This window comes from Anomaloglossus baeobatrachus, chromosome 11 (assembly GCF_048569485.1).
Source record: "Anomaloglossus baeobatrachus isolate aAnoBae1 chromosome 11, aAnoBae1.hap1, whole genome shotgun sequence".
Classification (NCBI taxonomy): Eukaryota; Metazoa; Chordata; class Amphibia; order Anura; family Aromobatidae; genus Anomaloglossus; species Anomaloglossus baeobatrachus.
The window spans coordinates 105425309-105537780 of record NC_134363.1 but is presented as its reverse complement, the minus strand read 5'-3'; the positions used below and the strand labels follow the sequence as shown (position 1 = coordinate 105537780).

Sequence of the window (112472 nt, the reverse complement as noted above, 5' to 3'; positions counted from 1 at the left end):
CGTCCCTGCGCCCACCAAGCCCTGCATCTCCCACCTCATCACTGGGCCCCGGGATCACCAACCCCTACCCATGGAGGGGCAACATAACAACTAGCTGCTCCATATCATCATTCCCGGGATCCTCATACAGAGCAGCGGTGGTGCCAACAAATCACCACAACCGTGGGTGGCGTCACGGACAATAAACTATATCCCAAAACCCAATCCCCTTTCACTCACGGGCGAGGAGCGCCGCTAGAGTCCCCGGGATCCGGCCCATCGCTCGAGCCACCGAGCAGCGGCAGGCCGCAGCAGCCGCGGCAGCCGGACCCGAGCAGTAGGGAGAGCGCGGCGTCCCCTCCTCCGCCCGCGACACATTCATAACACTAAGCAACCCCCCATGGATGATGACAGGTGTGCAAGTGGTTGTCCATCAGTATTTTACACTTGTCCTACCTCCACCATTCACCGCTGTGGCCTTTCTCCACCCTTCAGTATATAGGTATTGTATCCATTTATTGACAAGCATGGACTCTTTTTTTTTTTTTTTTTTTGCGAAAGACTTGTATAAAGTGCTTTTCCAAGATTACCTGGTGCAATACATAAATGAGGAATAAAGGCTTCCCCAACATCAGATGGACCTACACTCACTAGGCAGCATCCACTCAACGTATTTTATTTGTCTATGTAGGCACCATAGATGACACAACAAAACGTAGTCTCCTTATCATAATAGCCAGTTTCCATGGCCAGTCAGCAAATAGCAGCTTATTATTAGCAGGGATCACTAATCCTAGCAAGAAAAGGGGAAAGAATATAAAGTAATGACATGAACAATAACATGAACAGAAATATTTGTAACATATGATATCGGACAGGAATGAAAAAAGGTGATTACTGTAAGAGATCTGAAAGGTGTTCATGCGGCATATGAGAGCACCGAATATTAGAACAAGGAACAGGTGACATAAAGAAGGCATTTATTATTTATCTACAGAGCAGAGGATCAATAGAGGATAACCTGTACACGCAGCATACAGTAATGCACACCTCCACATATAGAGACCTGAATTCTGACCTATTTTCCTTGAGCAAAATATAATGGAAAATAAATACATAATTCTGAAAAATAAAAGGAGGCACAGTGGTAAAAACAAGTGATCACCTATCACTACTTGATCAGTGGTGGCTTCTTCTTACTGGCGTATACATTAAAGGCACAGTGGGTAACTCATAGCTTTCCTTGATGAATGCGGCTCAGCATCAGTTTGACCTCTGTCTCCACACGCAGAATTCGAGCTTTACGCCACAAGTTTCCAGTCAGTGCCCGGCTACTTTGTAGATCCCGCAAAAGCAAAGTGAGGTGTGAGCCCATCCGTTCCTGGTCCCAGCCGCCAGCATTAGCCTTCAGCTCCCTCAGTATCAGAGACCAATGCCGCGATGCATCCGCTCCCTCTGAAAGGGATACAATAACTCTGACGTCGCCCATTGTTTGCAAGGCACGGAGACCACTGTCTGACAGTTCATTAAAATACAGACTGCAAAAAAACAAAAACACACGGAGTAAAATATTTGTCTTAAAAGCAAAAAATAATCTTTTCTTTCCCAGAACTGCCCAAATCGAAATTCTGTTTCAGTTGAATCTCGACAAACAGCATAATGGTTTAATGGAAGGCCGCCTCAATAATATAAATGTCACAACAATCAGTTGATCACCAAGGGTCTGACTCCAAAAACCCATGGCAAACAGCTTATCTTGGCAAGGGAAGTGTACATTGCCTGCAGTGCTACAAGACAGATGAATATTCGGATGGCCTGCCTATACGAGAATTAGATCTATTGCTTTTAGATCCTTTCGTGGACAAAAGTGTTTCTGATGGGACAAGCCCTTTAAACTCCGAAATATGCAATAACTAGCGGTAGTCTTCCAGTAGTTTATTGATGAGTTTATTAAACTATATGGATGATGACGGCACTTACTGAACTCTGCTAAGTGTTGGGTGACGTGAAGCCTCTTCCCCCAGCTTTAGTGCAGCTTGGTCATGGATCCCATTATATGCGAGATTTATTTCTTGGAGATGCTTATTCTTTCCAAGATTATATGCCAGAATTTCAGCTCCTTCATCTCCAAGATCCGTGCGGAGTAGAGACAAGTGCTTTAATGAACTGTTACCAGCAAGTCCTTCCGCGATTAATTTTGCTCCCTCTGGTGCCAAAGGGTTATTACATAACCTAGGATAAAGGTATGAGAATTTATAGATATGGATACTTTAATAACCATGTGTAAACCAAGTAGACAACACAATTCTACCATGTAAGTAAATATTCAATCAAGTTTACAGTGAAAACAACCTTATACAATATTAAGCATCCTACTCCAATGATATCTGACATCTTGCATGGTCTAATACGTTTGGTATATGATGGAGGTAAATCAAATTGTACCAGTAAAGGACTGTGTCCAAAATCAGGACAATGTAAGTGCTTAGAATTTATTGACGTGTAAACACTATCCCATAAGCATTATCAATAATGCTAATTTTTGGTGTATTTACTTTGGCTCTCAAAGATTTTTTCTATCTTCATTGATGGACAGAACTGGACAGTGTCAGTAAAAAAACCCACCAAAAACTGCATTTTTGAGTTTATAAAAATACCTCCTTGATAAATACAATTATAAATTGTATTGTTCATGTTTCATTGTCTAAGGGACCAGCCACTAGCCGTGGTGGCCAAATATGCACAGTGCTTACAAGTTCTTTCCAATACAGCTTGTAAGCACTGCTCTGAAGCTGGCTGGGATCGCTGGAGCACCGCTCCTGATCCCGGCCATCTTCAATACCACAGCGCTCCTCTGATGTACCAGAGGCAAAGCTGCCTTATACAGTAGAATTGTATGGTGCTTAGTTCTGTCTAGTGCTACAACATTGCTGCTAGCCCATGCTCTCAATTAAGCAAAACCACACTGTCCCCAAGAGACCAGCAAGCCAGGAGGCTGGAGAGTAGTGAGCTCCCACTTCAGAACATGAAACAACCCTTTAAATTTTTTCAAAGTGTGTGTTTTCTTTACACATTTAATGCTTACTCACTGTCATGATTGTGGCTGCTAATTTATTTCATCCTTTTCAATAGCATCAATACCATACCTCCCAACTTTTAAAGAAGGAAAAGAGGGACAAAGTTTGCGGCGCGCGTACCACACCCCCTAACCACACCAATTTCACAGTCACGCCCATATCCACTCCCCATCCACACCCATTCAGCATGGACACGCAGGCAGCCGGCGGGCCTCCAGCATGGACACGCAGGCAGCCGGCGGGCCTCCAGCATGGCCACGCAGGCAGCCGGCGGGCCTCCAGCATGGACACGCAGGCAGCCGGCGGGCCTCCAGCATGGACACGCAGGCAGCTGGCGGGCCTCCAGCATGGACACACAGGCAGCCGGCGGACCTCCAGCATGGACACGCAGGCAGCCGGCGGGCCTCCAGCACGGAGAGGCAGGCAGCCGGCAGGCAGCCGGCAGGCCCCAAGCACGGAGACGCAGGCAGCCGGCGGGCTTCCAGCACGGAGACGCAGGCAGCCGGCGGGCCTCCAGCTTGGAGACGCAGGCAGCCACAGTGAGGCGTCCGGTCGCCCGCACAGTGAGGCGGCCGGTCGCCTTCACAGACAGTTGGCCGGCCGCCCGCACAGAGAGGCGGCCGGCCGCCCGCACAGAGAGGCGGCCGTCCGCCCGCACAGCCAGGCGGCGGGGGGCGCCCGCACAAACAGGCGGCGGGGGGCGCCCACACAGACAGGCGGCGGGGGCCGCCCGCACAGACAGGCGGCGGGGGACGCCCGCACAGACAGGCGGCGGGGGACGCCCGCACAGACAGGCGGCGGCCGGCCACCCGCACAGTGAGGCGGCGGGCCGCCCGCACAGAGAGGCGGCCGTCCGCCCGCAGAGACAGGCGGCCGTCCGCCCGCAGAGACAGGCGGCCGTCCGCCCGCAGAGAGAGGCGGCCGTCCGCCCGCACAGAGAGGCGGCCGTCCGCCCGCACAGAGAGGCGGCCGTCCGCCCGCACAGAGAGGCGGCCGGCCGACCGCACAGAGAGGCGGCCGGCCGACCGCACAGAGAGGCGGCCGGCCGTCCGCACAGAGAGGCTCCGGCCGGGGGGGGGGGGGGAGGGCGGGGAATCAGCGCTGGGGAGATTATGTTTACATACCTTAGCAGCAGCACAGAGCAGTTTCGGGCAGCGCGCTCCTCTCTGTTATGCCACATCACGTGTTAGGATGGTAGGAGGGAAAAGCAGGGAGGCGGGGAGAGTGGGTGGGCGGAGGACGGGAGACGGCCGTATCGCCCGTGGCAACGGGACAATCAATGCAAAGCGTGATAGTCCCGCTGTATCCGGGACGGTTGGGAGGTATGCAATACATATCCCCACCCCATTATTTATAGGAAGTTTTGTTATGCGATCTGAAGTCTGACACATATTCCAGTATATGCACTAATTTGTAGACAGGAAGCCAGTGACTCTATTTCATCCAATTATACAGCAGCTTTCATTATGTATTCTGCAATTGACAAAAGAAAAATGTGCTGTGATTGGTTACTATGCACAGCAAAGACATCAAGATAGTGGATGTCATATCATATATAAAAATATATCTCCCCAAATGAGGGCCTGAATAACAGCAATATACCCACACGGGTGCTACTGGAGGCAGCAAAACGGAAAAGTGAGATAGAGCTGATCTGTTCCTCATTTTCTCTGTAGGATTTAGTAGGATCATAGTAATGTGACAATTTGTCTTCTAAGAATACAGATTTTAGCTGTGAATTGACAATTCTGAAAATGAATAATCAGTCTGGAAGGCAAAAGAAGCAGATTCCTCTGATAAGATATATAGCAAAGTTTCTTATGTTATGTTTACAATTGATTTATGAAATAGAAATTAAAACAACGAATACTGTTATAAAAGGAAGTTGGTCACTAAGGATCAGGAGAACCACAGAATTATTAAATGGGTTCTTGATTTCCCTATATACCAAATAAGAGAGCAGTGAATGTGGTTGTTCCCAGGGCCCTTAACGAGTCTAAAACTAAATTATTTTAATCCTGACCTATAGCGATTAGGGCTAGGACACACGGCGAGTAAAACGGTCCAAGTGGAATGCGATAAAAAAAAAAAAAAATCGCATTTCACTCGGACCAATGTTACTTTATGGGGCAGCACCCATCTGCGATTAGTTTCTCAGCCCTAATCGGACCAAGAAAACAGTCACAGCATATTGCGGGTGGAATCCGATCCGTTTTCACTTGAACCCATACAGATATATAGGTACGAGTGAAACATCGCATTGCACTTGGATGATACCAGAGTGCAATGCGATAATCACATCAGCTGGCAATGGAGGAGATTGGGAGAGTAATCCCACCCTCTCCTCTGCAGCGTCCACCTTCTCCTCCGCAGCTGTGATCTGATCGCAGGATCGGATCACTTTGGCATGACACACGGCTTACACTCGCAGCACACTGTTGCGCTTTCTTGTCCACAGTCTCTTTTTTTCTACTCGCAGCACGGTGGGAGCCGAAAGTCACATCGGATGCCATACACTCATGTGGCCCCAGTCTTAATGTCATAATGGGGATGGGGAATATGCCGGGATGGGGTACATTTACCAGGATGGGGTCATGACGGGGACAAATATACCAGAATGTAGGAAATATATATCATGATGAGGGACATGTTTACCAGGAAGTGGCCCAGGAAGGGGGACAGAACTACTTAATGAAAGGGGAGGGAACCAAATGGGACTTAATGGGATTTCAAAATATTCAGACTTTGAAATGTAGATGTGGATTACAGGGTGATATCTGATTGCATTCCATGCTAAAATCTTTGTCTGTCTAATATGCTCACAGGATGTGAGTCATGTGACCACAAGAATCCTGACATGACCCTGTGCTACCATGACAACCACCGGATCCACGTGATCACGTCACGTGACTTTCGGTATCGGTCTCTAAAGGGGGCTTTACACGCTACCACTAATGCGAACTCATTGGGGTCACGGAATTGGTGACGCACATCCGGCCGCATTAGCGATGCCGTTGCGTGTGACACCTATGAGCGATTTTGCATCGTTGCAAAAATGTGCAAAATCGCTCATCGGTGACATGGGGGTCAATTCTCGATTATCGTTACTGCAGCAGTAATAATGTAGTTCATCGCTCCTGCGGCAGCACACATCGCTATGTGTGACGCCGCAGGAACGAGGAAGCTCTCCTTACCTGCCTCCCGGCCGCTATGAGGAAGGAAGGAGGTGGGCGGGATGTTACGTCCCGCTCATCTCCGCCCCTCCGCTGCTATTGGGCGGCCGCTCAGTGACATTGCTGTGACGCCGCACGGACCGCCCCCTTAGAAAGGAGGCGGTTCGCCGGTCACAGCGACGTCGACGGGCAGGTAAGTATGTGTAACGGGTCTGGGCGATGTTGTGCGGCACGGGCAGCGATTTGCCCGTGTCGTGCAACAGATGGGGGCGGGTACCCACACTAGCGATATCGGGACCAATATCGCAGTGTGTAAAGTAGCCTTAACTCACCATCCCCAAGTCCACCGCTGAGTCTCTGCAGCTGCTCCCAATGTCTGCTATTAGCACTCTGCTCTCAGGGTTTTCTATCTACATGGACGGAGCCAATGAGCTCAGTAATTGGCTGACTCAGATTTGCAGTTAATGACAGATTCACAGACTAGAAAATCTCCTTTATATATAGAAATCAACTTTATTTACAGAAGTGACAATTCTAAAACACTTCCACTTTTTCAACCAAAACCTTAGTAATAATTCAAGGTTGTTATAGTTATAACAGTTCTTGTCAACTAATGAGGGGGACCTATATGATATTCGATATAATTCAAACAAACAATCTAGAAAACCCCTAATCAGTCCATAAGTCAAGAGTCCTAAACTCAAGGTCCCTAAGGGCATAACAATAACATTTCCCCTAGTATAAAAAATGGGGTATAAATCTATAACTGCTGAAAAACACCATACACAAGAGGAGGTTGTGAGTTGGACAACCTACATACCCCTAATCGACCCAAAGCGTTATAACGCGTTATACCCCTCCCAGTGGGAGGTTCTTCAGGGGTCGTTTATAAACAGAATAGATCAATATACAGTGGTAAACAAACTATACAGAATATCCTCTAACTATATCATAATGGTGAAGACATTTTTATCAAATGTCCTCCAGCTATATTATATCTATATGGTCCAGAGGTAACAGGTAATGCAGAATTCCATAGATCACGGTGACAGAGAAAAACTTCTGTTTCTTCTCATATTGTATTCCACCAAGCACAAAATTAAGCTGCTGGTCCAGAAAAAACCTCGATGTCATCTATTTATGACATGTCCATTCTCAAAAATCGTTACTGCAGCAGTAACAAGGTTGTTCCTCGTTCCTGCGGCAGCACACATCGCTCCGTGTGACACCGCAGGAACGAGGAAGCTCTCCTTACCTGCCTCCCGGCCACAATGCGGAAAGAAGGAGGTGGGCGGGATGTTACGTCCCGCTCACCTCCGCCCCCCTGCTTCTATTGGGCGGCCGCTCAGTGACGTTGCTGTGACACCGCACGGACCGCCCCCTTAGAAAGGAGGCGGTTCGCCGGTCACAGCGACGTCGCCGGGCAGGTAAGTATGTGTGACGGGTCTGGGCAATGTTGTGCGGCACGGGCAGCGATTTGCCCGTGTCGCACAACAGATGGGGGCGGGTACCCACACTAGCGATATCGGGACCGATATCGCAGTGTGTAAAGCCCGCTTAAGTAACGCTATAGAACGATCGCTATTAAAATGGCACTGTCATATACTGACAGTGCCATTTAAGGGGTTAAAAGGCATGAGCAGATAGCATGCACACATGTCAGCTGTATAAATCAGCTGAGATGTGCGCCGATCTCCCCTGGCAGCCAGCAGCAGCGTGGGGAGATTAACACTATAATCGCTATGATGTAATTTTACTGCCCACTGTCGTTAAGGGGTTAAGCTTAAAAAGTTAATTTTGTAATTAGATCGTAAGCTGGATCAAAGACTGCATGCAGAGAGTTGTGGCAAATGACTGCTAATCTGAATGGTCACCAGCTAGAAGTGCTGTACCCCAAGGTTCAATGCACGGTCTGCTATCTTTAAATTCATTTATTAATGATATAGAAGACAAGATTAATAATGTTGTTTTTATGCAGTTGACTAAAAACTATGTAGTATATTGCAGTCTCTGGAAGTTGTTCATAAGGTGATTTGGAAAACTTAGTGTTTGGGAATCACTAGGCAGATGAGGTTTAATGTGGTGTAAGATGGCTGCCGGACACCTCATAGAAGGGAGATACAGCTGCCCATTACCCCATGACCACCAAGCCAATGGACAGCAACATGAGTCAGCGCTGCTAGTAATATGTATATCTTGCATGCAGTATTGACTCTCAACTCAGCGAGGGGCCGCAGTCATGTCCCGAGCCACTGAACGAGATGCAAATGACTGATCTGTTGGGAGTTTGCTAACGATAATAAGAGCCACACTTCCTCACCGGCTGATTCCTGGAAAGACGGTGGGCATCTGCTGTATCCAAGGGGACACTAAGGACCACCCTGTGGCACTAAGTTCCATGAGTTTGGTGTAGTCAAGGACTTATTACACCCTATTATAATAGGGGGAAACTTTGCCTTATTTTGAGACTTGTGGAGAAAAGGGAATTGCCGGGTTGCTCTTCCAATAACCAGGGCACCCCTAAAGAAACCCTGTCACAGCCTGAGTCTGATGGGTTTCCCTTTTGTGTGCTGGTTGACGATGAAAGCGAGTCTAAACGCCCTGAGGCCAACAATCCTGAGCTATGGGTGTCTGGGGGTAACTTTGTAACAGCCAAATTGAGGAACCTAACTCTTAAAAGGCGCGTTTGTGCTAGTGGTTTAATAAAACGTTGAAGGCCATGCTAAAGAAGGTTGTGGAAAGGATAGCAGAGACTGGAATTGCCTACTTCTGAATGTGTTATTCTCCAACATAGAATTCCATAAGCCTTTACAAGGTTTTCCCTATTTGAACTGTTGTATGGCTGACACCCTCGTGGAATACTGGATATAGCGAAAGAGACCTGATAAGTAGAGGCTTCACCTTATAGGAACGTAATGGAGAAAGTGGCCAAAATGCAAGAAAGAATTGCTGAAGTGATGCTCACCATGAGATAGTACTGCCTCCAGGTGCAAAAGGCCCAGTCGAGGTTGTGCAATTTGTCAGAAAGGGTGAGACAGTTCAGCTCGGGAGATCGTGTACTGGTGCTCGCTTCCACATTAGAAAGCAAATTTATGGCCAAGTGGCAAGGCCCCCACGAAGTGATCGAATAGTTGGGCAAACAATTATAAAATCCATCAAACAGTGAGAAGAAAGCCCTACCAGATGTACTATGTTAATCTCATCAAGCCTTAGTGAGATAGGGAACCCATGGAAGCCCCATGTTTGGTGGCAAAGTCTGAAGCTGACGTGGAAATTGTCAAGGTGGCAGAGAAGCTGTGACCTGCCCAAAAGCAGCACTGCCAAGAATTGCTAAATTGGAACGGAGATTTGTTCTCAGAACTGCTAGGATGTACTCAGGAAATAGAACATGAAATCCTCATATCCGAGTGAGTTTGAAGCCATACTGGATTCCCAAGGCCCAATAAGACGTAATCTCGAAAGAGGTGAAGCGGATGTTTGATCTAAATGTGTTTAAGGAGTCCAAGAGTGGCTGATCCAGTCCCATTGTCTTGGTGCCGAAAATGGATAGAGAATGGCAGTTCTGCAAAGACTACAGGAAGCTGAACAAGGTTTCCAAGTTCAACACAAATCCAATGCCGTGTGTCAACGAGCTCATTGAAAGCCTAGGGCCTGCCCATGACATCACCACTCTAGACCTCACAAAAAACTATTGGCAGATTCTCCTTTCAAAAGAGGTCAAGAAGAAGACAGCCTTTTCAATGCCACCAGATGGGTGTTTCCAGTATGTCCAGGTGCCATTTGGGCTGCAAGGAGCTCCAGCTACCTTCCTGAGAGCCAAAGACCAAATTCTAGCTCCCCATGAGAAATACGTAGCAGCCTATCTGGATAACATCATGATCTTAAGCCAAAATTGGGCAAGCCATCTGTGCAAAATACAGGCGATTTTTGATGCCTTAAGGAAGGCGGAGTTTTTTTCAACTAGGAAAAATGTGCTGTCAAAATGGAAGAAGCCAGATACTTACGGTATGTCGTGGCAGGAGCGAGATCAAGCCCAAGAGAATAAGGTGGATACTATCCAGAACTGGCCCCAACCGCTCTCAAAGAAACAAGTTAGGGTGTTCCTGGGCATCGCCAACTACTACCATCATTTCATCCTGAACTTTGCCATGGTAACTACACCACTGACCTACCTCTTTAAGGGCACAAAGTCAGCTATGGCCAAGTGGTCTCCAGAAACAGAGACAACCTTCCAAGAACTGTAGCTAGCCCTGTGTAAACAACCTGTGTTGATGGCACCAGACTTCAATAAGGAATCTGTGGTTCAGATAGATGCGTCAGAGGTGGGGGTAGGTACCATCTTGTCACAAGAAGTAAATGGCGAAGAACATCCAATAATGTACCGGAGCAGGAAAAGGTCTTGCAGCAAGAAGAATTACTCCAACGTGAAAGAAAGTTTAGCCATCAAGTGGGCATTGGATACTCTAAGATCTTTTAGGCAGGAAATTTTGGTGTCAGACCATGCCCCATTGAAGTGGATGCGTAAAAAGAAACAGAATAATACCCAAGAAACCAGATGGTACCTTGTACTCCAGGACTTTAACACCATGATATGTCAATCAGCAGCTTCTAAGGCCAGCAGGATATTCTCATGTAATAAAAGAAGCATAGACTCACTGGATAGGGACGTAATTCCACTTTACAAAGCATTAGGCTAGGTTCACACACTGCGTTTTCTTGACGCTGCGTTTTTGTGCGTTTTTTGCGGCAAAAAACCGCACAAAAACGCACCCGCGTCAAAAAAACGCGGCAAAAAACGCACGCGTTTTGCTGCGATTTGAGGCTTTTTTTGCTGCCTTTTTGCTCACTGCGTCTTTATGCGTTTTTTATCAGTGAACAAAAAGAAGGGAATTTTGTTTACTTACCGTAAATTCCTTTTCTTCTAGCTCCAATTGGGAGACCCAGACACTTGGGTGTATAGCTTATGCCTCCGGAGGCCACACAAAGTATTACACTAAAAGTGTAAAGCCCCTCCCCTTCTGCCTATACACCCCCCGTGCATCACGGGCTCCTCAGTTTTGGTGCAAAAGCAAGAAGGAGGAAAAAATTATAAATTGGTTTAAAGTAAATTCAATCCGAAGGAATATCGGAGAACTGAAACCATTCAACATGAACAACATGTGTACACAAAGAACAACAGCCCGAAGGGAACAGGGGCGGGTGCTGGGTCTCCCAATTGGAGCTAGAAGAAAAGGAATTTACGGTAAGTAAACAAAATTCCCTTCTTCTTTGTCGCTCCATTGGGAGACCCAGACACTTGGGACGTCCAAAAGCAGTCCCTGGGTGGGTAAATAATACCTCATAATAGAGCCGTAAACGGCTCCGTCCTACAGGTGGGCAACCGCCGCCTGAAGGACTCGCCTACCTAGGCTGGCATCTGCCGAAGCATAGGTATGCACCTGATAGTGTTTCGTGAAAGTGTGCAGGCTCGACCAGGTAGCCGCCTGACACACCTGCTGAGCCGTAGCCTGGTGCCGCAAGGCCCAGGACGCCCCCACGGCCCTGGTAGAATGGGCCTTCAGCCCTGAGGGAACCGGAAGCCCCGAGGAACGATAAGCTTCGAGAATTGGTTCCTTGATCCACCGAGCCAGGGTTGATTTGGAAGCCTGTGACCCTTTACGCTGGCCAGCGACAAGGACAAAGAGTGCATCCGAGCGGCGCAGGGGCGCCGTACGAGAAATGTAGAATCTGAGTGCTCTCACCAGATCTAACAAGTGCAAATCCTTTTCACATTGGTGAACTGGATGAGGACAAAAAGAGGGTAAGGAGATATCCTGATTGAGATGAAAGGGGGATACCACCTTAGGGAGAAATTCCGGAACCGGACGCAGAACCACCTTGTCCTGGTGAAACACCAGGAAAGGGGCTTTGCACGACAACGCTGCTAGCTCAGACACTCTCCGAAGTGAAGTGACTGCTACTAGGAAGACCACTTTCTGCGAAAGGCGTGAGAGAGAAATATCCCTCATTGGCTCGAACGGTGGTTTCTGAAGAGCCATCAGTACCCTGTTCAGATCCCAGGGTTCTAACGGGCGCTTGTAAGGAGGGACGATGTGACAAACCCCCTGCAGGAACGTGCGTACCTGTGGAAGTCTGGCTAGGCGCTTCTGAAAAAACACAGAGAGCGCAGAGACTTGTCCTTTAAGGGAGCCGAGTGACAAACCCTTTTCCAATCCGGATTGAAGGAAGGACAGAAAAGTGGGCAAGGTAAATGGCCAGGGAGAAAAACCCTGAGCAGAGCACCACGACAGGAATATCTTCCACGTCCTGTGGTAGATCTTGGCGGACGTTGGTTTCCTAGCCTGTCTCATAGTGGCAATGACCTCTTGGGATAACCCCGAAGACGCTAGGATCCAGGACTCAATGACCACACAGTCAGGTTGAGGGCCGCAGAATTCAGATGGAAAAACGGCCCTTGAGACAGCAAGTCTGGTCGGTCTGGTAGTGCCCACGGTTGGCCGACCGTGAGATGCCACAGATCCGGGTACCACGACCTCCTCGGCCAGTCTGGAGCGACGAGTATGGCGCGGCGGCAGTCGGCCCTGATCTTGCGTAACACTCTGGGCAACAGTGCCAGAGGAGGAAACACATAAGGGAGTTGAAACTGCGACCAATCCTGAACTAAGGCGTCTGCCGCCAGAGCTCTGTGATCTTGAGACCGTGCCATGAATGCCGGGACCTTGTTGTTGTGCCGGGACGCCATTAGGTCGACGTCCGGCATGCCCCAGCGGCAACAGATCTCCTGAAACACGTCCGGGTGAAGGGACCATTCCCCTGCGTCCATGCCCTGGCGACTGAGAAAGTCTGCTTCCCAGTTTTCTACGCCCGGAATGTGAACTGCGGATATGGTGGAGGCTGTGGCTTCCACCCACAGCAGAATCCGCCGGACTTCCTGGAAGGCTTGCTGACTGCGTGTCCCGCCTTGGTGGTTGATGTATGCCACCGCTGTGGAGTTGTCCGACTGAATTCGGATCTGTTTGCCTTCCAGCCACGGCTGGAACGCCTTTAGGGCAAGATACACTGCCCTTATCTCCAGAACATTGATCTGAAGGGAGGACTCTGTCTGAGTCCAAGTACCCTGAGCCCTGTGGTGGAGAAAGACCGCTCCCCACCCTGACAGGCTCGCGTCCGTCGTGACCACCGCCCAGGATATGGGAAGGAAGGATTTCCCCTTCGACAGAGAAGTGGGGAGAAGCCACCACTGAAGGGAAGCCTTGGCTGCCCGCGAAAGGGAGACGTTCCTGTCGAGGGACGTCGACTTCCTGTCCCATTTGCGGAGAATGTCCCATTGAAGTGGGCGCAGGTGAAACTGCGCAAAAGGAACTGCCTCCATTGCTGCTACCATCTTCCCTAGGAAGTGCATGAGGCGCCTCAGGGGGTGTGACTGGCCTTGAAGGAGAGATTGCACCCCTGTCTGTAGTGAACGCTGTTTGTTCAGCGGAAGCTTCACTATCGCTGAGAGAGTATGAAACTCCATGCCAAGATATGTCAGTGATTGGGCCGGTGTCAGATTTGACTTTGGAAAATTGATGATCCACCCGAAACTCTGGAGAGTCTCCAGAGCAATGTTCAGGCTGTGTTGGCATGCCCCTTGAGAGGGTGCCTTGACAAGCAGATCGTCTAAGTAAGGGATCACCGAGTGTCCCTGAGAGTGTAGGATTGCCACCACTGTTGCCATAACCTTGGTGAAGACCCGTGGGGCTGTCGCCAGGCCAAAAGGCAGTGCCACGAACTGAAGGTGTTCGTCCCCTATGGCGAAACGCAGGAAGCGCTGATGCTCTGGTGCAATCGGTACGTGGAGATAAGCATCTTTGATGTCGATTGATGCCAGGAAATCTCCTTGGGACATTGAGGCGATGACGGAGCGGAGCGATTCCATCCGGAACCGCCTGGTTTTCACATGCTTGTTGAGCAGTTTTAGGTCCAGAACAGGACGGAAGGATCCGTCCTTTTTCGGCACCACGAACAAGTTGGAGTAAAAACCGTGACCCCGTTGCTGAAGAGGAACAGGGATCACCACTCCTTCCGCCTTCAGAGTGCACACCGCCTGCAGAAGAGCATCGGCTCTTTCGGGGGGCGGAGATGTTCTGAAGAAACGAGTTGGAGGACGAGAGCTGAACTCTATCCTGTAACCTTGAGATAGAATGTCTCTCACCCATCGGTCTTTTACCTGTGGCAGCCAGGCGTCGCAAAAGCGGGAGAGCCTGCCACCGACCGAGGATGCGGATTGAGGAGGCCGAAAGTCATGAGGAGGCTGCTTTGGGAGCGGTTCCTCCGGCGGTCTTTTTAGGACGTGACTTAGACCGCCATGAATCAGAGTTCCTCTGATCTTTCTGAGGCCTTTTGGAAGAGGAGAATTGAGACCTGCCCGCGGTCCGAAAGGACCGAAACCTCGATTGTACCTTCCGTGGTTGAGGTCTGTTTGGTTTGGACTGGGGTAAGGATGAGTCCTTTCCCTTGGATTGTTTAATGATTTCATCCAATCGCTCGCCAAACAAGCGGTCGCCCGACAATGGCAAACCGGTTAAGAACTTTTTGGAAGCAGAGTCTGCCTTCCATTCACGTAGCCACATGGCCCTGCGGACTACCACCGAATTGGCGGAAGCTACCGCCGTACGGCTCGCAGAGTCCAGGATAGCATTAATGGCGTAGGACGCAAACGCCGACGCCTGAGAGGTTAAGGACACCACTTGCGGGGCAGATGAACGTGTGACTGTGTTAATCTGCGCCTGACAAGCTGAGATAGCTTGGAGTGCCCATACGGCTGCGAATGCTGGAGCAAAAGACGCGCCGATAGCTTCATAGATGGATTTCAACCATAGTTCCATCTGTCTGTCAGTGGCATCTTTGAGCGAAGCCCCATCTTCCACTGCAACTATGGATCTAGCCGCCAGTCTGGAGATTGGAGGATCCACCTTAGGACACTGAGTCCAGCCCTTGACAACATCAGGGGGGAAGGGATAACGTGTATCCTTAAGGCGCTTGGAAAAACGCTTGTCTGGACAGTCTCGGTTTTTCTGGACTGCCTCTCTGAAGTCAGAGTGATCCAGAAACGTACTCAATGTACGCTTGGGAAACCTGAAACGGAATTTCTCCTGAGAAGCTGACTCCTCAATTGTAGGAGCAGGGGGAGAAATATCCAACACCTGATTGATGGTCGCTATAAGGTCATTCACTATGGCGTCACCTTCAGGTGTATCAAGGTTGAGAGCGGCTTCAGGATCAGAATCCTGATCTGTTACCTCCGCTTCATCCTCCAGAGAGTCCTCCTGCTGAGACCCTGAACAGTGTGATGAGGTGGAGGGAATTTCCCAGCGACCCCGCTTGGGCGGCCTGGACTGCGGTCCGTGTCAGAGACCTCATCCTGGGACCTATGGGTCACCCCAGGGGCACTTTGCTGTTCCAATTGAGGGGGACCAGGGGTCAAAGATTGAACGGAGCCCGGGGCCTGAATCACCGGTCTGGACTGTAAGGCTTCTAGTATTTTAGCAGACCATTTATCCATACTCTCAGACAGTTTGTCAGCAAAAGCTGCAAACTCCGTCCCTGTCACCTGGATAGCAGTGGTAGCAGGTGGTTCTACCTGGGCCACCAGTAGCAGAGGCTCCGGCTGAGTAAGTGCCACATGGGCCGAGCATTGCACACAATGAGGGTCAGTGGAACCTGCCGGTAGTATGGCTGCACATGAGGTACAGGTTGCAAAGTACGCCTGTGCTTTGGCACCCTTGCTTTTTGCAGACGACATGCTGTTGTCTCCTCTGAGAACAATCCAGGAGGGTATATAGCCAAAAATCAACAGAGCGACCGTACAGTGCAAATGTATAGCCTATAAGCCTATATATATATATACACTTCGGTACTCAGTGGGGCCAGCACCACAGGTGCTGCTTACCGACCGCTCAGAGCGGTTGTGTGATCACCAGATTCCCTGCCTGGGTCTCCCTGTGTTGTCTCTCCTCTCCAGCGTCTGAATCGCTGACAGGAATGGCTGCCGGCGTTCTGTGGGGAGGAGGGGACCGTGGGCGTGCCCAAGAAAGTGCGGGAATCTAGTGCCCCAGTGTACTGAGTGAGGGGGGAGGAGGATACAAAGTATGCTCCAGCCCTCAGCGCTGACGATCTGTGCAGCGTCCCGCCCTTCCCCTGACTGGCAGGCCTGTGGGCGGGAATATGCGATACTAGGCCGCAGAAGCCGGGGACTAAAGTTATAAGCGCGGCCGGCATATAAGCGCGGCCAGCGCGGTAGTCCCCGGCGCACTATCACACCCAGCAGTGCTGCAATGTGTATGGCACAAGCGCTCCATGCGCGGTCCCCACGGGGACACAGAGTACCTCACTGTAGCAGGGCCTTGTCCCTGACGATACCCAGCTCCTATCCAGCAGATTCCCAGGGGCTGCGGAGGGAGCACGGTCCCAGTGCCTGGAGACCGATTAGGATCCCACTTCACCCAGAGCCCATTAAGGGATGGGGAAGGAAAACAGCATGTGGCTCCTGCCTGTGTACCCGCAATGGGTACCTCAACCTTAACAACACCGCCGACAAAGTGGGGTGAGAAGGGAGCATGCTGGGGGCCCTGTTATGGGCCCTCTTTTCTTCCATCCGACCTAGTCAGCAGCTGCTGCTGACTAAGCTGTGGAGCTATGTGTGGATGTCAGCCTCCTTCGCACAAAGCATAAAAACTGAGGAGCCCGTGATGCACGGGGGGGTGTATAGGCAGAAGGGGAGGGGCTTTACACTTTTAGTGTAATACTTTGTGTGGCCTCCGGAGGCATAAGCTATACACCCAAGTGTCTGGGTCTCCCAATGGAGCGACAAAGAAAAAAAGGTCTGATGTCATTTCCTTCTTCAATATGTTCTTCATTCTCCACTAGTGTATACAATAGAGCAGACAGCTGCAGAACTACAAGGATCAGCATGCTCCATACAGGACTGTATGCTGGAGGCAGAGGGAGCAGAACTACAAGGCTCAGCATACTCCATCCAATAGTGTATGCAGGAGAGCAGACAGCAGCTGCAGAACTACAAGGCTCAGCATCCTCCATCCAGGACTGTATGCAGGAGTTTTTTGCCCCCCAAAAAAATGACGTGGGCTTCGCCATATTTTTGTATGCTAGCCGGGTACAGCAGGCAGGTACAGGCTGCCCCCAACCCCAGCTGCCTATTTGTACCCGGCTGGGAACCAAAAATATAGGGAAGCCCTTTTTTTTTATATATTTCATGAATTTCATGAAATAATTTAAAAAAAAATGACGTGGGCTTCGCCCAATTTTTGAGTCCAGCCGGGTACAACTAGGCACCTGAGGACTGGAATCCAAAGTGCAGGGTGCCCATGCTTTCTGGGCACCCCCGCTGTGAATTGCAGTCCCGCAGCCACCCCAGAAAATGGCGCTTTCATAGAAGCGCCATCTTCTGGCGCTGTATCCAACTCTTCCAGCTGCCCTGATGCCGGGTGGCTCGCTGGGTAATAATGGGGTTAGGGCTAACTGTATAGCTGGCCCTAAGCCCGAAATTCATGGTGTCACGCCAATATTAGACATGGCCACCATGAATTTCTAGTAAAGATAAAAAAAAACCACAACACACAGAAAAATATTTTTATTAGAAATAAAACACAACACAATTAGTGACTCCATCTTTATTGAAATAAAGAACCCCCCCTCCGCAGTAATCCTGGGTAAAGGGTCCCGCTCCGTCCAATCCGGATCCAATATCATCTGATCGGTTTGCTGGAAGGCAAAGCGATCAGATGATGTGTCAGGTTCTAGGGGCTGAAGCACATCACACATCAGCTGATTGTATAAAAGCCATTTATACAATCAGTAGATGCATCGGTGCAAAAAAAAAAAAAAAGTACTCACTTATGTGCTGATTACCGGCAGCTCCTGGAGCGATGGGGCGGGAGTCTGATCCCGTCCGATCGCTGCAGCACCTGCCGGTAATCAGGGATGAAGTCTCCTGACGCATCCGCTGATAGTTTAAACCGGTCGGGCGCCCGCGTCACCGCGATACTTACGATCAGCTGATGCGTCAGGTGACTGCGTCAGGTGACTGCATCAGGTGATCCATCGCCAGGTCCTGCATCTATCGGAGGTGTCCCGGCCGTCTGCACACAGCTGGAGCGGCGATACCGTGAGAGGAGATGGGAGCGGGCATGGCACCGAGACCCTGCAGACAGGTGAGTATGACTTTTTTTTTTTTCAACTGTTCACTTTTGTTTTCGCAGCCGCTTCCACCTCCCACCCGAACATGGCGCCGCACGGCAGCATACATGCACAGGACTGGAGGTGGACGCGGCGGTGACGGTACCGGGAGGATTCACGCTTCTGTGTTTACTGACAGAAAGAATCCTCTTCCTGTACATGTCACTTTACTATCCACCTCCTGCGTTTATAGCTGCATTTTTGGTCTAAGAAACGCACCAAAACGCAGCTATTTGCGTTTCTCATTGCGTTTTTCAACATCCCATTGCACTCAATGGATGAAAAGCGCAGTGAAAAACGCGGGAATAATTGACATGCTGCGTTTTTGTGGCACCACAAAAACACAGCTGAAAAAAAACGCTGTGTGCAGACAGCAAAAATGAAAACTCATAGACTTTGCTGGGGAAGCAAAGTCATGCAGTTTTCTGAGCAAAAACGCACCCGAAAACTGCGCAAAAACGCCGCGAAAAACGCACTGTGTGAACTTACCCTTAGAGTGACCTTCTCTGGAATATGCAGCTCAGTTCTGGACACAAGTTCATAGAAGTGATGCACTGGAGATAGAGAAAAGTACAAAAAATATCCAAAAATCTGACAAGGAGCATGGAGGATATTGGTTAGGAGGAAAAAGATAAAAAAATTACATTTAGTAAATCTTAAGAAGAGATGAATAAGGGTGAACATGATTAACTTTCTCATGTACATAAATTGCCATACAAAAAACATGGTCAAAAGCGGTTTCACGTAAAACAAGATGGCGTTTCCTTCGTCTTAAGAAAAAAGTTCAATCTCCATAGAAGGAAAGACTTATTTGCCAAAAGAACTATTAACCCCTTTAAGAAATGTTGCCAGCCATGTAAGATGCATTTTGGAAGCAGGTGTATGGAGCGGTCTCCATACTCGTCAGGTAATGGACCTTCCATTAATAATCACAGGTGGCGATTTAACCTGTTAAAAGTCGCTGTCAAACTCTGACAACAGAATTTAATGAGCAATGGCATGGGAGTGCAACATTCTGTGAGCCTATTGATATGCCTGTTATGCCGAGGTGTCAATGGTTTGGTATGACAGTTGGGGTCACACCCTGTGACACCCTTTTCTGTTTTGGTGGAACTGGGCAAAACTAGCATGAAAATGCCAAAAGTCACAAAGGGTTTGCACAACTTTGCTTTGCACAAAACTTTTGTGACTTTTCAAAGAGATCGACATCAGATTTATGAAGTTCAAAAGTTCTACTTTTGTCTCATCTGATCAGAGTACCTTCTCCTACATGCGATTTTGGGGACACAGGGAGAAGAAGGTGGAACCTAAGTGGAATGTTTTAAGCTAAATGCAAAATGCTAGATGTGGTGGAAAACTATCACTGCACATCCCCCTGAAACACCATCCCTACTGTCAAACATGGTGGTGGCAGTATCATGCTGTGAAGAGGCTTTTCTTCAGCAGTAACAATGAGCTGGTCAGAGTTGATGGGAAAATGAAAGCAGTTAATTAAAGGGCAATTCTGAAGGAAAACCTGTTAGAGGCTTCAAAAGACTTGAAACTGGGGCATAGGTTTGTCTTCCAATAGGACAACAACCCTAAACATACAGAGCCACACTAGATAGGTTAGATCAAAGCACATTAATGTGTGTGAATGTCCCAGTCCCAGTCCAGCAATAACTTCCATTGAGAATCTGTGGCAAAACTTAAAAAATATTGCTGTTCACAGACACCTACATACAATTTCACTGAGCTACAGCTCTTTTACGAAGAATGGGCAAAAATTTCAGCCTCTAAATCTGGACAGCTGGTAAAGACAGAACCCAAAAGACTTGCAGCAGTAATTGCAGTGAAAGGTGGTCCTACAAAGTATTGAATCAGGGGGGGCTGGATACAAAAACATGTCACAATTTGCAGATCTATATTTTATAATACTTACAAAACCAAGCATTATTTCCTCTACACTTCACAAATACAAGCTATTTAGTGTTGGTATATCACATAAAATTACAATAAAATAAAGTTTGTGCTATATCCAGATTTGGTATATAGTTTCCGATTCAGTTATATGTTTCTCATGCTCCCGCGCTTTACACCTATGTATTTTTTATATTGATGAGGGGTTAGCAGACTTTATTTTAGTTAGACAGTGAGCTTAGCACCTTTTCTGTTCACCCATTGTCTTAGAATAAATATAATACATGCTGATTTATTTGTGATATAACTGGATATGCCATGCATTACCACTGTGTGTATTTGTGATCCAAAACCTAAAAATCTGATCCATTGGACAATATCAGTGATTGATTGTAGAGGTCACATTTCCGAACTGAGCAGGCAGTCCATAGATCGCCAGGAGACCTGGGTAGTTTTGAAAATGGAGCAGTGGGTATCAGTATTACTTACTTGTGTTAGCTCAGAAAGCAACAGTATATAGCCCCTGCTGTTTTTTCTGTTTACTCACTTATCACATTTGACTAAAGGCCCCATCACACACAACGAGATCGCTAACGAGATCATTGCCGAGTCACAGTTTCTGTGACGTAGCAACGATCTCGCCAGCGATCTCGTTATGTGTGACACCTACCAGCGATCAGGCCCCTCCTGTGAGATCGCTAATCGTTTTCTGAATGCTCCAGACCATTTTCTTTAAAGGCGAGGTCCTACTGGGCAGGACGCATCGCTGTGTTTGACGCCTACCAACGACCTCCTGAGCTGCTGTGGCAGGGTCCCAACGACTGCCGAGATCATTATACAGGTCGCTCATCGTTCCTGCATCGTTGGTAAGGTCTGACTGTGTGACATCTCACCAGCAACCTCCCAGCGACTTACCAGCAATCCTTATCAGGTCGTATCGTTGTCAGGATTGCTGGTAAGTTGTTGTGTGTGACTGGGCCTTTAGGGTATGTTCACATGGCGTTTTTGTAGTGTTTTTAGCTACGGATTTGCCTTGGTTTTATGCAAATCCATGGTAATAAAATGCTGCTTTTTAAAGTCCCAGCAAAGTCTATGAGATTTCTGAAATCTCATGCACACACACAAGTCACCTCCAGGATTTTTTCCTGACTGTTTTGTGAACCACCTCAGGTTTTGCTGCGTTATGAAAAGAATGGACATGTCAATTCTTTTCAGCACTTTTGCTATGGTTTTCACCCTAGTGACAGGTGGACTCACAGATACCCTGAATCAGCGGATCCAACTGGGTTAAACCCGTTTAGGCCCGGAATTGATCCAGGGTATTTGGCCGGTACTTAAAAATGGTGGTGGGGATAGGGGGATTGGAGCAGGCACGGTATATTTACCGAATCACCGAAGCGGTTGTACACTCCCGCGGCTCCTCAACTTCCCTGCTCATTACATATTCACTGCATCTGACTGTAACCAATCACAGACCTGGTCAGCAGGTCTATACAGAGATTGAGAGAGACGCGCATTCAGCGGTGACCTCACTCAGGCTATTAACGGTCACAGGTATCGACAGCTGTGACGACTGGGAATCACCTGAGTGATGTGACTGCCGATCGTGCGGCTCATTCATTCTCTGGAGCTCACAGAGGCCAGTCCTATTCTATGGCCGCTCACTGTGATCTTCAGCTGTAGCAGAGCTAAATCGCTGTGGGACCTCGTGTAGATTAAGTCGGACCTGCAGGGGTGAATATGGGGTTAATAATGTGGTAAAAGAGGGGGCTTTTTGCATTTTATTCCAAATAAAGGACTTTTTTGGTGTTTGTGTTTATTTATTGTCACTTATTACAGATTGGTGATGGGGGGGTCTCATAGACGCCTGCCATTACCAATCTAGGGCTTAGTCACAGCTATGAGCTGCGATTAACCCCTTATTACCCCGATTGCCACCGCACCAGGGCAATTCAAGAAGAGGCGGGAAAAGTGCTGGGATTGTCGCATCTTATGGATTCGACAAACCTGGGCAGCTGCAGCCTAATATTTTTAGGCTGGGTCTCTCCAGCCTGAGAACACCAGCCCCCAGCTGTAGGCTTTATCTTGGCTGGGTATCAATATTAGGGGGACCTCACGCTGTTATTTGTTTTTTAGTTATTTATTTAAATAATTAAAAACAGCGTGCGGTGCCTCTTATTTTGATACCCAGCAAGATAAGCACACAGCTCGGGGCTGCAGCCTGTGGCTGTAGGCTTTATCTGTGCTGAGTATCAAATTATGGGGGGACCCTACATCATTTTGTATTTATTTTTTATTGTACGATAGACCCGCAGACTCCAGTGGGGGGGAAAGGGGGGGAACAGTGAATATGCATGAGGTGAATGAGCGACCCGCGGGATCAGGTTTGGTTGAGCCTAGAATGTACGGGCTCCTTCCAAGTTAGTGGATTATGATCAGCTGGGTTAGTGAGCTTGGCCATGTTTTCTCCCTTCCACTAATAATCATGCTTCACCCCCCTGCCCCTCATGTGATAGGGACCTGTTGAATGACGTCGTACCTGGAAAGAGCCCATACACTCTAGCATCTACCGGAGACTGGTAAGTATAGCACGCTTGCTTTACTTTTTTTTTTACTACCAGAGTGCCGTATCCAGGTCAATACCAGCCCGGCCCAGCACTCGGGTACTCTTGAACTATTGCAGGTTTTGACATCACAGAAAAAAACACTGTAAAAACGCCACAACAACCACACCAAAACCCGCAGATGACTCCCAGGAGACATCCTGCCACAAGGTCAGGTTTTGGTCAGGAAAAAAAACACTGCAAAAACGTCCTGTGTGAACTTAGCCTTATACTTCCTACCTCCTGGCCAGGAGCTGTGGTATATATTGACCATGAACTGGAGCAACTCTGCATGGTCAGACACAGCAAATAACAATACATAGCAGGAGCACATATAAAAGATTAACTCAGAACTGGAACATTTTTTTAAACACATCCAATTATGGAACTTATTATTTTTCAAGATCTATTAATTAAAATTTACTTTTTCTGTGGGAAAACCCTTTTAAACTTTGAAATGGCTGAGTCCATCATCAGAATCACTTACCTTAAATAGCTGATTGAACAATCTGGGTGTAACAATAGGTCCTTTATTTCTTGACAGGAATCAGGACCTAATGAGTTCATATGCAAACTGTAAACAAGAAGAACACAAGGTAAGTAAAACTAAGTATACGTCTTTTTTTCCCAATATTAACACATTTTATAATTTATGAAGCCATAATTTGGAAAGTTGTGCTCCAGCCTAGGGCTTCTTTATCTTTTTCTACTGAGACATGACTAGCTAGAATAAAATAATTCTAAGTTACTTATGGCTATATAGGTTGAAAAAAAGGCCTAGATCCTTCTAGTTCAACCTTCTTCTACCAATTATACATTTCATTACTAAATCATTTATAACAAACAATGTTGTGCACTGAGGAAATCATCCAGCCCTTTCTAAAAAGCTGTTATAGTCTCAGTCATTACTACCTCTTGTGGTAGGTCATTCCACAGTCTGGCTGCTTTAACTGTAAAGAACCCTTTCCCATTTAGCTGCTGGAATCGCCTTTCTTCTACCCATAATGTATGCCCCCTGGTCCTTAGTATTGTCTTTGGAATGAATAAGTCATGTGCCAGTCCTTTATATTGACCACACATGTATTTATACGTATAAATGAGATCTCTTCTGAGACGTCTTTTTTCTACGCTAAACAAATTGTTACGTCACTACTGGAGTCCGCTCCAGCGACTTCTGCTCCGATCGCCAGGCGACGCCGTGCTCCTGCCGTGGATAGTGCTGGTGATGGGAGAGGAGTCGATGCCAGCGGCGCCGGTGAATGCAGGCTCCGCTCATCCACTGGTCTGGGTTTCCTGGGGATCTGCAGTGCCACTGGCTGACTGTGGTTGGCGGTTGTCTCCCAGCTGAAGTACTATCATTCAGCTACAGCCTATGGGAAGACACCACACCCTTTTTAATGCCCCTCCTGTCTGCTGACCACTGCCAGAGATAGTTCTGAAAATTCTGGCTCCTGTTTCGTCCTGTTATGTGATTTTGTGTGCTTATTACCGCTTGTTTCCTGACTACCCTCCTGCCTGCTGTTTTTGTACCTCACTGCCTGATCTGGTTTTGACCTCTGCTTGTTTCGGATTACGTCCTTTCCTGCCGATTCTGTCCCTGTTCCGCAATTCCTGGTTTCACCCTGCCTGATGACTACTCTCTGGACTGCAGCCTTCCCACAGGTAGTGATTTCCAGGGCCCTGTGTAATTCCAAATCCTTGTATAGGGGTTAAAGGGTTTGAGGGTTCTGGGGGTCCTGCTGGGTGAGTGGCTTCCCTCTAGCCTATCCATTACAGCCCGTCTGAGTCTGTGGATCCAGGCAGGCATTACACAAATCCAACTTTTCCAACCTCTCCTCGTGTCATAAAGATGTACCTGTATCTCTCCATTGGTTGTAATCTATGTCGAAAATTTTAAAATTATCACAATTAATTTGACTTTTTTCTTCTTAATGAACCCAGCAGAACAAGAGTATGTATGTTTTTAAATCAAATTGAGAAGTCTGTACAGTGTATTGTAAATCTGTCAAAACTGCCTCCATGACTACCCTTTCTAACAAATGAACTAAAGGTCTAACTCAGAGGCCATGGTTTCGAAAACTATCTGCTGCAAGCTCCTAGTAAATGTCAAAACATAAAAGTCAACCTAGACTTGTAGAAATATTCCGGTAGATTTGCAAATCATGGTCTCAAAACAGCCTTCTTCAGTAACAGGTGTACGATTTCACCCCATCCACAAGACATAATATAACCCCTTTCTAACGGGCCTCACTTCACATTCTGGCATCTTCGGAGTACAGGTGCCAATGTATGAAGGGCGTCAGGATCTAGGTGACAGGAGCTGAGGTTGGCGTCTGTCATTAATTTCCCTGACCCTCCGATGACAGTGGCAACCACATTACATTTAAGTGGTGTCATGCGAACAGTGGAGAGATCCAAATCTCGAAGTGAAGTTACGAGTCCTGCTGTGAAATCTGGATTTTGAAACTCATATAGAAAGAAGAGAAAGTCCATTAGCTCAGAAGGCGGCAATCTGCGAAGACTGCATCGTAACAGATGTTTCTTCAGGGCACGTGTTATTTTTAGAGCATCCATGTTCATAATAGTGCAGCCTAGTTGGTCAAGCATGGCTCGATTGTGACGGGACAGAAGCCCTGCCATAAAAATGGGAAATAGTTCAAATGCTTCTAGACTGCTGTAACTATCGTCCTCTGCTGGCTGTAACGGTCCCTCAACACCAAGGATGCTGGAGTTTATTTGGTCTAGCACATCGTCATTATAGGAATCCTCTTCTCTAAACATTTCCGCAGTCATTGTTTGAGCTATGTTGTCACGACTCTGTCCACTCACTCTGCCATAAAGACGTGGCACTACACGTAAAAGATTAAAAAGTGTGAAGATGCGCAGAGGAAGAAACTTCGACAACACGTTGACCACAGCAACCACGTCTTCTCCAGCTTTGCTGATGATCTCAGAAAGCTCTTTCCCCAGCCGTTGCAATGCAGTCTTATTTTCTCCCAACACTACATATAGTGCAGCTAAGTATTCCTGCATAGCAGGTATAGCAAAGACAAAGAGGCTTTCTTGGCCCGGCTGGACACAGGGAGTAAGAAAAAAACGAAAAGCATCAGATCTGAAGACCGTCAGAAGGTTGAGCTCTTCCTCGCTGTTCATTTGTACATGAAAACACTTTGTGATATCAGCTTCACTGAATTTGGTACGTCGAGACTTACAGCCCTCATAAGCCAGTTTGCCTACAGTGCGTGCCACATACAGCATCAAAGAAATTTTAGAGGGATGCGTTATATCCAATACTTCACCAGCAAAGTTTAAACGTAAAAAAGTAGTGTAGATGCCGGTCAGTGTGGTACGCGAGTCATCAGGCTTTGTATAATACAGCAAGTGTAATGTAGCACAGGTCAGCCAACAATAGGAAGGCAGAAAACACGCAGCCGACAATTGGCTGTGATGTTCCAGGTTGCGGCTTAACATTGATGCCAAGTTCTCCGTTTCTCGTGGATCTGCATCTTTGTGGCCCAAACGTAACTGGAAGTACATCTTTTGTAGCTCCATGTCGGAAAATCCACATATCTCAGCATACCGACCTACATACTTCCCTGGGATTCGTTTCAGTGCTGAGGGTCGAGTAGTCACCAACACATTTGCCTGAAAGGGATAGTAAGAATAATAAATATAAACTTTTTATTCCTTTCTAAAATTCAATTTACACAAATTATTATAGTAAAGTGGTTGTCTCACTGTCAATCTTCAGGAACACACCGCTTCCCTGCCTCCTGTTTTCCTGCTTACTGGGGGCAGTGCACTCCCGCTGCAGGGTGGTGGTATGGGCACTGTGCTCCCTTTGAAGTTACTGGTAGAGGATGATTTAGCTCTGCAGCATTGAGAAGAGCAGGAGCACTGAAGAAGGCTGGATCCAGTGATCTGGCCAGCTTCAGATTAGAGCATACAAGCTGTTTAGTAAACAACTTGCAAGTGTCTGCATCTTAACTAGGAAACTGGCCACCTGAACTCTTGAGAACTGAGAGGATTTTAAATTGCAATGTTGTATGTTTTTACAAGCACTCTACATTCTTCTTGATTTAATAGGATGAGACAATCCTGTTAACTTACAGGGTTTTATAATATAGCCCACATACTAGGATATACACATGGAGAAAACTATTGGTACCCTTCTGTTAAGGTCAAAAAAACCCAGAATGATCCCTAATATAAAAGTAGTCACTGTGCTGTTTGGTATCATGGTGTGTACAACGCTGAACATGGACAAAGAAAGCTAAAGAGAGAGTTGACTCAGGACATTAGAAAGAAAATTATAGAAAACCATGTTAAATGTGAAGGCCATAAGACCATCTCTAAACAGCTTGATGTTCTGTACATATTTTTCAGAAGTTTAAGGTCTATGGTATGGGATTGTAGCCAAGCATTAGAAAAGTTGTGTATCTCCCTGGAGTACCCCTTTAATATTTTGATTGCACAACCTTTTGAAGCAATCACACCAAACAAATTATTTCTGTAATTTTAATGGTGCTTCTGCACCTTTCCACACAAATTTTGGCTACTGCTCATGAGCAAACTGCTCCTTGTGTCTCAGGTGTGAAGGTGCCTTCTACAGACTACACGTTTTAACAACTTTGAAAGATGTTCAATAGGATTTAGATCAGGGCTCATAGAAGCCAATGTTATTAGCTATGTGTTTTGCGCAATTATCCTGTTGAGAAACCCATTATCTTGGTCTCAAACCAAGCTTTCTGACATTGGGCTGCTCATTTTGCTCGAGAATGTCTTAATGGTCTTGAGATTGTATTCTATCCTGCACAGATTCAAGACACCCTAGGTCAGATGCAGCAAAGTAGCCCCAAAACATAACCGAGCCTCCTCCATGTTTCACAGTAGGAACATTCTTTTCTTTGGATGCATCATTTTTGCGTCAGTGAACATTAAGTTGATGGGACTTTGTCAAAACAGTACAGTTTAGTCACATTTTTCCAAAGGACTTTCTCCCAGAAGGTTTGTGGCTTATTAATATGCATTTTTGCTTATTCCAGTTCTCACTTTTCAATGATTTGCTTTCAACAGTTGTTTCCTCCTCTAAAGCCTTCCATGAAGTCCACTTTGGCCAAGACAGTGACAGATGGTGCTATCTAACACTGATGTACCTTAATCTTGGAGTTCACCTTTAAATTTCTTTGGAAGTTGTTTTGGGTTATTTGGTTACCACTTGTATTATCTGTCTCTACAATTTGTTATCAATTTACCTCATGCGGCCTTGTGCATAAAGGTTGGAACAGTCCCATAGCATAAATCTTAAACTTCTGAATAATATATGCAATTGTGGTAACAGGAACATCAAACTGTTTGGAGATGGTCTCATTGCCTTCACCTTTAACATGTTTGTCTATAATTTTCTTTCTAATCTCCTGACACAACTCTCTCTTTAGCTTTCTTTGGTCCATGTTCAGTGTGGTACACACCATGATGCAAAACAGCACAGTGACTACTTTTTTCTCTATATATATTGGCAGACTGACTGATTACAAGTTTGTAGACACCTTAGATGCTCATTACAGGACACAGCTTAGTTTCACATGCCCTTATGGTCAACTTATTTTTAATAATTTCTAGGGGTACCATCACTTTTGACCAGGCTATTTTCATTAGTTTGTTTTTTAGTAGTTTTTTTTTCTGTTAAACCACAATTTGAAAGCAATGTCTATCTGTCATTAGTTGATATTCAGTAAATCTAAATTGAAAGTTATTTTTTGTCAATTTTAAATTATTTAGTGGCCACTGTAGATTTTTCTTACTTTACCAGAAGGTACCAACTTTGTCCATGTGTGTACATACACTCTGCAGTATGTGCTATTTACCAAATAATTTAGTTAGAGTTTAAAATGGTTATTATTTCTTTTTATTTTTAACCCCTACCTGACATGTGAATGCATGTACATCATGTTGGTTGCAAGTGTATAGATTGGATTCTGAAGCTGCGCCCTCTCCATACACAGCAGGTGCTGGCTGTGTTATACACTAGGCACATGCAGTTAACAGCAGCCAATGGCATTAGCTCCGATCACTATTGTTTAACTACTTAGATGCCTCTGTCAATCTCTAACAGCAGCATTTAAGTGGTTCCATCCTGGACAATAGAGGGGGATCTGTGCCTATCCCCAAAGTCACAATCTCAATCTGTATATATTGTTTTAAAAGACTGAAAAATATATTTAAAAATATATAAAAAAATTAAATCCCTTCATTTTCCCATCAATAAATAAGCATATTAGGTATTAATGTGTCTAAGCGTCCAGTCTCTAAAAATATACAATTTAACCCACTTGGTAAATACCATAAAATGAAAAACATTAAATTGCCTAGTATTAAACGCCACACCTTTCTTAAAAAAATATGCTATAAAAAGTTCACACTGAGAAAAAAGTAAAATACTATGGAGAAATTACTGGGATTTTTTTACCATTTTGTTTGACTTGGGATTTTTTCCACATTTTTCAGGACATTATATGGTTAAGTGAAAGGTGTAATTCAAAGCTATATCCCCAAAACACCTCAAGCCTTCCTACTGAGAAAAAAAATGTAAAAAAGTTAAAGGCTCTTGGAAAAAATAAATGTGCTAAAATTAAAATTTGCTGACGGGAAGTAGTTAGGCAACACGTCATCACATGGCTCAAAAGCAAACAAACATCTGTAATTAAGCCCAATTTGCTCAATTGTAATCACTTTACAAAAGACTGAGGGCATCAATTATGTGCAAAGGAAAGGCGGTAGATTCATCAATTATGTGCCCGCTAAAAAAAAAAAAAATAGACAATAACATAAAACATTTTTACATTTTTTCTATTAACATGATGTCTGATCATGAGAACACGGCTTCCGAATTTCTATTTCTCTTACAAGTTTACCAACTGAATGAAGTAGCATTGTGGAGGATATGAACTATCATTCTATTCAATGTCCACGGGTATCAAGGAAGACACATTCCCCTCAATGATCTCTCTCAAATGAATACACAAGAATGAAGCCGCAGTACAGTGCCTTGCGAAAGTATTCGGCCCCACTGAATTTTCAACCTTTTCCCACATTTCAGGCTTCAAACATAAAGATAAAAAAATGTAATGTTCTGGTGAAGAATCAACAACAAGTGGGACAATTGTGAAGGTGAACTAAATTTATTGCTTATTTTAAACTTTTTTAAAGAATAAATAACTGAAAAGTGGGGTATGCAATATTATTCATCCCCTTTACTTTCAGTGCAGCAAACTCACTCCAAAAGTTCATTGAGGATCTCTGAATGATCCAATGTTGTCCTAAATGACTGATGATGATAAATATAAGCCACCTGTGTGTAATCAAGTCTCCGTATAAATGCACCTGCTCTGTGATAGTCTCAGTGTTCTGTTTAAAAGGGTGGTTCACCCATATTTTTTATTGTCTAGTTCGATATTATATTGAGAAACAATGTTTCTCTCAAATACCTTGTGTTGGCAATAGTGCCTGTGACAGGCGTTATTGCAGACTGCTGTTCCCCGACCAGTGACGTCTCCGTCAAATGCTGCACACGTCACATCCGTGCAGCCGGCTACATTCTTCCAGACTCTGAGCTGTGAGCCGTGTTTCACTGCTGTCACAGCCCATCTGCTCCCCCCTCCCTCCTCCCTCACAGCACAGCGCGTCTCCTGCTCCCCCTCCCTACTCCCTCCTCGCAGAACGCTGCAAGCAAGAGACATGCTGTGCTGTGAGGGAAGAGGGAGGAGGAGCAGGGAGCAGATGGGCTCAGAATGCAGCCGGCTGCACGGATGTGACGTGTGCAGCACTTGACGGGCACGTCACTGGACGGGGAACAGCAGTCTGCAATAGCGCCTCTCACAGGCACTATTGCCAACACAAGGTATTTGAGAGAAACATTGTTTCTCAATATAATATCGATCTAGACAATAAAAAATATGGGTGAACCACCCCTTTAAAGCGCAGATAGCATCATGAAGTCCAAGGAACACAACAGGCAGGTCCGTGATACTGTTGTGGAGAAGTTTAAAGCTGGATTTGGTTACAAAAAGATTTCCACAATTTTAAACATCCCAAGAAGCACTGTGAAGTGATCATATTGAAATGGAAGGAATATCATACCACTGCAAATCTACCAACACCCGGCCGTCCATCCAAACTTTCATCTCAAACAAGGACAAGACTGATCAGAGATGCAGCCAAGAGGCCCATGATCACTCTGGATAAACTGCAGAGATCTACAGCTGAGATGGGAGAGTCTGTCCATAGGACAAAAATTGGTCGTACACTGCACAAATCTGGCCTTTATGGAAGAGTGGCAAGAAGAAAGCCATTTTTCAAAGATATCCATAAAAAGTGTTGTTTAAAGTTTACCATAAGCCACCTGGGAGACACACCAAACATGTGGAAGAAGGTGCTCTGGTCAGATGAAACCAAAATCGTACTACTTGGGCAAAATGCCAAATGATATGTTTGGTGTAAAAGCAACACAGTTCATCACCCTGAACACACCATCCTCACTGTCATACATGGTGGTGGCAGCATCATGGTTTGGACCTGCTTTTCTTCAGCAGGGACAGGGAAGATGGTTAAAATTGATGGGAAGATGGATGGAGCCAAATACAGGACAATTCTTGAAGAAAACCTGTTGGAGTCTGCAAAAGACTGGAGACTGGGACTGAGATTTGTCTTCCAACAAGACAATGATCCAAAACATAAAGCAAAATCTACAATGGAATGGTTCACAAATAAACGTATCCAGGTGTTAGAATGGCCAAGTCAAAGTCCAGACCTGAACCCAATAGAGAATCTGTGGAAAGAGCTGAAAACTGCTGTTCACAAACGCTCTCCATCCAACCTCACTCAGCTCCAGCTATTTGAAAAGGAAGAATGAGCAAGAATTTCAGTCTCTCGATGTGCAAAACTGATAGACATACCCCAAGCGACTTGCAGCTGTAATCGCAGCAAAAGGTGGCGCTACAAAGTATTAACTTAAAGGGGACGAATAATATTGCACGCCCCAATTTTCAGTTTTTTGTTGTTTTTTTTTAAAGTTTAAAATAAGCAATAAATTTTGTTCAACTTCACAATTATGCACCACGTTGTTGGTTCTTCACAAAATATTTAAATTTTTATCCTTATGTTTGAAACCTGAAATGTGGGAAAAGGTTGAAAAAGTTGAAAAATTCAAGGGAGCCGAATACTTTCGCAAGGCACTGTATGCTTGCTTTAGCTTGTCACCTCATACAATCACCGAATTATGATTGCATAGAATAATAAAAAAAAACACATACAGTTGAAACCAGAAGTTTCTATCCACTATCTATAAAGACTCATCTGCATGTTTTTCTCTCTATCTGACATGAAATCAGAATAAACCTTTCCCATTTTAGATCAATTAGGAACCAAAATTACTATATTTGCCAATTGACAGAATAATGAAAGAGAGAATGTTTTAAAGCATTTTTATTACTTTTTGCAAAGTCAGAGGTTTACATACACTAAGAGTACTATTCCTTTAAACAATATGGGACAGCCCATATGATTATGTCATGTCTTTGGAAGCTTCTGATAGGTTTATTGGCAACATCTGAGTTAATTAGAGACACACCTGTGGATACATTTTAATGCACACCTGAAACACACTGCTTCTTTGGTTAGCATTATGGGAAAGTCAAAAGAAATCAGCCAAGATCTCAAGAAGAGCGTTCAAAGAGATGTATAGAAGGGGTTAACGCCGCGCATCAGCCAATATGAAACTGTAGAAGAGTTGATGAATGATAACTTTCTTTTTATTTCATCGGTCTACGCGTTTCGAGATCAAAAACCTTCCTGAGGACCAATACATCAACAAAAACCTCTTCCTGAGGAAGAGGTTTTTGACCTCGAAACACGTAGACTGATGAAATAAAAAGAAAAGTTATCATTCATCAACTCTTCTACAGTTTCATATTGGCTGATGCGCGGCGTTAACCCCTTCTATACATCTCTTTGAACGCTCTTCCACGTGGGACTGCAGCAGACGCCATTATCTCATGCTTACCAGTAATTGTGACTTTCACAACTAAATTAGGTGAGTGTATATCCTCTATATACTGCATTGTCCATCTGGTGTTATTAGCGCTTCTTATTTTTAGATACAAGATCTCAGGAAGAGAATTGTGGACTTGCACACGTCTGGTTTATCCTTGGGGACAATTCACAGATACCTGAAGGAGCCTTGTTCATCTCTACAAACAATTATATGCAAGTACAAACAAGATGGGAATGTCCAGCCATCATACCGCATAGGCATATGTACCAGAGATGAACGTGATTTGTCCAGACATGTGCATATCAACCCAAGAACAAAAGCAGAAGACCTTATGAAGATGCTGGTGGAAGCTGGTAAGACTGTGTCATTAGCCACAGTGGAACGTGTGCTGTATTAACATGGGCTGAAAGGCCTCTCTGCCAGGAAGAAGCCATTACTCAAAAACAAACATAAAAAAGCCAGATTAATGTTTGCAAATGCACACAGGAACAAATACCTTAATTTCTGGAGACATGTCCTGTGGTCTGATGAAACTATAACTGAAGTGTTTGGCCATAATTACCATCGTTATGTATGGAGAAAAAAGGGACAAGCTTTGAAGCCGAAGACCTCCATCCCAACTGTGAGATACAAGGGTAGCAGCATCATGTTGTGGGGTTGTTTTGCAAAAGGAAGAACTGGTGCACTTCACAAAATAGATGCCATCATGAGGGAAAAAGGTTATGTGGCAATACTGAAGCAACAGCTCAAGACATCAGCCAGGAACTTTAGGCTTGGGTGGAAATGGGTCTTCCAAATGGACAATGAACCGAAGCAAACTGCTAAACTGGTTACAAAGTGGCTTAAGGATAACAAAGTCAATGTTTTGGAGTGGCCATCACGTATCCCTGATCTCAATCCTATTGAAAATTTATGGGCAAAGCTGAAAAGTCTGGCACGAGCAAGGCGACCTACAAATATGGCTCAGTTACACCAGTTCTGTGAGAAGGAATGAACCCAAATTCCTGCCACTATTGTGACAAGTTTGTGGAAGGAGATCCAAAATGATTCACCCAAGTCATACAGTTTAAGGGCAATGGTGCCAAATACTAATGAAATGGATGTAAACCTTTGACTTTGCAGTAAGTAATAAAAATGCCTGAAAACATTCTCTCTCTCTCATTATTCTGGCATTCGGCAAATATAAATAATGTTTGGTTCCTAATTGACCTAAATCGGGAAAGGTTTATTCTGATTTCATGTCAGATAGTGAGAAAAACCTGCAGATGTGTCTTCTGGTTTCAACTGTAAAAACATAAAACATGTGAAACCACGCATGTTCCAGTGGCAGAGCTCCAATGGTCAGCACCATTCTTTGTTTACTTTGTTGCAGCACATACATAATATCCATCCGACTGACTTCTGGAACCAATTACAAGCCCTAGAAGTCTTTTGACATATATACAAGCATCATCACTAGAGTCAATGATTGGCTGCAGCGGTCACCTGGATGTACAATAAGCAAGCACTGTACAAATCCTTTATCATTTTCAAAACAGTTAATACATTTCCAATCCCACTTGTGATTGTAGCAGCCATTTGTAATGCATTGTCTGCATGATGCTCACCTCCGGAAGCAGGTAGCCTCTTATAAGATTTACGAGGAGAGCTGCTGGGGGCATTGGATCATTCGGATCACTACATAACTCAGTGTTGGCCATCCTGAAATCTAGATTCATCCACTCTAAGCTATTGAGAATAAAGAGCACACCAGAATAATGCTGCAGTGAGGGCAACAGTTCTCGCAGATGAAGATACTTCTTGGTAATGAGCCGTGTAAGCGAAACAGGAGCGGTAACTTGGGACAGATCTTCACAGGAAAGAGGAATTATTAACTGGAACTCACTATTACGTCCATGGCACCAATCCAGTACAAGTTTTCTAATAAGTGTGCTCTTTCCAGTACCAACCGTGCCATAAAGAACCACATTTCTAACAGATTTTCCAGTTGTGTCTGGTAGGAACAGCTGAGACACAGACATGCTCTGAGAACATAGTGGACTTTGCAGTTGAGCTTGCAAATTTAGTTCCAACAGTGGGCGCGGAATATCTTCTGGAGAACACTCGCGGATAACAGGGTCAACATGGATGGAGTCTAAGGCAAAGGAAGGGCCAAAATGCCTTTCTTCAGTAGGCAAACAACTGAACCAAGCTGACAGGCGATGACGATGCTGTTCAATAGGATCTTTGAAAGAAAAAAAAAAAGAATTTATGTTCGCATTATAGAAATAAAGCATAAACTCTCCAAACCTAATTTGAAAATAAATAATTTTAAAAAAATTGCACACAAACACACACACAAACACACACACACACAAACACACACACAAACACACACACACACACACACACACACACACACACACACACACACACACAGGCAAGAGAACTAATAGAATTTCATTATATTATTTCTATCTGGAATTTATTAAAAATACATTACATAACAAAAAGATTTCGCCATCATTAATAACACACAGAATCGATCTATCTTTTGCACCAATATCTGTCCACAATTTTTGAGTGGTCCTGACGCCACATGCTGCATAAAGCCAGGAGCACAGTCATGCCTTATCACCAAGCTGTGGGACAAGGACAGTGGCCGCACAGCAGATTTTTATTTTTGCATACAGTGGCGTCGTGCCCATCTCAGCACAATTCCAAAAAGTGAACCCCACATTTTCTGCATTACCGCTGTTCCATTTGCCATTATGTACTCACCCAATGTGCACCTTTTATTTTTCTCCTGGCATGCCTTTCTTACGGCAATGCAAGAAGCACACATTCTTAGTTTCAGGATTTTGGTTTAGTGGAAAAATTAGGACAGAAGGGCCTTACATTTCCCTCAAGAGTATGTTATGAAGGTTCTGTAAATGCCTTATATCACAGATCAATCAATTCACAATCAAACTGACTCTGCAGGTCCATCACCTCTCTATATCGGTTGAATCTTTGGATGATTATTCACAGACCAAGTTCACACATTCAGTATTTGGTAAGCATTTCACCTCATTATTTGGAAGCAAAAATCCAGAGTGGAACAGAGGAAAAGTATAAAAAAACAGGAGCATCACTTCTGTATGTTCACCCTCAACTGGTTTTGGCTTACAAATACTAATGTAAACTACTGACAAAATACTCAAGATGTGAATGTGGCCACCGACCAAGTCTGCAACTCCCATTTTCATTTTGCTTCAGCACTGCACAATTAAACTAGGCCTTTTTCTATACCAATGTAGCATTTGCTGTGCGCACTGACATCCAGTGATGTAACTTGAGTCTGATGGGTCCCGGTGCAAAATTTAGACCTGGGCCCACATCTGCATGTTGAGTATGGGTCCTCTTAGTGTTCTAAATCTTTAAAGACAAACAAGTTGCCCCCCTCCCATAATGTAGTACTGTCCCCCATCCTGTACTAATGTCACACATCCTATTCCCTTTCCTGGTATATTGACCTCGATCCTGGGAGTCTTCCAATAATAATGTCCCCCATTTGTGCCCCTTTTAGTAATAATGTCAACATCCTGTGCCCCTTCAAGTAAGAATGCTCTCTTCCCTGCACCCCTCCTGCTGTAATGTCACCCATCCTGGAACCATTCCTATAATAATGTCTCTATCCTGGCCCCTTTCCGGTATAATGCCCCCCATCCTGGGTCCCTTCCAATAATAATGTTCTCGATCCTGTGCCCTTTTCCAGTAATAATGTTCTCCATTGTGGGCTTTTCCAGTAATGTCATCCATTCTGGTATAATGTCCCCAACCTTGGCCCCTTCCTTATGTATTTGCCCCCTCCTTCCCCAATCCTGTAATAATGTGCCTTGCTCTGCTGCTGTTTTCTAACACACTTAAAACAAGAACAAAAAATTCTTCTCCCCTTCCCTTGCTCCCACAATGTGTGGTGTCCTCTTTTATAGCTTACGCAGAGGTCAGCAGCTGGCTTCGGCATGCCTGCAATGGGCGTCGCATGATGTTACTGCTCTGCTCGGTGGGTCTGTGCGCCACAATACATTTCAGCTGACTATGTGTCCTGTGCCGCACATCCAGCTGAATCGGACGCTAGAGTCGCCAGGCCTCCTCTTGCACAGGTCTGCTCACGATCGCACGCTCTGTGACCACAATCATCACACCACTGCTGAGATCCTATTCCTATGCTATAAAAGCCTAAAATGCTTTGCCGGCCCTCATCTTTTATACTGGCTGTGATAGCCCCAATTGGCTACACTATACCTAGCTGCAGAGCATTGCTGGGAAGGCTGCGTGGCCACGGCTGACGTCATTAGCCTACTTTTGAGACTTCAGCAGTGTGTACAATAACGCAAATTGAGTCGGAAAATGTTCAGAGCTGCAGGGACCTGTGGATTTGAGAGAATTCAGTACTCCGCAGATTGATGTGCTCAACTTTACAGGGCACCTGGCAGCTGATACATGATCCACAGGCAGCATGTGTCAGGCACTGGCAGTATAATCTGAGCCATATGTTGTGAAACGCTGCAGCGCTTCAGATGAAAATATAGTTCAATAGTCGCTGGAGATAAAGCAAGTTGGACAGGCGCGTGCCCGGCGGCTTGTCCCAACTCACTGCCCTGGAGTGACTTGTAGGGAGAGCCCGATCACACAAAGAGACCCGGCTGTCTGACTTGTTTCCAGTACAGCTCGGTCCCTGGCGGCTACTGGACTATATTATGTGAGGCGCTGCAGCGGTTCACAGTTGAATATATGTGGCTCAGATCATACAGCCACAGTCTGATACAGTATATACTGCCTGTGGATAAGGCAACATGTATCAGCTGTCAGGATCTCCAAGTGTTAGAATAAAGCAACATGGAAAATCAGATATAGTTTTAGTGTTTTGATTGTGCAAAAGTAGTAATATATTTGGTATTGCCATAATTGTACTGAGCTACAAATTAAAGAGCAACGTATTATGTGCACCACACGGTGAACATTGGAAAAACCAAAACACTAAGAAATAGCTGTTTTCATCCATTCACCCCCCCCCTAAAAAAAAAAAAAAGTACTGATATGCAACTCAGATACAACGCTGAAACTAATAACAGATGCGTTTTCAGCACCGAAAAAAGGTAATAGACAAAGTGGACGTGTTCCCTTGGATTGTTTGATCTTTTCAAGCACTAGATATAACTAAGCTATTGGCTTGAACAGAGCGAGCACTTTACTTATGACTTTAAACCTCTGTAGGGCCTTTCCTTATTGTTTTACCCCTTCTCCCCCTGGCGATCGGGCGATTATCCGCTTTTTTTTTTTTTGCTTCCCTTCTTCTAAGAGACGTAACTTTTTTATTTTTCCGTCAATCTTGCCCTATAAGGGCTTGTTTTTTGCGGGACGAGCTGTACTTTTAAATGAAACCATAAGTTTTACCATGTAGTGTACTAGAAAGCAGCAAAAAAATTTCAAGTGCGGAAAAACTCGAAAAAAAAATCCGATTGCACAATAGTTTTTGGGATATTTTATTCACCATGTTCACTACATAATAAAACTTATGTGTTGGTGTGATGCCTCAGGTCGGTGCGAGTTTGTAGACACCAAACATGTATAGGTTTACTTTTTCTAAGGTGTTAAAAAAATTCACAAATTTGTCCAAAAAAAGTGGTGCACTTTTTGCGCCATTTTCCTAAACTCGTAGGATTCTAATTTTTCGGGATCCATGGCTCAGTGACAGCTTATTTTTTGCTTCTCGAGCTGACGTTTTTAAGGGTTATACCAAAAATGTGTATTTTTTCTTTTTGTAACCCTTTACTTTTCTATGGGCCGAATGGGGGGTGATTTGAACTTATAGGGGTTTTTTATTTATTTATTTTTTTACATTTTTTAAAACTTTTTTTCAATTTTTTTTTATTTTACTAGCCCCCTTAGGGGACTATAAAGATCAGCAGTCTGATCGCTCTTCCATTTCTCCAGATCACAGCTACACAGCTGAGAGCTGGAGAAAAGCAGAAAGTGGCTCATGATACCTACAGGAGTCATCACATGACCCTGTGCTACCATGGCAACCATTGGTAGTCACATGATCATGTCATGTGACTTCCGATGGGGGTGGGTAAGTTATGCTCATCACAGCGTGCTGATACATCTCGATGTCAGAATTTGACTGCAAGATGTAAGGCGTTAATAGGTGCAGGTGGAACGTGATTCTACTGGCGCCTGGCACACATCAGCTGTTGAAATCATGTGTCATGAAGAAGTTTATCCCCTTGAGCTTTATAGATCACTGTAAGAATCTGATCTCAAATTTGATTTACAAAGATTAGAATAAAGCAGGCTTTACACGCTGCGACATCGGCAACGAGATATCGTCGGGGTCACGTCGTTAGTGATGCACATCCGGCGCCGTTACCAACATCGCAGCGTGTAACGCAAATGAGCGACGATCAACGAGGACAATGTAAAAAATGGTTGCGCGTTGTCACGTCGCTCATTTCCTTAATATCGCTGAAGCGACAGGTACGATGTTGTTTGTCGTTCCTGCGGCAGCACACATCGTTGTGTGTGACACCGCAGGAGCGACGAACATCTCCTTACCTGCCTCCACCGGAAAAGGAGGAAGGAAGGAGGTGGGCGGGATGTTCCGGCCGCTCATCTCCTCCCCTCCTTTTCTATTGGGCGGCGGTTCAGTGACGCTGCTGTGACGTCGCTGTGACGCTGAACGAACGGCCCCCTTAGAAAGGAGGCGGTTCGCTGGTCACAGCGAAATCACAGAGCAGGTATGTGCATGTGACGCTGCCGTAGCGATAATGTTCGCTACGGCAGCGATCACCACATATCAGCCGTACGATGGGGGCGGGTGCTATCGCACTCGGCATCGCTAGCATCGGTTAGTGATGTCGCAGCGTATAAAGCCCGCTTAAGGCTCGGCTCAGCAGTCCCCTGGTGATACCGCACATGTTATCAAAACTAGGAATATCTCTCGCCCATATGTATATATATATATATATATATATATATATATACACATACATACATATATATATACATACACACACACACACACACACACACGGTACATACACACACACACACACGGTACACACACAGACACACACACGGTACATACACACACACACACACACACACACGGTACACACACAAACACACACGGTACATACACACACACACACGGTACATACACACACACACACGGTACATACACACACACACACACGGTACACACACACACACACACACGGTACACACACACACGGTACATACACACACGGTACACACACACACACGGTACATACACACACACACACACACGGTACATACATACACACACACACACACGGTACATACACACACACACACACACGGTACATACACACACACACACGGTACATACATACACATACACACACACACACACACACACACACACGCGGTACATACATACACACACACACACACACGGTACATACACACACACACACGGTACATACACACACACAATTATTACTTAGTAACACATTTCTCAACATAACAATACTCATATTATAATGAATTTTAAGCCTGTTGCCGTTGGATGTCATGCATGACGCTCAGCACTTTGACGCACTTTTGAAGTGGGAAGAGTCTATGGCTTCAAATATATTTTACTATATTCTCTTCCAATCTTCCAAGTGTGACATCTGACAACACTTGATCTTCTGACACCCGGCATTTATTATTCCGCAGCTCATTTTCCACCTTAGTGATTTTAATATATCACTTAGAAACAAACTCATTAAAGACTTGTATAACGAGTCCTCTGTACTTTACAGGACACCATAGACTTTGCCCTTGTTATCAGCGATTACCTGCAGAACACAATATGTTGTCAACGTCTTATTTTACCGTTTACAAACCAACTGGAATAGTTAAAGGTATATAACCATCGCTAGCTGCAGGGGGCTTTCACACACTCCACCTTAATGCAGTTTGAGTTGAAAACTAGGTATGGATTTTTATTTTGAAAAAATAAAATTTAAAGAATCTTTTCTATACAATGAATTTGCCTTGACTGCTTTGACCTTAAAGACTGCTTTAAAGGGAATCTGTCAGCAAGTTTTTGCTATGTAATCTTAAAGTAGCATGCTGTAGGAGCAGAGATCCTGATTCTGACGATGTGTCACTTACTGGACTGCTGGGTACAGTTTTCAGAGAATACCTGTTTTCTCTGCCATTTATGTAGCAGTGCTCTGCTGAGCTATGTATAGCCTCACCCACACCCCTATCTAGCAGTTTCCTGTGTACACTGTGCATTGTCAGCAAGCTGCCAATCAGTGGTGGGGGTGAGATCCACAGATTAGCTGAATGCAACAGATTAGCTAGCAAGCAATTTAGTTGTGCAGTGATAATCTCCTGCTGATAAAACACTGATTATATTGAAAGTATAGAAAGCTGCTGAGTTAAGGTGGTGTCACACACAGCGACGACGACAACGACGTCGCTGCTACGTCACCATTTTCTGTGACGTTGCAGTGACGTCCCGTCGCTGTCGCTGTGTGTGACACCCAGCAACGAGCTGGCCCCTGCTGTGAGGTCGTTGCTCGTTGCTGAATGTCCTGCTTCATTTTTTCGTTGTCGCTCTCCCGCTGTGAAGCACAGATCGCTGTGTGTGACAGCGAGAGAGCGACGAAATGAAGCGAGCAGGGAGCAGGAGCCGGCGTCTGGCAGCTGCGGAAAGCTGTAACCACTGTAAACATCGGGTAACCAAGGGAAGACCTTTCCCTGGTTACCCGATATTTACCTTCGTTACCAGCCTCCGCTCTTGCTGCCAGTGCCGGCTCCTGCTCTGTGCACATGTAGCTGCAGTACACATCGGGTAATTAACCCTATGTGTACTGTAGCTAGGAGAGCAAGGAGCCAGCTCTAAGCAGTGCGCGCGGCTCCCTGCTCTCTGCACATGTAGCGACGTTATGATCGCTGCTGCGTCGCTGTGTTTGACAGCTAAGCAGCGATCATAACAGCAACTTACAAGGTCGCTGTTACGTCACAGAAAATGGTGACGTAACAGCGATGTCGTTGTCGCTGTCGCTGTGTGTGAACCCAGCTTAAGGCTCCTTTCACATTGCGTTTTACCTTCCACTCACAGGTCCCGTCGGAGCATCCGTCCGAACCGCCCCTCCCCCACTCTGCAAAGCGTGTTCCGGACGCATGCGCCCGACAGGGCCATGCACTGTTGTGGAGCGCACTGCGTTAGCATGTGCTCTGTTTTGTGCCATTTTTTGCATATATACGTTTCTGCAGACGGACACCCGAATGTAGTATGGTAGTACGGAAATGGTAAGTGCGCACGCGCGGGATCTCACGGAGCAACGGGACGTTGCTCATGTAAAACCATGGTATCACGCCCACAGGCGCGTGATACCACGGAAACCATGCAAACTCCCACAGGGCGATGCGACACCCATGGGGCCAGAGCCTCTGATCATTTACATAGGGAACACGTAAGTAATAAAACATATTTTTACACATGCACGTTACACAGTATTACAACACAGGGATGGGTAAGAAGGGGTTACTAGGCCACACATCACACTGCTACTAGGTTAGAACACATAAATTACCGGACAGGTTCCCTTTAACCCCTTCACGACCTTGGACGGATCTATCCGTCCAGGATCGTGTCCCGTTAAGCCCCGCCCCCTGCCGCGGGCAGGCGGCGTGGATCGGCACACATATCAGCTGTTTTCAACAGCTGACATGTGTGCCTGCTAGCCGCGGGTGGAATCGCTTCCACCCGCGGCCATTAACCCCTTAAATCTTGCTGCCAAAGTCTGGCAGCAAGATTTAAATGCGCGCGGCCATGTTTGTTACTCACCGCCGCCCCCACCGGAAGTCACGTGTGTTATCACGTGACTATCGGTGGTTGCCATCGTAGCACAGGGTCATGTGATGACGCCTGCTGCTACGATGTTTCACTTTCATTTTCCCTCGGCCGAGAGCAGAGGGAAAACCAAAGTGACTGAATCTGCTGATTACAGCGGTATTGCTGTGATCAGCAGATAGCGATCAGCAATCGGATTGCTGATCGCTATAGCCCCCTAGGGGGACTAGTAAAATAAAAAAAAAAAGTAAAAAAAAAAGTTTTAAAAAATAAAAAAAAAAACAAAAAACCTAAAAGTTCAAATCACCCCCCTTTCCCCCCATTGAAAATTAAAGGGTTAAAAAATAAATAAATATACACATATTTGGTATCGCCGCGTTCAGAAATGCCCGATCTATCAAAATATAAAATCAATTAATCTGATTGGTAAACGGCGTAGTCGCAAAAAAATTCCAAACGCCAAAATTACGTTTTTTGGTCGCCGCAAGTTTTACGCAAAATGCAATAACAGGCGATCAAAACGTAGCATCTGCGCAAAAATGGTACCATTATAAACGTCAGCTCGAGACGCAAAAAATAAGCCATCACTGAGGCATAGATCCTTAAAAATAAGAACGCTACGTGTTTCGGAAAATGGCGCAAAACGTGCGCCACTTTTATTGGACAAACTTGTGAATTTTTTTTAACCCCTTAGATACAAGTAAACCTATACATGTTTGGTGTCTACAAACTCGCACCGACCTGAGGCATCACATAGATACCTCAGTTTTACCATATAGTGAACATGGTGAATAAAATATCCCAAAAACTATTGTACGATCACACTTTTTTTGCAATTTTTCCGCACTTGGAATTTTTTTGCCGTTTTCCAGTACACTATATGGTAAAACTTATGGTTTCATTTAAAAGTACAACTCGTCCCGCAAAAAACAAGCCCTCATATGGCAAGATTGATGGAAAAATAAAAATGTTACGCCTCTCAGAAGAAGGGGAGCAAAAAACAAAAACGCAAAAACGGAAAGTGCCCGGGGGCTGAAGGGGTTAATGATTCTGACCTCCTGAATTCAAATCTGACAATGAATATTTTTAGTTGCCTCTTGTTTCTATAATATCAAAGTGTTTTCCTCATGCTGCTACATATAATAAATGCATAAATGCATATAATTCAGTACTTTGAAACATTATTTATGAAAATGTACCTGTGATCCCATTGCAAACCTGAGATGATCATAGAAAAGACAAGAGAGCATCAGAAGAAGCGCTGCCTGTGCTTTATTGACTACACCAAGGCTTTTGTCTTTGTCGAACATAATCTTTGTGGAGCAATAAGTGAGGGAGGATTACGTTAAAAAGGTCACTCTATAACAGTGTTCCCCAACTCCAGTCCTCAGGGCCCCCCGCACTGCATGATTTCAGGATTTCCCTAGTATTACACAGGTGATCATTTAATTACCTGCACAGGTGATGATTCCAACACTTGTGTAACACTAAGGAACTCCTGAAACCATGACCTGTGGGGGGCTCCTGGGGACTGTAGTTGGGGAACACTGGTCTACAACAATTAAGGAGCTACGCTGTGAGCCAGGTATGGAGATACAGAATGCTTCAAGATCAAAAAGGGCACAAAACAAGGACGGATCCTCTCTCCTTCTCTTTTCAACTTTTATGTAGAAGTAATAAGGAAGCTGGACTTGGATTTGAGTGTTGGTGTGAAAATAATTAGAAGAACCATCAGCAGTCTGAGATATACAGATGACACAACCTTACTGGCACAGAGTGATAATGACCTGAAGAAGCTGATCCTGAACGTTGAAAAAAGAAAGCAAGAAAATGGTACTTTACCTAAACAAGAAGAGTAAAGTCATGACTAAAATTCACTGAAGTCACATATTTTGGCCCTGCATTACTGCTATTGGAAAAAATGAGATACTTGGTTTACAAATTGGCAAATTTGTGTAAGCCCAACAGCCAACGATAAGGCACAGCTCTTTTTGTCGGGACTCTACAGTCATGGCCAAAAGTTTTGAGAATGCTACAAATATTAATTTTTACAAAGTCTACTGCTTAAGTTTTTCTAAGTTTTTCTAAATTTGCATATACTCCAGAATGTCATAAAGAGTGATCAGCTTAACAGCAATTACTTGCAAAGTCAATATTGGCTAAGAAAATGAACTTCAACCCCCAAAAGACATTTCAACATCATTGCATTCCTGCCTTAAAAGGAGCAGCTAACATTGTTTTAGTGATTGTTCCATTAACACAGGTGTGGGTGTTGATGAGGACAGGGCTGGAGATCAATCAGTCATGATTAAGTAAGAATGACACCACTGGACATTTTAAAAGGAGGCTGGTGCTTAGTATCATTGTTTCTCTTCAGTTAACCAGGTTATCTCTAAAGAAACACGTGCAGCCATCATTGCTCTGCACAAAAATGGGCTAACAGGGAAGAGTATCGCAGCTACAAAGATTGCACCACAGTCAACAATCTATCGCATCATCAAGAACTTCAAGGAGAGAGCTTCCATTGTTGACAAAAAGGCTCCAGGGTGCCCAAGAAGAACCAGCAAACGCCAGGACCGTATCTTAAAACTGTTTCAGCTGCGGGATCGGACTACCAGCAGTGCCGAGCTAGCTCAGCAATGGCAGCTGGCTGGTGTGAGTGCTTCTGCACGCACTGTGAGGCGGAAACTGCTTGAGCAAGGCCTGGTTTCAACGAGGGCAGCAAAGAAGCCACTTCTCTCCAGAAAAAACATCAGGGACCGACTGATATTCTGCAAAAGGTACAGGGAGTGGACTGCTGAGGACTGGGGTAAAGTCATTTTCTCAGATGAATCCCCTTTTCGATTGTTTGGGACATCTGGAAAACAGCTTATTAGGAGAAGAAGAGGTGAGCGCTACCACCAGTCTTGTCTCATGCCAGCTGTTAAGCATCCTGAAACGATTCATGTGTGGGGTTGCTTCTCAGCCAAGGGAATCGGCTCACTCACAGTCTTGCCTAAAAACACAGCCATGAATAAAGAATGGTACCAGAATGTCCTCCAAGAGCAACTTCTCCCAACTGTCCAAGAGCAGTTTGGCACCCAACAATGCCTTTTCCAGCATGATGGAGCACCTTGCCATAAAGCAAAGGTGATCACTAAATGGCTCATGGAACAAAACATAGAGATTTTGGGTCCATGGCCTGGAAACTCCCCAGATCTTAATCCCATTGAGAACTTGTGGGCAATCATCAAGAGACGGGTGGACAAACAAAAACCAACAAATTCTGGCAAAATGCAAGCATTGCTTATGCAAGAATGGACAGCTATCAGTCAGGATTTGGTCCAGAAGTTGATTGAGAGCATGCCAGGGAGAATTGCAGAGGTCCTGAAGAAGGGTCAACACTGCAAATATTGACTTGCTGCATTAACTCATTCTAACTGTCAATATAACCTTTTGGTACACATAATATGACTGCAATTATATTTCTGTATGTGATGTAAACATCAGACAAACACAATTAAAAACCAGAGGGCAACAGATCAAGTGAAAATATAATTTTGGTGTCATTCTCAAAACTTTTGGCCATGACTGTATGCTAATACGCCTCTATCTGGGTTAAGAAACCTACAAGCAATGGGCAGGTAGGATCCAGCAAAATGAAAACACTGGTTGAAGGGATAGGGTCCCGACAAAGAGTGGTACGCCTTGTCGTTGGCTGTCGACCTTACATGAATTGGCCAATTTATAAAGTATCTCATTTTTTTCCTATAGCATTAAATGCAGTGCCACAATTCCTATATATCATGTTTGCATATTTTAGCTTTTCAGAGTGCTGATGTACATATTTTTGTAACTATTAGAACATAATAGTCATAGCCTAGTATCTGTTTGTTACAGAATTGGTACCCCCAGTATAAGGCCTAAGACACATGGCGAGAAAAAGGTGCGAGTGGAGTGCAATAAAAAAATCACATTACACTCGGACCAATATTATGCTGTGTGTCAGTACACATGAGCGATTATATTCTCAGCCCTAATCAAACCGAGAAAACAATTGCAGCATGCTGCGACTGTAATGCGATCATTGTTTCTCTCGCACCCATTCAGGGTTTATGGGGCGAGAGAAAAATCGAACTTCACTCGCGGTACACCGCTATACCGAGAGTGCAGTGCGAGAATGGCAATAGCCGGCTATAGAGGAGAGAGGGAGATAAATTCCTCCCTCCCCTCCGCAGCACCGGCCCGCCCCTCCTCAGCACCGGCCTGCCTCTCCTCAGTGCCGGCTCACCCCCCCGCAGCTGAGGTCCGCTTGCATGATCGGACCTCAGTTGCAGGGACATTTGCATGACGCTCGGCTCCTGCTGTACTGCCGGCCTGAGCCGAGTGTCAAGCGAGGGGATCACAGTAATCCCCGTGTGGCCCCAGCCTAAGGATACCGTCTCACTAAACGACGTACCAGCGATTCCGACCACGATATGACCTGGTCAGGATCGCTGGTGCGTCGGTACATGGTCACTGGTGAGCTGTCAATTAGGCAGATCTCACCAGCGACAAGTGACCAGCCCCCAGCCAGCAGCGACGCGTGTAAGCGATGCTGCGCTTGGTAACTAAGGTAAATATCGGGTAATTAAGCAAATGCTTTGCTTGGTTACCTGATATTTACCTTGGTTACAAGCGCACACCGCTTAGCGCTGGCTCCCTGTACTCGTAGCCAGGGTACACATCGGGTTACTAAGCAAACCGCTTTACTTATTTACCCGATGTGTACTCTGGCTACGTGTGCAGGGAGCAGGGAGCCAGCACTGGCAGCCTGAGAGCAACGTACACTAGTAATCATGGTAAATACCGGGTAACCAAGCAAAGCGCTTTGCTTGGTTACCCGATGTTTACCATGGTTACCAGCATCCGCAGCTGCCAGACGCCGGCTCCCTGCTCCCTGCACATTTAGATCGTTGTTCTCTCGCTGTCAAAAACAGCGATGTGTGCTTCACAGCGGGAGAGCAACGTCCAAAAAATGAACCAGCACTGTGTGTAACGAGCGATTTCACAGCATGTGCCAGATCGCTGCTCAGTGTCACACACAGCGAGATCGCTGATGAGGTCACTGCTGCGTCACAAAAAACGTGACTCAACAGCGATCTCGCTGTGTGAGAAGTACCCCTAAGGGTGATCCCATCAGGGTAACTAACTACATATCCCAGATACTGTAACCCCTTATTAGGGACCAATATATGAAAATGATTAAGTCCCTAACCAGGATTTATTATTATTTAATCCGTTCCTGTCTAGACTAAACAATTATCTCTCAAGATGACTAATAAATTCTCTGTGTACTCAGTGGGTTCATCAGGAGATAACACATAGTGTACCAGTAAACTAGAAAAACACTCAGTCCCTGCGATATTAATGTCTAGTCACAGGGGCAATACTGATTAGAGTTCCTCTGGCAATACTCAAACTACTACAGTATGCCGCAATCTCATAACAACATCACGCCTGCGTATGGGAGCGTTACACCATATTAGCTGTGCAGATCACGTGGTATGTAGTATTAACACAACCCAGTTGTTATTGGACAAGAATCATTTAAAGACCCTTCATATGTACTGTACATCCCCAAACACTGATCATTTGCCCTAAAGCCTGATTATTACTTTTATAGAGCCGCACTAACAGCTAATCCCACCATGATGTTAGATGTGACAGCTTACTGATATATGCGGCACATATACGCTGCAGTTATTCTTGAGGAATAGAAAATTATTTTACAATATGTCGCCAGCTTGTTCATTCCATGCCGAGACTTGTTGTTGTCCTAAAAAACATCATGGAGGTCGTACAGAACACTAGATGTGATAGTTTCTGATGTGGGGTGTCTTCATATTTTGCATCAACTAATTTGAGTAGAACTGAAGATTGTGTGTTATTAACATTACTGTCATGTTATGGGTTAAATATGTTCTATGAAACTTTTTGTGTTCAATGAGATATAGATAAAAATTGTAATTCCCAATGGGGGTGTACTCATTTATGCTGTACACTGTATGTACACATACATTTATTTATAAAGTGTGCAATTCAAGGGAACGCACTCCTGTTACGATATATGGATTAGGAGCGGAGAGGTCAGCTTCCAGAACCATTCCATATTGCTGATCTTATTCCTTCTATTTCTGTAATATCATCAACTAGAAATGAAATTACACAGACCGAGAGAAACACAACAAACCATCCCTTCTAAGCATTATCTCCAGGCTTCTCTATGGAAGGGATCTCATAAATTACAAATTCAGGAGATAGCAGCATAGTAATAATAATAATAATATTGATAAGTCCTGGCGACCACTGATGGAACCAGATACTTAGATGCTACAATGTGAAATCTGCAGTGTACAGAGTAAGATCAGAAAAGGAACTGCATTTTACATCCAATACTTCACATCATGTACTAAACCTTCTAACCCTAAAATATATCAAGTAATCTACATTATATCTCTATATCAACATACTGCAAAACATTGCAATAAGTCCCTGAGACTGCAGTAGGACAGCCACGAGTGTTTCTCTCACATCACCGGTACTGCGTTACATATTTCTACATATTCTCTGCATCTGATAACGTTCCAATAAGATGACACTTTAAATTGTCGAACCATTCTGTAATTATTCAGATAGGTACCGCCAAAGGAGTGCTGAACAAAACCATGATGTGGTGTGACCCTGACCCAACGACCAGAGAAATTGTGTGATCGTCATGTGTGATCATCATGTGCGATAGTCGTGTGTGATCATCATTTGCAAACATCGTTTGTTATCAGTGCGTGGTCGTAGTGTGTGGTCAACGTACATCATCTTCGTGTAAGTGATTGTATCATATCATCCTGTGTGGTCATTGTGTGTGGTCATCCTGTGGTCATCGTGCGTAATCGTCGTGCGTGGTCGTCATGTGTGGTCATTGTGTGTGATCATCCTATGTGCTCATCCTGTGTAATCATCGTGTGTGGTCAACGAGCGTGGTGATCGTCCATAGTCATCCTCTGGTCATTGTGTGTGATCATCCTGAACCACACGTGGTTATCGTGTGTAGTCATCATGCGTGGTCATCATGCGTGTTGTCGACGTGCGTGGTCATCGTGCATGGTCATCGTGCCTGGTCGTCGTGCATGATCATCCTGTACCAAACGTAGTAATCCTGTGGTCTTCGTGCGTGGTCATTATGCGTGGCTATCGTGCGTGTCGTCATACGTGGTTGTCGTGAATGGTCGTCATGCGTGGCCATCCTGTGTGGCTATTGTGCCTGGTCATCGTGCATGGTCATCCTCTGGTCATTGTGTGTGATCATCCAGTACCAAACGTAGTCATAGTGCATGTCATCGTGTGTGGCATCCTGTGGTCATTGAGGGTGATCATTGTGTGGTCCTCCTGTGGTCTTCGTGTGTAGTCATCGTGTGTAGTCATCGTGTGTAGTCATCGTGCGTAGTCATCGTGCGTAGTCGTCGTGCGTAGTCGTCGTGCGTAGTCGTCGTGCGTAGTCGTCGTGTGTGGCCATCGTACGTGTCGTTGTGCGTGGTCGTCGTGCGTGGTCGTCGTGGGTGGTTATCGTGCGTGTCATCGTGCGTGTCACAGTGCGTGGTCACTGTGAGTGGTCAATGTGAGTGGTCAATGTGAGTGGTCATCGTGCGTGGTCATCGTGCGTGGTCATCGTGCGTGGTCATCGTGCGTGGTCATCGTGCGTGGTCATCGTGCGTGGTCATCGTGCGTGGTCATCGTGCGTGGTCTTCATGCATAGTCATCATGAGTGGTCATCGTAAATGGTCAATGTGCGTGGTCATCGTGCATGATCATCGTGCTTGGTTATTGAGTGTGGTCATCCTGTGGTCTTCGTGTGTGGTCGTCTTGCGTGGTCTCCGTGTGTAGCCTTCGTGCGTGGCTTTTGTGCATAGTCATTGTGCTGGTCATCATGCGTGATCAACGTGCGTGGTCATGATGCATGTCATCGTGCGTGGTCATTCTCTGGTCATGGTGTGTGATCATCCTGTACCAAAGGTAGTCATCGTGCGTGTCATCATGTGTGGCATCCTGTGGCCATTGAGTCTGATCATTATGTGTGGTCCTCCTGTGGTCTTTGTGTGTGGTCATCGTGTGTGGTCATCGTGTGTGGTCATCGCGTGTGGTCATCGCGTGTGGTCATCGTGTGTGGTCATCGTGCGTAGTCGTCATGCGTAATCGTCGTGCGTAGTCGTCGTGCGTAGTCGTCGTGCGTGGCCATCGTATGTGTCGTTGTGCATGGTCGTCGTGCGTGGTTGTCGTGGGTGGCCGTCGTGGGTGGTTATTGTGCGTGTCATCATGCGTGGTCATCGTGCGTGCGTGTCACGGTGCGTGGTCACTGAGTGGTCACTGTGAGTGGTCAACGTGCGTGGTCATCGTGCGTGGTCATCGTGCGTGGTCATCGTGCCTGTCACCGTGCGTGGTCTTTGTGTGTCGTCTTTGTGCGTGGTCTTCGTGCGTGGTCATCATGCATAGTCATCATGAGTGGTCATCGTAAATGGTCAATGTGCGTGGTCATCGTGCATGATCATTGTGCTTGGTTATGGAGTGTGGTCATCCTGTGGTCTTCGTGCGTGGTCTCCGTGTGTAGCCTTCGTGCGTGGCTTTCGTGCGTTGTCATCGTGTGTCGTCATCGTGCGTGGCCTTCGTGAATAGTCATTGTGCTGGTCATCGTGCGTGATCAACGTGCGTGGTCATCATGCATGTCATCGTGCGTGGTCATTCTCTGGTCATGGTGTGTGATCATCCTGTACCATAGGTAGTCATCGTGCGTGTCATCGTGTGTGGCATCCTGTGGTCATTGAGTCTGATCATTATGTGTGGTCCTCCTGTGGTCTTTGTGTGTGGTCATCGTGTGTGGTCATCGTGTATAGTCATCGTGCGTCGTCGTCATGTGTGGCCGTTGTACGTGTCGTCGTATGTGTCGTCGTGAGTGGTCGTCGTGCGTAGTCGTCGTGCGTAGTCGTCGTGCGTGGTCGTCGTGCGTGGCCATTGTGTGTGGCCATCGTGTGTGGCCATCGTGTGTGGCTATCGTGCGTGGTCATCGTGCGTGGTATTCGTGCGTAGTCGTCGTGTGTGGTCGTGGGTGCGTGGCTGTCATGCGTGTCATTGTACATGTGGTCATCGTGGGTAGACGTTGTGCGTGATCATCGTGCGTGATCATCGTGCGTGGTCATCGTGCGTGGTCATCGTGGGAGCATGATCATCGTGCGTGGTCATTTTGCGTGTCATCGTGCATGTCTTCGTGCATGGTCTTCGTGCGTAGTCATCATGAGTGGTCATCGTGAATGGTCAATGTGTGTACGTGGTCATCGTGCGTGATCCTCATGCTTGGTCATTGAGTGTGGTCATCCTGTGGTCTTTGTGTAGGGTCATCGTGCGTACTCATCGTGTGTGGCCGTCTTGCGTGGTCTCCGTGTGGTCGTCGTGCGTAGTCGTTGTGCGTTGTGCGTGGCCGTCGTGCATGGCCATTGTGCCTGTAGTCGTGCGTGGTCATCGTACGTGTAGTTGTGGGTGGCCGTCGTGCGTGGTCATTGTGCGTACCATTATGCGTGGTTATCGTGCGTAATCATCGTGAGTGGTCATCGTGCGTTCGTGTCCTAGTGCGCGGTCTACGTGTGTGGTCTTCGTGAGTGCGTGGTCATTGTGCGTGGTCATTGTACATGTCATCGTGCGTGGTCATCGTGCTTGCGTGGTCATCGTGAGTGGTCATCGTGGGAGCATGATCATCGTGCGTGGTCGTTTTGCGTGTCATCGTGCGTGGTCATCATGCGTAGTCATCATGAGTGGTCAGCGTGCGTGGTCATCGTGCGTGGTCATTGAATGTGGTCATCCTGTGGTCTTTGTGCGTAGTCATCATGTGTGCTTGTCTTGCATGGTCACCGTGCGTGGCCTTCGTGCGTTGTCATCGTGCATTGTCATCGTGCGTCGCCATCATGCGTCGCCATCATGCATAGCCATCGTGCATAGTCATTGTGCTGGTCATCGTGCGTAATCAACGCGCCTGGTCATCGCGCCTGGTCATCGTGCGCGGTCATCGTGCGTGGTCATCGTGCGTGGTCATCGTGCGTGTCATCGTGCGTGGTCATCGTGCGTGGTCATCGTGCGTGGTCATCCTCTGGTCATTGTGTGTGATCATCCTGTACCAAACGTAGTCACCATGCGTGTCATCATGCGTAGCATCCTGTTGTCATTGAGTGTAATCATTATGTGTGGACATCCTGTGGTCTTTATGTGTGGTCATTGTGCGTGGTCATTGTGCGTGATCATCGTACATGGTCTTTGTGCGTGGTCATTATGCATAGTCATTGTGCGTGGCAGTCGTGCGTGGTCATCGTGCGTGGTCATCCTCTGGTCATTGTGTGTGATCATCCTGTACCAAATGTAGTCATCATGCATGTCATCGTGCGTAGCATCCTGTGGTCATTGAGTGTGACCATTTGTGTGGTCATACTGTGGTCTTTGTGTGTGGTCATCGTGTGTGGCATCCTGTGGTCATTGAGTGTGATCATTATGTGTGGTCATCCTGTGGTCTTCGTGTGTGGTCATCGTGAATAGTCATCGTGCGTGGCCATCGTGCGCGGTCTCCGTGCGCGGTCTCCGTGCGCGGTTGTGTGTCTGTCGTGCATGGCCTTCGTGTGTGGCCATCATGCGTGGTCATTGTACATGTCGTCGTGTGTGGTCATCGTGGGTGGACGTCGTGCGTGGTCATCGTGCATGGTCATCGTGCGTAGTCATCGTGCGTAGTCATCGTGGGAGCATGATCATCATGCGTGGTCACTTTGCGTGACATCGTGCGTGCCATTGTGCGTGGTCATCATGCGTGCCATTGTGCGTGGACATCGTGCGTGCCATTGTGTGTGGTCATCATGCGTGCCATTATGCGTGGTCATCGTGCCTGTCATCGTGCGTGGTCATCGTGCGTAATCATCGTGAGTGGTCCTAGTGCATGGTCTTCATACGTGGTCTACGTGAGTGCATGATGATCATGCGTGGTCATTGTGCATGTCATTGTGCGTGGTCATCGTGCGTGGTCATCATGGGAGCATAATCATCGTGCGTGGTCATTTTGCATGTCATCGTGCGTGGTCATCATGCGTAGTCATCATGCGTGGTCATCATGCGTGGTCATCGTGAGTGGTCATCGTGAGTGGTCATCGTGAGTGGTCATCGTGAGTGGTCATTGTGCGTGGTCATCGTGAGTGGTCATCGTGAGTGGTCATCGTGAGTGGTCATCGTGAGTGGTCATTGTGCGTGGTCATTGAATGTGGTCATCCTGTGGCCTTCGTGCGCTGTCATCGTGCGTCGCCATCATGCGTAGCCATCGTGTGTAGCCTTCGTGCATAGTCATCATGCTGGTAATCGTGTGTGGTCAACGTGTGTGGTCATTGTGCGTGGTCATTGTGCGTGGTCATCGTGCGTGGTCATCGTGCGTGGTCATTGAGTGTGATTATTATGTGTTGTCATCCTGTAGTCTTTGTGTGTGGTCATCGTGCGTTGCATTGTGAGTGGCATCCTGTGGTCATTGAGTGTGATCATTATGTGTGGTCATCCTGTGGTCTTCGTGTGTGGTCATCGTGTGTGGTCATCGTGCGTAGTCATCATGCGTGATCATCGTACATGGTCTTTGTGCGTGGTCATCATGCGTAGTCATCGTGCGTAGTCATTATACATAGTCGTCGTGCATGGTCGTCGTGCGTGGCAGTCGTGCGTGGCAGTCGTGCGTGGCCGTCGTGCCTGGTTATCGTGCATGGTCATTGTGCATGGTCATCTTCTGGTCATCGTGTGTGATCATCCTGTACCAAACGTAGTCATCGTGCGTGTCATCCTCAGGTCATAGGCGGGCTTTGCACGTTGCGACATCGCAAGCCGATGCTGCGATGTCACACGTGATAATCCCCGCCCCTGTCGCAGGTACGATATTTTATGATAGCTGGCGTAGCGAAAATTATAGCTACGCCAGCTTCACATGCACTCACCTGCCCTGCGACCGTCGCTCTGACCGGTGAACCGCCTCCATCCTAAGGGGGCGGGTCGTGCGGCGTCATAGCGACGTCACACGGCAGGCGGCCAATAGCGGCGGAGGGGCGGAGATGAGCAGGATGTAAACATCCCGCCCACCTCCTTCCTTCCGTATAGCCGCCGGCGGCAGGTAAGGAGATGTTCTTCGCTCCTGCGGCTTCATACACAGCGATGTGTGCTGCCACAGGAACGAGGAACAGCATCGTACCTGTCGCGGCAGCGTAATTATGAAAAAGTCGGAGCCTGCACCGATGATACGATAACGACGCTTTTGCGCTCGTTAATCGTATCATCTAGGATTTACACACAACTATGTCGAAAGTGACGCCGGATGTGCGTCACATTCGATTTGACCCCACCGACATCGCACGTGCGATGTTGCAACGTGCAAAGCCGCCCATAGAGTGTGATCATTATGTGTGGTCATCCTGTGGTCTTCGTGAATGGTCATTGTGCGTGGTGTTCGTGTGTGGTCATTGTGCGTGGTTGTCGTGCAAGGCCATTGTGCGTGGCTGTCGTGCGTGGTCGTCATGCGTGGTAAATGTGCGTGGCATCCTGTGGTCATTCAGTGTGATCATTATGTGTGGTCATCCTGTGGTCTTCGTGTGTGGTCATTGTGTGTAGTCATCGTGTGTGGTCATCGTGTGTGGTCATCGCGTACGTGGGCATCGTACGTGGTTTTTGTGCGTGGTCATCATGCGTAGTCATTATGCGTCGTCGTGCGTGGCCGTCGTGCATGGTCATTGTGTGTGATCATTTTAAACCAAACGTAGTAATTGTGCGTGTCATCGTCTGTGGCATCCTGTGGTTATTATGTCTGGTCATCCTGTGGTCTTCGTGCATGTCATCGTGTGTGTCATCGTGCGTGGTCATTGTGCATGGTCGTCGTGCGTGGCCGTTGTGCGTGGTCATAGTGCCTGTCATAGTGCGTGGCTATCGTGCCTGGTCATCCTCTGGTCATTGTGTGTGATCATCCTGTACCAAATGTAGTCATCGTGCATAGCATCCTGTGGTCATTGAGTGTGATCATAATGTGTGGTCTTCGTGCATGGTCATTGTGCGTGGTCTTCGTGCGTGGCCATCGTGCTAGTCTACGTGTGTGGTAGTGTGTGGTTGTCGTGCGTGGTCATCATGCGTGGTCAATGTGCGTGGCATCCTGTGGTCATTCAGTGTGATCATTATGTGTGGTCATCCTGTCGTTGTGTGTGGCCGTCGTGCGTGGTCTTACTGCCTGTCATAGTGCGTGGCTATCGTGCCTGGTCACCGTGCCTGGTCACCGTGCATGGTCATCATGCATGGTCATCGAGCATGGTCATCGAGCATGGTCATCCTCTGGTCATTGTGTGTGATCATCGTGTGGTTGTCGTGCGTGTTTGTCGTGAGTGTCATCGTGCATGGTCATTGTGAATGGTCATCCTGTGGTCATTGTTTGTACATGGCTGTGTGGTCATCGTGTCATCTTGTGTCATCATCGTGATCATCCTGTTTGGTCATCGTGCGTGGTCATCGTGCGTGGTCATCGTGTGCGGCCATCGTGCGCGGCCATCGTGCACGGTCATTGTGCGTCATTCTGTGTGATCATCTTGTGTGGTCATCGTGTGTGGTGATCCTGTGGTCGTCGTGTGTGGTCGTCGCGCGTGTCATTGTGCGTGGTCCTTGTGCGTGATCATCCTCTAGTGATTCTGTGTGATCTTCCTGTGTGGTCATTTTGTGTGGTCTTTGTGCATGGTCATCATGCGTAGTCATCATGCGTAGTCATCGTGCGTAGTCATTATGCATAGTCGTCGTGTGTGGCCGTTGTGCGTGGCCGTCGTGCTTGGTTATCGTGCATGGTCATCGTGCATGGTCATCCTCTGGTCATTGTGTGTGATCATCCTGTACCAAACGTAGTCATCGTGCGTGTCATTGTGCGTAGCATCCTGTGGTCATTGTGTGTGATTATCTGGTCATCATGTGTGGTCATCCTGTGGTCATCGTGTGTTCATCGTGTAATTATCATGACTTGTCATCGTATGTTTGTCGTGCGTTTCTTCATGTGTGGTCGTCGTATGTGACCATTGTGTGTGTGTGTTCATTGTGTGTGATCATCGTATGTCATCGTGAGTGGTCTTTGTGCGTGGTCTTCGTGCGTGGTCATCGTGCGTGGTCATCCTGTGGTCATCGTGCGTGTCATTGTGCATGGTCATCTTGTGGTCATTGTGTGTGATCATCCTGTGGTCATCGTGTGTAATCATCGTGTGTGGTCATCGTTTGTTCGTCGTGCGTGGTCAACGTTCGTAGTCATCGTGTGTGCCATCGTGAGTGGTCATTGTGTGTGATCGTGTGTGGTCATCCTGTGGTCAGCATGCGTGGTTGTCGTGTGTGGTCATCCTGTCGTCACTGTGTCTAATCATTATGTGTGGTCATCGTGTGGTCATTGTGCGTGGTTGTCGTGTGTGTCATCATACGTGGTCATCGTGCATGGTCATTGTGCATGTTTGTCATGCGTGATCATCCTGTGGTCATCGTGTGTTGGTCATCGTGTGTTTGTCGTGCGTGGTCGTCATGTGTAGTCATCGTGTGGTCATCGTGCATGGTCATCCTGTGGTCACTGTGTGTGATCATCCTGTGTGGTCGTCGTGTGTGATCGTCGTCGTGTGTGATCATCCTGTGTGGTCATCGTGTGTAATAATCATGTGTGGTCATCATGTGGTAGTCATGCGTGGTCATCGTGCGTGGTCATCCTGTGGTCATTGTGTGTGATTATCCTGTGGTCATTGTGTGTGATTATCGTGTGTGGTCATCCTGTGTTCATCATGTAATTACAGTCATATGAAAAAGTTTGGGCACCCCTATTAATGTTAACCTTTTTTCTTTATAACAAATTGGATTTTTGCAACAGCTATTTCAGTTTCATATATCTAATAACTGATGGACTGAGTAATATTTCTGGATTGAAATGAGGTTTATTGTACTAACAGAAAATGTGTAATCCGCATTTAAACAAAATTTGACCGATGCAAAAGTATGGGCACCTCAACATAAAAGTGACATTAATATTTTGTAGATCCTCCTTTTGCAAAAATCACAGCCTCTAGTCGCGTCCTGTAGCTTTTAATGAGTTCCTGGATGAAGGTATATTTGACCATTCCTGTTTACAAACCAATTCCAGTTCAGTTAAGTTTGATGGTCGCCGAGCATGGACAGCACGCTTCAAATCATCCCACAGATGTTCAATGATATTCAGGTCTGGGGACTGGGATGGCCATTCCAGAACATTGTAATTGTTCCTTTGCATGAATGCCTGAGTAGATTTGGAGCGGTGTTTTGGATCATTGTCTTGCTGAAATATCCATCCCCTGTGTAACTTCAACTTCCTCACTGATTCTTGCACATTATTGTCAAGAATCTGCTGATACTGAGTTGAATCCATGCGACCCTCAACTTTAACAAGATTCCCGGTGCCGGCATTGGCCACACAGCCCCAAAGAATGATGGAACCTCCACCAAATTTTACTGTGGGTAGCAAGTGCTTTTCTTGGAATGCCGTGTTTTTTTGCCTCCATGCATAACGCCTTTTTGTATGACCAAACAACTCACAGTGGAAACTGTTTAAATGTCTGAGACAATTTTTTGCATCCCTCCACCTGAACAACTATGTTGAATAATCTTTGTTTTCAGATCATTTGAGAGTTGTTTTGAGGAGCCCATGATGCCACTCTTCATAGGAGATTCAAATAGGAGAACAACTTGCAAGTGGCCACCTTAAATACCTTTTCTCATGATTGGATACACCTGCCTATGAAGTTCAAAGCTCAATGAGGTTACAAAACCAATTTAGTGCTTTAGTAAGTCAGTAAAAAGTAGTTAGGAGTGTTCAAATCAAGAAATTGATAACGGTGGCCATACTTTTGCACCGGTCAAATTTTGTTTAAATGCAGATTGCACATTTTCTGTTAGTACAATAAACCTCATTTCAATCCAGAAATATTACTCAGTCCATCAGTTATTAGATATATGAAACTGAAATAGCTGTTGCAAAAACCCAAATTTTTATAAAGAAAAAAGGTTAACATTAATAGGGGTGCCCAAACTTTTTTATATGACTGTATCATGTCTTGTCATGGTATGTTCGTCGTGCGTGTCATCATGCGTGTTCATCGTGTGTGTTCATTGTGTGTGATCATCGTATGTCATCATCGTGCGTGGTCATCAAGTGTAATCATCCTGTGTAGTTTTTGTGTGGTCATCGTGTGATCACTATGTGTGATCGTCGTGCGTGGTCGTCATGCATGATCGTCGTGTGTGGTCGTCGTGCGTGGTCATTGTGTGTGATCGTGTGTGATCGTCCTGTGGTCATCGTATGTGATTGTCATTTGTGGTCGTCGTGTGGTCATCGTGCATGATCGTCGTGTGTGATCGTCGTGTGTGATCGTCATGTGTGATCGTCGTGCGTGATCGTCGTGTGGTCATCGTGCGTGATCGTTGTGTGTGGTCGTCATGTGTGATCGTTGTGTGGTCATCGTATGTGATCGTCGTGCGTGATCGTCGTGTGGTCATCGTATGTGATCGTTGGGCGTGATCGTCGTGTGATTGTCGTGTGTGATTGTCGCGTGTGATCATCATGTGTGGTTGTCATCTGTGGTCGTCGTGTAATAACCATGTGTGATCATCATGTGTGATCATCGTGTGTAATCGCCGTGCGTGGTCGTCGTGTGATCATCATGTGTGGTCGTCATGTGTGGTCTCGTGTGATCACCATGTGTGGTTGTTGTGTGTGATGATCATATGTGATCATCGTGTATGATAGTCATGCGTGGTCATCATGCCTGAAGAAGATATTTTGGCAAAACAGGCCCAAAAGAATGAGTATAAGCAGAGATCCTAAAAACTGCATAATCCAAGGACAAATCAAAAAGGCCAGTATTCTGCTCTGCTACAAGACAGACGAGAGAGCAGAGAATGTTCCTAGGCAGGTGCCACCGAGGAGCCAGCGTTCAGAGAGCTGACCACGTCTTTTTACGTTTATCTAACATGTCCAGTTTTCCATTTCTATCTTCACCATTGCCTATTACAAATTCCGTTTTATACCCGGCAGATAGGCACGGACATGGGCTTCCCTTCTTACCTGTCACTGACCCACTCTGGCTCCTCAATGATGTAAAACTGTACAGAAACCCAGGAGACTTTGACAGTAGGAACATAGGCCGATCAGACCTGAAAAAGCAGAGACAGCAAGGTTACATCTGATGGCATAAAGCACAGGATCATACAAGGTCCTAATGCAGGTCCTCACCTGTAGGTGTCTTTACTAAGCCCTGAGGGACACACATACTGCTGGCACCTATGTGGTCTAATCACTGTACGAAGACCACGCAAACACTTCTCCTGGAGAAAATAGTTTCTTCGCCTGAAGACACCGAGACGCAACACTGAGCAATGGCACTGCATGTTTCCCCACACGATTCGGAGATATTCTCAACACATAACACCTGGAAACACAAGAACTTTAGTTATACGCAAGACGCAAACAAATAAAACACGGTCATATGCTCCCTACCCAACACTAGACTTTATTACTCAGGCTAAACATACGATCTTATTAAAGGGAATCTATCACCAGGTTTTTGCTATGTATTCTGAGAGCAGCGTCATGTAGGGGCTGAGACCCTGATTCCAGAAATGTATCACTTGCTGAGCTGCATGCTGTCATTGTGATACAATCTGTAGTAGATGTAGCAGTGGTCAAAATGCTGACCTTTCTGTAATCCCGTCCACACCACTTTTTGGCAGCTTTAAATGTACTGTGCATAGGCAGAAAGCTGCTAATCATTAGGGGTGCTGGGTTACACAGTGCAGTTGACTAGGAGGACAATAAAACACTGATTTTACTGAAACAGTAACAGTCTAGTAAGTCACATATCATTGGAATAAAGGCTGCTTTACATGTGTCGATTTCTCGTGCGATCGCACCCGCCCCCATCGTTTGTGCGATATGGGCAATTTGTTGCCCGTGTCGCACAATGCTGTAACCCCCCATCACACGTACTTACCTTCCAAACGACTCACTGTGGGCAGTGAAAAAAACTGCTGACAGATTCTCTTCATTAAAGTGAACTTGTCACCAAGTTTTTCCCATATAAAGCCGGGCCAGCACCTGTAAGCATCCAGCCTTCTACAACAATTTCACCATCACATCCAATTGCAGTAGTATTAAAATGTACCCTATATGAGTTATATTAAACTATCGTATCAGATTATCAATAATAAAACACCTAACAGTGCCTAAATTCAGAAGTTTAATTGGTTAGCCCACTTTAACCACTTCACCCCCTGGCAATTTTCTGTTCTTTGTTTTTTCCTCCCCTTGTTCTAAGAGCCACAACTTTTTATTTTCCTGTCAGTATAGCCATATGAATTCTTGTATTTTGTGGAACGAGTTGTACTTTTGAATGACACCATTCATTCTGCCCAATATTGTACTGGAAAACAGGGAAAAAATTCCAACTGCGGTGAAATTGCAAAATAAAAAAAAGGGGGGGAATTGGCACGATTTTTGGGGGGAATTTTTTATTTACCATGTTCACTACATCAAAAAACTGACTTGGATATATGATTCTCCAAATCAGTTTGTAGATATCAAACATGTATAGTTTTACTTTTACCTAAGGGATGATGAAAAATTCAGAAGTTTGTAAAAAAAAAAAAAAAAAAAAGGATTGCGTTTTTGTGGATCTGTTGTTTTGGGATCTGGGGCTTTGTGATGGATTATTTTTTGCATCTTGAGCTGTCATTTTAATTATACCATTTCTTTAGTGGCGATATTTTGTATGTTATTGCATTTTAATGCAATGTTGTGGCGACCAAAAAATTATATTTTAGTAGATCAGACATTTCTGAACGCGGCGATACCAAATATGTGTTTGGGGTTTTTATTTTATTGTTTTATTCTCAATGGGGCAAAAGAGGGCTGATTTGAACTTGAAGGTTCCTTTTATTTTTTAGTATTTTTTAAAACTCTTTTAAGTATTTTTATTGATTTTACTAGCTTTATGACTGTACAGTCCGATCACTTGTGCTTCAGCATCGCTCTGCTGTGCGCCTGTGAGTGCTTGAGAGCCGTGGGAACCTCCAGCTGTGCCCGCAACTTACCTAAGTGACGTCACCGCTGACTGCTGCTCAGTCTCTGCTTGAAGTCCGCAGCGGGCAGTCATGTACCATGATCGCGCGCTGTGCCTTCAGTAATGTAGCAGACCTGGAATCGTTGTCGTACCTGAAGGGGTGATTCAGGGTTAATAAAGTGGTGAAAGAGGGGTTTTTTGTTTTTTATTTCAAAGAAAGGATTTTTTCGGTGTTTGTGTTTGTCTTTTCACTTAAAGATTAGTAATGGGGAGTTCTCATAGACATCTCACATTACAAATCTAGGGCTTAGTGGTAGCTGTGAGCTGACATTAACCCCTTACCACCCCAATTGCCACTGCACCTGGGCAATCTGGAAGAGCCAGGTAAAGCGCCGGACTTCTTGCATCTAATGGATGCAACAATTCTAGGCAGCTGCAGGCTGCTATTTTTAGGTTGGGGGGGCAGTAACCATGGGTCTGCCCATCCTGAGAAATAAAGCCTGACAGATGGGGGCTGGTATAATGCCTGGGTATCAAAATTGGGGTGGGGGACTGCATGCCATTTTTTTAACATTATTTATTTAAATAATTGAAAAAAAAAGCCACATGCGGTTCCTCTTATTTTGTTACACAGTCAAGATAAGCACACGTCTGTTTGGGGGCTGCAGCCTGTAGCCATATGCTTTATCTATATGTTTTGTATCATAATATGGGGGGACCCTATGCCAAATATTTTCTCTTTCTTTCTTTTTATACCATTATAGATGCACATAGCACCAGTGATTGGAAGCAGTCAGCTGACACGACACTCAGTGTGCGGGCGCATCTGACTGCAACCAATCATATATGCTGATGGGTGGGGAAAACAATCCATATGCAAAGAAGGTAATGAGCGGACCCAGAAGTCAATGGGCGGCCTGGAAGCTGTGTACAGCCGCGCCAAAGCCACGGTCATTTTATTGGATGCACACAGCATAGCATTGTGTACTGAATCTGGATGACTTAGTGGCTGTATGTATTCTTATTACAAAGTTATTTGGCGCTGATGTACCACAACATGTTCAATCAGGGGATGTATGTATCAGCCACAACAAACACCGGGGAGACTTATCACGCTAAATGAGACACATTCTGCCATAGTTTCTGCTAAAAAGAAAACCCTGTTTTTTATGAGTTGCATCATAATTAAGAGTTGTTTCAGCCAACTAATAGGTCTTAAGCCAGCTTTACACGTTGCAATTTGTTGTGCAATCGCGTATGCTATGTGACACGCCCAGATCGCATATGTGATCTAATGAGATCACACGTAGGTCGTTCATTTGCTGTCACACGTGCGTTAGTAGTCTGTTAAATTGATCAATTTTGTGTGCGATCTTTCAGATCATGTGTTCTGTGACGTATGCATTGGGCACCTTTTTTTTTATTTTTTATTTATTGACTTGCCAAGCGTGTGTAATGTGTAGGGATGCGTTTTTACTATGTCATCTGCCATTCAGCTCTGCTACATGGCCGCTAACAGCAGACACAGACAGCCATGTAGCAGAGCTGAATGGCAGATGACAGCAGACACAGAAAGAGCCGCACTGTCAGAATGAACTCGGGTTAACTTCACCCGACTTCATTGTCATGCTGCGGCTCTGTCTGTGTCGCGCCCTGATTAGCGGTCACCAGTGAAGGACTCACCGGTGACCGCTAATCCCCTGAGTGACCGAAGTGAGCAGCCCTCTCTCATACTTACCGATCCCCGGCGCGGCACTGCACGGCATTCACACTGCTCCGGCGGCTTTTACTATTTTGAAAAAGCCGGCCGCTCATTAAACAATCTCGTATTCCCTGCTTTCCCCGCCCACCGGCGCCTATGATTAGTTGCAGTGAGACACGCCCCCACGCTGAGTGACAGGTGTCTCACTGCACCCAATCACAGCAGCCGGTGGGCGTGTCTATATTGTGCAGTGAAATAAATAATTAAATAATTTAAAAAATGGCGTGCGGTCCCCCCCAATTTTAAAACCAGCTGAGCTGTCACTCAGCCTGGGGGCGTGTCTCACTGCAACCAATCATAGGCGCCGGTGGGCGGGGAAAGCAGGGAATACGGAGATTGTTTAATGGGTGGCCGGCATTTTCAAAATAGTAAAAGCCGCCGGAGCAGTGTGAATGCCGTGCAGCGCTGCGCCGGAGATCGGGATCAGTGAGTATGAAAGAGGGGGTAAGAGGGATAGACTGACATGGACAGAGAGAGAGGGACAGAGATAGTGACCGACTGACAGAGATTAGTGAATGACAGACATTGTGAGGCGCTTCAGAACGCAGCTTTTCAGCTGCGCTCTGAAGCGGACCTTTTTTAAGCTGCGGTGTAGAGCGCACACCTGCGCACATAGCATCAGACACCAAAATCGTATGAGGGATGTCACACGTTTCAATTGACTAGGTTCGTGCAACAAAACGCTCAATTCTAGACAAAGATACGATGTGTTTGCGATCAACGGTTTTGCGTTCAATCCTGATCGCACGTAGATGTCACACGCAGATACCTCACAAACGATGCCGGATGTGCGTCACTTACAACTTGACCCCAACGACGGATTGTGAGATATATTGAAGCGTGTAAAGCGGGCTTTAGACTAGAGAGTCTTAAAATTAGACACATTTATCAAACAATTGTAATATTAATCAAAAAATACCTCAAAAAGGAATAGGTGTCTCTTTTTCACATTTAAAAATAATTTTTTATTCAGGAATTTTAGTTAAAATTACATCAAATACATATTTATAAATACTAATAAAAGGACTGGATCAAATGCCCATAATACAGCAGCGGTTAAACCATAAATTACAACCTTTTAATTATTAAACTGACCAGTATGTAATGTAATTTTGATGTTATTCAAAAAATAAAGCATAAAGTGCAAAGTGCTTTTTCATTATAGAAAACACCAAACAATTGTGGAAATGAAAGGCATTTAAGTAAAAAACCATTATGAAGCAAGTGCCAATAGACCGCAATAAATATTGCTAAATACAAAATACCTTGGAGATGGTCAGGGTTGTTAGGTATGCCGCAATATATCCCGACGCGCGTTTCAGCGTGCTTTCTTCAGGGGATGCTGAGAGGGAATGAAGCTAGGGTTCTTAAATGCCCTGTTTTAGTTCAATTGTGACCGCCCATAACGGGGAACAGCTGTTAGTTCTGATGACGGGATTCTAACTTTTTCTCCTGCCCGTTCTTTAGATCCATTCTTAACCATTAAGGATATTCACCTATTTGCCAGAAAGGTCCTTCTCAAAAAACTGCATTTCAAATCCAATGATATCTTTCAAACTAGAGAGGAATTGGAAGCCCTGGCTACTTTGGAATCCCTCCTTGATGAAAATGAATCCGCTTCTGAGGTCAGTAATTTTCCTACACATTTGTTCCATAAATCTAGAACATTTCCCTCATTAAGCATCTGTCCTTCGATAGATATTTTTACCAAAATGGTTACCAGTGATATTGAGGAGCTAGCTAGACAACCCGCTTGGTCACATAATTTAAAGAAGGAGGAACAGCAAGCCCTAAAGGAGTTGAAGAATTGGGATGATGTTGTTTTTAAACAGGCGGATAAAGGAGGGAATGTGGTAATTTGGCCCAACCATCTTTATTTGAAACAAGCTCACATCCTATTGGAGGATAGTGAGTGTTATGCCAAATTGCCACATAACCCCCTTCCTTCTTTCAAAACAGAATTATTGGACATCCTACAAAAGGCCCATGAAGCAGGATTAATTCCTGAAGAGATGGTCAAATATTTTCGATCACTGAACCCCAAACTTCCTACTTTTTATATCATTCCCAAGGTGCACAAAAATTTACAAGATCCCCCGGGCAGGAGAAATTATTTTTAAATGTGAAAAAGAGACACCTATTCCTTTTTGAGGTATTTTTTGATTAACATTTATCAAACAGCAGGAATCACTGTAATAAATGTGAATTTTAGACAATCTAGGCTACGTTTACTGTTTAAAGGGCCTCTGTCAGCACAGAATGACTGTTCAAAGCAAGTACAGGCACCTGTGCATCATGGCAGGTCTAATCATTTACATACACTACTCTGTCCTTCTCCTCCAGGACTTGTCTTCTATACAGTGGAATATTCCCTCCCATTACAGGTTCTCTCATCTCTTGGCATCACAGACTTGCTCCTATCTTGGATCTCTTCATACCTAACGGCCCGGACATTAGCGTCTCCCACTCACACACAACTGCCTCATCTCACCCCCTATCTGTCGGTGTCCCTCACGGTTCAGTTCTTGGACCCCTGCTCTTCTCCATCTACACCTTTGACCTGGGACAGCTCACAGAGTCCCACGGCTTTCAGTATCACCTCTACGTTGATGATTCGCAGATCTACCTCTCTGGACCTGGTTATCAGCTCCTTATTAACCAGAATCATCCCACATTATTTGTTATATTATTTCATCCTTCTTCTCTGCACAATTTCTAAAACTTAACATGGACAAAACAGAATTCATCATCTTTACCCATCTCATTCAACCCCACTCCCATCCTTCCCCCAGGAAACCTATTCATCAAAGTCAATGGCTGTTTACTCTCCCCATTTCGGCATACTCGCTGCCTCAGGGTAATCTTTGACTCATCTCTGTCATTCAAAGCACATATTTAAGGCCTTTCCACCTTCTGTCGACACCAACTGAAAAGTATTTCCCGGATTCGTGCATTCTTTAACCAAAAATCTGCAAATCACCAGTGCATGCCTTTATCTCACACCGCAGCTACTTCAACCTCCCTTTTTGTGGCCTTCCTTCTAACACTCTGGCACCACTCCAATCTATCCTAAACTCTGCTGCCCGACTAATCCACCTCTCCGACCCCACTATTCCCCGGACTCTCCCCTGTCAATCCCTTCACTGGCTTGCCAAGAGACTCCAGTTCAAAAGCCTCAGCATGATATACATAGCTATCCACAACCTGTCTCCTCCATACATCTGTGACCTAGTCTCCCCATACTTACCTGCATGCAACCTTTGATCCTTACAAGATCTCCTTCTTTACTCCTCTCTTATCACCGCTTCCTCAATCGCATACAAGATTTTTCCCGTGCTTCCCCCATACTCTGGAACTCTCTACCCCAACATATCAGACTCTCTCCTTTGTAGAAACCTTCAGAAGGAACCTGAAGATCTATCTCTCCCAACAAGCCTACAACCTGCAGTAACCCTCAGTCCACTGTACCTCACCTACTCGATCCTCACCCATCTCCTGTAGACTGTGAGCCCTCCTGGGCAGGGTCCTCTCCTCCTCTGCCAGTCTCTAACTATTGTCCATGAGAATTGTATGGGTTTTTATTTAGTACTAGAAGGTGGCCCGATTATACGCATCGGGTATTCTAGATTTTACGTATTGTGTAGTTAATGTATGATTTTTGTTATAGATATATAGATATAGATATATAGATGTCTGTAGTTAGCAAGTGTTTGTGTAGGGGCTGTACATGTTCTGTGTGTTGTCTGGGTGTGGCGGGGGGTGATAGCGGTGGTGTTTGTGTGTTGCGTTGTTTGTAGAGCGCTGTGTGTCTGTATCATTGTGTATGTGTGTTGCGCGGTTTGTGTGTGTGTGTGTGTTTTGGGGGGAGGTAGGTTTTGTGCAATGTGTGTGTTGCGCGGTATGTGCGTATATTTGTGTGTGCCGCGGTGTTTGTGTGTTGGGTGTTGTGTGTGTGCGGCGTTGTGTGTGTGGGTGTCTGTGTAGGGCAGTGTTTGTGGTTCCCAGTGTGTGTGTGGTGTGTTGTGCAGTGCGTGTGTGGCAGTGTCTGCGTGTGTTTTGGGGGGAGATGTGCACCCCCCATCGTGCTCCATCTCCCATGCTGCGCACCCCCATCATGCTCCATCCCCCATGCTGCGCACCCCCCATCGTGCTCCATCCCCACTCCCCATTGTGCTCCATCCCCCATGCTGCGCACCCCCCATCGTGCTCCATCCCCCATGCTGCGCACGCCCCATCGTGCTCCATCCCCCATGCTGCGCACCCCCCATCGTGCTCCATCCCCCATGCTGCGCACCCCCCATCGTGCTCCATCCCCCATGCTGCGCACCCCCCATCGTGCTCCATCCCCCATGCTGCGCACTCCCAAACGTGCTCCATCTCCCAATGCTGCGCACTCCCCATCGTGCTCCATCCCCCATGCTGCGCACTCCCCATCGTGCTCCATCCCCCATGCTGCGCACTCCCCATCGTGCTCCATCCCCCATGCTGCGCACTCCCCATCGTGCTCCACAGTCACACATCAGACATTAAACACGCACACATCTGATCGCATACACTCACACACACACCCCACTTCTCCCTGTGCCCACCGGTGGCCGGTCCCAGCAGCTGTGCTGCACGTCGTGCTCCTCTGCCGACACTCACAGATCCGATCGCATACACTCACACACACACACACACACATCCGATCGCATACACTCACACACACACAGATCCGATCGCATACACTCACACACATCTGACACAATCACAACATCCGGAGATACCACATGCTTCCGGCCATGTGATCCTCCGGCAGGTCCTGGAAGATCACTGCACAGTATCGCCGCCGAGAAGCAAGCGATATCAAGGGATGTTGTATGTGGATGCGATCGTGTGTGTGTGTGTGTGTGTGTGCGTTCCGCCCCTGCAGGACCTTGATGCGCTCACCTCATGTGGGGGCGGAGCCTGGGCAATCGGCCAATCCGTGCGGGGGGGCGGAGCCTGGGCGAGGAGAGCGGCCAATCCATGCGGGGGGAGGAGCCGAGGCGAGCAGCCAATCCGTGCGGGGGGGCGGGGCCATGGTGAATCTGTGAAGCCGAGCGGCCAATCCGTGCAGGGGGGGGCGGGGCCATGGCGAATCCGTGAAGCCGAGCGGCCAATCCGTGCGGGGGGCGGGGCCATGGCGAGCCCAGCGGCCAATCCGCTGTTTGTCACCGTAAGGACATGGCCAATCCGTGCGAGGGGGGGGGCGGACCTGAGGCGAGGCGAGCGGCCAATCCGTGCGGGGGGAGGAGCCGAGGCGAGGCGAGCGGCCAATCCGTGCAGGGGGCGGGGCCATGGCGAGGCCAGCAGCCAATCCGCTGTTTGTCACCGTAAGGACATGTCCCGGGACACAATTTTGGAGCAAGACAGACAGACAGACAGACAGACAGACAGAATAAGGCAATTATATATATAGATACCTCTTTTCACATGTAAAGCGCCAAGTAATAAATGGTGCTATAAAAAAATAATAATACACCTTCTCACCCACTTGTTTTCCCTCTATCTGCGCTCTCCCCTCTTCTTTGATTGTGGTTTTGTCTTCATAAAGCCAAAGAAGGCTGGAAATATAGGGAAAACAAGCAGCTGAGAAGGTATATGTAAATGATCAGCCCCTCCATGATGCATGAGCGTCTGTACATGGTTCCACAACAGTCATTTTCTGCTGACAGAGGCCCTTTAAGAATTAAATATTTTTAAGTATATGCACCATAGCTTCTAGAAGAGCTCCATACAAGTGATAGAGAGTATAATTTTATTATGGATTCTGACAAAGAATAATTTCAGTCGGATTCCAAGAAAAATTGGAGACATGTAAGGATACAGTAAGGGTGTAAGCTTCACATACCCTGGAAGACCTACAAATCAAGGGGTCACCTTTCATCCTAATATTGCCCGACAATGAGGCGACAGGTGTCAGCCTATTGTGACACTGAATTAAGTGAAAATTGAACAAGTTTAGGATTTTCATTTTGTCTTTTTCAATGTTCTATACGTTTTTAAAAAGGCATGTTGAAATTTAAAGTCCTATATAAACATTATTCCCCGAAAATAAGAGCTAGCCCGAAAATAAGCACTACCATGATTTTACACGATTTTTGCAGTATGCTTGAAACATAAGCCTTATTCCAATAATAAGCCCTAGTTAAAGTCAGATTTAGGGGGAATCAAACTGCGCAATTTCTTAGGGCCCCGACTCTCTTAGGGACCTCAGCAGTTGTATTCTGAGGTTAAGATTATTTACGGACCTTTGGTGACTTCACAGTCATGTGACATGATGTAACCAAAAGGTCTCTTATTTGCAGGAATCTAAAAGAACTGAACAGGGGGCAGAACAGGCACTAGGAGGAAGGGAGAACAAACTGAGAAAATTCACAGAGCCCTATTCTCCTAAGGGCCCCAGCATTTATATCCTGAAGAGAAGACTTCTTTAGGACCTTTGTGACATTACGGTCATGTGACTATGTTGTGACCAAGAGGTTTCTAAATTGCAGGAGTCTCAGTTTAAAGAGGAAACAGGCCGGTACGTATGTGCAGTATGTGTGTATAGATAATTACATAGATAGATAGATAGAGAGATACACATGTGTGACACAAGGTTTGGAGAGTTATGTTGATGTTTCAGAATGCAATATGACCATATTTAATTTTTTTATTGTTCAAGAATAAATATGGATTGTTAACTGTTCATGGAGAAAAAAAAAATAAGACATCCCCTAAAAATAAGCCTTAGCCAATCTTTCGGAGCAAAGAAGTATTACAAGGTCTTATATTCGAAGAAATACGATACACACAGCAATTTTAACAAACATGCCAAACATTTGGCTCAAATGCAGTCTGCACAGAATCTAACTTTCTATTTTCATTTCAAAATAAAAAAATATGTCCAGCCGCTTGTGACAGACAATGGAAAGACAAAACACTCAAAACACTCAAAGTGTGCTGCCTACTGACTTTAATATAAAACAGTGTGTAGATACCAAACAACAAATTGAAAGACACTAAAAATATTCCACAAGTTTTTTTATATTAATGCTTTTCTTTGCAAGCTCTAAACCTTTCAGTTTTTCTTTGTTCTCCACCCTGCTTTTACATGGCTTCTAGATCCAAGGTGTGGCTGGAAACATATGACTAAATGCAACAATTACATACACCAAAACCAGCGAGTTCACAAACTAGATCCGCATGTTTGTTTCAAACACTGTGGATATGAGAAGATGAGAATAAACAGTCTATAAAACTATTCTGGACTTCAGTCATAAACTGATAATACTCCCAGCATAATCCTCATATATGTTGTAATGTTCAGATGAGTAAAAACTGTATAACTATGCTGTGTTATAATATATAAAAGGTAGAGCATAGTGACATACACCCAGGGCTGCCACCAGGAATTTCAAGACCTCATACTGGTAAATCTTCAAGCCCCCTGAGACTCCGCCCAGGCTCCACCTCCACTCCTCAAACTTTCCACAGTCCACCACCACTCTTGGAAAAACTCAAATGGCTGTGTATATAAAATATATTAAAGTGTGTGTGTGTGTGTGTGTGTGTGTGTGTGTGTATGCGCACACACAGTCATGGCCAAAAGTGTTAGAATCTTGATGTTGTTCCAGCAAATGAAGTATTTCCCTCAGAAAATGAATAATACACCCCCTACACCGCCTCTCTCCATAATACACCCACTACACCGCTCTTCTCCATAATATCTCTCCCACACTGCCATTAAGTATAATATCCCCCTACACACTGCCCCTCTATAATTTCCCACACAAACTGCCTCTCTGTATATCCCCACACACTGCTCCTCTGTATAATATCCCCCACATGCTGCCTTTGTATAATAACCCTCACTCACTGCCCCTCTGTATACTATCCCCCACACATGCTGCCTCTCTGTATAATAGCCTCACACACACTGCCTCTCAGTATAATATCCCCCCACTTACACTGGGCCTCTATATAATATCCCTCACATATGCTGCCCCTCTGTATTCTATCCTCACACACACGCTGCCCCTCCTGTGTCCATCTTAATAAATTTTGCAGAACCTCATGGCCTCAATTTAACAAAGTCTTTACACCAATTCTGGCATAACCCACCTTAAAAAGCAGAATGCGGAGTTCCACATCAATGTTCCGACCTTTGGCATTTTCCTGCACTTTGGGGCAGCTCTACCAAAATGGGAGGAGCTGGGGAGGAGTCTGGGTGTGGCCATGTCAACCCTATCAAATTCTTCAAAAAGTGTCAGTGTATCTTAAGCCAGAAATGTTACTGACTGGAGTCACATTATTGACAAGGTGCCCACCACTGAAAAATTAAGACATATTTATTAAATAGGATGCGACTTCTAAAGCAAAACTCCAACATTTGTGTCACGGGGTTCTTCTCCCATATCACACAATTAACAGCGTGAGAGATGGATGAACAATCCAAAGAGCATTTATTCCAAGCAAATCAAATAGTCCATGACATAATCCACAAAACAGAGGGTAAAATTGCCCAGCGGCAAAGAAGAATTGCAGCAAAGAAGATTATAGTTAATAGATGATGATAGAAGATGAAGCCGCTGGAGCACGAGTATAGGACCAGGGACAGGGGACTTAGATTTAAAGGGGTTTTCCACTACTTTTTCAGCCCCATTGCCATATATCATAGTTCTTCTAAACAGTACCTTTTTTAAATATACTTGCATTGGATGTATTGCTTCTATGAGCGCATCTCAGAAGGGATCACATAGTACTGGATTGTTATGCAGATTCTTCTTCCTCCTGTGCTATGTCCAATAATTCCTTTTCTGGCACATGAATCAGGCCAAATGAAAGGAAGTTATCACTGGGCTCATGATGGTGTTGATGTTTTGGAGTGAATCACAATTCTGCATTACTGCCTCAAAAGCTGAGCTGACAGTTTCATTCAGCAGTAAGAGCAGAGGCTGACACCTTTGCTTTTGAAATGCAGATCACAGCACTTCACTAGCAAAGGCTTTAGGTAATCCAATCACTGACATGGACAGCTGAAAAGCATGCAAAGTGCTGGCTCATATGCTACTGCAATGCATGATGGAACTTGTAGTATCTGAGCACAGTAAGCCTGGGGAGAGGAAGGGATAGATGTAAACCCCAGAGCTTCTGCTGGCAGACACCAGGTGATGCTATCTGCATGATGAAAGGTTTATAATACTATAATAACTGTATGGATGCATTTAGTTGCACATAATAGTATTATCGATGAAGTAAAGATAAGTTAAGGTAGTGGATAACCTCTTTAAATCACCACTCCAGTGATGAAATAAAAAAAAAATGCTGGAGTGGTGTTTCAATGAATTCAGCACATCTTATTACTGCACACTTGTCATTAAGGCTGTGTATGTGAATGAAGCATACAGTTTCTCAAGACTATGGACACCTGTAGCATATTGTCCCATCAATCTACTTACACTATGACACGAGATTCCGCAGAGATAACATGCGCCGCAGGGGATTTATACATGTATCTCATGAAGTCGCTGCTGTTCTCAAAGCTTCATTCTTCTTCTGACCCAGCAGATTTAAGCTGCATCTTGGATTTCATAATGAGGTGGAGCTGGGCACGTCCCAAGAACAGGGCAGCTCCTGCTGCAGATCATGCTGCTGCCAAACTCTAAGTGCTTTCTATTGATCATAATGGATGCAAATCTGCTGCAAGTATCCTAATACTGCAGGCAGTTTACTAAAATCTTCTGCTCATGGAGCAATCACCATATAGGGCTATGTGCGCACTATGACGTTTTTGCACTTCTCAAAAACACTGCATTTTTGACCCCAAAAAATGCACAAAAATGCACCCACGACAATAAACGCAGCGGTAAAAACACATGCGTTTTTACCACGTTTTGCGCTGCGTTTTTGATCACTGCGTTTTGCTGCGTAAAATGCAGGAAAGAATTGACATGTCAATTTTTTTCTTTTAACTCAAAAACGCATCTAAAAAAAAAAGCTGTGTGTGGACAGCAAAAATGAAAAGTCATAGACTTTGCTGGGGAAGCAAAGTCATGCAGTTTTGAGCCCAAAACGCATCCGAAACACGCGCAAAAAAAGCCGCGAAAAACGCTCAGTACGCACAAAGCCTATATGCGCATTTGTGTTATCCAAATATCACTAAAGCCCAGAAAGACGGATGTCAGAGAAATGCTGCACAGAAGACAGTGGGCATGGGATTCCTTTAAGTCCCATCCACTGTGCAATGCAGCATTTTGGACACAGCGGAAACACTCTGCATCCAAAACGCTGCTATTCATGATCCTGGGCACGCAGCCTAAAGGGGGCTTTACACGCTGCGACATCGCTAATGCGGAGTCGTTGGGGTCACGGAATTTGTGACGCACATCCGGCCGCATTAGCGATGTCCCTGCGTGTGACACCGATGAGCGATTTTGCATCGTTGCAAAAACGTGCAAAATCGCTCATCGGTGACATGGGGGTCCATTCTCGATTATCGTTACTGCAGCAGTAACGATGTAGTTCGTCGCTCCTGCAGCAGCACACATCGCTATGTGTGACGCCGCAGGAACGAGGAACCTCTCCTTACCTGCCTCCCGGCCGCTATGAGGAAGGAAGGAGGTGGGCGGGATGTTACGTCCCGCTCAGCTCCGCCCCTCCGCTGCTATTGGGCGGCCGCTCAGAGACGTCGCTGTGACGCCGCACGGACCGCCCCCTTAGAAAGGAGGCGGTTCGCCGATCACAGCGACGTCGCCGAGCAGGTATGTGTGACGGGTCTGGGCGATGTTGTGCGGCACGGGCAGCGATTTGCCCGTGTCGCGCAACAGATGGGGGCGGGTACCCACACTAGCGATATCGGGACCGATATCGCAGTGTGTAAAGTAGCCTTAAGGCCTCTGCCACACTCACGTGAAATTCACGCACGTGCCGAGAGACACGTATTTCCCCTGCGTGTTGCGTGCAGGTAAGTACATGTCTCTGGTACGTGCGGGCCACGTGTGTTCTACGTGTGCTATCCGCGATAGCACACATAGAACCGGTAATTTACATACTCACCTGGTCCTTCCTGCTGTCCGCGGTGCTGATCCTCGGTCTCCAGCCCTCCCGTCTCCCTGCTGCTGCCAGGCAGTGAAGTGAATATTAAATGAGCATAATGAGCGGCGGTCGGCAGCAAGAGGCAGCAGCGGCAGAGACAGGAGGGCTGGAGAAGGTGAGTTAATGTTTTTATTTTTTTTCACTGACACGTGTGTTTTCGCCGGCGCGTGTCACACGGGACCGCATCCACACTACATCCGTGTGGTACGGGTACGGGCCGTGTGACACCCATGCTGCGGGAGAAAACACTGACATGTCAGCGCTTTGAAAAACGCACACACGTACAAACGCACACGGACACACGTTCCGTGTGGTTTTACGTGTGTGTGCCTGCAACAACAGGGTAGCATTGCTTAACGTGTCTCCGTGCCGCCGGTACGTGTAAAAAATGACAAACACGTACCGGCGGCACGGATGTGTGTCACAGGCCTAAGGCTGAGTTCACATGTGCAGTAATCATCCATTAGAATGGATCCAGCTGTAATCCATTGGCAAAAAAGTTGTTCAAACGCAAAGTTTTGTCTGTATTGAAAAATCTGATTCTGCAGGATCCCGTTTATTTAACATAGGAGTCTATGGAAAACGGATCTGGCAACCGATTGCTATTTAACCATCCACTTTTCTTGCATTTGTAAAGGATCCATTTTTTTGCTTACTGGATCAATTTCAAATGGAAGATAAAAAGCAATCAGTTATGGGATCTGTTTTCCATAGACTCAAGTTAAAAAACCCAAGCAAACAAAGAAAAGACAGATCCTGCAAAAGTCAATTTTTTCAAAACAGACAAAAAAAAAAGTTCTGCTTTCACAACTTTTTTGTCAATGGATCGCTGCTGGATCTGTTCTAACAGATGATTACTGGACATGTGAACATAGCTTAAAGGTGCTATTTACAGGAATTTCTCACCAGATGTCAGTTACAACCCATCCGATCCACACAGGCAAAGAAATCAAACCACTGATGTCTATAAACGATGTGTAATAACATAAAATGACACAGTGAAAAAATATTGAACATGCTTACTGAAATGTAATACTTTCTGCAAAAGCCTCTGTTGGTGATGAAGCTTCAGACCCCTCCTGGATGGAGAAACTTGTCACATGCATTCCTCAGGTGTGATTTTGTACCATTCTTTCACACAAACACTCTTCACATCCTGATGGTCCGTGCGCTCCTTCTATGAACTCTGAGCTTTAGTTTCTTCCATAAATGTTCTATTGGATTCGGGTCAGGTGATCGGCTCGGCCATTCTGGCAGCTTCATTTTCTTTCTCTGAAACCAATTGAGTTTCCATGGCTGTGTGTTTGGGATCATTGCCTTGCCCAGATGTCCACTCATTTTATTTTCCTCATCCTGGTAGATGGCAGCAGATTTTTATCAAGAATGGCTTGGTACATTTGTCAATTCATCCTTCCTTTAATGATAAGAACTTTGTCAGTGTTGGATGCTAGAAAACAGCCCCACACCATGATGTTCCCGCCTCCAAACTTCACTGTCTGTATGATGTTTTGGGGATGATTTACCTTTTAGCTTCCAAACATGGTGTGTATTATGGCATCCAAAGAGTTCAATTCTGGTCTCATCTAACCAGACTATATTCTCTCAGTATTTCCCAGGCTTGCCTAAATGTTGTTGAGCAAACTTTAATCCCACTTGAACCTGCTTTTTGTCCAGCAATGGAGTGTTGTGTGGTGGGTGTGTATACAGGCCACGGAGGGTGAGTGCATTACTCATTGTTTTCTTTGAAACAATTGTACCTGCTGATTCCAGGTCTTTCTATAGCTCTTCACAGGTTGTGCTTCGCTCTTGGACAACTCTTCTCATAATTCTTTCCACTCATCTGTAAATTCTGTAATCAATGCCATCAGTATGTTCCTTGTGTGGCACTTTGGTAACGGGACACCTTTTTATAGGCCATCAGTTGAACCAGTTGACATTGTTTTTCAACGACCTCTGTCAGCACAGGATGACTGCTCAAACCAAGCACAGGCGTTCGTGCATCATAGTGGGGCTAGTCATTTACATGCACCTTCTCATCTGCTTGTTTTCCCTCTATCTTTGTCCTGCTATGGCTCGCTGAACTCAGAATCATCAATCAAATAAGAGGGAAAAGAAGCAGGTGGGAAGGTGTATGTAAATGTTTGGCGCCGCCATGATGCACAAGCGCCTGTATTTGGTTTGAACAGTCATTCTGTGCTGACAGAGTCCTGTATGGCCCCCACAGTTGGCACACTGCTGGCAGCACATGCCTTTTACACGGGGAGATGTGCTGCTGACAATGATGATCTTTTAGGCACATAAAATATGCTGTGAGGTGCTGAGCAGGCTGACTCGCTCACTGGCTGGTCTTTGTTACCTTTATAGTAGTCAATGACCAGGAGAGTGTGATCTTATCAAGTGTCAGAAGAAGACTATAGATTTCTAGACCCCATCTCTTTACTAATAAACGTCTGCCCTATAACCTGTGTGTTCTGCAGACCCTTCACAGTATATAGTGTGGTCATCACTGCGCAACGTGTATTAGCAGATTTTAGAAATGTAAACAATTAAAACAAAATATTGCACCAAAAAAAACTGTAATGGAGGCTTCTCTGAGAATGACGCAGGATTCATGATGCACACGGGGCTGGGTAAGAGGACGGTGATCGCACAAGATGGAGGCAGTGCGAGACAGAGTAGCAACACCCATTGGACTGCATCGGCCCTAAGTGAGTAATATACAGAGCAGTCTGGGCTCTTATATACAGTATTCTAGAATGCTGTAGATTAGGGGCTCACTGGTGGTGGCCGCAGCTCATAAGGGGAAAAACCTGATGACAAGTTCCCTTTAAACCAGAGAGTTAAGGCCCCGTTACATGCAACAACGGATCTAACGATATATCGTCAGGGTCACGGATTCTGTGACGCACATCCGGCCTCGTTAGCGACGTCGTTGCGTGTGACAGCAAGAAACAACCGTTAACGATGAAAAATACTCACCATATCGTCCATCGTTGACACGTCGTTCCTGTTTAAATAATCGTTGATTGTTGAGGACGCAGGTTGTTCATCATTCCTGAGGCAGCACACAACGCTATGTGTGACACCTCGGGAACGACGAACTGCAGCTTACCTGCGGCCGCCCGCAATGAGGAAGGAAGGAGATGGGCGGGATGTTACGTCCCGCTCATCTCCGCCCCTCCGCTTCTATTGGGCGGCCGCTTAGTGACGCCGCACGAACCGCCCCCCTTAGAAAGGAGGTGGTTTGCCGGCAACAGCGACGTCGCTAGGCAGGTAAGTATGTTTGACGGCTCCAAACGATTTTGTGCGCCATGGGCAGCGATTTACCCGTGACGCACAAACGACGGCGGCGGGTGCTATCGCTAGCGATATCGCTGCGTGTTAAGGCTACTTTACACACTGCGATATCGGTCCCGATATCGCTAGTGTGGGTACCCGCCCCCATATGTTGCGCGACACGGGCAAATCGCTGCCTGTGCCGCATATCGCCCAGACCCGTCACACATACTTACCTGTCCGGCGACGTCGCTGTGACCGGCGAACCGCCTCCTTTCTAAGGGGGCAGTCCGTGCGGCGTCACAGCGACGTCACTGAAGCGTCACTGAACCACCGCCCAATAGCAGCGGAGGGGTGGAGATGAGCGGGACGTAACATCCCGCCTACCTCCTTCCTTCCGCATAGCAGCCGGGAGGCAGGTAAGGAGAGCTTCCTCGTTCCTGCGGTGTCACACGGAGCGATGTGTGCTGCCGCAGGAACGAGGAACAACTTCGTTACTGCTGCAGTAACGATTTTTAAGAATGGACCCCCATGTCGCCGATTAGCGATTTTGCACGTTTTTGCAACGATGCAAAATCGCTTATCGGTGTCACACGCAACGGCATCGCTAATGCGGCCGGATGTGCGTCACAAATTCCGTGACCCCAACGACTCCGCATTAGCGATGTCGCAGCATGTAAAGCCCCCTTAACACCCCCTTTATGTTACATAAAATAGTTAAATAACATTTCCCACATTTCTACTTTACATCAGGGCAATTTTTGAAAAATAAGGGTTAAAATTGTATCCGCAAATTCTCATTTTTCAAAAAAAAATTTACAAAACCATTTTTTAGGGACCACATCACATTTGAAGTGACTATGAGAGGCCTAGGTGACAGAAAATACCCAAAAGTGACACTGTTCTAAAAACTGCACCCCTCACACTGCTCAAACCACATCCAAGAAGATTATTAACACTTCCGGTGCTTCGCAGGAACTAAAGCAATGTGGAAGGAAAAAAATAAATAAATTTACATTTTACCTAAAAATGTTGCTTTAGCCTCAATTTATTCCATTTTACAAGAAATAGCAGAACAAAATGGACATAGATATTTGTTACCAGTTTCTTCTGAGCACGCTGATACCCCACATGTGGTCAGAAATCTCTGTTAGGCCATGGCGGAGGGCTCAGAAGGGAAGAAGCGCCAACTGAAATTCTAAAACAAATTTGACTGAAATAGATTGCGGACACCATGTCGCATTTGCAGGGCCCCTAAAAAGCAGAAACCTCCCACAAGTGACCCCATTTTGAAAACTGGACATAGTAAGTATTTTATCTAGAAGTATAGTAAGCATTTTTAAGCCACAGGTACTTCACAGAATTTGATAACATTTTGTTGTCATATAGAAATTTTTCATTTTTGTTTCACAAAAATGTTGTTTCACCACCAAGTTTCTCAATTTTACAAGAGGTAACACCAAAAAGGGGACTCCACATTTTTTTACCCACTTTCTTATAAGTGTGGCAAAACCCCACATGTGGTCAAAAAGTTCTGCTTGGACAAAAGGGAGGGCTTGGAATGGAAGGAGCAATATTTGAATTTTGGAAAAGCTGAAATAAATTTAGGGCACCATGTCACATTTCAAGGGCCCCTAAACAGCAGAAAACTCCCACAAGTGACCCCATTTTGGAAACTAGACCCGTCAAGCATTTTATCCAGGGGTATAGTGAGCATTTTGAACCCAGAGTTACTTCACAAAATTTGATAACATTAGGTCATCATATTGAAATTGTGCATTTTGTTACAAAAATCTTGCTTTATCACAAATTTTTCCCTCTTACAAGAGGTAACACCAAAATGTAGATCCCATACTTTCAACCCATTTTCTTATGAACACACTGATACGCCACATGTAGTCAAAAAGGGCTTGGAAGGGAAAAAAGCAACATTTGAATTTCGGAAAGCAAATTTGGCTGAAATATATTGCGAGCACCATGTTACATTTCCAGGGCCACTAAGGTACCTAAAGAACAGAAAACCCCCACAAGTGACCCCATCTTGGCAAATTAACCCATCAAGGAATTTATGTAGGGGTGTGCTGAGCATTTTAAAGCCAAAGGTGCTTCACAGAACTTTTTAAAACATGGATGTGAAATGATGGCTACATGTTTTTTCAGCTAAAATGTTATTTTAGCCCAAAAATTGTAATTTTGACTATGATAATAGGTAATAATGGACCCCATAATATGTTACGCAATTTTTGCTGAACACATGTTCAAAACCTAAAGTTTGGGCACATGGCAGGGCTTGGAAAACAAACATTTAATTTTTGGAACGCAAATTTGTACGTGTTGCATTTGCAGAGCCCCTGAGGTGCCAAAAATGTAGAAACAACCACATGTGACCCTATTTGGCAAACTATAATGAAGTCATCTATTGGTGTGATGAGTATTTTTAACCCACAAATTACACAGAATTTTATTAGATTGGTCAGTGAAAACAAAAAATGTAGGGTTTTTCTGCTAAAATTTTACTTTAGCCTCAAAATTTTAATTCACACAATGTTTCGATGTGACTGCAGGATAGTGAGGGACATGGGGTCCCTATACTGTCCCTCAGGTTAGGGGACCCTAGCCGATCCCTAACCTTTGAACTACCCCTGATGGTGGAGATGCCGGAGTCCTGTGCCCTACTATTCTCCTGACCAGAACTAATTTGTTGTGCCCATACATTGTGCGTCCATACATGTACCAAGCTTCTGGAGACACACACCCTGTAAATCGTTAAGGTGTAATCGATGTTTTAATTTTTATTTCATAAATCAATAGTACAGATGAAAATAAGCCACTGTGTAATATATCTCATCAGACACATCTGCTTCTTTCTCTGCCAGAACTGATCAGTCATTATCAAACTTCTCAATTCTGAGGTAAAATCTGTATTCAGTGAAGACTTTCCTGTTACTGAGAGAATCTCCTCAGCACCAGCTGCCATCTCCTATGTGGATAGAAGAGAGAGGAGAGGGCAGAGCTCTGCATTTAGCTCCTCCCTCTGTCTGTAGCTCCTCCCTCATCCCATCGTCATAGATTCTCCTCAGCACCAGCTGCCATCTCCTATGTGGATAGAAGAGAGAGGAGAGGGCAGAGCTCTGCATTTAGCTCCTCCCTCTGTCTGTAGCTCCTCCCTCATCCCATCGTCATAGATTCTCCTCAGCACCAGCTGCCATCTCCTATGTGGATAGAAGAGAGAGGAGAGGGCAGAGCTCTGCATTTAGCTCCTCCCTCTGTCTGTAGCTCCTCCCTCATCCCATCGTCATAGATTCTCCTCAGCACCAGCTGCCATCTCCTCTCTCAGGAATGGTCTTCACTGAATACAGATTTTACCTCAGAATTGAGACGTTTGATAATGACTGATGAATTCTGGCAGAGAGTGAAGCAGATGTGTCTGATAGGATTATTACACAGTTCCCTACTTTCATCTGTACTATTGATTTATTAAATGGAAATTAAAAATACGGTTACCCATTAATTGCGCTCTTCCCTATTACAATAATTCCACACACGTGGCCGCTTACTGCAATTTAGCCCTAGGGGGCCTCAGAAGGAGGTGGGCATTTGCATTTGGCAGTGCAGACATCACTGGATTTCATTCGGGGGATGGGAGCCATGTTGCTTTTCCAGACTCTTTGTTCTAATAGTAATGTGGGATCTCCCGATATTTCCAGTGACAGATGACAGACCTGAGTGGGGGCTTGGTTTGTGCAAGATAACTTAGGGGTTTAATTGTTAACATTTTGGGGTACAGAACATTTTTTGATCGCTTTTACTACAAGGTGGGATCAAATTCTTGTGATCTGCTCTGAACACTGATGTGAAGCCCCCCACAGAACCACTCAATGTAATAAAGCAGATGGACACACCTTGCACTCCGTTTGGCATCTATTCCGGTGGTCTCCATCTTCTTAGGACTGCACAGACCTGTGATTGTCCTCACCTGTCCACTAAAAAGACGCCTAAAATGATGGGACATTGCCGGGCCAGAACAGAGACCAGACGGAGTCCAAAGTGTCTTCATCTGCCTCATTAGAGTGAGTGGTTCCAAAGGATGTTTTGTCTGAATCATGTTTTTTTGGGATTTACACAGAAACCCCGACGTAAGTGCTCATCAGAGAGCACAGGATGAATGTGAGCTGAGCCTTATTCTGATTTTTGGGAGGCAGAAGAAGACACAGACAGCAGTACAAAAATAGTTCTTTTATTTTTCTGCCGTTCACAGTGCAGTATTAGTGACAGAACGGGTTTATTACAGAGATACCAAATTTATAAAGGCGTTTTTATGTTTTGCTTCTATTACACAGTAAAAATGTATTTTTTTTTATAATAAATAGTTTTGTATTACCATATTCTTAACCTCAGGTGATGTCGTTAAAGTGAGTGACCTCACCTCAAGTCACCTGAGGTCAAGTTACCTGAGGACACAGGTGGAGGACCATGCGAACCTCCAGCTGTGACCGCAACTAGCCTGAGTGATGTCAGCACTGATCGCTGCGGTTCATTCTCTGCCTGAAGTTACAGTGTGCAGTCATGTTCTATGGTTACTAGCTGTGCCTTCAGATATAGCAGAGCCGAGACCGTTGTGGGACCTAGTGTGGATAATGTTGGACCTTCAGGGGTATTTTGGGGGTTAATAAAGGGGTGAAAAAGGGTGCTTTTTTGCCCTTTAATTGCAAATAAAGGATTTTTGCAGTGTTTGTGTTTATTTCTTTTTACTTACAGATTAGTAATGGGGAAGGGTCCCCATTACTAACCTAGGGCTTAGTGGCTGCTGTGAGCTGCTACTAACCCCTTATTACCCTGAATGCCACCACACCAGTGCAATCGGGAAGAGGTGAGTAAAGTTTCGAGATTGTCGCATCTATTGGATGTGAAAATCCTGGGCAGCTGCAGACTGCTATTTTTTAGTCCAATAAGCATGGGTCTCACCAACCTGAGAATAGCATCCCCCAGCTGTTGGGCTCTATCTTGGCTAAGTATCAAAATTGTGGGGACCACACGTTGTATTTTTAAATTATTTAGATTGAAGAAAAAAAAAAGCCTCTTATTTTGATACATAGCCAAGATAAGTGCAGGGCTGGGGCCTGCAGTCTGTAGCCGTATGCTTTTTCAGTGCTGTGTATTATAATATCGGAGGACCCTACGCCAATTTTTAAATATATTTATTTTTATACCACGATAGACCTGCAAACGGGGTGTGTGTTTGGAAGCATCAGACACGCAGTACTCAGCGTGAGGGTGCGTCTGATTGCAACCAATCACAGACGCCGATGGGCAGGGAAAGCAGTGAATATGCATGAGGTTAATGAGCGGCCCCAGAAGTGATTGGGCGGCCGGGGAAGCAGTTACAGCCGCATCGGAAATTTGGTAAGTATAAGGCACTTGCTCCAATCCCCCTATCCCTTATACAACCATTTTTACGTGGCAGATTCAGGACCCCCATAGACTTATATGGTGAGCAGCGTCCAGCCAGATTCCCGGGATCAATTCTGGGCCGGAACTGGCAGTTTTTTATCCTGTTTAGTAGAGATGAGCGAACCGGTCCCGGTTCGGCTCGAGGCGGTTCGCCGAACGGGGGGTCTGGCTCGAGTTCGGCTCGTCGAACGTTCGACGAACCGAACTCGAGCCCATAGGAAACAATGGCAGGCAATCACAAACACAGTAAAACACCTAGAAAACACCCTGAAAGGTGTCCAAAAGGTGACAAACAACTCACAACATAACACAAACACATGGGAAAGTGACAAGGACATATACTCATGTGAAAACAAAACAGCTGGACAAGGAAAAAGAGGGAGACACACAGATATATGAGTATATGCAAAGAAACATCGATTCCATTATTGTGCAACTTGAGCCCTGCTCATTTTAGGCTTCCAATCTGGATAAATTGCCTGAGCTCGCCACGTACGCCTTGAGGATCTTGTCGTGTCCTGCAGCCAGCGTTCTCTCGGAACCTGTCTTCAGTGCTGCTGGGGGTCTGCTGGCAGATAAGCACACGTGTCTGTCCACTGACAATGTGGACCTGGCTCTCAGAGGACTTTTCTTCCCCTGGGTCAGCCAGGGGAGGCGAAAGGCACGCGTATTTTTGAGAGTGCTTCATGCAAAGCATCTTTTTCTTTGTCAAAAGGGGGGCTCAACCGATGCCAGTCAAGTGGGGTGTGTGTGGCCCAGTTAGTGGCAACGAGGGAGACTGTGGTTGGAGTCCCCTCGCTGTGTCTCTAAAAGAACCAAGATGAACAAGTCATGGCTCTCAGAGGACTTTTCTTCCCCTGGGTCAGCCAGGGGACGGGAAAGGCACGCGTATTTTTGAGAGTGCTTCATGCAAAGCATCTTTTTCTTTTTCAAAAGGGGGCTCAACCGATGCCAGTCAAGTGGGGTGTGTGTGGCCCAGTTAGTGGCAACGAGGGAGACTGTGGTTGGAGTCCCCTCGCTGTGTCTCTAAAAGAACCAAGATGAACAAGTCATGGCTCTCAGAGGACTTTTCTTCCCCTGGGTCAGCCAGGGGACGGGAAAGGCACGCGTATTTTTGAGAGTGCTTCATGCAAAGCATCTTTTTCTTTGTCAAAAGGGGGGGTCAACCGATGCCAGTCAAGTGGGGTGTGTGTGGCCCAGTTAGTGGCAACGAGGGAGACTGTGGTTGGAGTCCCCTCGCTGTGTCTCTAAAAGAACCAAGATGAACAAGTCATGGCTCTCAGAGGACTTTTCTTCCCCTGGGTCAGCCAGGGGACGGGAAAGGCACGCGTATTTTTGAGAGTGCTTCATGCAAAGCATCTTTTTCTTTTTCAAAAGGGTGCTCAACCGATGCCAGTCAAGTGGGGTGTGTGTGGCCCAGTTAGTGGCAACGAGGGAGACTGTGGTTGGAGTCCCCTCGCTGTGTCTCTAAAAGAACCAAGATGAACAAGTCATGGCTCTCAGAGGACTTTTCTTCCCCTGGGTCAGCCAGGGGACGGGAAAGGCACGCGTATTTTTGAGAGTGCTTCATGCAAAGCATCTTTTTCTTTTTCAAAAGGGGGCTCAACCGATGCCAGTCAAGTGGGGTGTGTGTGGCCCAGTTAGTGGCAACGAGGGAGACTGTGGTTGGAGTCCCCTCGCTGTGTCTCTAAAAGAACCAAGATGAACAAGTCATGGCTCTCAGAGGACTTTTCTTCCCCTGGGTCAGCCAGGGGACGGGAAAGGCACGCGTATTTTTGAGAGTGCTTCATGCAAAGCATCTTTTTCTTTGTCAAAAGGGGGGGTCAACCGATGCCAGTCAAGTGGGGTGTGTGTGGCCCAGTTAGTGGCAACGAGGGAGACTGTGGTTGGAGTCCCCTCGCTGTGTCTCTAAAAGAACCAAGATGAACAAGTCATGGCTCTCAGAGGACTTTTCTTCCCCTGGGTCAGCCAGGGGACGGGAAAGGCACGCGTATTTTTGAGAGTGCTTCATGCAAAGCATCTTTTTCTTTTTCAAAAGGGTGCTCAACCGATGCCAGTCAAGTGGGGTGTGTGTGGCCCAGTTAGTGGCAACGAGGGAGACTGTGGTTGGAGTCCCCTCGCTGTGTCTCTAAAAGAACCAAGATGAACAAGTCATGGCTCTCAGAGGACTTTTCTTCCCCTGGGTCAGCCAGGGGACGGGAAAGGCACGCGTATTTTTGAGAGTGCTTCATGCAAAGCATCTTTTTCTTTTTCAAAAGGGGGCTCAACCGATGCCAGTCAAGTGGGGTGTGTGTGGCCCAGTTAGTGGCAACGAGGGAGACTGTGGTTGGAGTCCCCTCGCTGTGTCTCTAAAAGAACCAAGATGAACAAGTCATGGCTCTCAGAGGACTTTTCTTCCCCTGGGTCAGCCAGGGGACGGGAAAGGCACGCGTATTTTTGAGAGTGCTTCATGCAAAGCATCTTTTTCTTTGTCAAAAGGGGGGGTCAACCGATGCCAGTCAAGTGGGGTGTGTGTGGCCCAGTTAGTGGCAACGAGGGAGACTGTGGTTGGAGTCCCCTCGCTGTGTTTTACATGCTTTTAGAAGGGCATGAAATGGCTTGGAGGTTGACTTTCATCATATGCAAACTGTTGGCTACCAAAATGCTGCCTTTCCAACAACTGTGGTTATAGGCAATGAGGAACATACTGATGAAGATGAGACGCAGATACCCGATTGGGATGACAACTTAAATATTCGGTCAGGGCAAGAAGAAACTCGGTCTGAGGGGTAGGGGAGTGCAAACACAACAATTGATGATTAAGTTCTAGATCACACCTACTGTCAACCCACAGTCAGACACTCGAGGAGGTCAACAGAGGCGGTGGAGGAGGATGCAACCGACGTCGAAGTAACCTGGCGCCTTCCTGGACACAGTCGGAGCACTGGTAGCACGTCTACAACTGCATCCTCAGCCACCACTCTGCCTCTGAGCATTATTCGGGGTGGATCAACAGGTCGCATGGCCTCTAAGCCTTGCCTAGCCAGGTCCTTTTTTGACATAGAAAAAGATCGCCCAAATTATGTGATCTGTAAAATTTGTCATGGTTCTCTTAGTAGAGGTCAAAACCTCAGCAGTTTGACAACTTCTTCCATGAATCGTCACATGAATAAATATCATATGGCCCGATGGGAAGCTCACCGTGCTGCAATGCGGCCTAGCGGAGCGAACCATCCACCGCCTGCCCCTTCCAGTGCATCCGCGCGCTCGTCATCTTCTAGGACTGTGGGGACAGCTGTCACACCTGTTTTTCCACGCACAACTTCCACCACTGTAACCGCAACAGGCAGTTTGCTTGGTAGGTCGTCAGTTGGTTTGGAAGGGGAAACAAGTGAGTGTGTACAGCTCTCTCAGACATCGATAGCACCAACTTTGGATGAAGGCAACATCATGTCTCCGCCTGCACTTTCCTCACAAAGCTGCATTTTTCCAGGGACACCCGACTCAACACCGTCTACACACAGCAGCCAGATCTCTGTCCCTCAGATGTGGTCAAATAAAAGGCCACTTCCTGCGACCCATGACAAAGCGAAGAGGTTGACTCTATCCCTCTGTAAGCTGTTGACTACAGAAATGCTGCCTTTCCGCCTAGTGGACACACAGGATTTTAGAGACCTTATGTCTGTCGCTGTGCCCCAGTACCAGATGCCTAGTCGCCACTACTTCTCTAAGAAAGGTGTGCCCGCGCTACACCAGCATGTCGCACACAACATCACCGCTTCCTTGAGAAACTCTGTGTGTGAACGGGTGCATTTCACCACCGATACTTGGACCAGTAAGCATGGACAGGGACGTTACATGTCGCTGACTGGCCACTGGGTAACTATGGTGATAGATGGTGAAGGGTCTGCTGCACAAGTCTTGCCGTCCCCACGACTTGTGTGTCAATCCTCTGTCTGTCCAAGTTCCGCCACTGCTTCTGCATCCTCCACCTCATCTGGGTCCTCCACCTCCGCCCCAAGCCTGCCTGGTCAGGCCACCAGCGTTCTCACTGCGCAGAAGGAATCACGCACCCCTCATTACTATGCTGGTAGCAGAGCGCAACGGCATCAGGCGGTCTTTAGCTTGACATGTCTTTGAAATAGGAGTCACACAGCGACTGAGTTGTGGGCAGCTCTGGAGACTGATTTTGATAAATGGTTGTCTCCACTCAACCTGCAGCCTGGTAAGGCCGTGTGCGACAATGCTGCAAACCTGGGTGCGGCCCTTCGCCTGGGCAAGGTGACACACGTGCCTTGTATGGCTCACGTGTTTAACCTTGTTGTCCAGCAATTTTTAACACACTATCCCGGCCTAGATGGCCTTCTGACCAGGGCACGGAAACTGTCTGCAGTGCTCACTTCCGCCGTTCAACCGCCGCACCTGAGCGACTTGCATCGCTCCAGAAGTCTTTCGGCCTGCCGGTTCATCGCCTGAAATGCGATGTGGCGACACGCTGGAATTCAACTCTCCACATGTTACAGCGACTGTGGCAGCACCGGCGAGCCCTGGTGCAATACGTCATGATGTATAGCCTGGGCCAACGAGATGCAGAAGTGGGGCAGATCACCCTGATGGAGTGATCTCAGATCAAGGACCTATGCACCCTTCTGCACAGTTTCGACATGGCGACGAATATGTTTAGCGCTGACAATGCCATTATCAGCATGACGATTACAGTCATTTACATGCTGGAGCACACGCTAAACACTATTCGTAGTCAGGGGGTGGGACAACAGGAAGGGGAGGAACTACAGGAGGATTCATATGCGCAAGACACAACAACATCACCAAGGTCCAGACGTTCATCATCACCAACGCGGCAGGCATGGGACCATGGGGGACAGGGATCAACAAGGGCGCATGGTAGCAGGTGAGATGTTGAGGAAGGTGCAGGAGGACATGAAGATATGGAGGACGAACTGTCCATGGACATGGAAGACTCAGCAGATGAGGGGGACCTTGGTCAAATTTCAGTTGAAAGAGGTTGGGGGGAGATGACAGAGGAAGAAAGAACGGTTAGCACCTCTATGCCACAAACACAGCGTGGACTTGGTGCGCATGGCTGCGCAAGACACATGAGTGCCTTCTTGTTGCACTACCTCCAACATGACCCTCGTATTGTCAAAATTAGAAGTGATGATGACTACTGGCTTGCCACACTATTAGATCCCCGGGACAAGTCCAAATTTTGTGACATAATTCCACCCATAGAAAGGGACGCACGTATGCAGGAGTATCAGCAGAAGCTGTTACTCGATCTTAGCTCGGCTTTTCCACCAAACAACCGTGCAGGTGAAGGGAGTGATTCTCCCAGTTGTAACTTGACAAACATGGGACGGCCTCGTCATCTTCAACAGTCTACCCGTACCAGTAGGACCGTATCTGGTGCTGGTAACAGCAATTTTATGGAATCTTTTCATAATTTTTTTAGACCCTCCTTTGCAAGGCCACCAGAGACAACAAGTCTGACACATAGTCAACGGATGGAGAGGATGATACAGGAGTATCTCCAAATGAACATCGATGCAATGACTTTGCAAATGGAGCCTTGCTCCTTTTGTGCTTCAAATCTAGAAAAATGTCAAGAGCTCTCCAGTTACGCCTCGAAGATTTTGTCGTGTCCAGCTGCCAGCGTTGTCTCTGAACGTGTCTTCAGTGCTGCTGGGTGTGTGCTGACAGATAAGCGCACGCGTCTGTCCAGTGACAATGTGGACAGACTGACGTTCATCAAAATGAACAAGTCATGGATCCAGAAGGAATTTACTACCCCTGTGTCATCCTGGGGAGAGTAAATGCTTGTGGATTTGGAATGTGCTTGATGCAAATCAAAACATCCTGTTTGCAACTAGGGCACAAGTGCTGCCACTGATAAGGTGTCTGTGTGGGGCCCAATTTTTGGAAAAAAAGGGAGACTCCGCTTGGAGTAACCCTTGCTTGCTGTGTTTTTTAAAAATGATACAAGATGAACAGATCTGAAGGCAAGATGAAGCCAACATCATGTCTCCGCCTGCACTTTTCTCACAAACCTGCATTTTTCCAGGGACACCCTACTCAACACCGTCTACAGACAGCAGCCAGATCTCTGTCCCTCAGATGTGGTCAAATAAAAGGCCACTTACTGCGACCCATGACAAAGCTAAGTGGTTGACTCTATCCCTCTGTAAGCTGTTGGCTACCGAAATGCTGCCTTTACGCGTAGTGGACACACAGGATTTTACAGACCTTATGTCTGTCGCTGTGCCCCAGTACCAGATGCCCAATCACCACTGCTTCTCCAAGAAAAGCATGCCCGCGCTACACCGGCATGTCGCACACAACATCACCACTTCCTTGAGAAAATCTGTGTGCGACAGGGTGCATTTCAACACAGATACTTGGACCAGTAAGCATAGACAGGGTCATTACATGTCACTGACTGGGCACTGGCAAACTATGGTGAGAGATGGAGAAGGGTCTGCTGTACAAGTCTTGCCGTCCCCACGAGTTGTTTCAATCCTTGTTCTGTATGTAGAAGTTAATACACTGCTTCTGCCTCTTCAACCTCGTGTGGGTCCTCTACCTTTGCGCAAACCCTGTGTGGTCAGGCCACCCTTCCTTGCAACTGCGCACAAGGACTACCACACACCTCCTTACTATGCTGGCAGCAGAGCTCAATGCCATCAGGCGGTCAAAGTTTTACTTTGAAATGTATGGGAAATGTGAGTCACACCGCTATTACAGAGAATAGTAGTCAGGCAGGGTCAAAACATTAATTGAGGAACAGGAACAGAATGGGACGGCCAGGACTTAATCAGAAAACAAGCAGAGGTGAAATGCGTATCGGCCAACAAGGTACATAAACAGCAAGCAGGAAAAGTAGTCAGGTAACAAGCACACAAAATCATAAAACTGAACTGGGGGTAAAATTAACCAGAGGTTCATAGCTATGTCTGGCAGTGGTCTGCAGACAGGATGGGCATAAAAAAGGGTGTGGTGTCTTCCCATTGGTTGTAGCTGAATGATGGTATTTCATCTGTGAGATACCCACCAGCTACATTCAGCCAGAGATTCTGCATCTGTCAAGGTAATGCAGCCCAGTGGGTGAGCATAACCTGCGTCCACCTGCGCCGCTGGCATCGACTACTCTCCCATCATCAGCACTATTCATGAAAGGAACACGTTGTCACCTGGCGACCGGAGTACAAATTGACGGAGCGGACTCCGTTGGTGACTTAACAGCCGTGTGCGGCAATGATGCAAACCTGGCTGCGGGCCATCCTCAGGGCAATGTGACACACGTGCCTTTTATGGCTCACGTGTTGATCCGAATTCTCCAGCAATTTTTAAAACACCATCACGGCCTACATGGCCTTGTGCAGCGGGCACGCTCGCTATGTGCTCACTTCCATCGTGCGCACACAGCAGCTCAACAACTTTCATCACTCCGGAAGTCTTAGGGTCTGGCAGTTAAACGCCGGAAATGCGATGTTCCGACACGCAGGAATTGGAATCTGCACATGTTGCAGCGTGTGTGGCAGCACCGCAGAGCCCTGCTGAAATACGGTAAGACATATAGCCTGGGATAAGTTGATCCAGAGGTGGTGCAGATCACGCTGCTGGAGTGGTGTCAGATCAAGGACCTATGCACCCTGCTACACAGTTTTGAAATGTCGACGAAGATGTTTAGCACTGGCAATGTCATTCTCAGCGTGACAATTCTGGTCATCTACATGATGGAGCACACTGTAATTATTATTCGGAGTCAGGTGTTGGGACAAGAGGAAGGGGAGGAAGTACAGGAGGAGTCATATGCGGAAGGGATAACAAGATCTACGAGGTCCAGATGGTCAGCGGCACCTATGCGGCAGTCATGGTGAGGGAGAGGGATTAACAAGGGCGCATAGTATCAGCAAAAAGTGTTGATGAAAGTGCAGGAGCCCATGAAGAAATGGAGGACGAACTGGCGATGGGCATGGAAGACTCAGCAGATGAGTGAGAGCTTGCTCACATTTCGGTTGTGCGAGGTTGTGGGTAGAGGGCAGAGGAAGGATGCACGATTCTCACCTCTCTGCCACCAACACACCAAGGACTTGGTCCTCCTGGATGCACAAGACACATGAGCGCCTTCTTGCTGCACTACCTACATGACCCTCGGATTGTATGAATTTGAAGTAATCCTGAATACTGGGTTGCCACACTGTTAGATCCCCGGTACAAGACAAAATTTGGCGAACTAATTCCTGCCATAGAAATAGACGCACGTATACAGGAGTATCTGCAGAATGTGGTACGCAATCTTAGATCTACTTTTCCACTAAACACCAGTGCTGCACAGAGTGAATCTCAACACTTTGTCATGGATAGGAGGAAATGGTCTTTTACTTGTCCACATCGGAGGGACCGAGGGATGGCTGCTGTGCTGAGATGGCGTTGAGTACGGTGTCCCTGCACAGTTGCACTTTTGGTCATATCCCAAAATGAGTTGAAAAAGGACAGATGCTGTTGGAAAGGGGAACAGGTGTGTTGGAAAGGGGAAAAAAATTTGGGTCCGTGGATTTGGTGGTTAAACAACTGTAACATTTGCTGAAGAAACAACATCTGTTACAGTGGGACTGGCAGATTTGGATAAAGTGGTATATAATCTGTGACCGCTATATAACAAAAATTAATAAGAAAAGAAAGAGAAAGGTATATATCACCTTCAGCAGTCAGTGTCCACCGTGCTCCCAGTTGGAAAAGGAGAGGTTGGCAACTTGAAGGTTTGGTGGAGGATACAGAGCTGTGTGGCTATGAAACTAATAGTAGCCTGAACCGAGTTAGACGCCATTCGGATCTGGAGACTGTGAGCCCTGTTAGCGTCACAGGGTCCACATGCCCACCCAGCCCAGGAACTCCCTGTTAACAACACAGGGGCCATTGAGTACGCTGACCGTGTGCGTAGGGGCCACACCTGTGGACAGCAGGCGCATCAGCAGCAGCAGGCCTGTTAATGCCACTGGGCTGCACAAGCAGGACTGTTAGGACAGGAGCTGGTCTTAACCGTTCTGCGTTACCAACTGTGGTGGTGGCCTGCATCCACCACCCTATCCCTGCCTACCTCTGGCCTAAAGCCGCAATGGGTTCAACACATGGAGGTGTGCTCTTTCGGAGCATAATAGAAGACTGCGCACCTCCTTGTTGGCTCCAGCCCCTTTTATAACCTGGGTCCGCCCCAAACCAGGGTGAACCACAATGCACCTCCTGGAGACAAAAGCAGAGTGACACGTCATGAGTGGCATAACTAGCGTCCTATTTGGAAACGCAACTTCAATGATGACCTCATGGCTGCCATGACCCAAACACCTCACCAGTCATCGTCTGACCATCAATAATGCGGTGACAAGTCATAGGTGTGGGCCTCTGCAAGCCATTTGGGAGGACACCTGATGCCCTGTGGTCTATATGGGACCCCCACATCAGGGCCAGGGCCAAAGAGTTCATTACCGGACCTAGTCTCTGATGCAGGAAGTGCCTGAGCATGCTCAGTAGCATGAAATACAGTCTCTGAAAAAAGACTATCAGCTTTAGCATGGTGTCTAGGCACAAAACAGGACTTAGACCCGGCACAGAATGCAAGCACCTGTGCAAAGAGGCTTTTCACACTTAGTGTGGGAGCATGCGCTGTATCCCGAAATGAAGACTTAGCGTCAGGAATGGCACAGTCAGGCTGAGCATACTCACTAGGCGAAACACTGTAATTATGCTGCAGCTGGGGTACATCGGCACACGCATGCGCACTAGCTGCCTCTCCACACTTAGACGTGGAGGGGAAATTTGTCTTGGAGATGCTGTCTATGAACAGAAGGAAAAGCTAAAGGAAGCCTGACTTTCTATCCCTCCGAATTATGAAATGCAGCAATGAATTCCATGAGTTTGCTATAACATTAGCGTAGCTAAATGTGCATGAGGGTGTGATGTAGAGGTGCTAGAAATAGCTTGTCACCAGTGGGGCACTAATGGAATACAACAGCCAGTTCTATGATGCCACAAAATGGCAGTATTTTGTGCTATCATTATAGCTTATTAAAAACAGAGCACGAGGTTGTCATGCAGAGGTGCTGCACATAGATTTGCAGTAGTGTGAATAGACAAAAGTACAATAGCCACGTTTAGGATACAACTAGGTACACTGAGTGTTTGCTACTATAAATGGCTGAGTTTAAAAAAGTTTGAGTGTGCAATGCAGGCAGACGTGCTGCAAATAACGTTCCAATACTGTGAATTGACAAAAGTACAATAGCCACGTTTAGGATACAACTAGGTACACTGAGTGTTTGCTAGTATAATGGCTGAGTTTAAAAAAGTTAGAGTGTGCAATGCAGGCAGACGTGCTGCAAATATCGTTCCAATACTGTGAATAGACAAAAGTACAATAGCCACGTTTAGGATACAACTAGGTACACTGAGTGTTTGCTACTATAAATGGCTGAGTTTAAAAAAGTTTGAGTGTGCAATGCAGGCAGACGTGCTGCAAATAACGTTCCAATACTGTGAATTGACAAAAGTACAATAGCCACGTTTAGGATACAACTAGGTACACTGAGTGTTTGCTACTATAAATGGCTGAGTTTAAAAAAGTTTGAGTGTGCAATGCAGGCAGACGTGCTGCAAATAACGTTCCAATACTGTGAATTGACAAAAGTACAATAGCCACGTTTAGGATACAACTAGGTACAGTGAGTGTTTGCTAGTATAATGGCTGAGTTTAAAAAAGTTTGAGTGTGCAATGCAGGCAGACGTGCTGCAAATAACGTTCCAATACTGTGAATTGACAAAAGTACAATAGCCACGTTTAGGATACAACTAGGTACACTGAGTGTTTGCTAGTATAATGGCTGAGTTTAAAAAAGTTAGAGTGTGCAATGCAGGCAGACGTGCTGCAAATATCGTTCCAATACTGTGAATTGACAAAAGTACAATAGCCACGTTTAGGATACAACTAGGTACAGTGAGTGTTTGCTAGTATAATGGCTGAGTTTAAAAAAGTTTGAGTGTGCAATGCAGGCAGACGTGCTGCAAATATCGTTCCAATACTGTGAATAGACAAAAGTAAAATAGCCACGTTTAGGATACAACTAGGTACACTGAGTGTTTGCTACTATAAATGGCTGAGTTTAAAAAAGTTTGAGTGTGCAATGCAGGCAGACGTGCTGCAAATAACGTTCCAATACTGTGAATTGACAAAAGTACAATAGCCACGTTTAGGATACAACTAGGTACACTGAGTGTTTGCTACTATAAATGGCTGAGTTTAAAAAAGTTTGAGTGTGCAATGCAGGCAGACGTGCTGCAAATAACGTTCCAATACTGTGAATTGACAAAAGTACAATAGCCACGTTTAGGATACAACTAGGTACAGTGAGTGTTTGCTAGTATAATGGCTGAGTTTAAAAAAGTTTGAGTGTGCAATGCAGGCAGACGTGCTGCAAATAACGTTCCAATACTGTGAATTGACAAAAGTACAATAGCCACGTTTAGGATACAACTAGGTACAGTGAGTGTTTGCTAGTATAATGGCTGAGTTTAAAAAAGTTAGAGTGTGCAATGCAGGCAGACGTGCTGCAAATATCGTTCCAATACTGTGAATAGACAAAAGTAAAATAGCCACGTTTAGGATACAACTAGGTACACTGAGTGTTTGCTACTATAAATGGCTGAGTTTAAAAAAGTTTGAGTGTGCAATGCAGGCAGACGTGCTGCAAATAACGTTCCAATACTGTGAATTGACAAAAGTACAATAGCCACGTTTAGGATACAACTAGGTACAGTGAGTGTTTGCTAGTATAATGGCTGAGTTTAAAAAAGTTTGAGTGTGCAATGCAGGCAGACGTGCTGCAAATAACGTTCCAATACTGTGAATTGACAAAAGTACAATAGCCACGTTTAGGATACAACTAGGTACAGTGAGTGTTTGCTAGTATAATGGCTGAGTTTAAAAAAGTTAGAGTGTGCAATGCAGGCAGACGTGCTGCAAATAACGTTCCAATACTGTGAATAGACAAAAGTACAATAGCCACGTTTAGGATACAACTAGGTACACTGAGTGTTTGCTACTATAAATGGCTGAGTTTAAAAAAGTTTGAGTGTGCAATGCAGGCAGACGTGCTGCAAATAACGTTCCAATACTGTGAATTGACAAAAGTACAATAGCCACGTTTAGGATACAACTAGGTACACTGAGTGTTTGCTACTATAAATGGCTGAGTTTAAAAAAGTTAGAGTGTGCAATGCAGGCAGACGTGCTGCAAATATCGTTCCAATACTGTGAATAGACAAAAGTACAATAGCCACGTTTAGGATACAACTAGGTACACTGAGTGTTTGCTAGTATAATGGCTTAGTAACAATGAGTTGTAGTGTGCAATGCAGGCAGACGTGCTCTGCAAATGTCTTTGCACTAGTGGGACTATAGCAAAGTCCAATAGCCACGTTTAGGATGCCACTAGGTACACTGAGTGTTTGCTAGTAAAATTGCTTAGTTTAAAAAAGTTGGAGTGTGCAATGCAGGCAGATGTGCTCTGCTAATATCTTTGCACTAGTGGGACTATAGCAAAGTCCAATAGCCACGTATAGGATGCCACTAGGTACACTGAGTGTTTGCTAGTATAATGGCTTAGTTAAAATGAGTTTGAGTGTGCAATGCAGGCAGACGCGCTATGCAAATGTCTTTGCACTAGTGGGACTATAGCAAAGTCCAATAGCCACGTATAGGATGCCACTAGGTACACTGAGTGTTTGCTAGTATAATGGCTTGGTTTTAATGAGTTGGAGTGTGCAATGCAGGCAGACGCGCTCTGCAAATGTCTTTGCACTAGTGGGACTATAGCAAAGTCCAATAGCCACGTATAGGATGCCACTAGGTACACTGAGTGTTTGCTAGTATAATGGCTTGGTTAGAATGAGTTGTAGTGTGCAATGCAGGCAGATGTGCTCTGCTAATGTCTTTGCACTAGTGGGACTATAGCAAAGTCCAATAGCCACGTATAGGATGCCACTAGGTACACTGAGTGTTTGCTAGTATAATGGCTTAGTTAAAATGAGTTTGAGTGTGCAATGCCGGCAGACGCGCTATGCAAATGTCTTTGCACTAGTGGGACTATAGCAAAGTCCAATAGCCACGTATAGGATGCCACTAGGTACACTGAGTGTTTGCTAGTATAATGGCTTGGTTAGAATGAGTTGTAGTGTGCAATGCAGGCAGATGTGCTCTGCTAATGTCTTTGCACTAGTGGGACTATAGCAAAGTCCAATAGCCACGTATAGGATGCCACTAGGTACACTGAGTGTTTGCTAGTATAATGGCTTAGTTAAAATGAGTTTGAGTGTGCAATGCCGGCAGACGCGCTATGCAAATGTCTTTGCACTAGTGGGACTATAGCAAAGTCCAATAGCCACGTATAGGATGCCACTAGGTACACTGAGTGTTTGCTAGTATAATGGCTTAGTTAAAATGAGTTTGAGTGTGCAATGCAGGCAGACGCGCTATGCAAATGTCTTTGCACTAGTGGGACTATAGCAAAGTCCAATAGCCACGTATAGGATGCCACTAGGTACACTGAGTGTTTGCTAGTATAATGGCTTGGTTAGAATGAGTTGTAGTGTGCAATGCAGGCAGATGTGCTCTGCTAATGTCTTTGCACTAGTGGGACTATAGCAAAGTCCAATAGCCACGTATAGGATGCCACTAGGTACACTGAGTGTTTGCTAGTATAATGGCTTAGTTAAAATGAGTTTGAGTGTGCAATGCCGGCAGACGCGCTATGCAAATGTCTTTGCACTAGTGGGACTATAGCAAAGTCCAATAGCCACGTATAGGATGCCACTAGGTACACTGAGTGTTTGCTAGTATAATGGCTTGGTTTTAATGAGTTGGAGTGTGCAATGCAGGCAGACGCGCTCTGCAAATGTCTTTGCACTAGTGGGACTATAGCAAAGTCCAATAGCCACGTATAGGATGCCACTAGGTACACTGAGTGTTTGCTAGTATAATGGCTTGGTTAGAATGAGTTGTAGTGTGCAATGCAGGCAGACGCGCTCTGCAAATGTCTTTGCACTAGTGGGACTATAGCAAAGTCCAATAGCCACGTATAGGATGCCACTAGGTACACTGAGTGTTTGCTAGTATAATGGCTTGTTTAGAATGAGTTGTAGTGTGCAATGCAGGCAGACGCGCTCTGCAAATGTCTTTGCACTAGTGGGACTATAGCAAAGTCCAATAGCCACGTATAGGATGCCACTAGGTACACTGAGTGTTTGCTAGTATAATGGCTTACTTAGAATGAGTTGGAGTGTGCAGAGGACAAGAGGGTACAGTGGCAGGATTGTGGTGCTCTGGGTAGAGGAATGGAAGCCTGCCTTTCTATTCCCTCCTAATGGTGAAATGCAGGTAGGAAATCCCTGACCTGGGCTACACAGACGCTGTTGCTGTTTGCAGGACCTGTCACCTATGGCTCTCTGACCCTGCCGGTTGGAGCCCTTAAAAGGACTGCTATAAAGTGCTCTCCCTAAGCTGTCTAACGCTGTGTATGCAGCGCATACAGCTGTATCGGCTATAGGACTCAGGAAGACGGAGCTGCGACAGTGATGTCTGACACCAAAGACGCAGAAGGCAGATAATGGCGTCCGTGAAGAAAATGTCCGGTTTTATAATGCAGGGACATGTGACATGCAGATCCTATCACACATGCCGTTGCTTCTCTGGCTCAAAGTCCACTTAGCTGTGTGTGTGTCTGGGATTGGCTGACATGCTGGCCCGCCCCACAAGACGCGCGCACTTAGGGAAGGAAGACAAGAAAAAAAAAAAAAAAAAATGGCGATCGCCATTATAGAAACAGCAGTGATCTGAAGGCGCTGTTCACGCACACTATACACTGAAATGTGATAATAGTTTGATTCACAGAGTGACTTACACTATTACAGCAGAAACCAAGCTATGATTTAGCTGTTTTTTGGCTGCTAGAACCGTTCTCGAACGTTTCTAGAACTACCGAGCTTTTGCAAAAAGCTCGAGTTCTAGTTCGATCTAGAACATGCCCCAAAATCACTCGAGCCGCGAACTGGAGAACCACGAACCACGAACCGCGCTCAACTCTACTGTTTAGACCCACCAATCCAAGGTATCTGGAAGTCCTCCATCACTACTAAAAACGCTGGTCAAAAACACAAAAAGAATTCACATGTTGCAGTTTTGTGGTCACCCTCAGCCACAAAAAAAGCAACGTGCGCACAACAAAACTGAAATCTCATAGACTTTGCTGGGGAAGGAAAAGCATGCAGTTTATAGCGACTAAAAGATCACCACAAACTGCACCAAAAACTGCAGCGTGCGCATGGATCCTAAAGCCCATCACTTTGCTGAGAATGTAAAACACTACAGCGTGAAAAGCTCCCCAAAAACTGTGATAACAAAACCTCATTAGCGTCTCCAGCTAACTACTGTCTCCAATGTATTAATATTCCTCCCCTATATATGAGTCAGGACTATGATCACTCCGCGGCTGCGCCTGGACGCTGACGGGCGGTCTGACTATTTTTGGTGCCTATAAACTGTTGGTTTCACACCTAAAGGGCGAAATCATCCTAAAAATGACAAGTGTGGAGGCGCCTCAGGCACATTCCTTGTCTGCAGAGGTCACTGGGGACACCAGGGTGCACACTAACCACAGCACAGATGTAGCAGAGCTGACACTGCGCACTGCGATACAAAAATATATGCGCCAAGTAGCAAATCCCCCTCTGCTCCATGGGACAGCACAGTCCCCTCTGCTCCATGGGACAGCACAGTCCCCTCTGCTCCATGGGACAGCACAGTCCCCTCTGCTCCATGGGACAGCACAGTCCCCTCTGCTCCATGGGACAGCACAGTCCCCTCTGCTCCATGGGACAGCACAGTCCCCTCTGCTCCATGGGACAGCACAGTCCCCTCTGCTCCATGGGACAGCACAGTCCCCTCTGCTTCATGGGACAGCACAGTCCCCTCTGCTTCATGGGACAGCACAGTCCCCTCTGCTTCATGGGACAGCACAGTCCCCTTTGCTTCATGGGACAGCACAGTCCCCTCTGCTTCATGGGACAGCACAGTCCCCTCTGCTTCATGGGACAGCACAGTCCCCTCTGCTCCATGGGACAGCACAGTCCCCTCTGCTCCATGGGACAGCACAGTCCCCTCTGCTCCATGGGACAGCACAGTCCCCTCTGCTCCATGGGACAGCACAGTCCCCTCTGCTCCATGGGACAGCACAGTCCCCTCTGCTCCATGGGACAGCACAGTCCCCTCTGCTCCATGGGACAGCACAGTCCCCTCTGCTTCATGGGACAGCACAGTCCCCTCTGCTTCATGGGACAGCACAGTCCCCTCTGCTTCATGGGACAGCACAGTCCCCTCTGCTTCATGGGACAGCACAGTCCCCTCTGCTTCATGGGACAGCACAGTCCCCTCTGCTTCATGGGACAGCACAGTCCCCCCTGCTTCATGGGACAGCACAGTCCCCCCTGCTTCATGGGACAGCACAGTCCCCCCTGCTTCATGGGACAGCACAGCCCCCCCTGCTTCATGGGACAGCACAGTCCCCTCTGCTCCATGTCACAGCACAGTCCCCTCTGCTCCATGGGACAGCACAGTCCCCTCTGCTACATGTCACAGCACAGTCCCCTCTGCTCCATGGGACAGCACAGTCCCCTCTGCTCCATGGGACAGCACAGTCCCCTCTGCTCCATGGGACAGCACAGTCCCCTCTGCTCCATGGGACAGCACAGTCCCCTCTGCTACATGTGACAGCACAGTCCCCTCTGCTACATGTGACAGCATAGTTCCCTCTGCTACATGGGACAGCACAGTCCCCTCTGCTACATGTCACAGCACAGTCCCCTCTGCTACATGTCACAGCACAGTCCCCTCTGCTCCATGGGACAGCACAGTCCCCTCTGCTCCATGTGACAGCACAGTCCCCTCTGCTCCATGTGACAGCACAGTCCCCTCTGCTCCATGTGACAGCACAGTCCCCTCTGCTCCATGTGACAGCACAGTCCCCTCTGCTCCATGTGACAGCACAGTCCCCTCTGCTACATGTGACAGCACAGTCCCCTCTGCTACATGTCACAGCACAGTCCCCTCTGCTCCATGTCACAGCACAGTCCCCTCTGCTACATGTGACAGCACAGTCCCCTCTGCTACATGTCACAGCACAGTCCCCTCTGCTACATGTCACAGCACAGTCCCCTCTGCTACATGTCACAGCACAGTCCCCTCTGCTACATGTCACAGCACAGTCCCCTCTGCTTCATGGGACAGCACAGTCCCCTCTGCTACATGGGACAGCACAGTCCCCTCTGCTCCATGGGACAGCACAGTCCCCTCTGCTCCATGGGACAGCACAGTCCCCTCTGCTCCATGGGACAGCACAGTCCCCTCTGCTCCATGGGACAGCACAGTCTCCTCTGCTCCATGTCACAGCACAGTCCTCTCTGCTCCATGTCACAGCACAGTCCCCTCTGCTACATGTCACAGCACAGTCCCCTCTGCTACATGTCACAGCACAGTCCCCTCTGCTACATGTCACAGCACAGTCCCCTCTGCTACATGTCACAGCACAGTCCCCTCTGCTCCATGGGACAGCACAGTCCCCTCTGCTCCATGGGACAGCACAGTCCCCTCTGCTCCATGGGACAGCACAGTCCCCTCTGCTCCATGGGACAGCACAGTCCCCTCTGCTTCATGGGACAGCACAGTCCCCTCTGCTTCATGGGACAGCACAGTCCCCTCTGCTTCATGGGACAGCACAGTCCCCTCTGCTTCATGGGACAGCACAGTCCCCTCTGCTTCATGGGACAGCACAGTCCCCTCTGCTTCATGGGACAGCACAGTCCCCTCTGCTACATGTCACAGCACAGTCCCCTCTGCTACATGTCACAGCACAGTCCCCTCTGCTACATGTCACAGCACAGTCCCCTCTGCTCCATGGGACAGCACAGTCCCCTCTGCTCCATGTGACAGCACAGTCCCCTCTGCTCCATGTGACAGCACAGTCCCCTCTGCTCCATGTGACAGCACAGTCCCCTCTGCTCCATGTGACAGCACAGTCCCCTCTGCTACATGTCACAGCACAGTCCCCTCTGCTACATGTGACAGCACAGTCCCCTCTGCTACATGTCACAGCACAGTCCCCTCTGCTACATGTCACAGCACAGCCCCCTCTGCTACATGTCACAGCACAGCACAGTCCCCTCTGCTCCATGTCACAGCACAGCACAGTCCCCTCTGCTCCATGTGACAGCACAGTCCCCTCTGCTCCATGTGACAGCACAGTCCCCTCTGCTACATGTGACAGCACAGTCCCCTCTGCTACATGTGACAGCACAGTCCCCTCTGCTCCATGTCACAGCACAGTCCCCTCTGCTACATGTGACAGCACAGTCCCCTCTGCTACATGTGACAGCACAGTCCCCTCTGCTCCATGTCACAGCACAGTCCCCTCTGCTACATGTCACAGCACAGTCCCCTCTGCTACATGTCACAGCACAGTCCCCTCTGCTACATGTCACAGCACAGTCCCCTCTGCTACATGTCACAGCACAGTCCCCTCTGCTACATGTGACAGCACAGTCCCCTCTGCTCCATGTGACAGCACAGTCCCCTCTGCTACATGTCACAGCACAGTCCCCTCTGCTACATGTCACAGCACAGTCCCCTCTGCTACATGTCACAGCACAGTCCCCTCTGCTACATGGGACAGCACAGTCCCCTCTGCTACATGTCACAGCACAGTCCCCCTCTGCTACATGTCACAGCACAGTCCCCTCTGCTCCATGTCACAGCACAGTCCCCTCTGCTACATGTCACAGCACAGTCCCCTCTGCTACATGTCACAGCACAGTCCCCTCTGCTACATGTCACAGCACAGTCCCCTCTGCTACATGTCACAGCACAGTCCCCTCTGCTACATGTCACAGCACAGTCCCCTCTGCTACATGTCACAGCACAGTCCCCTCTGCTACATGTCACAGCACAGTCCCCTCTGCTACATGTCACAGCACAGTCCCCTCTGCTACATGTCACAGCACAGCCCCCTCTGCTACATGTCACAGCACAGCACAGTCCCCTCTGCTCCATGTCACAGCACAGCACAGTCCCCTCTGCTCCATGTGACAGCACAGTCCCCTCTGCTCCATGTGACAGCACAGTCCCCTCTGCTACATGTGACAGCACAGTCCCCTCTGCTACATGTGACAGCACAGTCCCCTCTGCTCCATGTGACAGCACAGTCCCCTCTGCTACATGTGACAGCACAGTCCCCTCTGCTACATGTGACAGCACAGTCCCCTCTGCTCCATGTCACAGCACAGTCCCCTCTGCTACATGTGACAGCACAGTCCCCTCTGCTACATGTGACAGCACAGTCCCCTCTGCTCCATGTGACAGCACAGTTCCCTCTGCTCCATGTGACAGCACAGTCCCCTCTGCTACATGTGACAGCACAGCCCCCCCTGCTTCATGGGACAGCACAGTCCCCTCTGCTACATGTCACAGCACAGTCCCCTCTGCTACATGTCACAGCACAGTCCCCTCTGCTACATGTCACAGCACAGTCCCCTCTGCTACATGTCACAGCACAGTCCCCTCTGCTACATGTCACAGCACAGTCCCCTCTGCTCCATGTCACAGCACAGTCCCCTCTGCTCCATGTCACAGCACAGCCCCCTCTGCTCCATGTGACAGCACAGTCCCCTCTGCTACATGTGACAGCACAGTCCCCTCTGCTACATGTGACAGCACAGTCCCCTCTGCTCCATGTGACAGCACAGTCCCCTCTGCTACATGTCACAGCACAGTCCCCTCTGCTCCATGTGACAGCACAGTCCCCTCTGCTACATGTCACAGCACAGTCCCCTCTGCTACATGTCACAGCACAGTCCCCTCTGCTACATGTCACAGCACAGTCCCCTCTGCTCCATGGGACAGCACAGTCCCCTCTGCTCCATGGGACAGCACAGTCCCCTCTGCTCCATGTGACAGCACAGTCCCCTCTGCTCCATGTCACAGCACAGTCCCCTCTGCTCCATGTGACAGCACAGTCCCCTCTGCTACATGGGACAGCACAGTCCCCTCTGCTACATGTCACAGCACAGTCCCCTCTGCTCCATGTGACAGCACAGTCCCCTCTGCTACATGTCACAGCACAGTCCCCTCTGCTACATGTCACAGCACAGTCCCCTCTGCTACATGTCACAGCACAGCCCCCTCTGCTCCATGTCACAGCACAGTCCCCTCTGCTCCATGTCACAGCACAGTCCCCTCTGCTACATGTCACAGCACAGTCCCCTCTGCTCCATGGGACAGCACAGTCCCCTCTGCTCCATGTGACAGCACAGTCCCCTCTGCTCCATGTCACAGCACAGTCCCCTCTGCTCCATGGGACAGCACAGTCCCCTCTGCTACATGGGACAGCACAGTCCCCTCTGCTACATGTCACAGCACAGTCCCCTCTGCTACATGTCACAGCACAGTCCCCTCTGCTCCATGTGACAGCACAGTCCCCTCTGCTCCATGTCACAGCACAGTCCCCTCTGCTCCATGGGACAGCACAGTCCCCTCTGCTACATGGGACAGCACAGTCCCCTCTGCTACATGTCACAGCACAGTCCCCTCTGCTACATGTCACAGCACAGTCCCCTCTGCTCCATGTCACAGCACAGTCCCCTCTGCTACATGTCACAGCACAGTCCCCTCTGCTCCATGGGACAGCACAGTCCCCTCTGCTCCATGTGACAGCACAGTCCCCTCTGCTCCATGTGACAGCACAGTCCCCTCTGCTACATGTCACAGCACAGTCCCCTCTGCTACATGTCACAGCACAGTCCCCTCTGCTACATGTGACAGCACAGTCCCCTCTGCTACATGTGACAGCACAGTCCCCTCTGCTACATGTGACAGCACAGTCCCCTCTGCTACATGTGACAGCACAGTCCCCTCTGCTACATGTGACAGCACAGTCCCCTCTGCTACATGTGACAGCACAGTCCCCTCTGCTTCATGTCACAGCACAGTCCCCTCTGCTCCATGTGACAGCACAGTCCCCTCTGCTACATGTCACAGCACAGTCCCCTCTGCTCCATGTCACAGCACAGTCCCCTCTGCTCCATGTCACAGCACAGTCCCCTCTGCTTCATGTGACAGCACAGTCCCCTCTGCTCCATGTCACAGCACAGTCCCCTCTGCTCCATGTCACAGCACAGTCCCCTCTGCTACATGTCACAGCACAGTCCCCTCTGCTCCATGGGACAGCACAGTCCCCTCTGCTCCATGTGACAGCACAGTCCCCTCTGCTCCATGTCACAGCACAGTCCCCTCTGCTCCATGTCACAGCACAGTCCCCTCTGCTACATGGGACAGCACAGTCCCCTCTGCTACATGGGACAGCACAGTCCCCTCTGCTACATGTCACAGCAGTCCCCTCTGCTACATGTGACAGCACAGTCCCCTCTGCTCCATGTCACAGCACAGTCCCCTCTGCTCCATGTGACAGCACAGTCCCCTCTGCTACATGTCACAGCACAGTCCCCTCTGCTACATGTCACAGCACAGTCCCCTCTGCTACATGTGACAGCACAGTCCCCTCTGCTACATGTGACAGCACAGTCCCCTCTGCTACATGTCACAGCACAGTCCCCTCTGCTCCATGGGACAGCACAGTCCCCTCTGCTCCATGTCACAGCACAGTCCCCTCTGCTACATGTGACAGCACAGTCCCCCTCTGCTACATGTCACAGCACAGTCCCCTCTGCTACATGTCACAGCACAGTCCCCTCTGCTCCATGTCACAGCACAGTCCCCTCTGCTCCATGTGACAGCACAGTCCCCCTCTGCTACATGTCACAGCACAGTCCCCTCTGCTACATGTCACAGCACAGTCCCCTCTGCTACATGTCACAGCACAGTCCCCTCTGCTACATGTCACAGCACAGTCCCCTCTGCTACATGTGACAGCACAGTCCCCTCTGCTACATGTGACAGCACAGTCCCCTCTGCTACATGTGACAGCACAGTCCCCTCTGCTCCATGTGACAGCACAGTCCCCTCTGCTCCATGTGACAGCACAGTCCCCTCTGCTACATGTCACAGCACAGTCCCCTCTGCTCCATGTCACAGCACAGTCCCCTCTGCTACATGTCACAGCACAGCCCCCTCTGCTACATGTCACAGCACAGTCCCCTCTGCTCCATGTCACAGCACAGTCCCCTCTGCTCCATGTGACAGCACAGTCCCCTCTGCTCCATGGGACAGCACAGTCCCCTCTGCTCCATGGGACAGCACAGTCCCCTCTGCTCCATGGGACAGCACAGTCCCCTCTGCTCCATGGGACAGCACAGTCCCCTCTGCTCCATGGGACAGCACAGTCCCCTCTGCTCCATGTGACAGCACAGTCCCCTCTGCTCCATGGGACAGCACAGTCCCCTCTGCTACATGGGACAGCACAGTCCCCTCTGCTCCATGTGACAGCACAGTCCCCTCTGCTACATGTGACAGCACAGTCCCCTCTGCTCCATGTGACAGCACAGTCCCCTCTGCTCCATGTGACAGCACAGTCCCCTCTGCTACATGTGACAGCACAGCCCCCCCTGCTTCATGGGACAGCACAGTCCCCTCTGCTACATGTCACAGCACAGTCCCCTCTGCTACATGTCACAGCACAGTCCCCTCTGCTCCATGGGACAGCACAGTCCCCTCTGCTACATGTGACAGCACAGTCCCCTCTGCTACATGTGACAGCACAGTCCCCTCTGCTACATGTGACAGCACAGTCCCCTCTGCTACATGTCACAGCACAGTCCCCTCTGCTACATGTCACAGCACAGCCCCCTCTGCTACATGTCACAGCACAGCACAGTCCCCTCTGCTCCATGTCACAGCACAGCACAGTCCCCTCTGCTCCATGTGACAGCACAGTCCCCTCTGCTCCATGTGACAGCACAGTCCCCTCTGCTACATGTGACAGCACAGTCCCCTCTGCTCCATGTCACAGCACAGTCCCCTCTGCTACATGTGACAGCACAGTCCCCTCTGCTACATGTGACAGCACAGTCCCCTCTGCTACATGGGACAGCACAGTCCCCTCTGCTACATGTCACAGCACAGTCCCCTCTGCTACATGTCACAGCACAGCCCCCTCTGCTACATGTCACAGCACAGCACAGTCCCCTCTGCTCCATGTCACAGCACAGCACAGTCCCCTCTGCTCCATGTGACAGCACAGTCCCCTCTGCTCCATGTGACAGCACAGTCCCCTCTGCTACATGTGACAGCACAGTCCCCTCTGCTCCATGTCACAGCACAGTCCCCTCTGCTACATGTGACAGCACAGTCCCCTCTGCTACATGTGACAGCACAGTCCCCTCTGCTACATGTGACAGCACAGTCCCCTCTGCTCCATGTCACAGCACAGTCCCCTCTGCTACATGTGACAGCACAGTCCCCTCTGCTACATGTGACAGCACAGTCCCCTCTGCTCCATGTCACAGCACAGTCCCCTCTGCTACATGTCACAGCACAGTCCCCTCTGCTACATGTCACAGCACAGTCCCATCTGCTACATGTCACAGCACAGTCCCCTCTGCTACATGTCACAGCACAGTCCCCTCTGCTACATGTCACAGCACAGTCCCCTCTGCTCCATGTGACAGCACAGTCCCCTCTGCTACATGTCACAGCACAGTCCCCTCTGCTACATGTCACAGCACAGTCCCCTCTGCTACATGTCACAGCACAGTCCCCTCTGCTACATGGGACAGCACAGTCCCCTCTGCTACATGTCACAGCACAGTCCCCCTCTGCTACATGTCACAGCACAGTCCCCTCTGCTACATGTCACAGCACAGTCCCCTCTGCTACATGTCACAGCACAGTCCCCTCTGCTACATGTCACAGCACAGTCCCCTCTGCTACATGTCACAGCACAGTCCCCTCTGCTACATGTCACAGCACAGCCCCCTCTGCTACATGTCACAGCACAGCACAGTCCCCTCTGCTCCATGTCACAGCACAGCACAGTCCCCTCTGCTCCATGTGACAGCACAGTCCCCTCTGCTCCATGTGACAGCACAGTCCCCTCTGCTACATGTGACAGCACAGTCCCCTCTGCTACATGTGACAGCACAGTCCCCTCTGCTACATGTCACAGCACAGTCCCCTCTGCTACATGTCACAGCACAGTCCCCTCTGCTCCATGTGACAGCACAGTCCCCTCTGCTACATGTGACAGCACAGTCCCCTCTGCTACATGTCACAGCACAGTCCCCCTCTGCTACATGTCACAGCACAGTCCCCTCTGCTACATGTGACAGCACAGTCCCCTCTGCTACATGTGACAGCACAGTCCCCTCTGCTACATGTGACAGCACAGTCCCCTCTGCTACATGTGACAGCACAGTCCCCTCTGCTACATGTCACAGCACAGTCCCCTCTGCTACATGTGACAGCACAGTCCCCTCTGCTACATGTGACAGCACAGTCCCCTCTGCTACATGTGACAGCACAGTCCCCTCTGCTACATGTGACAGCACAGTCCCCTCTGCTACATGTGACAGCACAGTCCCCTCTGCTCCATGTGACAGCACAGTCCCCTCTGCTACATGTCACAGCACAGTCCCCTCTGCTCCATGTCACAGCACAGTCCCCTCTGCTCCATGGGACAGCACAGTCCCCTCTGCTCCATGTGACAGCACAGTCCCCTCTGCTCCATGTCACAGCACAGTCCCCTCTGCTCCATGGGACAGCACAGTCCCCTCTGCTACATGTGACAGCACAGTCCCCTCTGCTACATGTCACAGCACAGTCCCCTCTGCTACATGTGACAGCACAGTCCCCTCTGCTCCATGGGACAGCACAGTCCCCTCTGCTCCATGTGACAGCACAGTCCCCTCTGCTACATGTGACAGCACAGTCCCCTCTGCTACATGTGACAGCACAGTCCCCTCTGCTCCATGTGACAGCACAGTCCCCTCTGCTTCATGTGACAGCACAGTCCCCTCTGCTCCATGTCACAGCACAGTCCCCTCTGCTACATGTGACAGCACAGTCCCCTCTGCTACATGTGACAGCACAGTCCCCTCTGCTCCATGTCACAGCACAGTCCCCTCTGCTCCATGTGACAGCACAGTCCCCTCTGCTACATGTCACAGCACAGTCCCCTCTGCTCCATGTCACAGCACAGTCCCCTCTGCTTCATGTGACAGCACAGTCCCCTCTGCTCCATGTCACAGCACAGTCCCCTCTGCTCCATGTCACAGCACAGTCCCCTCTGCTACATGTCACAGCACAGTCCCCTCTGCTCCATGGGACAGCACAGTCCCCTCTGCTCCATGTGACAGCACAGTCCCCTCTGCTCCATGTCACAGCACAGTCCCCTCTGCTCCATGTCACAGCACAGTCCCCTCTGCTACATGGGACAGCACAGTCCCCTCTGCTACATGGGACAGCACAGTCCCCTCTGCTACATGTCACAGCAGTCCCCTCTGCTACATGTGACAGCACAGTCCCCTCTGCTCCATGTCACAGCACAGTCCCCTCTGCTCCATGTGACAGCACAGTCCCCTCTGCTACATGTCACAGCACAGTCCCCTCTGCTACATGTCACAGCACAGTCCCCTCTGCTACATGTGACAGCACAGTCCCCTCTGCTACATGTGACAGCACAGTCCCCTCTGCTACATGTCACAGCACAGTCCCCCTCTGCTACATGTCACAGCACAGTCCCCTCTGCTACATGTCACAGCACAGTCCCCTCTGCTACATGTCACAGCACAGTCCCCTCTGCTACATGTCACAGCACAGTCCCCTCTGCTACATGTGACAGCACAGTCCCCTCTGCTACATGTGACAGCACAGTCCCCTCTGCTCCATGTGACAGCACAGTCCCCTCTGCTCCATGTGACAGCACAGTCCCCTCTGCTACATGTCACAGCACAGTCCCCTCTGCTACATGTCACAGCACAGCCCCCTCTGCTACATGTCACAGCACAGTCCCCTCTGCTCCATGTCACAGCACAGTCCCCTCTGCTCCATGTGACAGCACAGTCCCCTCTGCTCCATGTCACAGCACAGTCCCCTCTGCTCCATGGGACAGCACAGTCCCCTCTGCTCCATGTGACAGCACAGTCCCCTCTGCTCCATGGGACAGCACAGTCCCCTCTGCTCCATGGGACAGCACAGTCCCCTCTGCTCCATGTGACAGCACAGTCCCCTCTGCTCCATGGGACAGCACAGTCCCCTCTGCTACATGGGACAGCACAGTCCCCTCTGCTCCATGTGACAGCACAGTCCCCTCTGCTACATGTGACAGCACAGTCCCCTCTGCTCCATGTGACAGCACAGTCCCCTCTGCTCCATGTGACAGCACAGTCCCCTCTGCTACATGTGACAGCACAGCCCCCCCTGCTTCATGGGACAGCACAGTCCCCTCTGCTACATGTCACAGCACAGTCCCCTCTGCTACATGTCACAGCACAGTCCCCTCTGCTCCATGGGACAGCACAGTCCCCTCTGCTACATGTCACAGCACAGTCCCCTCTGCTACATGTCACAGCACAGCCCCCTCTGCTACATGTCACAGCACAGCACAGTCCCCTCTGCTCCATGTCACAGCACAGCACAGTCCCCTCTGCTCCATGTGACAGCACAGTCCCCTCTGCTACATGTGACAGCACAGTCCCCTCTGCTACATGTGACAGCACAGTCCCCTCTGCTACATGTGACAGCACAGTCCCCTCTGCTCCATGTCACAGCACAGTCCCCTCTGCTACATGTGACAGCACAGTCCCCTCTGCTACATGTGACAGCACAGTCCCCTCTGCTCCATGTCACAGCACAGTCCCCTCTGCTACATGTCACAGCACAGTCCCCTCTGCTACATGTCACAGCACAGTCCCATCTGCTACATGTCACAGCACAGTCCCCTCTGCTACATGTCACAGCACAGTCCCCTCTGCTACATGTCACAGCACAGTCCCCTCTGCTCCATGTGACAGCACAGTCCCCTCTGCTACATGTCACAGCACAGTCCCCTCTGCTACATGTCACAGCACAGTCCCCTCTGCTACATGTCACAGCACAGTCCCCTCTGCTACATGTCACAGCACAGTCCCCCTCTGCTACATGTCACAGCACAGTCCCCTCTGCTACATGTCACAGCACAGTCCCCTCTGCTACATGTCACAGCACAGTCCCCTCTGCTACATGTCACAGCACAGTCCCCTCTGCTACATGTCACAGCACAGTCCCCTCTGCTACATGTCACAGCACAGCCCCCTCTGCTACATGTCACAGCACAGCACAGTCCCCTCTGCTCCATGTCACAGCACAGCACAGTCCCCTCTGCTCCATGTGACAGCACAGTCCCCTCTGCTCCATGTGACAGCACAGTCCCCTCTGCTACATGTGACAGCACAGTCCCCTCTGCTACATGTGACAGCACAGTCCCCTCTGCTACATGTCACAGCACAGTCCCCTCTGCTACATGTGACAGCACAGTCCCCTCTGCTACATGTGACAGCACAGTCCCCTCTGCTCCATGTGACAGCACAGTCCCCTCTGCTCCATGTGACAGCACAGTCCCCTCTGCTTCATGTGACAGCACAGTCCCCTCTGCTCCATGTCACAGCACAGTCCCCTCTGCTCCATGTGACAGCACAGTCCCCTCTGCTACATGTGACAGCACAGTCCCCTCTGCTACATGTCACAGCACAGTCCCCTCTGCTCCATGTCACAGCACAGTCCCCTCTGCTACATGTCACAGCACAGTCCCCTCTGCTACATGTCACAGCACAGTCCCCTCTGCTCCATGTCACAGCACAGTCCCCTCTGCTACATGTCACAGCACAGTCCCCTCTGCTCCATGTCACAGCACAGTCCCCTCTGCTCCATGTGACAGCACAGTCCCCTCTGCTACATGTCACAGCACAGTCCCCTCTGCTCCATGTGACAGCACAGTCCCCTCTGCTACATGTCACAGCACAGTCCCCTCTGCTACATGGGACAGCACAGTCCCCTCTGCTACATGTGACGAGTTGTGCTGCTCCGGTGGTCGCAGATGCCGGGGAGATAAGAAGTTGTAGATAAACTCCAGACGCAGAGGCGGTCGCAGTCACCTCCTGGAAGGTCAGTTACACATTAACCCGCCGCCTCCCAGAAGCCTCCGCGCATAGTTACCAGTGTCCTCCGCTGCTGCCCGTGCCGTGCTCCGCTCCCCTGTGATCAGTGCCGCTCCTCCCGCTGCCCCGCTCGGCTCCACTCGCTCCAACCACTTCCTGAGTGCTCAGCGCTGTCACAAATCTGCTGGTTATGGGCGAGCGTGGAGAGCAAAAGGAAGGCGGGAGAGCGGAAAGAAAAAAAAGAGCCAGCAGGGCTCACTACACACGGTATAGGAGAGGAGAAGTCGTGGCTGGAAACTTGCAGATCTAGGAAATCCAGCCTGACAAGTGGCAATGGTGTCCTAAGATGAGCGAACCCGAGGACGGTGCTCAGCCCAAACACAGGCTGTACAAAACAATCAGTGTCCGAGCCCTATAGGAGATTGGGTACTTTATGTATAGCATCGCTGAGCTCGGGTACGCTCGGTGCTGGCCCAGTGCGAGCTGCTTGTGTGTGATCGGATGTAGTGTGCACCAAACAAAACACAATGAAGACCCCCTCCCTGCATGAAGTGATGTGTGTATGGCTGCCTGTATGTGGACGCCCAATCAGTGACTTCCATTGCGGTTCAGGTCAAGTCCGGTCCAGAACAGAACTTTATCTAAAGTCCGACTGAACCCGCAGAACCTAAC

At 47.4% G+C, this 112472-nt stretch overlaps 1 protein-coding gene across 2 annotated transcripts; it reads right to left on the bottom strand.

Annotated features, from left to right (window-relative positions):
• Positions 1 to 669: 669 nt before the first annotated feature.
• Positions 670 to 112034, bottom strand: NLRX1 (NLR family member X1). Of its 2 annotated transcripts, none has more exons than XM_075327515.1 (8): positions 111859 to 112034; positions 60208 to 60403; positions 60040 to 60128; positions 34627 to 35243; positions 25220 to 26613; positions 23456 to 23542; positions 1960 to 2211; positions 670 to 1517 (listed from the first exon to the last, which is right to left on the bottom strand). In XM_075327515.1, exons 2-8 carry the CDS (start codon positions 60360 to 60362, stop codon positions 1211 to 1213), a joined length of 2901 nt encoding a protein of 966 aa, XP_075183630.1. In that variant the 5' UTR covers positions 60363 to 60403; positions 111859 to 112034; the 3' UTR covers positions 670 to 1210. The 2 variants fall into 2 exon arrangements, with proteins under 2 accessions (XP_075183630.1, XP_075183631.1); XM_075327516.1 differs by lacking the exon at positions 111859 to 112034 and adding an exon at positions 73259 to 73347.
• Positions 112035 to 112472: the final 438 nt, after the last annotated feature.

Bases quoted from the DNA above. Each gene is read 5' to 3' on its own strand.
- NLRX1 (XM_075327515.1), bottom strand. From the start codon at position 60,362: ATGCAGTGCCATTGCTCAGTGTTGCGTCTCGGTGTCTTCAGGCGAAGA. The intron at 26,614-34,626 runs GTGAGCATCATG...TATCCCTTTCAG, and splicing joins GAGGCTACCTGCTTCCGGAG to GCAAATGTGTTGGTGACTAC. The intron at 1,518-1,959 runs GTAAGTGCCGTC...GTTTTTTTGCAG, and splicing joins CCAACACTTAGCAGAGTTCA to TCTGTATTTTAATGAACTGT.